Source organism: Mus musculus, chromosome 11 (assembly GCF_000001635.26).
Source record: "Mus musculus strain C57BL/6J chromosome 11, GRCm38.p6 C57BL/6J".
Classification (NCBI taxonomy): Eukaryota; Metazoa; Chordata; class Mammalia; order Rodentia; family Muridae; genus Mus; species Mus musculus.
In genome coordinates, this window is record NC_000077.6 from 90,802,451 (window position 1) to 90,946,629 (window position 144,179).

The window sequence follows — 144,179 nt, forward strand, 5'->3', positions numbered from 1 at the left end:
TATCAAATGGGGACAGGGCTTCCCAGCAGTCAGAGTTCTGCTGGTGGTACGCATGGATTCTATGTCCTGCAACCTTACTGGATTCATTTATTACTCAAAGCAGGACGACTTTCTCTTGTATCAGATTGGTCTGTCTGCTTAACCCTTTCTGATTTTAGAAACTACTGAACTGAGAGTCTACTCGTGGGGCAAGTCATCCTCTTTCTTGCTTTCCCACTTAAAGATTGGTCGTTGCTTTGGGGCGGTCACTGGTCACTGGATGCATCTTTCCATGTGAGAAGGAAGTGACCGCGCTGAGGCTTGAATCTCTTCCTCTTTTTCAGAACCCACTGCTCTTACCGAATATCTTTAAAGAGTGCTGGGCAAGGCTCAGCTGATAGCAAAGAGGCCTGTGTCTTAGTTACTGCTATACTTTTCTTCTGGGTCAAGCTCCTCTGGGGATCTTGGTTTTGTAAAACAAGAGAACACACAGCATGATTTGGAATTTTTGGGTCCTGTAATTAAATACTAATTAGGATTGACTTTTACCATTTTCTTTTCAGGAGCAATAATTCTTTTGGGTGCCTTATCAACACTGGCATTTTATACCACAAACTATGAATAAGTTCTTATCTTTATTTCTTTAAAAACACTACTCTAGTGTCTTTCTACAGGTGACTGTCATTCAGAGGACAGTACTGAGAGGTGGCAGGAGGCCAGATGGACTAATCTGATTGCAGGATCAGGGCTTCGGGCTGGTCTCATGGGATCTTCTGAGAGGAAACTCTAATGAAAAATAGATTAGATTTTTACCAAGTGCAGCTTCAGGTGTCAAATGCTTATGGTTTGCCATTTCCTATCCTCATTACAATTACTGCCATAAGAATTGACCCACATTACACATTTTTTTTTAAGTTCCTCTTTGCAATTTTAGCAGGAAAAAGCAAAAAGGCCAAGGACCGCATTAACTGCGCAGCTCAGGGAAACACTGAGGCTCTTTTTCTTGCCCAGGCAATCTGTGTGGGGAGAGCCTTGTAAAAATTCATTTTCTTAGATGGAAAACGCTTAGCATGAAAGGTGGAAGACAGGATCTGTTCAGAGAGGAGGGTCATCAGTGGAAAGGGGCAGAATAAATCATATATCAAAAAAAATTTTAAGTATGGTGTTTGGATGCATTGTGAGAGGAAATTCACTAACTAATAATACTAGTTAAGAGGTGAAATCCCCAAATGGGCAAAATAACCATATTATTACCAGTTAAATATCTTATGAAAACATTTTTTTATATCACAGTGTTATGATGTTGTCTCCAAGGGAGTAATATGTAAGCTTGACTAATAGAGAGTAGGGAGATATATATATTTTTTTCTGGTCTGTACCCTGCAGTCTTCAGATGACGATGGAATCACAAAGGTCAAAGTTAGTAATGACTGAAATGTGAGCCTTCTAACTGTGTTTTAGTCTCTCTGGTCATTCATTGTTTTTTCTTTCCCTCATGATGCCTTACCTTGAAGAGCAAGTGCTTCTGGGCTCATTTATCATCTCGAGGCGATCTTTGCAGCAATGGTCTCAGGCAGCACTTTATTACCTGTGTTCTGAAGAATTCTCGTCTTAAGTGATGATCCAGGAGACGAGCACTTCTGCTGCTGGAAGGGTGCTGCACACTACATTCTTTCTAGGTTGGTTCTAGCCCATGTTCATGTTCTAAAGATCCTGGAAAGTCTTGCATTAAAAAGATTGCTTAAATACCTGTAGTCTATCATTTCTGGTAATATTTTTTCCCAATATCACTTTTTTTTTTTTGGTGTGTGCTAAGCAGATGTTATATAACTTAACCTGACAACACTGAATTGGGTAAAGCTGTTAACTTCCTCTTGACCCATTAACCAGTACTTTCCTTGATTAAGATGTCAGTTATGACCCTGATCAACATCCTCTGTCACAGAATGAAAAGCAAGCTGGCCTATTATCTGACGTGTAATGCTATTTGAAGAATACTTTCAGCCTCGCTATGGCTCTGTGTGTAGATGTTACTCTCCTCATTTTATACAGGGAACCAGAGAGTTTGAGAGACCAAGTGGGCTTTTCCTGAGGATTAGTAAATTAATGACTGGGAAAGAGATAACTAATTTCCAGGAACTAGACTGGAATGTGAGGCTTCTCTAGATGCAAACAGTTTCCAGGAAAACCAGCCTGAACTGAGTACACAAACTTTTCCTCCTTGCATGCCTATAAAAACACAAGGCAGCCACCCCAGTGCTCTTCTACTGAGACTACACATGGCTCTGAAGCCCTCTATCATGATGCACACGGAGGCAGCTCCCACCAAGCCATGGACGGCGGTAAGTACATGTATGCACACATTGTGTGCAAGTTTTCTTTTTCTTTTTTTTCTCTCTATGGTTTATGAACACATGAGGTCAGTCATGTACTGTGTATTCTGGTTGCTAGAAGGGGGTTTCCCTGAAATGTGGCCTTATGGTCTAAGCTTTAACCTGATATTCAGTGGTTATTCAGAAATAAGCTGACATTTGAGATGTTTACCTATCTTCAGGTTGCCTTCCAGTTGTGATTTAATTTTTTTTTTTTCTAATTCCCCAGCTTGTTAAACCCAGGCCTTTCTAAATTCTCACAATTCAATTTTGTGGTTACTTGCTACCCATTTACTGCCTTGGTTTGACTTACCCATTCTTTCTGATAGTAAAGACTCCCAAACCTACACACCTAACTCCCAAGCTCTGAGAATGAGTTTCCACCCATGTTCTAGAACCAGAGGTTGCAGGTAGATGACCCAGAAGTATTTGAACTTAATTTTAGGTAATAGAACTTAAAAGTCTTTGAGTTACTTGCTCTTAAATACTCTGATCTTTGCATTAAAGAAATCTACTTATGCTTCTCTTGACCACAAGTGGGAAGCTGAAGTTGAGCAGTAGGCTCTGTGTATCCTATTGGATGTGCCCTTGTCAAGTTTTAATTGTTCTTCTCCTCTTGCTTCATGTATCGCTCCTTCCCTCTCGCCCTTCGCTCTATCCGAGGTGTTTCCATTCACACATTGTGAGATCTAACAGAAGATCATCATCTGTCTATAACCTGGGCCTCTATACTCTCTACCCCAGTCAACTTCTGCAGTCTCTTTCCTTTGCCTCCATGGATACCCAGGAACTTCTGTGAGCATTCTGTTCTCTGGACTTTGTTACCCAACTCCCTTGCACCAAAGTGTCTTTGTTTGCAATGCATTTCTGCTTACACCACTAGACTAGTCTTCAACTGTTAAGCTTTAAGTTTTGCGTAAATATAATCCATCTCATAAACTTCTATTTGCTTAGTAATCCTTCAGAAAGTAATAGTTACATTATATCACTTTTCTGTTGAAAAATTATCAATTGCTTTCTAGTCCCTGGTGATTAAAATGTAAACTCCCTCATTATCTTGTAAATTATGACCTTGCTTATTCTGGCTCCAATCTTCCTTTCTTGATTGATTTTCTTCCCAGATATACTGTTACTGATTTTGGCTTTGTTGACTGCTGTCTTAGTCTGAGAAATTCCCAGCTCCCTATATATTTCAATAATTCAGATTTTAATTCTTCCTTAATACTTGGTCAGTGGCCACACTTTCCTAGGCCTGTACTGATCAGTCTATGAGTCTACAGGAACATATCCTCTAATTAAATTGCATTTCCACTAATTAAAGTTCTCTAAAATGTAACTATAAGAGTAATTTGAGCTTTGCAAATGATACAGATTCTTAGTACTGGAAAACTCAGTGAATCGATGGAATGTTAGGTGTGAGACACCATCTTATGGGACAGAGAACACTGATATTCTTTTCACATGCTTCCTAATGGTGCTTTGATGTGTGTGTGTGTATTATAATCTAGTCTATGACAGTGCATTGTTTTCGACTAGGAATAGGTCCCTATCTTTGTATCACCTACATTTTTTCAGCAAGCCATTTGCATACAATAGATACTCAAAGAAAAGTAGATTAATAAGTACATAGAGCAGTTCTCCAGGCAACTAAGGTATTTGTTTATTTGTTGATTTAGACAAAGCCTCATCCATTCCAGCTGACCTGAAATTTGCTATGTAGCAGACTCTGGCCAAAAACTCACCCTCTTGCCTCCTTCTCCCCAGAGCTGGGGATTCAGGTGTGGGCCATCATTTTCAGTTTATATGGTGCTTAGAATTTAACACAAGCCTTTATGCATGCTAGAAAAGCAAGACTATAAAAAGAACACCATAAAATACTATCTCTCTTGCCCTTGTTCTGGTTTTTGAAAGTATCTTCTATCATCCTCTGATTCCACTATTTGGCCAAGACTGTTCCTTCTAGGATTAGTCTCAGGTTTCAACACCTTCCAGGAAACAGCAACAAGGTTAGTCTTGAGCCAGTGTTTCTTATGTCTAGGAAAACCCACACCTGAATCGATTCAGACACACTGTTTTGTGTGGGGGAAGGGAAATACCATTGGCTGCCAGAGAATCAGAGAGCGCAGAGGATGATAGGAAAATCATGACTATAAAATGATCTTCCTCATCAAATTGGCCTCAGTGATTTGTTCTTACAATTGTTCTCGGTGATTTATTCAACTTCAAGTGTCTCCTAAATTTTCCAGAGAAGGATAAGTCCAAACTACCTGCTGGTGCCTAATCTTTCAGCAGGATTACTGAAGAGAACACTTCGGGGCCACTTTTCTGCTTTGATAGTATGATGGTCCATTCACCACATAACAATGGTGAGATGATTGTCATTTAGGGGCTCCATCCTAACTGCACAATGGTTTCTGATTATGATAAGACCACGATTGCTGCTGATTAGAGTAATGCACTGTGGCTGGCTCGCTGTGGTCCATATCTTCTCAGGAAAAGGTGGCACCTGTAAAAATTAATAATACATGAGGAGAAATCTCTGAGACAGCATTTCTGGTGAGGCCAGAAGGAAAGACAGAATCAAACTTTCCCACTCTCCAAGTGTCTTGATCTATTCATACCAAAGAGTTTGTATTGAGCACCTGTGTTGTGCCTTTCACTATGGCAACAGCTGTTACGGATCAGACAAGATAAATATAAGGCATTATTCCTACCCTCCAGTAGTTTATAATCACATTGGATGAGACAAGACACTTAAATAGATACAATTAAAAGGCAAGGCAAGGCATCCTGCGGCAGGCTGCAAAGTATGCTATGTAATTAGAGTACGTGATTGTGTTTGACGAGAGAAAGGAGCGAGGCTTGGACTCATGCCTGGGTCTTGTTTTATCAGAGATGAGAGTGAAAGACATAAATAAGAATCAGGATCACTCACAGAGCTGTTTCTCTTTCTCTATGGCTAAGGAAGTTGAACACCGTGGAAATCCAAGCATTTTAAGGATGCCCTGAATAAATCCTAATGTGTGCTGTGTTCATGGTCTCATAGGTGCCAGAATGTGGAGTAGCTCTTCCCAACAATACTATTTCAACTTGCATTCTCAGAGTAATTTTATTTACCATTGGGCTGTTGGTTATCTTCATTAGCCTTAGCCTCTGAACCATCTATTTGTGGTTTTTGCATCCTTGGATTTTCCTGCTGCCGATTTTTGTTAGTGTTCTTCTCTCTGCAGTGATCTATGGTGTTCAAGAAAAGATTTCTAAATTGACAGGCTGAAAGTTATCAGCACCCAGGACAGTTTATTAAGCCAATGAGCGTAGTTTATGCCAATGCCTTTAAAAGAGTGAGAGTGTCTCAGACTGGATCGTATTAGCACTGAAGAATGAGACGGGATTTTGAACAGTGTGAAATGGACGTTCTGTTAGTGCGGCAGTGCGTGTTAGGAAGGAAGGGATCACAGCCCTAGAAGGATGGAGAAGAAAATGGAGTTGGAACAGACACATTTATGTAGGTGGCAGTTGACAGTGACTTTTGGAGTCTGTTCTTAAGAGTTGGGCAAGGAAGCAGGATTCTTCTGGAAGGAAAATCATCCTACAGAGGGGGCACTTGGGGCCCCTCTCATTCTTTTCCCATTTTAAGGAATAAAAACAAGCCTTAAATGGAATAAATATAACCTCCTGGATTATTTACAGATGCTACAGGCAAGGTTCGACCAGATGGTCCCCAAGCCCCCTTTCTGCTCTTGATTTTGAGATTCTCTGTTTTCCAAGAAAGCAGGCTGTGTTTAATTTAAACATAGTTGAAGCATAGACTCTTTTGAGCAACCTACATTGTTGGCCAAGCAGCTGAGAAAGCAATGTAGTGACTTGTGTAAATGCACAGTTCCCAGCATGGTATCTGGACTGCATTCCCACACTTCTTTACCCATCTGTTCCTTCACATCTCATGATGACCCCTGATTGGAAGCAGACCAGGATCCAAAGATGAATTAGACATAACCAGAACCTTACAGCCCAACAACACAAGGACATCCCACATGTAATGTGGAGAGGAAAGGGAGAGAAAAGATGCCTGAATTGTATGAGGAGGCTAGGTAGAGATGCTTCGAGAATAGTGCTGTTTGGCTACGCCATAAGAGTTTCCTCGGGAAAGTGAGGAAGGACCTGAGATTACATTTGATAGGACTCTAAAGCTATCGTCAAATTTATATTATGCTAGAGAAATTTGTCTTTGCAAATTTTACTTGACTTTCATGTGCTACAATTGAATACACCTGTCGTAATGATTATAAACTTGAAAAGGAAAATGCTTCAAAGGCTTAATGGCTTCATTTGGTAGTCGTCTGAAGTAGCCACCTAAAGAAATATTGTATATGTTCCATTAATGTGGGCTCTGCATCTGTGCTCCCATGGTTACAAATATGTTAACAGATTTCCCAAGCACTTGACTTTGTCAAAAACTCTGAATGCCTCTCTCTTCATTGATCAGATGGGGAGAATGATGTCATTTCACTTCACAATGTTTCAATGAGGATCACACTGTCATGTGTACAAACATCCTTCATCTATGAAGCACCTTCATAGACAGTCTCTTAGAGCATGCCACACTGGCAGAGAAATATCAAGTGAAGCCTCTTAGGGAACTTCTTCATATTTGTCTTTTTAAGCCACTTTTCATGTAAAGTTAAATGACCACTTCAGAGTAACAGATCATGCCTAGCTATTTCCTTTCTTCTCTACATAAATTACTGCCCCAATCTCTCCCTGTTCCTTCTTGCCCTGTAACAAATTATAGGCCTAATTGGTTTACTCTCTTGTCAAGACTATTGTCAGTTAAGATTCACTGTGATCTGTCAGACATTGTAGGGATTGAATCACTGTGGTCAAAGTGTTAGGATTCGAGGAACTCAGCTGTGATTAGAAGAGTTTAGACTCAGACCCAGCTAGAACACATCAGGGAGACATAAGGTGAGAATTCCAGCTTGATGGTTGCTTTTGAACTTTGAAGCCTGAAAAAAGGGATTTCTAGGAGAATCTACTTCATCTATATCCCTTCCACCAAAATTATAAACGATACCACAGTGATTGTGGCCAGGAGACAACCAAAGATCCAGAACTGAGGCCTCTCAGCCTGAAGCATTTCCCACCTATTTTTTCCCCTGCATCCTCCTTCTTTTAATGGTTAGTGTCCAGCATATTCTGAATTTCTTCATAATCTAGTATAAAATTGCTTAATGTTATTTTGAGAGCACTAATTCAGGTTCATATTGTGCAATCAAGGATTTGACTATATTATCCAGGAATGTGGCTATTTGCATACTGTTATAGTAGCATAACTTAAAAAATTGGCCTCTAATGGCATGTCTATATGTGGTTTATAGCCTAAGTAAATGCAGGTAAAAGAGGGCTTAGAAAACCCGGGTCTTGGTGTTAACATGTCACTTTATATTTTGGAATTTCAAATTATTTTTCTGCAGAGTAGAGATAAAGCTACTATGGTCATTTGAGTAAGAATAGCCAGCAAAAGATCTATATATTTGAATGTGTGGTTCCCAGTTGCTGGACAGTTTAGGACAGATTGATAGGCATGACCTTGTTGGAGGAACTGTTTTACTAGTAATAGGTTTTGAGATTTTACTTTTTCTCTCTCTTTTTGTCCCATTGGATATTTTATTTATTTACATTTCAAATGTTTTCCCCTTTCTAGTTTCCCCTCCACAACTCCCCTATCCCATACCCCTCCCCCTGCTTCTATAAGGGTGTTCCCCTACCCACCCACTCACTCTGCCTCCCCGCCCTGGCATTCCCCAACACTGGGGCATCAAGTCTTCACAGGACCAAGGGCCTCTCCTCCCACTGATGTCTGACAAGGCCATCCTCTGCTACATATACAGCTGGAGCCACAGAACCCTCCATGTGTACTCTTTGGTTGGTGATTTAGTCTCTGGGAGCTCTGGGGTTGCTGGCTGGTTAATACTGTTGTTCCTCCTATGAGGTTGCAAACCCCTTCATCTCCTCAGTCCTTTCCTAACTCCTCCATTGGGGTCCCTGTGCTTAGTCTTCCTTCTTCTTGAGCTTCATGTGGTCTGTGAATTGTATCTTGAGTATTCTGAGATTTTTGAGCTAATGTCCACTTGTCAGTGAGTGCATACCATGTGTGTTCTTTTGTGACTGTATTACCTCACTCAGCATGATACTTTCTATTCCATCCATTTGCCTAAGAATTTCATGAAGTCATTGTTTTTAATAGCTGAGTAGTATTCCATTGTGTAAATGTACCACATTTTCTGTATCATTCCTCTGTTGAAGGACACCTGGCTTCTTTCTACCTTCTGGCTATTTATTATAAATAAGGCTTCCATGAACATAGTGGAACATGCATTTTTATTTTATGTTAGAACATCATTTGGGTATATGCCCAGGAGTGATATAGTTGGGTCCTCAGGTAGTACTATGTCCAATTTTTTGAGAAACTGCCTGACTGATTTCCAGAGTGGTTGTAGCAGCTTGCAATCCCACTAACAATGGAGGAGTGTTCCTCTTTCTCCACATTCTAGCCAGCATCTGCTGTCACCTGAGTTTTTGATCTTAGCCATTCTAATTGGTGGAATGAGGTGAGAATCTCAGGGTTGTTTTGATTTGCATTTCCCTGATGACTAAGGATGTTGTACATTTCTTTACGTGTTTCTTGGCTATTCAATATTCCTCAGTTGAGAATTCTTTGTTCAGCTCTGTACCTCATTTTTTAATAGAGTTATTTGGTTCTCTGGAGTCTACCTTCTTGAGTTCTTTGTATATATTGGGGCTTTGAGATTTTCAAAACCTATGCCAGACCCTGTCTTGCTCTCTGTTTCCTTCCACCTTGTAGATAAGATGTAAGATCTCAGCTTCTGCTCCAAGGCCATGTCTGCTTCTGTAATAACTGACATAGTGACTGTAAAGCAAGACCCTAACTAAATGCTCTCCTTTATATGTTGGTTTGGTCATGGTGTCTCTTCACTGCAGTAGAAAAGTAACCAAGACAGCTGCCTATCATATGGTTGCTGTTTCGTTTAAAAGAATTTATACCTGAGAAAGTTAATGATGTCCATAAAATAATTACCCTAATATGCTAATATTCTTAGTTAACTGAATACTCCACATCCATGGAGTTTTCTGGCTGGAAAATGTTGGGGACTCGGGTGAGGTTTAGTTTCAGTGCTATCTCCTGTATCTATAGGCTTTATAAAGTTCCTTACTTTTATTTATCTCGTGCGTCTGTGTGCACGTGCGTGTACACATGCACATACACACACATGCATGCATTTATGTGTGTTTGAATGTTGTGATATATTTGTGTAGGTCAGAGGGAGGGCATTTTTGCCTTCTGTCTGTTTGAGACAGAGTCTCCAGTTTGCTGTTTTGTATGTTGGGCTAGCTGGCCTAGCAGTGGCTTGGGGTTCACCTGTCTTCTGTCTTACCATTACTCTGGGGTACCGATGCAAGCTATTAGCCCAACAGACTCCTTCTGGGGCTCCCTATTCAGGTCTTCAGGCTTTACCCAAGCCCCAGGGCCCTCCCTAAAGCTTTTTATTTCTGATAATAAATTAACTTTCTTGATCAAGTTGTAGTGATATGTAACTTCTAATCCTTAAGCTTTAACTCTAGAAATGAATAGTAAGAAAAAGAAATTTACATTAAAAATCATATAACTAATGATGCTTAGGAAACCAAGACACATTAGATATTAAAGAGGGCTTTGTCCCACAGCCTTAAAACATAATATAGTCTCTTCTGACTGTTCATTTTGAAGCCAAATTTTTGTGACTTTCCCCCATGTCTGTGTCCACACTAATGTTAACAGATGTCCCGCCTTCCAAAACAGAGAGACAAGCTTGGCAGCTCTTCTCAGATCGCAAATTTAATTATGGCTGCAAATGTGATAATGGAACAACCTTTCCAAGTTTTAATTGGATTTGCAGTTGGCACCAGCAACCTTTGTTTTCCCACCATATGGGTGACTGTGGTGCAAGGAACCGGCATGTGCCCTTGCGGTGAGCTAGTCAACTCTTGATTATCTGTAGAGGAATGGGCCATATAGTGGATCAGCCCTAGATATTTTATACCCCAACCAGTTCTCAGTATGCCTAGTCTAATGCTGCCCCATGCTGTCACTTGATTTCGCCTTGGCAAGCAGTAACTTTTTAATATCTTCTAGACAGAATACCAGTGATTAATCTGATGTCAACTTCTGCATTATGTGTTTCTGTTAGAAGACCCATTCTACATGCAATCTTATATGCCTTTAGATGTGTAAGAGGCCTGAACATTTGTGGAATAGAGGACAACTCATACTAAGCAGGCAACAGTTCTCTTGGCAGTAGTAGACTGGGCAAAGAAATCACATTTGAAACAGGTTGACTGACTGATCCAAGGGCTCACAGTAAAGAGCGTGACATCAGCCTTATGTCTCTAACACAGAGCTTTTGTTTCTATCTGACACTTTCCTATGAATGAATGGGGGTAACTACTTAGATGATCTCCCGTTTTGAATTATTGTAGCTTCCTTTTTTTTCCAGCACATGTAATGCAGAGTGTGATTTGAATGAACAGGAGAAAAGATGGGATGTGTAGCACAGAAGCCAACAATTCTTTTTTTCTGTTCTTGGATTACTTTTAAAAGTTTATCTCTCTCTCTCTCTCTCTCTCTGTGTGTGTGTGTGTGTGTGTGTGTGTGTGTGTGTGTGTGTGTGTGTATGTGAATGTACACATGCTGAGGCACCTGTCTGGAGGTAAGAGGACAACCTGTGGGTGTTGGTTCTCCCTTTCCATTGTGTGACCTGTGCATTCAGTATGGGTTAGCTTGGCAGCAAGAAGCTTTACCCACTGAGCCATTTCACTGGCCTTGCCTGGAGAATTTAAACCCTAAAACGTATGTACTGGGAAACTTTTCTTCTTCTTCTTCTTCTTCTTCTTCTTCTTCTTCTTCTTCTTCTTCTTCTTCTTCTTCTTCTTCTTCTTCTTCTTCTTCTTCGTCTTCTTCTTCTTCTTCGTCTTCTTCTTCTTCGTCGTCTTCTTCTTCTTCTTCGTCGTCTTCTTCTTCTTAAACCCTAAAACGTATGTACTGGGAAACTTTTCTTCTTCTTCTTCTTCTTCTTCTTCTTCTTCTTCTTCTTCTTCTTCTTCTTCTTCTTCTTCTTCTTCTAAGACAGGGTTTCTTTGTATAGCCCTGGCTGTCCTGGAACTCACTTTGTAGACCAGGCTGGCCTCGAACTCAGAAATCCGCCTGCCTCTGCCTCCCGGGTGCTGGGATTAAAGGAGTGCACCACCATGCCCGGCTGGGGAAACTTTTCATTAGCTTCCAGATACCTGGTTGGCACTAGGATTAAAAATTACATTGTTTTGATGTCCTTATGGGATACTAGGAAAGCAAGGCAAACAGTCCTTACAGTAGTAACCAGATAACTAAAGGTAACGTGGCAAGTGCACTGGGAAATAGAGTTCTCCTTGGTGGTGAGTTTCGGTTCTTGCTTATTTTGCACACATACAGCATTCCTGAAGACATAGTAATCATGAAATTAAAGAATAGTTCTTGAGTCAAATTAAAATGTAGTTCCAAATGAAAGATAGATCCGTCAGAAATATTTCGCACAGTGCAAGGTTTTTATAATCCACTGGCTAAGGCCATATTTGGAAAGAGATTTTTCTTTGTTGCCACAGCGTGAGCAGCGTAAACAATATGATAGTAAATAACACAGAAACATGGCCATCGGTGGCAAGACAGCCTCCTGAAATCACTGGGAGATACAGATTCCAGACTTCAGAAGTTCTGCTATTGGAAAATGCTCTCAGGTCACAGCATTCATCCCTGAAGAATTCGAAGCATGCAGAAGTAGTGTGTTTTGGGCACCCAGTGATTCCTGAGAGATCTTTGAACAATGTGGTCTGGGCTGAGCTTAGGGGTAGAAGGGAAGTAGTCACTTTAGTGTCCCATGCTGTTTAGGTGTAAGGCAAAGAGGTAGCGTTTCCAATTTGTGAGAAACTCATTTTCATAAGACAGGGTCTCCAGGCAGCTGGGTGTTTTCTGGAAACTGCCTTCTGTCTCTTGCGCCAAAATGGGAGTGTTTACCCAGGTGTGAAAGATGAAAAATAATGACATTAAAAAAAGGATTGGAGTGACTAAAAATATGTGTTTAATTCAGCATTCTGATCCTTTGGGGGCTGGAGAGAGTCAGAGACTTCTGTATGGGATGTAACAGCCACTGTCATTACATTGCCACAGTGGAGCTAATGTGCTACTCGGGCTTTGCTCTTGGCCAGGTGGGTAACAAAGAAATGACTACAGTGCACTTATATATAATAATAAATAAACCTTTTTAAAAAAAGAAATGAATCTGTATGTCTGTGTGTGTGTGTGTGTGTGTGTGTGTGTGTGTGTGTGTGTGTGTGTGAGTGAGAGAGGTGGGGGAGGAGGGGGAGGGGGAGAGAGGGGGGAAGAGAGGGAAGGAGGGGGGAGGGAGATCTTTTTCCCTTATTGCTAAATTAGAGTGACCACCATTATCATCACCCTTATGGTCCTGAGAAAGCACTATTTGTTCCCAGAATCTCGGATGCCCTTTCATTAGTCCTCATCATATAGCTGTTTTACTTATTTTGTGTCTTTATAGGATATAGAAACTAGTCCCTCTGTACAGAGGGAGACAGATATTAAAGAAAATGTCTCATCCTCTTCCTCCAAAGTCTCTAACCCTTCCCTGCATCTCTAGCTCATGACAGAGTTTAGAAGTAGCTCAGTTCTGATTTTTTTAGACTATCATACAGTATGGAGAAAGCAGCCAGGCTTGCCTGGTAACTGGAAGGTTCTCTTGGTGAGTACTCTGCAGTAATAGTTTCTGAGAAAAGCCTTATTAAGCCCATTCCAATGACAGGTATGTGTAGTGTACCTGTTGGCTTCCAATTGAGTGCTGATATGTGTACATGTGGGCTAATATGAATTACAAGGATAACAACTAAAATTCTATACATGAAAGTACCTTTGACTCATATAATGCTTTAAAGAATGATTTAAAATCCATCTCACTTTCAGAAACTTTTTATAAATATCAAATTAATGGCTCATAGGGTGCCTGAGCAGTGAGGGACCATGACCCCAAGCTTGAGGACCTGGCTTTTATCCTTAGAACTCACTCCCATAAGTTGTTCTCTCACCTCCCAACATATAGCTTCACACACACACACACACACACACACACACACACACACACACACACCATAAATAAAGTGAAACTATCCATTTAAAATATAGTAGAACTTAGGCATAATACTTATACCCATTGTTCTCTATAGGGCACAAATTAATAAATGATACTAATGCATGTAGTAAATCACAGATATTCGGTATTTACTGATGTCAAACACAGTTATAAATATTTTACATAAGTTAAAAATATAATTCCCTTTCCAACTCTATGGATCATATACTGTTGTTAGTCCAATTTCCTAGTTGGGGAAAGTCCTTTCCAATGTTTACTGTTTTTATTCCAATCTTATATCAGGGAATGATACACTAGAGAGGTTGCTTACCGAAGCCACACATACAATAAATTGGCAAAGTTGAGATTAAAAAAAAAATCAAGGAATCGTATAATCTCACTCTTCATATCTTCTCTCTGACCCCGTCTGTCTTCCTTTGTATTCTCTGAGAGCATCCAATAAATACCTTGCAGAGTATTTGTTTAATACCTGTCTCCTCAATTTGATGGGGGCTCCCTGATGGCCCAGCTGACTGTGACTGAAATATTATACCCAACGTTACACTAAAGTGTCTGCTGAGCATAGAAGAGTTCATTAGCGAATCTCAGGACTATTCACCAAATCTCTCCTTTGTGTATGGTAAAGGTGACTTTGTTAGGCAATAAGAAATAACAAAGAAGACAACACAGGCCATCTCCTTATGTGTTTCACAGCCAACTTGAAAAATCCTGACAGGTGAAGATGTGATAGTCTGAAAGAGGACAGGAAGGCAAGACCGTGAGCATGTGCAGGTAAGTCCTAGAGAATAGGCAGGAGAACTGTGGTTAGGAGGAGGGAGACAGAAGCAGGCCTGGGATATAGCAAGGGGCCCCAAGGCAGAGTGAGTCAGGCAGTGGGCATGCAAGACTTGTCTTGTCTTCTTGGATACAACTTTCCAATTAGGTCAGTGTGAATCACAGCTGCACACCCACTAGAGGAGCACAGATAAAAAGAACTTCATCATTGACTTCCAAATACTCCATTGATCTAGATAGCAAATGCTCTTGATTTATAAAACGTCTGGGTCAGAAACCTCCTAACCTCCTAATTTACTGAGTTATTCAGTTACTTAAATGCTCACTACAGTTCCCAGTTCAGTATTCCAAGTAAGAAGTTCTATATTAGGTATTTCTATATCAGAATTCCCTTACCCCAATCTCCTGTGTACTTGTATTACCCCTGGCCAGGAAGTATTGCAATGGAGCATCTTACATTGTCCAACATGAAGCTGGATGGATGTTCCCAACCCTGCCCGAGAGTGTCTGATTGCCAACACTATGCATGTTCTGCTTGTCTTTATGGGTACTGGGTTTTACATGGTAGTATTTTCCTGGGGAGCCATGGGTGCTCATATCAAGGTAATTTTTTTCAGAACTTGTTAGCTCACCATTTCTTGGCTGTGGTTTCTCTTGTTGGCTCTGCCCAGGCTGCCAAGACTTTTACAGCATGGTGCTCCGTTCTCTCGAAAACCATAGAAAGACCCCCCCACCCCCTTTTTTCAACAATTCAAGCAAACAATTTAGAGTTGAGTCTTATTCACTGAACTTGGGTTCTGAGACTATCCTGAGTGACCCACATCTAGTGAGTCTAAGAATCAAAGAGTTGTTTGGCCAGTCTGGATCATATGACAACCAAGCCTCACCGAGTGAGAACTATAGCTGTCAGCTCAGGCAAGAACTACAGCCCATAGACCTTAAGAGTAGTGTTTATGGTCTTTGGTGAATAAGGTGATCAATGTCACTCTTCTATAGAAGTTTTCTACTTTTGTCATTCAGTTAAATTCATCTGGCTTCAGACAAGATAATTTGAGTAGACCAGGGGTAGGTCCGTGGTAACTGTCAGATCAGTCAGCAATTGCAGGTCAAAGAACAGGAAAAGACAACCCACAAAAGACTCACTACTCCACCTTAAAGATGTGTGAATTCTCCCCATGTCATTTAGCTAATAGCAGCAGAATCAGGATGTAATCCAGTCCTGATTCAATAATCCATGACCTGTGCGTAGTAGCCAGTCTGTTAAGCTTGCAGTGGTAGGCTCTCAAGCCTATATGATTCATAAATGATACAATTTTGCTTTCACATTCCCATGCTCCCTGTCTGTATCTCACTAGTTTCTAGGTATTAATTATGCTTTCCAGGTTCCAACAGTAACATCAGTGTCCTTGGAGACTTAACATAAGTGTCATTAAGATCAAATTCAGTATATGCTCATCAGAGAAAGGGATCCTCCTTAGTCGATGGTTCCCACTCGTCCGTCTTCCTGAGGACTTATCATCTGTATATTTTGAGTGAGTTTATTTAAGGAATAATTTTTTTTTAGACCAGGCAACGTTCCCTTCACATCAATGACCTGAAAATTCTGAACTGTTTCTGCTTTCACAACATGTGGGAGGAGGAGGGAGAGGAGAGTTTAAAGGGAAACATGAACTGTAATAAAAGTAAATAGAAAATGATAAACTGGTTGGGACACAGTTCCATCAGAGATGGTGAGGCCATTCCACTTACCTGCTTTGGTGACAAAATCTGTGACTAGTTGTCAGTTGCTTTGACTCATGTCAGGGTCAGTTAACTTCTTAGCATACCTTAAAAATGGTTTATATATGTGTGAAGAAGTATACATGTATGTTAATATATATGCACATATATTTTAATGCATGTATGTATTTATACTGGGCTAACCCTCATTCCTATGGGCCTCCCACCTGTGGCTTCCATCAATGGCATATTGAAAATATCTCAACATAAAATTTGTTCATGCTAAACATGAACACACCTTTCTTTTGTAATTGTCCATCAAATAGTACAGTATAATGTTTATATACAGTGCAACTATCATTTGCATTACATCAAGTTTTATAATAGTGTAGAGGTTTTTTAGAGTATATGAAAAGGCATGCATGGGTTAAATGTGAACATGATGCCATTTTCCGTAAGGAACTTAAGCATCTGCAAGCCCGGTTCTGTGGCAGGGGCGGGGAAAGGGCTAGAGTAAGTTCTCTTGGTACACCAAGGATGATGGATGATGGTGTGCTCACACACACACACACACACACACACACACATACACATACACACACGACTTGGGAGAGAGTATAGATGAGCAACAATAAGTATATTTTAGGAACATAACTATTTGTTGATATGGTTTTATGTGTTGATATTATATTTTCATTGTGCATCTAAGTCAATGTCTAGTTTTCTTCACTAAATACAAATTAAAATCTTTGTAGTGTTTCCTTCTGGTTTTCTCTCTTGGATGGTTTGTTCTGATGGCACATAGTTTATGTGGGATTAGCTACCCCTTAGTGTTAAAGAATACAGAAAAGCTACTCTTTTTGTTAATACTTTTTGAGCTTTGCTATTAAAGCACAGACTCCATTCTTTTTCTACACTTGGTGAGAAATTTCTGTTGTCTTTCGCTTTAGCCCGGAAGTCTCTTGTTCAATGTCTCAATTTTTCTGCTGAGTCTCTTTGTTTTCTAGAATTGAATAAGCCATTACCAAAGTCTGTGGTTATTTCTCAGTAGGAGAGAGCTTGCCTAGCATGTATAAGTTTTTAGGTTCAATCTCCACCATCACACTCAGTCACATCTAATTGTGGGACCATGTATGTCCTTCCCTCTGCAGGAATCATCTCTTTCTGGCATACCATCCTCTAATACACCCTTCAACCTTTAACTCCAGAGACCTCTTCTATTCCTTACATGCTTTTTCTTCTAACTGCCTCTGTGGTTCAGTAGGGGTTTCATTGCCCTTAGCATTTCAGACCAGCCTCGGTGTAGGCTAACAAAAGCATATACTGACATAATTTGCAGACTGTGGTATGTTGGGGAGGTGTTGTGGATGTTATAAATATCTAATGGCTGGCCTTCTCATGGTAGTCTGGCTCTACTCAAAGAAGAGCAAAGGTATAATAAAAAAAGGACATTCTCAACAAAGTTATTAGCAGAAAATAACAGATTAGCACCTTAAATCTTCAAAGCATTTCTGAGGGCATCGTCTCCTTTAATCTGTGTCCTCCCAGCTTTGAGGGAGCTCTTCTACTCTCCACCCCCTGCCCCTGCTTTGAGGTGAGGCTCAAAAGGTTCTGACTTGGTTCATGTTTGCACTAAGAGGCAGATCTAAAGCAGAATCTTCTTGCTTTGTGTCACCTCTTCTTCCCTGATGCATCATAGCTGTACTAGAAGTGAATGTAGTATTAAAGACTTTCTTTAGTACATAAATCCCTTTCATTAGCCTTTGCATGAATTTAAGGTACAGGTGTGTTAAATGAGTTCTGACAAGAGATACAAAGCAGGCCAAGAGGAGATCATGTTTTAGTGAGAAGGCAAAGAGATCTTGATTCGTAGAGAGAGAGGATTGTAAATACCCTAGAGGGATTGATACAACTATCAGCAATGGAGCGAAGGAGGCCTGCTTCTTCCTATAATCTAGGAATCCACTGAACTTGGAATTTCTCTAAGCAATATAGCAAAACTGAGTTCTTCACATTTTATTTAAAAAGTTAAAGTTAGGGGCCACAGTGATGGCTCAATGGTTAAGAGCACATATTGTTCTGGAAGAAGACCTGAGTTTGGATCCCAGCACCCACACCAGGCAGCTCATAGCTGCCTGCAACTGCAGCTCCAGGAGATCTGACACCTATTTGGCCTCCTCGTGAACATAAATAAATAAATAGTTGCCGCAGACCTTCTGGGTCCCTGTGTCTGCGTGGAACGGGGTCTCTCGACGCGGGTGGGCAAAGCGTGGATGAATGACAGACAGACACACACACAGGAGAGTTTGTGTGGAATCTGAATGTAATTTTTCAAATCGAACATCAGACTTTTTATGCAGAAGACAACAAGGTAGTTGGGTGACATACCCACAAGTTACAAATGAGGTAACCGGATGCTTAATGACTCTTACACAGAACAGAGGAAATGAAAACGCAAAGACTGGCAGGAACTGGGCAATAAAATAACTGAGACAGAGTCAGCCCTATCTAAGGTCAGCTATAGTCTTAGAAGCCAGGTGTGAGAACTTTTCACTCCTAGGGCAAGGGCTTTCACACCCAAGTCATGGTTCTAACTAGGGAGTTCCGTTCTAGCTAACCATCTCATGAATAATGCAGTACTCTAAAACCACAGCCGGATCAACTTCCTAAACCATTGTAAATTCCTGAATATAGGTGTAACTCAGCTATAATTCTAAATATCTATTCTGGTTTCTCCTAAGGTCAGAAACTTCTTTCTTCCTTAGTGATGGTAAATTCCTATGAAGGGCAGTGACCTAACTTTTACTCAAAGAGATAGTGTAATAACAGGGGCAGTACTGAATTCCAAGCCCAAGGTCTTGCTAAGGACGAACTAGGACTGTTGGAACACTGGCAGACGGCTTTAGCTATGTCAGAATTCAATCTTAAAAGGCACTTATGATAGGAAAATATTGAAAGAGAGCACGTGAATCCATACACTAGACTAACGAGGGAATGGAACACGGGAATGAAAAATTACTGTATGGGTAGGGAACGCTAGACTCCAGGAGGAGAGCTTCCTTGAAACTCTTTTGCCTCATGAGTGACTTTTAAGCCTCTCAGCTTGTCCAGTTGACTCGACCAGAGAGCGCGTAGCAAATAGTAAAATACAATTATTACATAGGTACTGTGATGTTTCCAAAGAAAATTTATTATTGCTCACTGCCATCTCCTTCATTATTCTAAGCCCCCCTATGCCCATCCATCCCCAGAGTCTGCTTTCTCCTATTACAGGGTTCTAGTCCTTTCTACCTTCTTCAACAACTGGTCTTTTCCTTCTTGTAAGAATTCTTGTAAGAATTCTTCTGTTCTTTTGAAAATCTCCATTAAAAAGAATCTGCATATTTCTCCTCTATAAAACAATCCTGAGGTTCTTAAGAACACACATTAGCAGAGGTTATGGTTAACAGCATCCTGGTGGGAAAGGGAGGGAGGGTTCCTGCTGACAGCCTGCTATGGCAGTAGAGAAGCCCAAGATGCCCGTAGAGTTCTACTGTGGATGATCAAAGAGGAGTTTAAAGGTCTTTTATCTCTTTGATTCCATACAAATGAAATAAAATTTCGGTTATCTTTTAATTTTAAGAGAAACCTAATATTTGCGAAGAACTGAGCTTCCTTCTCCTTGTGAGACAGTGCAGGTGACACACAGACCTGCGGACTGACAGCAGGCTGAAAGGAGATTTTAATAAACCACAACACTTGTGGACATTGAGCTGTTTCTTTTCATGGCTCAAAACAAAGTGGTAAACCATATGTGATTTTTTTCTTCTTATAACTATCAATAATGTTATTTTATAAAAGTTATTTTTCTATTGCTGCAATATTTTCCCTTTGGGCAAAATCTGAGTTCTAGAAGGTAGATCCCTTACGTCTTCCTCACTGTTCAAAATGCTTGTGTCTCTTAATGGCCAGCTGTTGAATATGCAATTAGGTTCAATACATTCAGGGTTTCTTTGTGGTTTTGACGTTCTTCAATAAAATTAGCTTTATATGGCTCCGCCTACCATAACTACTGTCTCTGGTTACAGTATTGCTTGCCTTAGCATGCAGAAATGTTGTCACTGGGTTACTTTTTGAGACTAATGTCTGACACATTCCATGAAGTCTTTCCATAGAACGTTAAAGGGAGCACAGAGGTGATTTTCTAATATCCAATGCTTTATAGTATTTTAGAATACACAATACTACTTTTTCCAACTGAAGCTCACAAATATGTAGTAAAAATGTTGAAGAATTGATGTTCAAAAAATTGAGCAGAGTTAGTTGGCATATACTAGTTTCATCTTTTCCATCTTTTCTCAATTGCAGGGTTATATCACCTGTGTTTGTGTGTGTGTGTGTGTGTGTGTGTGTGTGTGTGTGTGTGTGTGTGTGTTTGTGTGTGTGTATGTGTAAACACATATGCATCTGCACCCATGTATATTCATGTTATAGAATGCATATATAAGTCAAAGGATAACTTTTCGAAATTGGTTCTCTCCTTCCAGCAAGTTGGTCCCAGGGATTTGAACTCAGGTCACTAGACTTGGCAGCAAGCACCTTTACCTATTAAGCCATCTTTTCATCTGGCAGACATCATGCAGAAGGAGCTGTAGCAGGCAAGTGAGCTTCCACCATTTTGCTCAGCTGCGATGGATGTACCTTTAGAGAGGCACAGTCCCAGGGCTTTGTCTTCAGATTGCTTCTTGCTGCTGCTGTGCTTTCTCATGTTTGCCATTGCTGTATTCCTCATATACCTTGTGTGGTGTGATTGTTGTGGTAAGATCTTCACTGTCTAATCCTGGTGTGATTGCTTACTGGGTGATAGCCCACTCTACTGGGCAATTTTCCTGCCGATCAACATGAAGATGAACTCTCTTGAGATAATACTGTTAATGATTTTTATGCAAGTCCTGATTTGATTTAAGTAGTTTTAGAAAGGTAGGGTAGTTGATAGAAAGTTTAAGGAGATGGCTTAAGTTGTTTTGCCAGAACAATATAATAAAAGATTTTAAGACTATAATGTGCTCCCTCCTTTTAGAATAGTTAGGGCTACATAGGTTAGAAAGGAGTACAATGAGCTTCCATGAGATACCAGCACATAATTGTACTGGAAAGAAAAACAGGCAAGTTAATGATCAAAGAAAAACATTCATTCTAGGTTGGCACTGAGTTCCTTGGTCTTAGGATCTCGGGATGTGGTCACAGGTTTTTATGTGAACCGTGAAAAGGAGGGTCATGAACAAGGAGTAGGTAATTTTATTATAAGAACAGAGAACAGATGATTAGCCAGTTTAGCTGAACAATATTCCAAAAATAAGATGTAGCATAGATGACCTGTTTCTTGGTAAATGCAGATAGATTGTTGCCAGCTAAGCATAGGAAAAAACTTGCTACTATAGACTGACTGACTTAATCTGAGCTTCAGCTCAGTCAGCTCAGGAATCTCTTGTTTATTATTGACAATTAAATTAGGATATTCCAAAGTAGATCAGGTCCATGTCTTTATTTCTTATATTCTTGATGTACATGAGAAAGTTGGGGGTAGTGTCAACATTTGATACAATATCTGTCAGCATGGCACCTGTCTATAGTGGTCCTGGTTGCTTTAATTTCACATATATTTTTACACATTCATTCAACTTGTGATTTGACCCTATCGTGTTGGCTTTAATGTCTATGGCCAGATATCATACAAAATTCAACTCAGTGTCTGATCTTATAAAGTCAAACAAAACAAAACACAAGCAGCAGCAGCAGCAGCAACAACAACAATAAAACCCTCACTTCACTTGCCTAGAAGTTCTCTGGTTCCTATTGACCCACAATGGAGGAGGTCAGTTGTGATGACCTAAAATATTTATTACATTTCGTGTACAGAATAGTGATTTTGTAACCTGATCTAGCCACATTTAAGATATCCATATGGAGCCAAAGGCAAGAGATGTTCTCTACCATGTCTGTGGCTTTTCTTATTTTATCATCTTAACATTACAAATAGGAACATAAAATAGACATTTGTGGGAGACTTGGTTAGCTTTACAAATCTTTCCTATTAACACCAGCAGCAATCTCTAGAAGATTCTTTAAAGGGTTTAACTCACTACATGCCCACTGGCCACTTCCCTTCCCACTCATGGCCAGGAAGCTTGGGCTTCTTATAGAAACAGCCAGAGAACACAAAGGGCTTTTTAGGAAAAGCAACTCTAATACTACTTGCTGCATGGAGCGAGGTTCTAAAGCAGGAACAACACTCCTGTGGGCTTGAGTTGAAATTCCGGAAACTGTGAACTTTCTTCCAAACAGCCTGCTCATAAATCCTTTTTAAGCATGCGACCCTTAGCACAAGTCTCTATTAAATTAAATATCAAGCCAAGCTGGGAGAAGACCAGTGGTACTTTTGATTATTTTATAGGGTTGGGAGAGAAAAGACACACAGGAATACAGACTTCTAATAGCTTCTTTTCCCTTGTTGCATTTCTAGCCTTCCAAAAAGTTGCTGGAAGTTCCCGAGTTCTGACTCTTCTGGCTGTGCACCAACAGACTCTTAATCCTCTGCTCTCATAGTGCAATTGTGCTTCCCCAGAACGTGTGGGGAATTCAGTAATCCCAAGTGCGTGTTTTCAGTGGATTTCCCAGATTCTGCTTCAGATCAAGACTTTCCCACCTTTAGGGCATTGAACCCATCATCCTGGCTGTTTAAAGAAAAAGTCAACAATTTTTGTTTTTTAGCAACTTCCCAGCTTCTGTTTCAAACACTGTTTTGATGATCCTGCAAGTTAGCAGTTAAACTTGGCCATCCTCTACCCACTCCAAGTACTTGAGAGTAAGATGAAAATGTTTAGACTATCCAAAGAAAACCAGAGCTTATGCATATTCCACAGCACCCAAAACATAGGTTGCTTGAAAACTGTACACTAATTGAGTTCTAGTCTTCTTCTGCATTCAGTCAGTTATAAGACCAGAGGGAGTCCCTTCATATCCTCAGGTTTGTTAAATGCATAAAACAGAGATGAAACTTGGTATTTAAGATCTTTCTTACAAACTCGTTATTATGCTCAAGTACTGAGCTGTGGAATAGGACTTTAGAGGAAGGCATACTTGGAAGATTTACTGTATTATGTCATTCTAGTGATCCTAACTAAACTTATTTAGAACTTGCAAGTCAGTAAAGACCCTTGGATGCCTATCGTGTACTAAAGGATCCTTCTGTCTAGAAGGCTGTATTCCTAGACAAAATGAATATCATCTGTAAGTTGCCAGGTAAAATGGTAAAGAAAATGATGACATAGCTTCTATTTCCTATGAGATCAGTTGAAACAACCTCGATACTCAGAATGGACGTGCTGCTATCAGATGGCCTTCAAGTGCCAGGGAAAGGGCACCGTTTTACATATTGTCTCATTGGAGCAGAGGGAGTAAAGAAGAAGCTATGTGAGTTCTTTTCTGGGCTCCTCATTTTATGATTTCATAGGTAATAAAGCTCTGATTTTTCTTGTCTTCAGTTGAAATTTTGATGAGCATACATTTTTATTGCAATGAATCTTGCCTTAACAGCTGCAGGTGGGACATCGTTCATTAGGGACCTCTATACTGAGACACATAATCCTCCCCTTCATTTATGCAGGGGAAAATTTCAACAGTGACATCATAATATTTGACCTTAACAACTGCACCTGGAATCATTCACCAAGAATACCACAGGAATTTTGCCAGCAAATTTAGCTCTGCGTATTAGCAGTATAATGATGCTGAGATTCGTAGTCATCTGGACTTTTGAAGGAGCTTCTAATGCCATACAGTCGGGCTTGATGAATTAGTTCTTTCCCTGAAATATGGGGATAACACAACTCATTATTAGTACATTTTATGGAAATGACATTAATCTAAATTGTTAGTAATTTCAGATGCATATTTCAAAAGCACATAATTTAATTCCACCAAGTGGTGAAGACTGGGTAAATTTTCTGCAAGCTCTTGCCTTATGACTGAAGGCAATGCTGTGACGAATAGGGGTGGTCTTGGGAATGTGGCATACTTGAAGATTTCAATCAAAAATGTGTTTTCCCCAGTGGCTTTCCACTTAAAGCTCCCATGTTGTCTTAGTCAGGCTTTCAATTCCTATACACAACATCATGACCAAGAAGCAAGTTGGGGAGGAAAAGGCTTACTCAGCTTACACTTCCACATTGCTGTTCATCACCAAAGGAAGTCAGGACTGGAACTCAAGCAGGTCAGGAAGAAAGAGGTGATGCGGAGGCCATGGAGGGATGTTCCTTACTGGCTTGCTTCCCCTGGCTTACTCAGCTTGCTTTCTTATAGAAGACTACCAACCCAGGGATGGTACCACCCACCAACTGAAAAAATGCCTTACAGCTGGATCTCATGGAGGCATTTCTTCAAGGGAGGCTCCTTTCTCTGTGATAAATCCAGCTTGTGTCAAGTTGACACACAAAACCAGCCAGTACACATGTATTGCAGACTGTCCCATGCTATGAAGGACAGCTCTGATATCATACTTCACTTTAGGGCTGCCAGTGTTCTGAAAGAAACTTCCTTAGATGATTCAGGAAGAATACCTGCCAGGAAAAAGAACCAAAGCAAAGTTCCATAAGAAAATGAACAAAATTTATTTTATTTTATTTTTTTGGTTTTGTTTTGTTTTGTACCATTTTTATTAGATATTTTCTTTATTTACATTTTAAATGTTATCCCCTTTCCTAGTTCCTCCCCCTGAAAATCCCTTATCTTCTCCCCCTCCCCCTACTCCCCAACCCACCCACTCCTGCTTCCTGGCCCTGGCATTCCCCTATACTGGAGAATTGAACCTTCACAGGACCAAGGGCATCTCCTTCCATTGATGACGAACTAGGCCATCGTCTGCTACATATGCAGCTGGAACCATGAGTCCCACCACGTGTTTTCTTTGATTGGTGGTTTAATCCCAGGGAGCTCTGGGGGTACTGGTTAGTTCATATTGTTGTTCCTCCTATGGGACTGCAAACCCTTTCAGCTCCTTGCAGACCCTGTGCTCTGTCCAATAGATGGCTGTGAGCATCCACTTCTTTATTTGTCAGGTACTGGGAGAGCCTCTCAGGTGACAGGTATATCAGGCTCCTGTCAGCAAGCTCTTGTTGGCATCCAAAATAGTGTCTGGGTTTGGTGGTTATTTATGGGATGGATCCCCAGGTGGGGCAGTCTCTGGATGGTCATTCCTTGAGTCTCTGCCCCAAACTTTGTCTCTGTAACTCCTTCCATGGGTATTTTGTTCCCCCTTCTAAAAAGGATTGAATATCCACATTTTGGTCTTCCTTCTTCTTGAGTTTCATGAGTTTTGCAAATTGTATCTTGGGTATTCTGAGATTCTTGGCTAATATCTCCTTACCAGTGAGTGCAAATTCCTGAACAGAGCACCAATGGCTTGTACTGTAGGATCAAGAATTGACAAATGGGACCTCATAAAATTGCAAAGCTTCTGTAAGGCAAAGGACACTGTCAAAAAAACAAAAAGGCAACCAAAAGATTGGGAAAAGATCTTTACTAATCCTAAATCCAATAGGGGGCTAATATCCAATATATATGAAGAACTCAAGAAGTTAGAATCCAGAAAGCCAAATAACCCTATTGAAATTTAGGGTACAGAGCTAAACAAAGAATTCTCAACTGAGGAATACTGAATGGCTGAGAAGCACCTAAAAAATGTTCAACATCCTTAATCATCAGGGAAATGCAAATCAAAACAACCCTGAGATTCCACCTCACACCAGTAAGAATGTCTAAGATCAAAGACTCAGGTGACAGCAGATGCTGATGAGGATGTGGAGAAAAAGGAACACTCTTCCATTGCTGGTGGGATTGCAAGCTGGTACAACCACTGTGGAAATCAGTTTGGCGGTTCCTCAGAAAATTGGATGTAGTACTACCGGAAGATCTAGCAATACCACTCCTGGACATATACCCAGAATATGTTCCAACTTGTAATAAGGACACATGTTCCACTATGTTCATAGCAGCCTTATTTATAATAGCCAGAAGCTGGAAAGAACCCAGATGTCCCTCAACAGAGGAATAGATACAGAAAATGTGTTACATTTACACAATGGAGTACTACGCAGCTATTAAAAACAATGAGTTTACGTTACATATGCAGCTAGCTCTGAGGGTACTGGTTGGTTCATATTGTTGTCCCTCCTATGAAATTCTTAGACAAATAGATGGATCTGGAGGATATCATCAGAAGTGAGGTAAGCCAATCAAACTTTAGTTTTACACTTCAGTTTCAATATGTAGATAAGCTGACTGGGGATAGTCTTACAGAAGCTAAAACAAGACCCAATTGTCCCAATGTTCAAGAAAGTCATCCATCCGTACTACCAATGGTTTAAATCAAGATCTTTGGCTTTGTGCTTAGAAAACTAACCACAAAACCACACAACCTGACTTCTTTGTTACAAGTTACCTTTGACTCTAGCTCACCTGCCTTCCGTGCTATAAACAGTGAATTTTCTAGGACGAAAATGAGATTGGACCATTCTTGTGCTGACAATGCTTCTCTATGAGCTGAAGCAGGGGTATAGGTGGGACTCAGAGGTCCAGGGAACTTGCTGTGGAAGCATGAGGGCCAAACCCTGAGGCCTCAGAACCCATTTGAAAATGCTAGGCACAGCCCTGTATTCTTATAACTCTAGTGTTGGGAGACAGGAGCAGGTTAGTCCTGGGCACTCAGTGTTCAAAGAGCCCATGTCAAGGTAGTAAGCTGGAAAGTAATTGAGGAAGATATCTGATGTCTTCCTCTATTTTCTGTATGTGCATGTGCGCACATGCACACACACACACACACACACACACACACACACACACCCTGTTTGGGCTGGGAATGTAACTCAGCAATGAAGTGCTTTTCTAGCATACAGATGTCCTGGGGTTCAATTTCCACTACTGAAATATGTTATTAGACGCGTTCTCACGACCGGCCAGGAAGAACACCACAGACCAGAATCTTCTGCGGCAAAGCTTTATTCTTACATCTTCAGGAACAGAGTGCAAGAAGCAAGAGAGCAAGAAGCAAGAGAGAGCGAGAAGCAAGAGAGCGAAAAAGCAAGAGAGAGAAGCAAGAGAGCGAAGCAAGAGAGAGAGAAAAGCAAGAGAGCGAAGCAAGAGAGAGAGAAAAGCAAGAGAGCGAAGCAAGAGAGAGAGAAAAACGAAAACCCCGTCCCTCTTAAGGAGCATTCTCCTTCGCCTCGGACGTGTCACTCCCTGATTGGCTGCAGCCCATCGGCCGAGTTGACGTCACGGGGAAGGCAGAGCACAAGTAGTCATAAGATACCCTTGGCACATGCGCAGATTATTTGTTTACCACTTAGAACACAGCTGTCAGCGCCATCTTGTAACGGCGAATGTGGGGGCGGCTCCCAACATCTCCCCCTTTTTCTTTTAATAAGAGCAAATAGGCCACCCATATTAATGAGAGTGGAGATAGAGGTCAAATCCCCAGTGTGTAGGTAAAGGAGCCATGTACAGGATTAGCTCTTAGGCTTACAGGCTTTTACCCAGAGCAACCCTGACCTGCTCCCGTGTCGTTTTGCCTGGGGGAAGGGAACTAGGACACTGAACCTTCATGAAAGATGACATGTCTCCCTAGAATAGGCTCATATATGCCGCAGAGCCTTTCCATTGCAGTGCTTAGCCTTGCAACTCTCTCGGGCTGCTGAAGCACACTCACTCTATCCCGTGCAATGAGTCTAGCCTCATGGGATATAAGAGCTGAGTGGCCAGCGACCTATTGCCTAAGCATAGATATATCAGGGGAAGCTCCATGTTCTAGTCCTGCAAGCGCCTGGGCAATAACCACCTTGTCTCTCCTAATTTGGGCCTTAAGCTTACAGACCAATCAAAGAAGCAACACTAATCCACAGCAAAGTGTATCTCCAAATAATATTAATCCCACCCATTTTTTAAAGAAAGAAAATGCTGAGGAGATCCAATTGGGTAATCCTTTGGTCAGGGACAGGTCCAAGCGCGTGGAGTTGACCTGAAGTCTCAATTCCCGAAGGATCTGTTCAAATTCAGCCATCCAATTCTGCAACATATACTGAAAAAGACTTTTTGACAAATTAGCTGCCCTAGTAAATTTAACATACTGAATGGAAATAACACACAATTCCGGAAACTTTTGTTCACATCCCAGCTGAGTTATTTGTCATAATACATCTAGTTGTATCTGGACAAGATCTATGAGTTGATTAACCAGCATGAGACCTCCCTGTATCTTGACATTAGCTGAGGCCTGTTTATCTATGACTGTAGTCACTGAGGCTGACAAAGTGTTAATGGTGTCAGTCGTCTGGACCTGTCCAGACAGAGCCAAGGCTGTCTGAATTAAGGCCAAACCCAGTTCCTAGTTAGTGGTAAAAAAGCAGGAGAATACTTGAGCATTATACATCACCGTCATTGGGAGTGGGAATGTCGACATTATCCCCCAACGCTGCTCCCTTTTTACTATTGACGCCCTGGACATCACCAAGACGAGGGACATTAGTATTTCCTTGGTCAGTCTGGATTTTTCGGGTGAGTCTTTCTGGTAACCAAAATGGGTTGTCTTCATTCTGTGGGAAAACACAGATAGCTCCCCTGGATCTTATCAAGATAGGATCCGGGCCATACCATTTATTATCAAGGACATTTTTCCATTTAACCATCTCATTGGGCCTATCTGGCTCTGAACAATGACGTTCAGCCGCAGTATGGCCATGAGCATCAATATTTAAAAAATTGAGTGTAAAGAGTGCCAAAGACACCGACACTCTTGGTGCTCGGGGTACAGTCTCCTCAAAAGTTCCCCTCTTCTGTTTTATAAGATAGGCTTTGAGGGTGCGATGCGCACGCTCAACAATACCCTGTCCTTGAGGGTTGTATGGAAGTCCAGTCAGGTGGGTCACGTCCATCTGACGGCAGAACTGTTGGAATTTTTGAGACGTATAAGCTGGTCCATTATCAGTCTTAAGGAGTCTGGGTTTCCCCCAAGCACTCCATGCCTCAAGACAATGTTGAATCACATGTGAGGCTTTTTCTCCAGTTAACGGAGAAGCAAACATGATGCCAGAACATGTGTCAATGGACACATGGAGATATTGAAGTTTTCCAAAGGAAGAAACATGTGTAACATCCATTTGCCAGACCTGTAGAGGTCGAATACCGCGTGGGTTAATTCCCACATGAGGAACTGGCAAGAACTCACAGCAGCTTTGACATTGAGTAACAATGTCACGGGCTTCTTTTCTTGTCAAGGAGAAACGACTGCGTAATGTTTCAGCCGTCACATGAAAATTGTTATGAAAATTTCTTGCAGCCTCTACCGGGGATGATAGGGCAGCAGCCACCACTTTAGTGGCCTTATCTGCCAAATCATTTCCCAGAGCCATGGGGCCAGGTAGGCCTGAATGGGCTCTAACATGAGTAATATAAACAGGAGATCTTCTAGATAACAAAACTAATTGTATCTGCTGAAAAATATTGGCAACTCTACTGGAAGGCTTAATCACTCCAGCCACTTCTAAAAGATTTACTGCATTAACCACATAATAGGAATCTGACACAATATTAAGGGGTTTTAAAAAGGTTTTTAAAACTTCTAAGACCACTAAACATTCTACCACTTGAGGTGAATTTTCATTATACTGTTTGGATACCACTTTACCATTAGCCACATAGGCACCTATGCCAGTTTTTGATCCATCAGTATATACCACAATCCCATTTTTAAGTGGGTTTCTTACTGTTATTTGTGGAAACACAACAGATTGATTTTGGGCAAACTGTAAGATTGGATGTTTTGGATAATGGTTATCTATTTTTCCTGAAAAGGAGGTAACTAAAACTGCCCAATCATTAGATGCGGCTGCCAAGGTTTGAACCTGTGCAGCGGTATAAGGTACAATTAAAAGATATGGATTTTGCCCAAAGTGGGTGATTGCTGCTTTTAGGCCTTTAAGGGCAAGCTGTGCAATTGCATCAGGATACCAATCTATTATTTTAGCTGGGGATACGTTTGGATGGATCCACAACAATGGCCCATTCTGCCACAAAACTGCAGTTGGCAATTGTGCTGTCTTAAAGACACACAAACTGAAAGGCTGCGAATCCTCAATACGTTGTAATTGTGCATTCTGTAAGGCCTTTTTCCACCTTTTGTAAGGCCTGGTTAGCAGCTAGAGTAAGAGTCCTAGGGGAGGAGATATGAGGATCTCCTTCTAAAATACTAAACAAAGGCCTTAACTCAGCAGAAGGAATCTTTAAAAAAGGTCTGAGCCAATTAATATCTCCCAACAGCTTTTGAAAATCATTTAAGGTATGGAGGTGATCTCTTCTTATCTCTACCTTTTGGGGCACAATCTTATCTGGGGACACCACAGAGCCCAAGAATTGTCCTGTATCAGAAATTTGGACCTTTTCTGTGGCTATCTGTAGACCCCACTGACTTAAAGTTTTAAGTAGAAAAGGATATGCCTTTTGTAGCATGGTAAGGTCTTTATGGCACAGGAGGATGTCATCCATGTAAAGGAGCAAAATTAAAGAGGGGAATTGTTCCCTCACTGGCAAAAGAGCTTTTTGTATATAAAGCTGGCACATTGTAGGACTATTGGACATTCCCTGTGGTAAGACCTTCCATTGATACCTCTTATCAGGTTTAGCAGAATAAGCTCTCTGACCCGTTAACAAGTCAAAAGTCCAATCTCTCTGCTCTGGAGTTAAAGCAGCAGCGTTTGCTCGGTCCTGCGCCTGTGCCGCCTCCTGCCACAGAGCTCGCCATTCCACATATTTGGCCATACTAGGGAGAGCGGCTTTTGCAATCATTTGCCAGTCGGCAGGAGTTAGTGCCATGCTGGCAAGCCTGTCTAACTGCACCAAGGTAAAATTAGCATTGATTCCATATTTAATCTGCACATATTCTACCGGAGCGTGGACACGCCCACCCTCGGCTCCTTCAAAGACTGGAAATGCCTGTTGTATTTTCCTTTGTTCCTCTCGGGGAATGAATGAGTCTGCGCACTGCCTTTCTGCGCACTGCCTCTCTGCGCATTGCTGACGCACTACGGGCTGACGCACTACGCAGGGCGGGGACTCCGCATAGGGCGGGAGTGCACCTGGTAGCCGATTGCCCTGAGGCCAATCAGCAAACTGGCCTTCGCCAGCCGCTTTTGGCTTTTTCCTTAAATGACTAGTTAGCACTTTACTTGGTTGGTACTCTTTTTTCTCATAATGAACTGCTTTTTTCTCCCAGTCTGTTTCTTCAGAGCACAGGCTCCTTCTCCTAGAGACCTCCGCTAATTGATCTTTTTTCTTTTCTTTTTTCTTTTTCTTCCTTCTAATCTCTCCCCAGGTATTCCTACCTGACCTTAACTTTTCCTCGGGTTCAAGACCCTTGGAAAGGCCTGTATACTTACCGTTTCTCCTTGCTCCTACTCTCTCTCCCCGCTTTACTTCTGATAGACTGTCCTGAATTTCCTCTAGAATTTTCAGCCCTATCTTAAGCACTATATAACATGTGAAAAGGAACAAAAGGGCTCCTAACACTAGAAAAAATTCAAGGCCAAACATTTTCCACTTTACTTCTGATAGACTGTCCTGAATTTCCTTAGAAAGTTCAAGATCAGACTTACCTCGTTCCCCAGCTGAAAAGTTCTGAATTCATACAGTTGAATCCTTCTTAACAGTCTGCTTTACGGGAACCTTTATCACCGTCGTTCCCCAGCTGATGAGTTCTGAATTCGGCAGTTGAATCCTTCTCAACAGTCTGCTTTACGGGAACCTTTATAACCTTGATTCGCAGTTCTGGTTCTGGAATGAAGTATCCCTCCTGCGCCAGTCCGGAGTTTTTTCTCGTCCCGGAATTCGGCACCAATTGTTATTAGACGCGTTCTCACGACCGGCCAGGAAGAACACCACAGACCAGAATCTTCTGCGGCAAAGCTTTATTCTTACATCTTCAGGAACAGAGTGCAAGAAGCAAGAGAGCAAGAAGCAAGAGAGAGCGAGAAGCAAGAGAGCGAAAAAGCAAGAGAGAGAAGCAAGAGAGCGAAGCAAGAGAGAGAGAAAAGCAAGAGAGCGAAGCAAGAGAGAGAGAAAAGCAAGAGAGCGAAGCAAGAGAGAGAGAAAAACGAAAACCCCGTCCCTCTTAAGGAGCATTCTCCTTCGCCTCGGACGTGTCACTCCCTGATTGGCTGCAGCCCATCGGCCGAGTTGACGTCACGGGGAAGGCAGAGCACAAGTAGTCATAAGATACCCTTGGCACATGCGCAGATTATTTGTTTACCACTTAGAACACAGCTGTCAGCGCCATCTTGTAACGGCGAATGTGGGGGCGGCTCCCAACAGAAATACTTCTATCTCTCTCATAACCACCACTCTGAGCTCTTGTTTGTTACACGAGAATTGGAGACCTGTCTGTAGCCATGTGGGCTCCAGGATTTATCTGCATCCCTAGGGGAATAGGGTGTTTTGATCCATCAAGGAAGTCTATCTGTGGTTTTCAAAACGCTGTATGTTCACGTCTTTGATCCTTTTGTATACACCATTCAAGTTCTCCCTTGAGCTGCTACTTAAAGGATAGGACATGAAAGTCTAAATTTATTGGGCTCGTAATGATGAGCCAGGCATAATTCTCAGGGTTTTATATTTGTTAATGCATTCAGCTCTCTCTGCAGCAGTGTGAAGCAGGTGTCCTTGCTAGCCTCAGATTATAAAGAAGGATCATAAAGCATAGAGCTGTTAAGTTATTTGCCTGGGGTTTCTCAGGTACAAAGAGTGAGATCTGGGAATCCGGAGAACAGGCTTAAGGGGAAAGTATTGTATCGCCTCTGGGTGTCTTTCTTTTTCAAAATTCAATTCAAAGTGTGTTTCTCTGGGATGCCCTTATTACACTCGCATTGGAAGGAGGAACTCTGCACCTGGGCTCTTCCGTGCTCCATGCTTCTGCCTCTTACTGTGCATTCAACGCTGATGCTGAATTCAAACTTAGGGGCTTCTCCTGCCTTCCCCTAGCTATGACTAGGCAAATATTCGTGAAAAGGAGAATGAATCTTCATCTTCTACAATAAACTATTTCTTTTCGTTTACAAAATAGCCATGTTTTTAGTCAGGAATGCAGCCCCTGGAAGGCCTCAAGCGTTAAGTGTTCTGTGACAGAGAAAACACTAATAGCATTAATGGTTCCTTCCAGTGCCCATAAGGGCACAGTTCATGTGGATGGGGTATTAGTAAAATAATTAATGTCTATTTGATGTGTGTAGGAATAGGTCAAAATGAAGCCCATTATTCTGTGAAGTTATTACATAGCAACAAATAAGGAATTCATATTTTCTTAATCTTTTTGGGCCATTTCCTTAATCTTGGGTGTCACTACTCAACATACCTCTCTGACTATAAAGAAAAATGTTTTCCCTTTCCTTCCCTTTCCTTCCCTTTTCTTCTCTTTTCCCATCCCTTCCCTTCCCTTCCCTTCCCTTCCCTTCCCTTCCCTTCCCTTCCCTTCCCTTCTCTTCTCTTTTCTTCCTTTTTACAGATAGAGCTTCAGTTATGTAGCCTTAGTTGGTTGGAACATGCTATGTAGCTCAAATTAAATTTGTGGCTATTTTCTTTCCTCTGCTTCCAGAGTAATGAGATTATAGATGCGTGCTACTCTACCTGATCATTACTTTTCTGTGAGGCAGAGGCTCACCATGGATCCCAAACTACCATAACTTCAGGCAGTGATCCTAACTCAGCCTCCACGTGCTGGGATTACAGATATGGTATACCATGTTCAAGTCGGTAGCCTTTGGTTTCTAAAGTTTGGCACAAATCTCAATTTTATAAACAACAATTTAAAAAGTGACACTGTATCTGCTTTTTACTGAAGTGATCAAGCAAAATGAAGGCCTACTATGTGCCAAGTGCGGTCGAAAACATATTACGTGATTTCATCCAAACATTTTACCATTCGTTAGGATGATCTCCATTTTACAGGTGAGGAGATTGACATCCAAAGCAATTAAATACCTGTAATGATCACCAGTCTACTGCTCTGAAGAGATGCCATGATCACAGCAACTCCTATGAAAGAAAGCATTTAGCTGGGGGCTTCCTTACAGTTTTAAAGGGTTCATCATGGTTGGAAGCAAACAAATATGGTGCTGGATCAGTAGCTGAGAGCTTTACATCCTGATCTACAAGCAGCTGGCAGGGAGAGGGGGAGGGAGAGGGAGGGAGAGGGAGAGGGAGAGGGAGAGGGAGAGGGAGAGGAGGAAGAGAGCCTAGGACCCTAGCTTGGGCTTTGGAAACCACAAAGCTCACTCCTAGTGACACGGTCTCCAAAAAGGCCATACCTCCTAACTCTTCACAAAGAGTTCCACCAATTGGGCACCAAGCATTTAAATATATGAGCCATGGGGGAACCTTCTCATCCAAACACCACAATACCTTATCCAAAGTCATTCAGGAAGTAGTCTGCAGACTAGAAACCCAGACTTGGATCTGCTGACTTCCAATTATGTAACAGATTTAAGGCCATGCAAGCTTGGAGGCTAGGGTGGGTTTTATAAAGTCACCATTATAAGCTTATGAAGCCAAGTACATTCACACATGAAGTAAGCCTGGACGCATTCCCTCAACCTGTAAAACGGATGTAATCATCATGACTAGGAGTGGGCATTGGTTCTGATCCCTGATCTGCGCTTAAGGTCTCAGCATTAAAGGTCATGATGAGCAGAAACCTTGGGGGCCTAAGCTCAGGACCTCTTCCTGTACAAAGCTAAGACTCTACTCTTCAGTCTAGGCTTCGCTGCCAGATGGAGGCCTGATGTCCCGAATTCCCAAATCCTACTGCTAAATTACTTCTCCCTAGTAGTGACTAGAGTTTCTTGCTCCGGCTCTAAGGAATCATGCATTTTATGGTTCTACCATACTGAACAAATTGTAGCCAATTACTTAAGGTTAACAATTGAAATTCCCAGTAGTGGTAAAGAAGCTATAGTCATTTGTAAGTCATTTGTGGTAATCTTTAGTAACTGATAATTAGACACTAATTACCTCATTTGCTTAGTGTTGTTCTTACTTAGTAAGACATTTAGTGAGTTAATTACAAGAAAAAAGACTCGAGTGGTAATTAAGGACAATTAAGGGCTTTTTATATGTAAGCAAAGTACATTGGTTAAATAATCATGTTTAGGACAAGAGCAATGAGCTGAATGATTTAAGACTGTGTGATAAGAACTGTGGTCCCCTTGTGTGAATGACCAGGGTAAATTGGCCTTAGTTTGTCTATAGAACCAAGAAAACAAATTTCGGGTCCTCAGTGTTCCCCAGACTCAGTTCTGTCAAGATCCTGGACCCAAGAATAGTTTGTTTTAGGAGTTACCTCTTGCATGGTGGGCTTTCTGCCAATACTGTTATGCTATCCTTTGCTCTGTGGATACAGTAGTACTTTCTGAATTGTGACAACAGAATTGTCTTCCGGACCTGCCTGCACACTAAAGGGTACCAAATCTCACCCAGGTGCCAACTTCTGAGTTATATATAAATTTTCAAAAGTTTTTCTTTGAGGTTAATTTTTACTACTCAAAAACTGATTGATTATATAGTGGATTGGGAGGTGCACAGGATCATGAAAGAGTATGCATATGCTAGCCAGAGGACAAACTTGGGTATTGCTTTTCCTGGTAACATCTACCTTGTTTTTTGAGACTGAATGTCTTAGTAGGTCCTGCATATTGGCAACTAGGCTGGGCGTGCTAGCCAGCAAGCCTTGGCCTGTTTCCACTTCTTCAGCACTGGCCTTATCAGCACTAACCATGGCACCCAACTTTTTAATGTCAACTTGGGTCCTGGTATTTGCATAACAAGCAGCTTGCTGACTGAGCTGTCTCTCCAGTCTTAAAAATCCTATCATAGTAGCTTTGCCATTACTTATCAGATACATTATATGGATTAACTGCCAAAGTGGTAAGAACACTGACTTTATGTCCAAAGTCAGTGTCCTACCAGGACCTGGTCTGCTGTGGGCAAGGTGCCATCTTTGCTCACAGGACCAGTTTCCTCATTTCTATAGCCAGGGTAATAGGACCATCTCCGAATTTGTGTAGGCTCCTAGGATTCCTCAAGCTAAAAAAATTCTTGAAAAATGACATTTTACCTTTGGTCACAAGGGTACTACATTCAAAAACTCCCCAGACTATCCATTTTTCATTAGTTAATATATATTTACACACACACACACACACACACACACACACAACCATTTTTAAACCATGTTTAACACTTCACTTGATTCATCTGATAATGATTGCTACCCAAACTCATATTACTGTATATATTACAGATTTGCTTTCACAGCAATAAATCTTCAGTCCTTTATGATTCTACATAAACTTTACTGGGAGTTCTCTTTTACCTGATAAGTTTCTAGGCAATGGGGAACAAATCAGGGAACAGATCAGACAAATCCATGTTACAGTGGAGTGAGGTGCAGTGTAGAAAGAAACAAAAGAAGAGATTTTTAAAAGAATTTAAGTTTTTTCAATTAATTTGGACCTCCGAAGTCTCTCAAACACTGGACCATCAAAAACACAGCATACACAAGCTAATATGAGGCCACCAACATACATACGGTAGAGGACTTCCAGGTCTGTGTTCATTCAGAAATGATGCACCTAACCCTCAAGAGACTGGAGCCCCAGGGAGTTTAGAGGTCTGGTGGGGTGGGGAGGAGGTATGGGATGTGGAACAGTCTGAGGGTGGATGGAAGGGGGTGGGGTAGGAATAAAATATGGAGTGTAAAAAATAAATTAATTTAAAAGGTAAATTTAAAAAAAAAAAAGAATTTAAGTAGGAATTCGGCCATGTGGGTGTCAGTATCAGAAGAGACAGTGTCCAGGAGGAAATTCAGCCACTGTTTTTGTTTTCTAAGTTTTGTTTTTGTTTTAAAGGTCACAAAGTTTATTAGTTTTAAAAGATACTGGAACCTAATTTTCTGCTTACAAAATTAAAATTGGCCACTTTTGTTATGAATATCTCATAGTTTTGCTCTTTACAAGATGTTAAGCCATGCTTCATGGTGATACCTGTAATTTCAGCAACTCTGGAGACAGAGGCAAAAGGATCAAGCTGTAAGGCTTTGTCTGGGCAACAGAAAAAAACTACAAGGCAAACCACAGTAACAGTGTAGACCTGCCTCAAATCAGTAAGACAAACGGCAAGAAATAAAACTTGGTAAAACGTTTGCCTAGCATGCATGAGGCCCTTAGAAGCTCAATTCCCAGCAGTAACAATAGTTAAAAAAATTAAAAGTCCTTCTATAGATATTTTGTTTCTCAATTAATATTTATTTTTGGGTTTTAGATGAAGGTTCTTGTTGTATAACCTCGTCTGGCCTGTTTCAGGCCAGCCTAGGACTTGTGAAAATCCTCCTGCCTTGACTTCCTGAATGCTGAGACTTGAGGTAAGCATCATCATGAATATAAGATATTTAGAAATAAGTATAAATATAATCTTTGTAAGACAATATTAGGTTAATTTGAGGAGATAGGGAATACCCTTGAGTTGTCCAATTAAGAACTGTTAAGTTTGGTTGAAAGTCAATTAAAATATTGACAGCGGTAAATATTTTATCTTTGTCTTTCTGTAATGTTCAGTTCCTTTTGTCATTGGAGCTGATCTACTATAATGCTTTGGCTTCATATGAAGCCCTCATGCCATACTTATGCCCTATTTACAGATGGTGTCTAGAAAAATATCAGTAAGTTCTTTTGGCTGTCTTGAAAGTTTCTCAGTAGAAATTTAAAAGGGACTTTGAGAGACCATATAATCATAAATTCCATTGGTTAAAGATTATGTTAGTGCTTGTTGAATGCATTGCAGTTCAATATTGACATAGGTCAGTGTTGAGGCCTGACCAAGAAGAGAGCTCACAGAAACCTGGATGGAACTTAGTGAAGGCAAGGATGGTTAGCTTGGCTTTTTAGCTCCTTTTGAAAGTGTGATGGAATTATATATTCTATCTATAGCATGTATAAAAGACACAAATCTGGTACTTATTTATAAGCTGTAAGTCTAGATGGGGCAGGTTTTGAGCTATTCTAACTTATATCCCAGCCATATATCCCTTGTCACTTGCTGTTTCTCCTGACCATGTGCTTGTGGTCAATTTCCCCTCATGACTGCTTCCTCATTTCTTGGTCTCCTCTTTATCCTCCCTGTTTTGTTTTTGTTTTTTGTTTTGTTTTGTTTTGAAACCCCTCACTGGATCCTCAAGTCCTGCCTTTCTCTCTCTACTGCCCAACCATAAGCGTTAGCCTTTTATTGACCAACTAATTTGGGAAGCAAGGTTTGAACAGCCAAAAGCTTGTGTACATGAGAAGTCACTTGCCTTGGGGCAACCATATCTTGGGGAGCAGTATTTAGCATTTGAATACATAGCAGCAGCAGATCAACCCCAGCATGGAAAAATCAGTCACAGTTTTGATTTGTGTTGAGAACATACCACTCCTGTGTGTTTGCATTGTTTGCAGTAGAGCGGGGTGATGGGCAGGTGGCATCTGCTCCCTTTTCGTCCAGTTGTTTGTTTCTAGGTGGAGTTTTATTTCCTGGATGGGCAAGTGTTGGGAGATAGCTATTCAGTCTTCATTGGCTTCAAGCTCCTTCTTTTCCATTTTGCATCTTATATGTGCTCTCTCCCTCCCTCCCTCTCTCTCTCTCTCTCTCTCTCTCTCTCTCTCTCTCTCTCTCTCTCTCTCTCTCTCTCTCTCTCCAGGTTTCTCCTCCTTTTAAGTATGGGTATTTTTTTGTGTGTCTTTTCCTGTTTGATTGAGGAGCTTCTTGGTAGTTTCTTTTAGGCATGGAGCCTTGTCCTGGAAGGAGGCTTTCATATGTTTTGAGAATTTGGAGTGTTGTTTAGTCAAATCTCCCTGCTTATTTTGTGGACCTAGATGGCTGCTCAGGGTTTTAAAAAGTCCTCCTAGATTTTGCTGGTGTTCTCAGTGGACTTCATTGTACAATCAATACTGAGTTCCTGTGACAGTGGGTTCTCTTCCCAGTAACTTTCCCATGCTTCATTCAAAATAGAAGCTGATGGTTCCAAACCCTATGACTTTTAAACATGCTTTCCTTCCTGCATATAATTTGCAGTCCATGGGAGTACCTGATACATAGCTATGAACTTGTCTGTGTGAAATTGTTTGCTATTTTAGCCACTATTTTAATTTTAATGGGGGAATTCAAATAGAATCATACACTATATACATCTATAACCATTGTGAATATTTAAGAATTTCACACATGTCTTTTGATCTTATATTACTATATGTGTTTCTGGATTGCAAGATAATAAAGGCCAGGCATAAAACAAGTTTAGAGGAAAGATAATGACACGCTCACGTTCCTTTCCTTGTGAGTAACTTGTAGAAACCATGCACAGTCTTTTCCAGTCTCACATATTGATTCCTCTACATAAAGTCCAATAATTTGAAAATCTGTAAAAATGAAATTTAGACTTCATAATATGAAGGAGTAAAAGAGATTTCCTCTTCATAAAATTTCACTCTATTCATAGTTCCTCTCAAGCCTTTGAAAGGTTGGAATTATTTGGGGGGATAGGGGGATTGGGTCAGAAAGTGAGGTGAACAAAATGGGGAGGGGTGGGAAGTATACCAGCTCTGGGGTCCAGAGCCCCTTACTTGCTACCAGAGTGACATGTAGGGACATATTATCAAGGTTCTCCTCCATACTAACTGCTGCCCAGTGCTCTAGTCCCTAACAGCTCCATACCTCAGATGAAGTTAATTCCCACTGTGAATTTGGGACATTCTGAGGACATTTCTGGGAGAACCAAAGCCAGTTAACTACAGAGACAATTTTATTACTCATACTTGTTGTTAGGCTATTTGGAATAGCCAGGTTCTAAAGTCAGCCCAGGAATTCAGTAAGAGTTAAAAGTATGATCATATACAGACCCAGAGACCCAGAGCCACACCGACACAGAGCCACACACACAGACACACACACATTCAAACAGATAGACAGATACATACAGACACAAACATGCAGAAATATACATACACAGATACACTTAGAGAAACAGAAACACACATACACATAGACACAGAGACATACACAGACACATAGACACACACACAGACACATAAACACACATACACAGATGCACAGTCAGACAGACAGATACACACACACAGATACAGAAATGCAGAAACACACATACAAAGACACTCACACGTACATAGAGACACACAGACACACACAGACATACATATACACAGACAAACAAACACACTTTCACACACGTAAATGGAAATCTCACTTTTCTTTCCTTAGCGAAAGGGATGAGATAAGAGCTGTACCAAAGCTTCACAATTACATGGCTTGTGTTGAGCTGTGTGTTTCCTTGTCTGTCCCAACTATCCTTATGCCTAGGCCTAGAAACTTTCGCCTCCATACAATTTAATTTTCTGCAAGCTCTGACTTTAAAGATTTCCCTAGGCCTAGAATATTTCAGCCTTAGAGATTAACTGCTGAATCATCTCACTGCTTCTGCACTCTGGCTGGCTGGTTCAATTCAGGTGTTCTTGTTCAAATTCATCTCCAAGCTGACTGATTCAAATTGGCTTCTCTCGGCTTCTGACTGCATTGCTCTGCTTGGAAAGACTGTCTCTGAGCTACAAACTGAACTGCTCTGTTCTGAACGAAACTGAACAGAACTCTCCAAACTGAATTGAGTTGAATTGAATTGAATTGATCTTCCGCTCCCTCACTGCTCTTAAGGTAGCCTCTTTTCCCTGTCTCTTCTCGTGAGAGTTGGGTGTATCCTACCCCTGACTCATTCTGTCAAATCTTTCTCTGATTAATCATTTTGTCAGTCCGTCAGTTTGACATCATTGTTTGAGATTAAAGGTATGTACTAAAGACTCTTCTATATTCCAGCCAGAGGGATCAAAGATGTGTGGCCTGTTTGCATTCCAGCCTGATCATATCTTTGTATGTGATCCTTTGCCAGAGGAGCCATGTTTCTAGATTAAAATTCCTCTGTGTGAGCACACACACACACACACACACACACACACACACACACACACACGAGTTTTATTCAGTCTCCAAGAGGGTGAACACACATCAGTGTCAGAAGAATAGATGCATCTGCACTCATGATGTTAAATGAAATAAGGTTTCAGAGAGTCAGTGTACTAAATCTCCTCTTATAGGTTGTCTCTAAAGGCAGAAGAATTTGAAAACGAAAGGGGATGCTTAGAGATGTGGAGGGTAACTGAAAAGGCAAATATGACTGAGGTGCATCACGTGCATGCATAGAAAGGTCACAATAAACACCTTTGTGTGAAGTTTAAGAATAAATAAAAGCAAAGACTCAAAACAGATGATGTAAGACCAAGGGTAAATGGCATCTCTATAGAATAAATGTAAAAAACTTACAAAATGGTGGGAAAGAACTTGTTGGTGAAAGAGGTGCAGAGTGCATGCGCTTGCATGTATTGCTGTCAACACTGGTCTTAGCTGTTACCCCAGAGGGCTGGTGGAGTGACTGGAATCCTCCATTTAGAAATGCCTGCATCCCCGAGCCTCCCAGCCGCGAGCAGAGCGCTGTCAGCTGAAGCACAGGTACTTCTGACTTTAACTCGGGTTTAAGGTGTTAAGGAAGATTAGACGAATTACATTTGGGAAAAATCATCTTTACTATTATGAAGCAAATAAGTCTCTAATAGTATTTAAAAAAAGCACTTCAAAGGTTTTTTTTTTTCCCCCATCTTTTTAATTTTTTTTGAACCCACCGAATCTTCCTTCCAAGCAGCATATTGTGGAGTTAAGTGCAAATGAATCAACAGCATATGGCTTAATCTTCTCTCTAATCCCTTATGGGCTTGAGAAATTAATTGACAGACTGGGTGGCAAAGCTTCGTGGTAGTATTTGGAACCCCAAATTTAGGAAGCACGCCTGGAATCACTTAACGACTGTGGTTCCAGTTCGTGCTCTCCTCTATTGAAAAGTCTTAAATCAAGGGCGAACTGGGATGCATGCAGCCTTCATAGTCGGCTGGTTCAAGCTCTCGGTCCGTTTTCCCTCTGTGTTTATTCCCACTAAAGATTTATTAGGATATGTGCATCAGTTAAATTCAAATCAAAGGGTGCTTTGCTTCCTCTGGACTGGAACAGTCACGCATGAGAAAACGCTGAGAAGGAAATCCGAGCCGAGCAATTTCCTGCGCTCTCCAAGGATTCAGAAGTCCCGGGCCTTGAGGAACCATAGGGAGAAGTCAAGATAAGGCAGAGGGGTTTGGGTCTGCAGATAATCTATGAAGTTTATTTGTAAAAATGTCTCTCCATGGGCAAGTATTAAAATTCTCTAGTGCTGGCCTATGTTGAACTAGGAAAAGCAGTATTGCAGAAAGTGAGCTGAAGCCCTGTGTTAATTGCAAGGGCTGTTAGGAATACCCGTTAGTTCTTGCTTGAGACCTGGTTAGGAGTTGGCTATGGGCCAAGAAACTTAGAGGTAGGGCAGAATCAAGCGCTCTGCTGAGATTCCCGCCAGCCGCTCCAGGCGTTGAATACCTACAATGGTTTAGAGCTGTAAGAGTCATGCTGTCAGCCACTCAATGACAACCTTTTTCCTCTCAGTAATCTCGCTCTTGACCACAGAAGCAAACAGCTCTGTGTGTGTGGGGGGGAGGGAAGTTCCTTTCCCTAGAGAACCCCAAAATTCAATTCAATTGGTGTAATGACAGAAATCACAGCTAACTCAGGTCTTTGTCTTTTGCTGTTTGGTGCTACTTAACACTTCTGCCTCTACTTTCTGTTTTATTATCATCTTGTTTTGAGCCAACCAATGTCCAATACATTTTTTGTTTTAGTAATTTTGTTAGCTTCCAAACGCTGACACCATTGCACATACTAGCAACATTTTGCTGAAAGGACCCAGAGGTAGCTGTCTCTTGTGAGACTACGCCGGGGCCTAGCAAACACAGAAGTGGATGCTCACAGTCAGCTATTGGATGGATCACAGGGCCCCCAATGGAGGAGCTAGAGAAAATACTCAAGGAGCTAAAGGGAACTGCAACCCTAGAGGTGGAACAACAATATGAACTAACCAGTACCCCGGAGCTCTTGACTCTAGCTGCATATGTATCAAAAGATGGCCTAGTCGGCCATCACTGGAAAGAGAGGCCCATTGGACTTGCAAACTTTATATGCCCCAGTACAGGGGAATGCCAGGGCCAAAAAGTGGAAGTGGTTGGGTAGGGGAGTGGGACGGAGGGTATGGGGGACTTTTGGGATAGCATTGGAAATGTAAATGAGGAAAATACCTAATAAAATATTTAAAAAGAAAAAGAAATGAAATTGTGAAAAACAAAACAAAGTGTATATTATTACTAAACACCCATGTCCCAGCGATACAAATTAACATATATGGAGTTGATAAATCTCTAATATTTCATGTTGAAGCCTGTCTTTGCCGCATTTGATCCTGCCTCTTGCCAGAGGCAATCCTCACTGTAAATTTGTGTGAATCTTTACAGCCTGTGAGTCCTCACTTTTTAGTAAGGAAAAAGGATTTAATATCCATATGCGATATTCTTTTATGGTTTTAGAACCTGTACTGATTTAGTTTTACTCAAACATGCCTTTGAGAGTCATCAATATCAATATGTGTAGATCTAATTAACTCACATTAACTAGGTAACGTATTTTACAATATCATCCTTTCCTGACATGTATTTTTATTATTTTCAACTTTGTCCTATTTATACAAATGGTTTAATAATTTGAAGAGTTTTAAACTTACTTAGTTTCAAGATAAATTAATTTTTTTAATATATTTTTCAAATAATTTTTACAATATAGATTTATTTAGTGTGTGTGTGTGTGTGTGTGTGTGTGTGTGTGTGTGTGTGTAGTTATTTTACCTGCATTTATCTCTGTGTGTGTCTGGTACCCATGGAGTCCAGAAGAGGGCCACAGAGTCTCTGGAACCAGAGTTACAGTTGGTTGTGAGCTGCCATGTGGGTGCTGGGATTCAAATCCAGGTCCTCTGGAAGAGCAGCCAGTGCTCTTAACCATGGTACTGTCTCTCCAGTCCCTGAAGCATGTTTCCAATATAGCAAAATGAATATAAAAAAGAAATAATTGCTTTCTGTACGAAAATCTGTGGTTTTGCCCACTTGGACCAGCATAGCCTTGGTGGTAAAAGCATCAACTTGATGCAGAATTACTCTGTATCAATTATTCTCACATCCTAGTTTTAGTACTAAAAAATATTTTTGAAAGAGTCTTTCTATATAGCCTAGGTTGACCTTAGATTTATGGTCTTTTAAAAAAGTTTTTGTGTAAATGGTCAAGTGCATTAATTGAGTTTTAAATCTTAAACTAATCTTGTAATACTAGGGTAAATACTTTAGTTCATGATGCATTTTCACTTTTAATTATTGTTGGGTTTAATTTGTTTTTACTTCATATAGTTTTATATCTGAAATTGGCAATATTAGCCTGAAGTTTTTTCCCTGTAGTTTTGGTAGGGGAACATTCTGATCTTACATAGTTAAGTGGGTGGTATTCCCGTCCCCTGCATTCAATTTTGTGGAAGAGGCTTTGTAGAATTGAATTATTTTCATTTTAAATGTTTCATAGAATTTATATGTAAGAACATGTAAACCTTGTGTTTCATTTGTAGAAATGTTTTGAGCTACAAGTTTAATGTCTTTTGTAGATATGGCACTGTTTGGTGTACCTAATTATTTTTTGAGTGGTTTTTAGTTATTTGTGTATTTCCTTGAATTTATTTATTACATATAATTTATCAAATTTACGAGCTATTAAGTTGGCAGCTTTTCTTCTTACAGGTTATTTACTGAATGTAGCTGTGTCTTTCAGTTGTATCTGCTGTCTTTTGTCCTTGTTGGTACTTGGATATAAATCACTTCTGTTTGGAAATTTACAGGGACTTGTCTTGTTTTTCTTCAGTCTCATCTTGGCTTTCTGTTTTCTGTTTTACTGGTTTCTTTGTTCTGATAACTTTGGATTATTATTATTATTGTTGTTAATTATTATTATTAATCTTTCTCTCTGTGGTGTGTATATGTGCATTTGTGTGTATATGTGTGCATATGTGTGTGTGTGTGTGTGTGCATGGACACTTGTGTGTGCACACAGGTGCTAGATCCCATGGAACTGGAGTTGCGAGTGACAGTGAGCCACAAGATATGGCTGGCAAGAATGAGACTCCTGCCCTCCGCAGGAGCAGCAAGTACTCCTAAGCTCTTGCACCATCACTCCAGCCTCTAATTCAATTGTTTGTCTTTCTAAAAGTCAACTGAGGTGATTAAGGCTGTATTCAACTTTAATGTAAGTGATCAGAGCTGTGCATTTGTTTCTCTGCACTGTGTTAGACATATCCAAGTGATCTTGATGTTTTAAGCATATTTTTCATTTAGATTAAAATTCTATATATAGGTTTTCCTTGGATTTCCCTTTTGTATTTTATAATAAAATTATACAGAAACATACTTAGGGGCTTGCCTTCACACTTTCTGCTTTTCCAACTTTTTATTTAGTCCTTCACACTTTCTAAGGTGAAATCAGACAGCTCTTAGGTGGTGGATACTCTTCCTTCACTACTAGTGAGCGCTTCCTTTTAGAGCAGTCTGCCCTCTGTTGGATGCATTGCTGGGCCTTTATTACTTCTGGTGGGGACACAAGTTACTCCTGGACTAACATAAGCTTGGAGACAGTTTTCTCTGGTCCTTTGAACCATCTTCCTTGGCCTTGTGTAGTTTCCCTGCAGAGCATCCCTAACTTCTTATCAGGAGCCTTAAAAGGAAGCGCTACAAACCTCAAGAGCTCTCTTCCTGTGCAGCTCTCCTTTCTTCCCTGCTAATTTACAGCTTATTGACCAAGCTGTTTCCCACAGGTTTTCTTCCCACACACTCTCGAGACATAGTTAAAATTTGGTCTTGAATTTCAAGAGGCTGGCTAGAGAGACTTTGGGCCCAACTAGCAGGAGATATATGTAGCTGAGGTAGAAGACCTTTCACCTTTCCTGGAAGAATCTCCAGTGAAGTAGAAAAGCCTTCTAAGGAGAATTTGTTGAAATTGACAAGCATTGAATTCGTAACCAGAGACAGGAGGAACCCAGTGAGTTTAGTCCAAGTTACAGCCTATGAGGGAGGACAAAGAAGGCAACATCTCCACTTTTCCTCATGTCCTTTTTGCTTGTTGCAAGAATGCTGTGGACTGTTTTGTAGGCAGGGTGGTACTTCCTGATGGTCTGAATATCTGAAGAACATATGAGCAGAAAGAATAACAAACATATTGGGCTATGCAGTGGGCCATTGTGTGTTCAGCAACTCAGCCTCCACTGTACAGCTTTGAACTACTTTTTTGTAATAGCATTCCAATTTACTGCTGAGAAATGGCTGCTTCATGGCTACTTTTCATTCTTGGGCACAGTAAATAAAGTGAGCTTTCTAGCCTTCCTTATTCTGTCCAAGGCTAGAGCTTACAAACTTTTTTAGTTCTATAGTACTATGAAAATTTGTAAACAAATATTAATGTTCTGTATTCTAGTGGCTTAAACATCTTAGGCCTGTTATCCAAAGCTAGCCGCAGCCCAGTTTCTCCAGCCATCCCATTGATTATGTGAGCTACCCAAGAGCTTTCTAATAAATACTCATTCTCTCTTTAATTTTGTCGTAGTTAAAAATCTATAGCTCACAGTCAGATATTGGACAGATTACAGGGCCCCCAATGGAGGAGCTAGAGAAAATACCCAAGGAGCTTAAGGGATCTGCAACCCTATAGGTAGAACAACATTATGAACTAACAAGTACCCCAGAGCTCTTGACTCTAGCTACATATGTATCAAAAGATGGCCTAGTCGGCCATCACTGGAAAGAGAGGCCTATTGGACTTGCACACTTTATATGCCCCAGTACAGGGGAACACCAGGGCCAAAAAGTGGGAGTGGGTGGGTAGGGGGGTGGGGGGAGGAGGGTATGGGGGACTTTTGGGATAGCATTGGAAATGTAAATGAGGAAAATACCTAATTAAAAAAATCTATAGCTTATTGCTATAGCTGAGTGTGAATTGGTCCTCACAGGATCACAGATTTTCATAGTTGGTACCCAGCTGGTGATATTATTTTGGAAAATTATACAACCTTTTGGACTTAGGGCTATAAGGTTAGAGATAGAGAGGCACAGCCCCTTAACTTTCTGCCCCAGAGTTTTGTTTCTGATATTCTCAGACATAGCAGGTTCCCACTCAAATACGCACAGAACCAGGGCCACCATGAACCTGCAGTTGGTACCACACTCATGTGTATGCACATGGACTATCAAAAGCATTTTATTTTCCTAAGTCCAACAACCCAATTACCACAGAAGAATGAATGAAACAAAAGTAAGCAGTAGCTGCAGAAGAGTTGCTAGACTCTTCATTGCTATTTTGACCTTTTTCTTGTGTCCCTTTGCACTGCTCTGACACCGAAGCAGAGACACGTTATCTTTCTTGTGTTCTTGTCCCAGCCCTTAAGCACATACCCTCTTTGGCCACCAGGTACATCTCCATGTGTCTTTGATAATAACAGAGCTTCTTGATTCAGGGGGTGATTTGTGATGTTCCTTCTTCAGCAAGATAAGTGGCACAGGCCTTCTTCCTCAGGGCACAAATCTCACCTGAAAAAGAATTTGGGATGAGGAGATGGTTCAGGGGATAAAGCACTTGCTGTACAAATGTCAGGGCAGGAATTACAACCTCCAGCACTCAATACAAAAACCCAAGCAGGTGTGGTGGCTACCTATAATTATAGCACCTAAAAGGCAGAGATGGGATCCCCAGGACCGGATGTCTTCCTAGCAAATCTGAACCTACAAGCTCCAGGTTCAGCAAAGTACTCTACTTTGGTAAAACAAACAAACAAACAAACAAACAAACAAACAAACAAACAAGACATGGAGAGTAACATACTAAGGCCTTAGTCAGGTTTTCTATTCCTGCACAAAATATTATGACCAAGAAGCAAGTTGGGAAGGAAAGGATTTATTCAACTTACATATCCACATTGCTGTTCATCACCAAAGGAAGTCAGGACTGGAACTCACACAGGGTAGGAGCCTGGAGGCAGGAGCTGATGCAGAACCCATGGAAGGAATATTACTTTCTGACTTGCTTCCCTTGGCTTTCTCAGCTTGCTTTCTTATAGAACTCAAGACTACCACCCCAGGGATGGTACCACCCACAGTGGGCCCTCCCACCCTTGATCACTAATTGAGAAAATGCCTTACAGCTGGATCTCATGGAGGCTTTTCCTCAATGGAGGCTCCTTTTTCTTTGCTAACTCCAGCTTGTGTCAAGTTGACACACAAAACCAGCCAGTGCAGCAACTGTGTCAAATTTGGGGCTCTATATGTGGGCACACATCTAGGTATGTACAAACACATATGCATCGTCTCACACACACACACACACACACACACACACACACACAGAGAGAGAGAGAGAGAGAGAGAGAGAGAAAGAGAGAGAGAGAGGGAGAGAGAGAGAAAGATCCAAACATTTTTATAAATGTCTGGCATACCATAAGAAATCTGAATACTAAGTTTCTGGGTTATTTCTTATTATATGTGGTCTAGTCTTGCCATTATTTATAACAAAAAATTAAATATTTTATGTGTTTAAATATGATACTTGTTACCAGAAATTATTTTGTATTTCAAAATAAAATCTTCTTGGAAGGCAATAGGAATTAAGAAACACAGGCCAGAGACAGAGGAACATGCCAACCAAGCACAGTGAAATTTGGCACAGTGTATGGAATTTGGCAACCAAGTTGTATAAGATGGAACAAAATATGGATCACTCAGAGATCAAAACTGAAAAAAAAAAGCTGTACTTGGATATGAACTCCATATTTGAGAAGAGGATTGGAAGGTCCTTCCACAGTCCTTTGTGGAGACAACTGAGAAAGAGTGGCTGTTGTCCAGGAGGTGGAAGTGGGTTGGTGGAAGTGATCAGTGTGGAGAACTGATGGCTTTTGGACAGGGTTCATGGTGAGCTTTGGCACTACCGTGGACTTCTAAAGCACCATGAGAAGGAAGTTTTCCAAAATGATTGGCAGTAAAAGTACCATCATGGAGCAGAAACTTGGGAGGAAAAAATCACATAGGTTCTAATTCTGGTATTATGCCCAGGCTCCACTAAAGCTAGGATTAAGAGGGTATGGGGAGTATAGATGTAGTATACCAGAGCATAGGGATGAAAAGTTGTGAGCTGGCTAGCTGGGGTTGAAGTAGAGAAAGGTCACAGGCCATCATGAGAGAGACAGAAGAGGAGCGACAGATGATGGAGCCTGTAAGAGTGGAAAGTTATACTAAGAGGGATAGGACGGGACACAGAGACAGAGTTTAGATACATGAGGTGATTATTTTACAGCTATCAGCTACCATGGTCGTCATCCTCATAGATGGAATTGTGTAAGGAGTTCAGAGGAAAGATGCTGAATAAGGCAGTATCAGAAGCAAGAAAATGTTTTGTCTATACAGTCCCTAAAGTCCTAGAGCTGACTTTTAACAAAATTATCTCTAGATATTGAAGAATGAACATACATTTTAAAATGTTTGTATGATAGTTCCACTTTAAAAAAATAAGGCTGGGTAAAATTAGAAATTGATATGCTCCATGGTGAGACATATTTGAGGTTAGCATATGTGAAGACATTTGTCCTTAGCTTAATGTAAAGTGGTTGAGAAGGCATATCAGACAGACAAATGGCTTTCTACTGCTTAGATAATTTTAGGAAAGAAACACATTTGTGTTGCTACAAAGTAAGATAGCTGAGGTCTGTTCATGCATGAGCCACTAAGCATCACAGGGTATAAGTGCTGCAAATGTTTGACCTTCCAATCAGGCCTCTTCATTATTGGGCTTCTGCAGCACTTTATAATGATATTTCTCAAGAACACTAAGGTTCAACGCATTCATTCCTGAATGGGAAAGTTGTCCTGATACTCTGCTTCTGAGCATGTGTGGTTTCTCTCAGTGTTTCCTGCTCCTTTGAATAGAGATTGAATTCTCGTCTCAGATTTATAGCTCAAGAACAGTTTGATGTGCCCAGTCTCAGCCTAGTTTCCAGTTTCTATCAGCAATTTATCTGGTTTAGTTTGGCTAAACTGAGCTGGCATCTTATCGCACTCCTCAGGGCCTGTTCATGATACTCTGAACTAATGGTGAACATAAAAACAATATCAGCAATAACAATAAATCCAAAGAAAAGCCACCAAGATTTTTTTATAAGCACTTCTCAGCCTGCAATGTGAATTTCAGCATTGTTTTCTGTCTTTGGTGTTTTTCCTGTGGAAATGTGGTATCATCCGGAAGGCTATTGCCTATCTACCCTTAATTTATGTTCTCATCCCTTCTCCAATACTACCATAGAGTCTCTGGATATTTGAAGACATATTATTTAAATACTACTTATCTGATTTGGAGTGGGGTAGTCATTCAGTATGGAGCTGGTGTCTAAATAGGAATAGGCTGGAGTATTTTCTATCTTTGTCCCAACTGTCTCATTTGGTGATTCACAGTATGAGGAGACCATGAGGCTTATGGTCTAGTTTCTATTTTGATGTTTACAGTTTCACAAATAACTATCTACTTATTAGCTACACTTTGAAGAAAACTATCTATTTCCTATCAAAAGTTGAAACATTTGAGTATATTTATAATTTTTTTTCTTTCTCTAATGGGACCCAAGAAAGGCTCCTTGAGTTTATTAATTAATACGTTTATTGATTTTATTAATGAATATGTCTAGAGCAATTGAAGCATGGACCGATGAGAAATGCTTTTAATGATATATGGCTGTGGTGGTTTAGATATGCTTGGCCTATGGGAAGTGGCACTGTTAGAAGATATGGCCTTGTTGGAGGAGGTTTAGCGTTGTTAGAGGAAGTTCATCAGTGTGAAGGTGGGCTTTGAGGTCTCCTAGTGCTCAAGCTCCATCCAGTGCAGAAAAGAGCCTCCTCCTAGCTGGCTGAAGAAGACTGCCCCTTCCTGGGTGCCGGCAGATCAAGGTGTAGAACTCTTGGCTCCTTTAGGACCATGTCTGCCTGCATGCTGCCATGCTTCTTGCCATGATGATAGTGGACCGAACCTCTGAAACTGTAAGCCAGTCCCAATTAAATGCTTGTCTTTTTAAGAGTTGCCTCGGACATGGTGTCTCTTCACAGCAGAAGGAATCTATAGCTGAGACAATGGCTTAGCTACATATTTAAGCATCAACAACCCATATCTTCTCAGGGAGCTGTGGGTGCTGTAACTTACTCTTCTACACCAGTACTCAGTCTGTTTGGTGTGTACTTACTTTTACCAGTATGATGAGAAAAGCCTTCTAAAAAAGTTCTACACCAAAGTCTAGCAGACAATTGTTTGAATATGTATATATGCACACTTGTATGTTCATGTGTTTAAGCAATAATGTATGGCTGTGTTTGAGGGCCAGAGGTATGTATTGGATCACTTCAGCCATGTTCTACCCTATCTATCTATCTATCTATCTATCTATCTATCTATCTATCTATCTATTATCTATCTACCTATCTACCTATCTACCTATCTATCTATCTATCTATCTATCTATCTATCTATCTACCTATCTACCTATTCATCCATCTTTCTATTTTCGAGACAGATTCTCTCACTGAATTTGGAGTTCACTGACCCTGGTAGGCTGGCTAGCCCATAAGCTTCAATGATTTGCCTGTGTATACACACCAGCAGTGGGATTATAGGTGCCTATCACTACGATTGACATTTTATGTAGGTTCTTGAATTTGAACTCAGGTTCTCATTTTTGCATCACAAGCATTTTACTGATTGAGGTCCCTACCCAGATAATAGAAGGAATTTTGATAATTCACTGCTTTAGGGTAAGAGAATATATAGTTATTTTAAGGGAAGATTATATTTTCTGTTTTATGGCCAAAAGGTATCATAAATAATTTTAATAATCTCAGAAGAAGATGAATTAATTATTGGTCAATACTGTTTCCTGAGCATGTGAATCTGGCTTTTTCATGGTGCTATGAATTTGCCTAGCATGTTTATTTCACTTTTTCCTAAAACGATTGAAGAAATATAATATTCAGCTAAATTTTGGTAGTGACATGCATGGAATTTTTTTTTTTTCATGTAGAATACCTTGATTTTAGAATTAAAAAAATCATAGATTGTGTCCTAGGACCAGGCATAATAAAGTAAGTGAATTTTAACGTGTTTACCTTTCCTAGCTGTGTCCTTCAGCAGCTTTCAAACGACCCTTCTGCTGTTTGAAGGTGCTGTGGATTTTCTGTTGGGTCAGCACCTCTGAGGGCTGGTGAGGATGGATGGGCAGGAAAAGCTGGCAGAGGGCAGAGCTTTGCCCTGCATCAAACAAACTCTTCAAGGTTGAGTTTGCTTATCGCACTCAGAGAAACCCTTCAGAAAATCCAGAAAGAAAAAAGAGAACTCTCAAACCCCTTGATTGCCCATCTGTTTCACCTAAAAATCATGCTGGCCTCCCCTGGCTACTGTAATGCTTTACTGTGCCTTCTGAACTTCCAGGATGTTGTTAGTTCATATAAAGAAGTCAAGAATAATATCTGTAAGAGAAAAACCTAAAAGGGGGCAAAGGAGACAGAATATCAGGCACTGGTGCGAAGTAGTCTTGTTTGCTTGATTTTATTTGAGTATCAAAATCCAAGTGTCAGGTGCATGAAACCATGGAATTGACTTGGCCTAGCCACCTTGAAAGGCATGTGTTATAGGTTTTGAGATTAAAATCCATGTGCCTTCTAGTTTGTGGCAGACTAATGTAATCCCTCACGTAGTGACATGTTCAGGCGTCTTTGTGTTTCTCTGTTTATCCCCTGGGAAGCCAAGGAAGCAGACGCTTGACTGGATGATTGGCTTTAGATGCTAATCTTGTGTACCCTGCATGGCTTGCAAATGCATCCTTGTATCCTGGCAACTACAACTGTATTGGCACCATATTCTGTCTTTTGAAAAAGGTATAAAAAGCTTGAGTGCTGTCAATCAAATTGTCATGGCCTCAGTTGTCCTGTAGTCCCTCTAACCTGGCTTGATTTAATTTCTAGAGGCTATAACATGTAACCTTGTTTTGACAATTAAGCACAAACACCATCAGGTATTGTGTTGTGAAATCCAGTCCAATGAGACACTCAGATTTCATTTCTCTTTCTGGATGCCCAAGTGGCCACTCACAGGCTCTGAATAGAACATGGGGAGAAAGTGGTTGAAGCTGGAGTTAGCCCTCACTTGGGATGAGTCATTTCCTTACTTGCTTTCAGTTTTCATCTTTCCCATCAAGACTCAGAGAGGGAAAGCAGTACTTTGTAATGGGCATGCAACATGTGGAGCCACATGGTCTCTCTTGTAATTTGCATCATTTTATTCTGTGCTTTCAAAGATGTTTGTCTGCCTCAGTGTGTTCTGATGTGTGTTCTTATGTGTGCATGTGCATCGTTGTGTCCATGCATAACGAAGCCAAAGGACATCTTGATGTCTGCCCCTGCCAATCTGAATTTAAAATAAACCTCTCTTGCCCTGTTTCGTCTTCCTTATCTCTCAACCTGGAATCCTGATTTCTCAGGATACCACTTATAGAACAATAGGACACTATAGCACCTGGAGAGATGTTCTTCTTCAGGCACTATCCAGCTTTGTTTTGCTGTCTAGTGATCGTTAGAGATTTGCCTGTGGACCACTCTAGTACAGGAATTACCAGTACATACAACCAATCCTGGTTGTTTTAAATGTAAGTTTTCATGCTTGCAAGGCAAACAATTTACCAACTGATCTGTTTCTTAAACCACAACATTTCAAACATTTGTTGGAACATAAGTAGTTGATTGTAAGGGCCAATTACATGTATTATTATTGATTTTGGTGACAGACCAAATATAGTAACAGGACGAGACTGGAACATCTAGCCCACAGACATTGCTAATTATTGTTGACTGGGCAGTTGAGCACTTGACCTCCCTGGTAGTGAGTCAGCCTAAACCAATGTTTAAAACTGGTTCTCTTTAGACATCACAATGTCTGCTGCGGGGCTAAGGTGGAAACCTGTCAGTTCAGCCTCTGACCCTATTTCTGCTTTTACACAATGAGATGATTTTTCTCTTATCTCTTAAGGGTTCATGTTTAGCACATCTCTTCAGGAGCTATAGTTCTATCAATGGTGTTCTGGGTAATCAGGATTCCAGGTTTAGAGATAAAGAAGAAAAAAAATGAAGAACAGGGCAAGAGATGTTTCTTTTAAATTCAGATTGTCAGGGGCAGATGTCAAGAAACCTTTAGAGACAAATAAACTCTTCATTATAAAGTGGCATGTGAAATCCTGTCTTTACAATAAATCCTTTTAGCATCGCACACATCTCATGGCTTTCCTTGCTTTAGAATTCCCATAGTGTTTAGTCAAGTTACAGTCTTTAACACCTACAGATGCTGTTTAAAATAATTTTTGACGAAAATGTTAATATTCACTTGGAATTATTATTTTCTTTTTCTGTGTGCTTGTGTGTGTGTGTGTGTGAGAGAGAGAGAGAGAGAGCTCGCGTGTGCATGTGCAAGTGCATGCACATGGTTGTATCTAGATACATGTGATTGTGTATGTGTATGGGTTTACACCTGTGTGGGAGGTTGAGAACCATCCTACAGGGCCCTTCTGCCTCATTCATCGTTGCATGGTCTCCCAGTCAAACCCAGAGCTCAGGATGTGGCTGTCATGGCTAACATGCTTGCTCCGGGGATTTCTTGCCTCTGCTTTCTGAAACTGGAATTACAGGAAGGCTGTGGTGCCCGCCCAGCATTTAAGTAGGTTTCTGGTAATCTGAACTTGGGTTTGTTAGTTGGATGGCAAGTGCTTAACCACTGAGTCTTCTAATTTGCATTTCTATGTTAGCATCAGCATCTAGTAAAATATTATGTTTCTTCCCTGTAATGCTGAATAGAAAACAACTTCTCAGTTAGAGCCCTAGAATGTTGCATGGGTGAAGTTTTAAGAAGCTACACAGGCAGTCTCAGTGTACTATAAAAGAGGAAGTTCGTGTTCAGTTTTATTTCCTGGTAGATAGGAACTACTCTTGTCTTAAAAAAAAAGAAATCAATCAATCAATCAATCAACCAACCAACCAATCAATCAATCAGAAAAGTGAACAGAGTGATGAAAATTAAATGGAAAAAACCAACCGATTTTCTTTCCATTTCCTGACATTATGACCTATATGTATAGAAATTCCTAATTCTCTAGAAGGAATTGTTCCTAGAAAAATGTCCCATCTCAGTAATTAAGCTGTAGAAACATATCGGCAATATCAGAAGCTCTGGCCAGCAGTGTTTTTTTCCCACAGTATGTTGGGAGAAAAATACATTACCCTTGGACATTATCATCTCCTGTTTTTACCAGTCATTCCTTAAGGACTGCACTCTGATGAAACATACAAACTGAGCACTAAGAAAATCTCTCAAACAAGAAGAACAAACAGAATGATTGACAGCACCATGCAGTACTTAAGAGAGTCCCGAGGACCAAAGGCAATTTGACCAGAGCTACTCCATTAGATACCCAGCTGATTAAGAATTATCAGTGCTTTAGTCTAGCTGGGCTGGATGATAAAGCAGAAGTCACTGTGTACTTCCCAGTTATATTTATAACACTCAGTCACATTGTAGTTTGCTAGTTCGATCATTTTTAATAAGTTCATTTTGTCATCTCCATACAATTTTCAACTAAAGAAACCCTCCAGGTGCCATTAAGTATAGAAACTAGGGCTGCATCAATATCTCCTGATTATTAGAATTAATCTTCTGGCACCTGTCTCATTTTCAGAATGCTGTTTTAAGGAAATTAAGATGTGGAATGCTGTGTAGTTGAGTACACATTGTTCATGTACATGGGAGACTGATGCTAACATTTGCCAAGTTCATAATCAGATAAGGAGTAGGTCACCTTGTAGAGGGAGAAACCTACAGAGCAGTCCCTTCACCTGCCTGTGCTTTCTCCTACACCCTTCTCTGTATACAAGCACTCTCTGGCCTTCATTTAACAAGAATAGATTTCTCTCCCTTCCTTTCAATTTCTCTTCTCATTCTGTTCTTTTCTGTCCTTTGCCACTCTTCTCCATCTTCTTGCCGATGGTTTGAGATGGATCATCCCCCAGTCCCTGTGGAACTAGGAGATGCACACCATCCTAAGATGATGCTCTTCAGAGTTCAATGATAAGTAATAGTCTCTGTGGATTATCTGAGATAAAATATTCATTCTAGGCTAGATTCTCCGTCCACCTTGTTGATGTATTTCTTTGTGTCTGAGATGATAAACCATGTGCCAGAAGACACAGAGACATGTTATACAGCAGCTAAGAATGCTTAGATGTGCTGACAATCCTTTGAAAATACGCATCATTTCAGCATCCCAGTCACTGTTAACAGGAAAAGCTTGAAGGTAGTGTTTTCCACTGTCTTCAGACTGTATCAGCTGATGAATCTGGACACCATGATTCTCATTCAAGCCTTAAACCTTTAATACTTTAGACCTCAAGATGTCAAAGGCCAAGAATTCCCCTTTCTTCTACTACTTCTTATAGTCAGATGATTTCTTTCTTTGTTCCTTCCTTTCTTCTTTCAATCTTTTCTTCCTCCCTTGTTTCCTTCCTTTGTTTATTTATTTGGTTAGTTAGTTAGATTTTTAGTTATAGACAGATTCTCACTACAAAATCCTGGCTGGCCTGCAACTTGATATGTAGACCAAGCTGACCTTGAACTCACAAGAGACTCACTTGCTTACAACTCCTGAATACTGAGATTAAAGGCATGTGTGACCCTCCTCATCCTATGATCTACTCTTTATCTCAATACTGCTTGACAAGGTTATGGCTCTAGACTTTGATTTTTTTTTAAATAACTTAATCATTGGAAGCAAATTAAATGGGAAGCTTACAATAGAGAGCCAGTGCTTTTTGCAAACCCAGATGGGACAGTCTGGGGTCTGCCCCTCAACCTAATCCTTCGCAAACAAAGATGGCCACAGCATTCGTGGAACTCTGGCTCAGGAAAGGGGAGACTGCTGGTTCTGTGATTGGAAGTCACCTTGCTCAGCACTCACTCCTGGTCAGCATCTGGGGCCCTGGTTTGCCGGTTCTGGTCATCACCCTTCTTCTTGTGGCCACAGATGATGTCATCAATCCACAGATGCAGAACTTCAGTCTCCACTGCTGTTTTGTATGTTTGTAGCTCCACAGCCAATGGCTCCCAAATACCCTGCTCTTTCATGTTCGCCAAGGTACCAGTCTCACCGATTCACACCCCAGGTCTCGCAACTCTCCTGTGTGTGCTTGGCCCGAAGGGAGGTAAGCAGACAAATGGTACTGGCCCCACAATTCTGGATCCAGGTCCGAGGCATGGCCTCTAACGCCTGAGCCACAGCTCTATATGGCCATTGTTCCACACCAGTCATGGCCTTAGATTTTTCTGTCAAGTCATGGGCCACGGCTATCTCAGAGGCTCCACAACCAGGCACCAGTTGAGGATCCAGTTGAACATTGCGGCACACTTGCGTGGCATCCTGGAGGTTGTGTTCTACTTCTGAGAGTATCTCTTTGCTGGCTCCTCTAAGAAGAATGGTGCAGGCCTTTGAGCCTTTTCAGTCAGTGATGAATGTAAAGTACTCATCTCCAATCGTCTTGATTTCCAATAAGCCTGCCCCTGTACCAACATCATCTTCTCTCAGTTCCTTGGGTCAGCCGACTATCCGTGCCCTACAGGCTCTAGCAAAGTGATTATTGTCTGTTTTCCAGACTCTATGAGTGGCTGTGACATTGACCCATATGAGGTAGTGCTGAGCTAAATCTGAGATGCCCTTTTCTGTGATGACAAGGTCATCACAGAATAATATCCTGTGCTGGATAATATCCTCACACAACTGCTGGATGCACTCATCTTTCATTTGCAGGATTCGGGTGAAATCCTCCTTTCGTGTAATCTCAATGTCAGTCTGACTTACTTTCTTGTACTCCAGAGAAGAATTCAGTAGCACAATTTGAGGATTCTTAATATAGCAGCTCATTACTGGATGGGTCACATCCTTGTTAATTATAACTCCGTGTAAGATGCATGAGTCTTCAGTGATGCCCCCAGGAATCTTTTCTACCCTCGAATACTTCTTGATGTCATTTTTTTTCTGCCATTCTCTTCAAACTGCACAGTCTTAACAGTATCCAGTGCAATGCTGCATGCCAAAGAGGATCACCAGTTGATGACATTTGTAGTAATAGAGCTATTGATGATGTTTAACATCATCTCATAGTTATTGACATCAACAGGGGTACTGATTTTCTTCAGAGTGTTGATCATATCACCCAGTGTCATGCGATAAGCACTGATTACCACTGTTGGGTGCATCTGCTGCTCTAAGAAATGCTCAGCCACAGACAGCATCAAGGATAACTACTGATGTGGTTCCATCTCCAACCTCTTCATCCTGGGTCCTGCTAATTTCAATCATGGACTTTACTGCAGGATGCTGGACTTGAATCTCTCCAAGAATGGCATTGCCATCATTGGTCATCACGATTCCTCCCATTGGGTCCAAAAGCATCTTCATCATAAATTAAGGTCCCAAGCAGGTCCTGATGATGTCTGCATTTGTCTTTGCAGCGTTGATATTTCTAGATGGAACTTTTCTTCTGACTGAGCATGAGCACTGGATGGTGCATATAGACTTTGTGTGTGTGTCCCCTCCCCCACCCCCGGCTTTGAGCAGGTTGGCTCAGACCTGATTTGCCACAGTTGCTAGCTTACCTAGAATGGAATCTTCTGACTCAGGTAAGATCTATTGTCCTGCCACATCTGCAGTTTCCTCCAAGAAGCCACTACCTGCTCATAGGCTGAAGCTGTTTTCCTGACAAAGCAATGAGATCCTGGCGTGGTAGGGGATGGGTGTTCCCCCTTTATAGGCTCAAACTCATAAGCAAACATTGGGCCTTGATCAGAGAACTTTGTCTTGGCTCATTATTTCTCTCACTGCCTTTCCCATCCAACCCCATCTTTCCTTTCAGGAATTTAGTAATCCATGGCCACTGGCGGCTACAAGACTTTGCTGTTTGCTAGTGAATTTCTTCTTTCCTCTTCAAAAGCATAGCCAATATTTATGAAGTATACTTTACAAGTGGGTCATAGTGGAACTGAGTTGACAAAGATCTTGTAGACACTGCTGAACTAATTGTATCACTAAAATATCTATTGGGGACCTACACAGCTTTATTAATAGGCCCACAATGTTGCAGGAAACATGGTTTTAAGAACGGAGCTACTCGTTTAAGATCTACACAGTAACTAAGTTCCAGATCATCTCTTTCACCTCAAAACCTGTTCTTCCTCCAGCGATTGATAGAAAATAGAGCATGGACCATATATGTGATTTAACTGGTTTCACTTTGTCTTCATAGATAGAAGTTTCTAGCTGATCATCAGTATTAACTGGGAGTTGCACATAAATGCATGAATGTTCAGATTAGCAGAATCAAGATAATACTAAAATTCTTGCTCATAAAGATTACATGTGATATAAACATGTTCTGAGGTACCCATGGTGATCTGGTACAAATACATTATGTCCATCCTTTGTGAGCACTGTGTGCAAGCTCATGCATGTGCACATGTGTGTGAGTGAAGTACATGTGTGTTGTGGGGGTTGCATGCCATGCCACATGTGTGGAAGTCAGAGGACAGTTTTGTGGAGTTGGTTCTCCCCTTCTACTTTTCCCCTGGGTTCCATTGTTGACATGGTTGACCTCAGGTTGCCAGGCTTTTGGGGAAAGTGCCTTTGTAGGCTACAGCACCTCAGTAGCCCATATCATTTCCCTCCTAATATAAAAGTAAGTTGTAATTGATAGACTACCGAAAGTGCAACGAGGAGATCATATTAAGAAAATTTGCAAATGGAGATGATTACTGCTTCCTATGCATTTGAATGGAGAGTTACAACAAACCTTCACATGTGAAAACATAGATTTCAGGTTGAGATGATAGAGTACATTGGTTACTTTTTATGTTGCTAGGAAAAATACCCAGAGAAGCAACTTACAGGGGGAAATACTTATTTGGATTCACTGTTTCTGCCCATCACAGCCGGGGAAGGCATGACAGAACTCTTCACAGCAGGAGCCTATGAGAGCTGTCTCATAACAAACCAAGAAGCAGAAGGGGTGGGAGATATGGCTCAGTGGGTAAAGTGAGAACCTGGGTTTGGATTCTTAGCACCCACATAGAAGCTAGTCTCCATGGTGCACATTTGTAAACCTAGCACTGGAGAGATGCAGACAGGAAGAGTCCTAGAGTTTATTGGCTACCAGCTCAGCTACATCGGTGAATTCAAGGTACAGGAAGAGACTGTCTCAAAAAATGAGGGGAAGAGTAAGTGAAGACAAAGATATAAGATATTGGTCTCTAGACTCTACATACACATGCAACTGTATACACATACAGACACACAGAGACACTCCTCTCTCTCTCTCTCTCTCTCTCTCTCTCTCTCTCTCTCTCTCTCTCTGTCTCTGTCACACACACACACACCCACATACAAAGGCAGAGAACTTGGTGTTGAACCAGTAGATAATAACTTTCCACATCCACTCCCAGTGGACCATTTCTGCTAGCTAAACCACTTGTCCTAAAGGTTCTACAGTGTTTGAACTTACATTTCCTGCTGGGAACCAAATGTTGAAATACATGGACCTGTGGGGATGTTTCACATTCAAATCACAGCATCCAATGGCAACATTCTTTCATGTTGAACAGCAGGCTAAAGTGGACATTTAAGTGGAACAGCTTTTGACATTATCATCACCTATCTAAATAAGCCCTATACAATGAGTTTAATCTTAGAATAATTTGTTTGAATTTGCAAATGCATGGGACAATTTATTGTCTAAACTTTTTATCTATTAAAGGAAAATGTAATAATACTAATGTGAATCTTGGAGTTGTCCAATAACTATTTTACACTGTTGTATACTTGGCACTTCGAGATATTGAATCATGGCTAAGCCTCTCCCTGTACAAATCCTTCTCTTCATCTTGCTACCACCAAAGGAAGGCTACTCCTCAGATGCTGCTATTAATTGCCAATAATTTTGATTGCCTATGGAACATCCAGAAACATGCAGACTCTTCAGGCTGACTCTACCGCTGGTGTTTATAGCTTAGCTGAGCTTCATCTTATACCATGTAGAGTCACTCTGACCAGTTATTTCTCAAAGAAAAGAATTTGATATAGATATCAGAACTTGCTAATACCCTAGGAGATTAATTTCCTGTGACAGTGCATGAGACAGATGGTATCTTCTTATCCTTCAACTGTGTTCTGAAGGGTGAAGGTTTTTTTTTTTTGCAGTTTTTCTTCTTTCAATCTTGCTTAAACTATTTCTTGTGAATGAAGCGTTAAAATAGAACTCACTGCCTACTCCACTTCTGCTTAGAAACCTGTCTTTCAACTCTTTTGAGCTGTATCCCTCCTTCAAGCCTTTACACTGCCCACTTCTCTTCCTAAGGCAGCCACACTCTCTGCTGTGCTCTGGTCGTACACCTCCCACAGACTTTATGTAACACTGAAAAGAAAGGACTTTCCTCACCACCACGCCTAAGGTAAAAGTTATCTTACAAAATTAATTGGCTCTCTTTTTCCTTAGCCATTAGCAAAAAAGAAAAAGATTCATAAGTCTGCTGATTGAAGCGTATTTATTAAATATGAATTATTTAAATGATAAGAGAAATGCATGCTTGCTATAATGATTTAAACATTCCAGAAATGTTTAAATTAAAGTCAACTTGTTCTCACCCAAGCTCCACTTTTTCCAGTTCAGTTAAAAATATTACACACTAGCCAGGCAGTGGGAGGCAGAGGCAGGCAGATTTCTGTATTTGGAGACCAGCCTGGTCTACAGAACAATCTCAGGACAGCCAGCCCTAGACAGAGAAACCCTGTCTCAAAACAAAACAAAAACAAAACAAAACAACCCCCCAACAAGAACAAAAACAAACAACAACAATACCAAAAATTGATACTTAAAGTTCTTTTCATTTTAACTTATTTATGCAAGTCTATACCAAGCCTATAACTATGTAATTGTGTTATAAAAGCATAGTAAATTTATTTTTCCATTTTTATTAGGTATTTAGCTCATTTACATTTCCAATGCTATACCAAAAGTCCCCTATATCCACCCACCCCCACTCCCCTGCCCACCCACTCCCCCTTTTTGGCCCTGGTGTTCCCCTGTACTGGGGCATATAAAGTTTGCAAGTCCAATGGGCCTCTCTTTCCAGTGATGGCCGACTAGGCCATCTTTTGATACATATGCAGCTAGAGTCAAGAGCTCCGGGGTACTGGTTAGTTCATAATGTTGTTCCATCTATCCATCTATAGGGTTGTAGATCCCTTTAGCTCCTTGGCTACTTTCTCTAGCTCCTCCATTGGGAGCCCTATGATCCATCCATTAGCTGACTGTGAGCATCCACTTCTGTGTTTGCTAGGCCCCGGCATAGTCTCACAAGAGACAGCTACATCTGGGTCCTTTCAATAAAATCTTGCTAGTGTATGCAATGGTGTCAGCGTTTGGATGCTGATTATGGGGTGGATCCCTGGATATGGCAGTCTCTACATGGTCCATCCTTTCATCTCAGCTCCAAACTTTGTCTCTGTAACTCCTTCCATGGGTGTTTTGTTCCCAAATCTAAGGAGGGGCATAGGGTCCACACTTCAGTCTTCATTCTTCTTGAGTTTCATGTGTTTAGCAAATTATATCTTATATCTTGGGTATCCTAGGTTTGGGGCTAATATCCACTTATCAGTGAGTAAATATTGTGTGAGTTTCTTTGTGAATGTGTTACCTCACTCAGGATGATGCCCTCCAGGTCCATCCATTTGGCTAGGAATTTCATAAATTCATTCTTTTTAATAGCTGAGTAGTACTCCATTGTGTAGATGTACCACATTTTCTGTATCCATTCCTCTGTTGAGGGAAATCTAGGTTCTTTCCAGCTTCTGGCTATTATAAATAAGGCTGCTATGAACATAGTGGAGCATGTGTCCTTCTTACCAGTTGGGGCATCTTCTGGATATATGCCCAGGAGAGGTATTGCTGGATCCTCCGGTAGTACTATGTCCAATTTTCTGAGGAACCGCCAGACTGATTTCCAGAGTGGTTGTACAAGCCTGCACTCCCACCAACAATGGAGGAGTGTTCCTCTTTCTCCACATCCACGCCAGCATCTGCTGTCACCTGAATTTTTGATCTTAGCCATTCTGACTGGTGTGAGGTGGAATTTCAGGGTTGTTTTGATTTGCATTTCCCTGATGATTAAGGATGTTGAACATTTTTTCAGGTGCTTCTCTGCCATTCGGTATTCCTCAGGTGAGAATTCTTTGTTCAGTTCTGAGCCCCATTTTTTAATGGGGTTATTTGATTTTCTGAAGTCCACCTTCTTGAGTTCTTTATATATGTTGGATATTAGTCCCCTATCTGATTTAGGATAGGTAAAGATCCTTTCCCAATCTGTTGGTGGTCTTTTTGTCTTATTGACGGTGTCTTTTGCCTTGCAGAAACTTTGGAGTTTCATTAGGTCCCATTTGTCAATTCTCGATCTTACAGCACAAGCCATTGCTGATCTGTTCAGGAATTTTTCCCCTGTGCCCATATCTTCAAGGCTTTTCCCCACTTTCTCCTCTATAAGTTTCAGTGTCTCTGGTTTTATGTGAAGTTCCTTGATCCACTTAGATTTGACCTTAGTACAAGGAGATAAGTATGGATCGATTCCCATTCTTCTACATGATAACAACCAGTTGTGCCAGCACCAATTGTTGAAAATGCTGTCTTTCTTCCATTGGATGGTTTTAGCTCCCTTGTCGAAGATCAAGTGACCATAGGTGTGTGGGTTCATTTCTGGGTCTTCAATTCTATTCCATTGGTCTACTTGTCTGTCTCTATACCAGTACCATGCAATTTTTATCACAATTGCTCTGTAGTAAAGCTTTAGGTCTGGCATGGTGATTCCGCCAGAAGTTCTTTTATCCTTGAGAAGACTTTTTGCTATCCTAGGTTTTTTGTTATTCCAGACAAATTTGCAAATTGCTCCTTCCGATTCGGTGAAGAATTGAGTTGGAATTTTGATGGGGATTGCATTGAATCTGTAGATTGCTTTTGGCAAGATAGCCATTTTTACAATGTTGATCCTGCCAATCCATGAGCATGGGAGATCTTTCCATCTTCTGAGATCTTCCTTAATTTCTTTCTTCAGAGATTTGAAGTTTTTATCATACAGATCTTTCACTTCCTTAGTTAGAGTCATGCCAAGATATTTTATATTATTTGTGACTATTGAGAAGGGTGTTGTTTCCCTAATTTCTTTCTCAGCCTGTTTATTCTTTGTATAGAGAAAGGCCATTGACTTGTTTGAGTTTATTTTATATCCAGCTACTTCACCGAAGCTGTTTATCAGGTTTAGGAGTTCTCTGGTAGAATTTTTAGGGTCACTTATATATACTATCATATCATCTGCAAAAAGTGATATTTTGACTTCCTCTTTTCCAATTTGTATCCCCTTGATCTCCTTTTGTTGTCGAATTGCTCTGGCTAATACTTCAAGTACTATGTTGAAAAGGTAGGGAGAAAGTGGGCAGCCTTGTCTAGTCCCTGATTTTAGTGGGATTGCTTCCAGCTTCTCTCCATTTTATTCTAAAACATTTTCACTTTAGCTTATTGTGTGAATATACTTCAAAGTAACATTTTAAAATATAGCTCATTTATGGGCTGGTGAGATGGCTCAGTGGGAAAAGCCACTTGCTTCCAAGCCTCATGATGTGAGTTTGACCCTCAAAAGTCACACTGCAGAAGTTGTCCTCTGACTTTCACCTGCACCCTCACACTAGCTAACTAACTAACTAACTAACTAACTAACTAACTAACTAACTAAATGTGATAAAAAATTTTAAATCTAAAAACATGGCTTGTTTGGAAACATGACTACATCATATTCCATATTGGGGATCACCCAAATTTAGACAGTCATTCCTATAATGATGGGTATGTACAGTACTCTAAGTTTTTATTAATAAAATACTGATTTCATAACCTCTAATATGCATTTAACACAGGACATACAGAGATGTTAACATATAAATACATATGTATTTGTATATCACAAATTCCTAACTTCTCAGAGGCTAGGCTAAAGTAGTTGCATTAAAAATTATGATTGATAGTCTCAGGCTGTTTGAAAGCTGTTGAAAAATGCTCTTCTTCATAGCAGATCTATTTTCCTACTTCCTTACACTCATAGGTTGCTCTGATTTTGCAGTCAGAAGGAACATTTATAACTTAAATTTGTATTTATTTTTTCATACTATGTATTCTGATCACAGTTTCCAACTCTTCCCAGATTCTCCCTACCTCCCTCCCCATCCAACTCTGTGCTCTTTCTTTGTTTCTCTCATTTAAAAAAAAAGGCAACTAAAATCAAACAAACAAACCATAATTAGGACAAACAAACAATAAGAAAGAAAAAAAAAGAATCAAAGAAAAAGGACAAGAAGCCTACAGAGGAGAGACAGACACATACACACTTGCACACACAGAAATGTCATTAAAACCCACAATCAGGAACCAGGGCATGTAAGCAAAAACCTGTAGGATAAAACTGCCCACATGCAGTATTATGAGAAAAATAACAACAACAAAACCAAATCAAACAAAAATAGAAACAAACAAAAACAAAAAGCCAAACTAAACCAAACCAAACCAACATCCAAAGATATCATCTGTGTAGGTCATCTACTGCAGGACAGGAGGCCTACCCTTAGATATTGTATATCCAGTGAGACTCCATTGGAGAATGCCAGTTATTCCCGCAAGTGTTTGTTAAAGATTGGTTCTGGCTTAGAGAAGGGGGCTCAATCCCCTTTCCCTCCCAACACTGGGATTCCCTCTGGCTAGGATCTGTGCAGGCCCTGTGCATGCTGCCACAGTCTCTGTGAGCTCGGTGCGCCAGCCCTGTTATGTCTAGAAGGCCTTGCTTCCTTGGTGTCCTCCATCCTCACTGGTTGTTATGTATTTCCCCCCTTTTTTATGGCTTCCTCTATAATCACTTGCTTTTTTTTTTAGTTTTTTCTCTTTAGTTACTCTTCAAAATTTTTTTCTTTTTTGTTACAAACAATCTTAGTTAAGGTTTCATTAATGTGAAGACACAACATGACCCGAGGCGACTTTTATAAAGAAAAACTTTTAACTGGGGCTGGCTTACAGTTTCAGAGGTTTAGTCCATTGTCATCAAGGTGGGAAGCATGGCAGCATGCAGGCAGACATGGTACTAGTGGAGCAAAGAGTTCTACATCCTGATTGACTGGCAGCAAGGAGGAGACTGTGTGTCACACTGGGCAGAGTCTGAGCACAGGAGACCTCAAAGCCCCACCTTCACTGTGACACACTTCCTCCAACAAGGCCAAGCCTCCTGATAGTGTCATTCCCTATAGGCAAGCATTCAAACACATGAATCTATGGGAACCATACCTATTCAAACTACCACACAAACACGTGGTAGTGATCTTTGTCATACAGCTTTCAAATAGGCTGTATCTCTCTAACTCTATGATTTTGCTATAAGGTTTTTGTTTGCCTAAAAAGTGGTTGTTTTTAATGACTTAAACAATTAAAAATAGTTTCTGAATCTCCTTCTTTCCTTAAAACCTTTTAAAAAGAATACAGATTTCAAATAAAAGAATACATATATCTTATATTTAATTTATCTAATAAATATTAATGTATAATATATAACATATTAATATTATACTTATATCAATATTTTAAAGGTAATATACTGTAATATCATATTAATAACATGTTATTAAGATGATATATTATATTGTTATTAATACATATTTGATTTGATAGTGAATTTAATAAATAAATACACATATAAATATTTTTTTTCTCAATTTTTCCTCATTTTGAAGAATCTATGTTTTCCTATTCATACTCAAAAGTATGTTACACTTTTTGTTTGTTTGTTTGTTTTTGTTTTTTGTTTTTTGAGACAGGGTTTCTCTGAATAGCCCTGGCTGTCCTGGAACTCGCTTTGTAGACCAGGCTGGCCTTGAACTCAGAAATCCACCTGCCTCTGCCTCCCGAGTGCTGGGATTAAAGGCGTGTGCCACCACGCCCGGCTAAGTTATACTTTTATTTTCCAGGAATCTTTTTCTTGTAGAACTAATATCATTTTTATTTGTTTTTAGATCTGTGACCTAATGAAATTGGCTGTGACTGCTACTAATTTATTGCTTTTTTTATTTTGAGATAATTTAATTGGGTTTGAGGTAGTGAAATAGTGTATAGACACTTCTCACCGAGGTCAGAATGATAGTCTTTAACAATACAAGATCCTGGAATAATAATTTTTCAATGACCTTGTATAATTATGAAACTTCTTCCTATATCCAGTCTGCCTTGGCAGCCAGCACAATGATATACAGTCATGAGTGCATCTGTATGTATGTGCATGCACATATGTGTTATTGAAATACTGACCTCTGAATCCACATACCTTACCTGTAGCCTCCTCCTTCCAGCAAGCTTTCCCTTGACTGCAGAGAAGGCTGCTGCTCTAGTAATGAGTAACTGTGGTTTTCTCCAGAAAGCTGGACTCTGCATTCTGTACCAGATACATTTTTCCTTTGGGGTCTTGATCTCAGCCTGTGCAAAGCCTCTCTGAATCACTAAGTCCCTTCTTTGTTCTTCCTCCGCCCTAGAGGTAATAGCTGCTTTCTGCATCTGCTGCACAATTTTCATTCAGGCTTAGAGTCCTCATTCCTTTTAGGAGGTGACTGCATTTCACTCCTCGGTTTTCATATGAAGCCTTCCTTGTTCAAATGACTTGTGGCTTTATTCTTCACACTTGACCCTTGCTGATACCCAGTCATAGCTGGCATGTTTCTGGGAAGAAAAGAACAGAAGAAAGGGGGAACAAAAATCCTTTGGGAGTGATGTCACAGATGCTGACCTAGGGACCAAGGAAGGAAATATGAAGGGTAGATGCAACTCTACCACAGAAGCCAAGAGCTCCGAGGCTGCCCTGGGATGCAGAGCCATGTGACTCTCCTAACCATGATCCATGTATCTGCAGACTACTTTAGACAAGATCAGTGTTTCCTAGTCTGTGTTCATTTATATTTTGGCTTATGCTTGCTCCAACTGTGCATCAATTATACTTTTATGTAACTAGTATTTTCGACCAAACCATCTTAATTAGTCTTGACTTTTAGTGTGGAATTAAAGTACAAAATAAACAAGTAATATAGATTGAGCCAATTTTAAATACCCACACATAAAAAGTAAGCTTCATAACTAAGTATGATGATATAGGTGAGCATGTAATGAAGGAATTCAATGCTTTGTATGTTAACTTAAAATTAATCAAAAAAATCAATAAAGCATAAGTGCAAACTTTAGATGGTGATAGGAGGTATTAGTGAAGCAAGTTTCCAGTAAATGTATTATATTGACTAGAACAAACATTTATTTATTGAAATAAAGTGTTTATATGTGAACTAACACCCTGTTCTATAACACTGCATACAATAAACTTTAAAAAAGAAAACAGACCAGAATACTTTGAGGCTCAGCTCTTTCAGCTCCTAAATTCTGGATTATAGACCTATATGGCTTGCTTACGTGTTTTTATTTGAAGGAATATGAAGATACCTTATTTAATACTATTTTTAAATTCTAGGTATGAATGTCACATTGTTGATAAGCTTTTCATAAGCAATCTCCAAATACTATTTTGCTAAATCAACTGAAGACTATTTATCTATTCTTTTCCAGTTGCATTTGTGTGACTATATATGGATCTTTCTAATATATATGTTTGATATGTATGTTTTAAAGCACGTGCTATTGTTTCTTCTTCTTCTTCTTCTTTTTTTAAATTTGTTCTTCATTTTATGTATTGGCTCATTATTCTCCCTCTGCTGGTTTCTACTTAGATCATCTCTTTGAAGGACAAAATAAAACCAAACAGCATCCTCCATATTCTATAATCAGATAGCAACCAAATGGTTCATTTTCTGATTCATCATAGCTCAGGAAATGATTTCAATGAAGAAGATGAAGTAGAAATTCCAAGGATCTTTCTATTGTTTGTTGGGTTCTAACAAAGCATATGGGATTGTGGTTGCCCCAGCAACAGATCCATCTGTTCTAGTTTGTGCCTTTGTCTTTAATCATGCATTTGTACATACAGAAAGAAGAGAGAGAGAAATGAGAGAGAGTGCTCGATAGAGTGAGATCGCTAGTTGTATACAGATTTTCTTTCCCTGTTTTAGTATTTCAAATATATTTTAATTTTTTTACTACCTTATTTGTATTGGCAATCTTGCCACATTGTATAATTACTGTGGTCTCTGAAAATAAAATATTAAGTATAAGTACAAATATAATTATAAAAACACAGAAATCACAATCCACATTATAATTCTTTGTAGGCTAATTGTAGGACTCCATTGGAATATTAGACAGGGTGCCTGGAATTAGTAACGTCTCATTTGAAACCTAAAGGATGGGTCTAATACTCTATAATGTATACATTGTGTACATTTTATTCTATTGCTCAGGCTGCTTTACATTGGCAGCTCTTGGATATAAAACTATGTCCTAAAAACTAAACATAGTCCTTAACACCAAGTTCATGTGTGAAGAAATCAAATGTTCTACTAGTATTTTATATAAAGTGACTTAACAAAATAAAGACAACATCATAAAAGCCATGTAGTGCCATGTCTATAAAACTATTATTAGTGCAAAAAACATCAAGAACATGCCACACCTTTTTTTCTGACATTAAAAAAGGCAGTGGTGAGAAATCCCCAGCTATTTAGCTTTCATGTCTGCATTTACATACTTTTAGAATTCAGGGCCATTTACTCAGACTGTAGGTCCAAATTCTTACTTAAAAGAATAAAGTCCGTGTCAAACCATAAAACAAAACCATAGTTGTGTTTCGGGACATCTGTTGTTCAGGGGGATTGTGTAAGGGGCTGTTGTATAGATGCAGATCACCAAGACAGACAAGAGCTTTAAAAACTTTCCTTTTCTAATGGAATGCTAAGTAGTTGAAGATGTGCTGGCTTCCACAGGCTTTGTTGGGATATTATCAGATAGTCACATAGTCCCAGCAGCTCAAGTATCATTCTGTCAGCAGCCAAACTTGTTCAACAACCAAAAATGACGATTGCCTAGGATCAAGTTTTGTAACTATACCACAACTCTTTTTAAATCAAATGATGGACAGTAACAGCATATGCATGCACACACACACACACACACACACACACACACACACACACACACTCGCAAAACCTGTATCTTTGCTTTTTGGATTTGGAGCACAGACTGGTGAGGTTTTCTGTTCTTTAATATAAATATGATAAATATTATACATACATACATACATACATACAAACATACATACTACTTACACACACACACACACACACACACACACACACACACACACACACACACACACACAGTGGTTTTTGAATATACTTGGCCCAGGAAGTGGCACTATTCAGAGATGTGGTCTTGTTGAAGCAGATGTGGCTTTGTTGGAGGAAGTGTGGCATTGTGATGGTGGGCTTTAAGAGCTTCCCCCTAGCTGCCTGAAAAAGCCAGTAAGCTAGTTTTCTCTGAGAAGCCTTCAGATGAAGATTTAGAACTCTCAGCTACCCCTGAACCATGTCTGCCTGGATTCTGCCATTGTCTTGCCTTGATGATAATGAAGTGAACACCTCTGAACTTGTAAGTCAGTTCCAATGAAACATTGTCCTTATAAGGGTGGCCTTGGTCATGGTGTCTGTTCACAACAGTAAAGCCCTAACTAAGGCATGTGTATATGTATATGTATATGTATATGTATATGTATATGTATATGTATATGTATATGTATATACACATATATTTAATATAAATATGACAAGTATTATTCAAATAATACAAGTATTTATAATACTAGCACTTTGTAGAGGATTGCATGTTTAAGACTGGCTAGGGCTATGGATGAGATTTATTTCAAAAGAAGAAACTCAAATAGTAAAATTTCAGGAAGATGCAGATGGAGGCCAATCAAAATGTACCACACAACGTAGCCTCATTTCTTCCTAAAACTGAAAGGAATGCTGTTTAACTGTTTTACTTGCAAACACTTCCTGGTTGTCATCTTCACAGCTCTGTGTAATATATGACTCCATGCTCATGTGCTCTAGGCAATTCTCTGTCTTCTCCATGTCTTTCTTCTCATGCTAGCTCTTTTCCTTTTAATACCCAGTTGCCTGGAACGCTTGTAGCAGGAGCTCTCAACCTTCTTTTTTTTTTTTTTTTTTTTTTTTCCATTTTTTATTAGGTATTTAGCTCATTTACATTTCCAATGCTATACCAAAAGTCCCCCTTACCCACCCACCCCCACTCCCCTACCCACCCACTCCCCCCCTTTGGCCCTGGCGTTCCCCCTGTACCGGGGCACACAAAGTCTGCGTGTCCAATGGGCCTCTCTTTCCAGTGATGGCCGACTAGGCCATCTTTTGATACATATGCAGCTAGAGTCAAGAGCTCAGGGGTACTGGTTAGTTCATAATGTTGTTCCACCTATAGGGTTGAAGATCCCTTTAGCTCCTTGGGTACTTTCTCTAGCTCCTCCATTGGGAGCCCTGTGATCCATCCATTAGCTGACTGTGAGCATCCACTTCTGTGTTTGCTAGGCCCCGGCATAGTCTCACAAGAGACAGCTACATCTGGGTCCTTTCGATAAAATCTTGCTAGTATATGCAATGGTGTCAGCGTTTGGATGCTGATTATGGGGTGGATCCCTGGATATGGCAGTCTCTACATGGTCCATCCTTTCATCTCAGCTCCAAACTTTGTTTCTGTAACTCCTTCCATGGGTGTTTTGTTCCCACTTCTAAGGAGGGGCATAGTGTCCACACTTCAGTCTTCATTTTTCTTGAGTTTCATGTGTTTAGGAAATTGTATCTTATATCGTGGGTATCCTAGGTTTTGGGCTAGTATCCACTTATCAGTGAGTACATATTGTGTGAGTTCCTTTGTGATTGTGTTACCTCACTCAGGATGATGCTCTCCAGGTCCATCCATTTGGCTAGGAATTTCATAAATTCATTCTTTTTAATAGCTGAGTAGTACTCCATTGTGTAGATGTACCACATTTTCTGTATCCATTCCTCTGTTGAGGGGCATCTGGGTTCTTTCCAGTTTCTGGCTATTATAAATAAGGCTGCTATGAACATAGTGGAGCATGTGTCCTTCTTACCAGTTGGGGCTTCTTCTGGATATATGCCCAGGAGAGGTATTGCTGGATCCTCCGGTAGTACTATGTCCAATTTTCTGAGGAACCGCCAGACTGATTTCCAGAGTGGTTGTACAAGCCTGCAATTCCACCAACAATGGAGGAGTGTTCCTCTTTCTCCACATCCTCGCCAGCATCTGCTGTCACCTGAATTTTTGATCTTAGCCATTCTCACTGGTGTGAGGTGGAGCTCTCAACCTTCTTAATGCTGAGACCACTTAATATAGTTCCTTATGTTGTGATGATCCCAAACAATAAAATTATTTTTGTTGCTACTTCATAACTTTCATTTCGCTATTGTGATGAACTATAATGTAAGTATTTTGGAGACAGAGGGTTTGTCAAAGGAGTCTTGACACACAGGCTGAGAAACACCGACTATCATTTCCAAAATTTAACAATCATGAGTAAAGTTGCTATAAACATAAGTGTATGCACAGGTCCTTCCCTGGACGTGAGTTTTCAAAGTCATTTTGTAAATAGCAAGTGTCCTGATTGCTGGAGCATGTGGGAAGAGTTATCTTTGTTTGGTAAGGACCTGGCTAATTCGTCCAAAGTGTTCACAGCAAGGTGACATCCCAGCAGTCACTCTGCTTCCTTTCTAGCAGTTCAAGGCAGGGTTTAGGGCCAGCTATTTTAATTGGTGTGTAATGCTATCTTGTGCTGTTTCAATGTATGTAGCCTTGATGTGAAAAAAATTGAATATATATTTAATTTCCTCCTGTATATCCTTTTTGGTGAGGAAGCTACAGAAAGTCTTTGGGCATTTTAAAAATTGGATTGTTCATTATTGTTAAGTTCTTCATAATGTTTGGATTAAAACCCCTTATTAATTTTTTGACAAATATTAATATCTTCTTATGGGAATTTTAAAGATACTGATTCAATTTCTGTTACCAGTCATACTCAGAATTTCTGTTTCACTTCTTAAGGGTGTTTTCTGGAAATTCGTCATTCCAAGCAGTCATCTACTACATTGGCATGTGCCTGTTCAGAGTGTCCTACTGTAATCCTTTTTCTTTTTGAAAATTCCCCAGTGTTTCTTCTTTAATCTGGATTTTTATCAAGTCACATTCTATTTCTCTCTATTCATCTTCTCGGAATCTGTCTCTATCTCTGTTGTTACTCTGTCCACCTATCTCTCGCTTTGTAACTGTAAGCAGAAGGTAGCCAGTCATGATGAACCATTGATAATACTATTGACACACTTCATGAACAGGCGTTGCTTTGGAGACATCTGATAAGGTGGGCTGTTCTTTGCTCTTGCTTCCTTTCTGTTTTGAGAGTTTGCTTCATTTACTTTCATGTTCTGTTATTCTTGCACAGTAGGCACATCACCTTATCCTTCTGAGTTGTTTATTGCTGTACAATTCTACCTGGTCTGATACTGATAATGGCCATCAGATTTTCTGGTTTTTTTTTTTTTCCCCTTTGCCTGATATACTGTTAGGGTTAATGATGTCACTTAATGGAAAGAGTGAGTCACCTTTGCATTCACTCACATATCAATGGAAGTTTAATGAACACAAAATGTGAAAAAGGGTGGATTTTGTGACAATGAAACAGTGTTCTTTTAACATATGACCTTAATATATTTATTTGCTATTGTAAGTAAATTATCTATCATCATATCTTTTGATGTATACTATATTACATATTCTTTCTATAGGTCAAATTTTTATTTTATTCTATCCAGTGATGTGAAAATTATTTTGTTTATCCACTCATACTACTATTGGCTACCTATGAATTAAAAAACTGGACGTTTTCTCATTAAAATAAAATTGGAATTATTCTCATCTTGTGTATAAGATGAGAACTGCTCACTTTTCTCTTCACATTCCTGTCCTCCATACCCCTAAGTCTTAGTGTGATATTGGATTTTATATACAAAATACTATTAACTTATTGCAAATATTATTAGCTTGTTTATTGTTCTAGCTTGGATAGCTAAGTAGCGTATATGGCTTAAGAGAGACAAAGAGAAATTACTGCCCTTTATTCCTGAAACCAGGCTGAAGTTCTGACTCCTCAATGGAGGAGCTAGAGAAAGTACCCAAGGAGCTAAAGGGGTCTGCAACCCTATAGGTGGAACAACATTATGAACTAACCAGTACCCCGGAGCTCTTGACTCTAGCTGCATATGTATCAAAAGATGGCCTAGTCGGCCATCACTGGAAAGAGAGGCCCATTGGACTTGCAAACTTTATATGCCCCAGTACAGGGGAATGCCAGGGCCAAAAAGTGGGAGTGGGTGGATAGGGGGGTGGGTGGGGGAGGGTATGGGGGACTTTTGGGATAGCATTGGAAATGTAAATGAGGAAAATACCTAATTAAAAAAAAAGAATATTGACATTGCAGGAAGAGTTTTACTTTTAGGAGAAGTGCACCAGAGAACAGGAACATCACATATGTCGCGTAATTACCTTGAGTTGTTACTGGAGTGGTGGAAAGTTCTTCCATAGTCATTCAACTCTTATCAGTAGTTCACCAAACTAGTATAGACATTTATTTCCACAAAAAAAACCTTAACAGGGATTGGTACTTTCTTTTGAGAATATGAGGGACAAAGATATAACTCTGTGATATCAATTTAAGAAATGAGTTGCCTGCTAAAATATAATTATGTATACTAGAAAGTTGAAAATATTTCAAGGTAAACAGGACAGATATGAGGTTGTATGTAAACAAGAAGGGGCAATTAGACTCATAAATCCAAGAGATTTGAGAATATGATCATCTTTAGTTATAGGACCTCAATAATTACAACTGCACTGAAGACCCAAATATAATGAATCATCTTAGCCCTGTGTGATGGTCTAGATACTAGTAATGTTTGAAATCTTGCACATGTTTATAATAATAGAATTTCAGCAGCCTTCTTTGGGTGTAGAATATTCCTGAAGCATGCAGTATTTTTTATAAAACTGCTTCAACATTTTTGTTCCATTTTACTGAACTATGCTATCAATATGAGTGTGTGCTTCATCGAACATCTCTTTTTCTTATCCACACTCCACTTCAGGTCCACAGTCTTTCCCTTATTTATCAGTGCCCAGTCTGCTCTTACTTACATTGTTATAATAAAGGGACTCATCAAGAATGACCTCATTCTAGCTTATATACTTGTTCTCACTTAGATTTCCATGTGAGCTATGCTTAGTTGCACTAAAGATAGAAAAGGAGAGCTCACAAAAGAGGTGTGGGACTTGGCTGTACCAGGCACTGAGCTGAGACATTAGGGTTACTCTGACATAACTCCTTTTTAAAAATTTGTTTATGTGGTAACATCTTTTTTCCCCCACTTGTGTCTTATATTCTCTTCTCTTCATCTTAGGATGTTTCACAAATTAAAACTGAGCTCTCTTTAAACAGTAGAGGCATGTTCTTCACACGGCTTACATTTGCTAAGCTGTCATATCTATTGATGCATGCATTGGGGGCACTGGGTGCATCCTTATACTTCCGAATTGTTTCTCTGAGTCTGATAAAGTCAGAGGAGTGTTTTTCAAAATGAGGCTGTTTTTAGTCTGGTTGGCTGAAGATCTCGTGGTCCTAAGGGATGTTGGAGACAAGAATCTTAGGAATCGAGAACTTTGTGTGCAATTAGCCATCAACACCCATCTTTTGAATGAGCCACTGAACTCCCGGTTCATATTTTTCACAGTAAAACTTTAAATTTAAAGTACAAGAGGCTTGCTCTGTAATATAAGGCTCACAGGACTTTGATTTGATCTTTTGTTTTCATCAGGGCAGATTTTTCTGGTGAACTGTTCCTTTAATTTTGCATAATTTCTGTAACACAGAAAGGTATATCCATGACCGTCTGCAATGCCTGCTGTCTATTTGGTTTGCTCAGTTCTATAAGGAGAACCAGGAGAATCTTTCCTAGTAAGATCTACCCAACATTCATTGTTTCTGTTTATATTAGAAAGATAATTCCAATTTTAAACAGTGTGCTTGGTGTTTTAAACTTAAACAAAATTTTACCGAAGAAACATTGGGTAGATTAAAATATATAAACAGGTTATGAGAGCTTTATTTTATGCATGACAATCTAGAAAACAACATAAAAGTAAGATAAAGCTGTATCCTGGGGTGAGTCATTCAATTCTTATCTGAGAGTTGGTTAAATAGTAAGTATATAGTGTGGGAATGGGTGGTGTCTCTTTCTTGGTTCTGTTTGGGCATCTTTATAGAAGTCCTTCTCTAGCCACTTCCCGTCAACATGCTCTTCACTTGGTTTGATTTTCTCATGACTTGATTTCTGGCATTTCGTATTAGAGAGAATTTCTATTGTTTACTCCTGGTCTTTGCGGAACGCTAGGATTATATTAGGATGAGGTCTTTGGTTCTGTTCTTGGATCTAGATGTATCTTAACCAGTGTTCTATTGATGTGGAGAGAAACTATGACCAGGAGAGCTCTTATAAAGGAAAGCTTTTAGTTGGTGCTTGATTACAGTTTCAGAGGTCTAGTCCATTTTTTATTGGATGACTTGCAGACAGAAATGGTATTGGAGATGTAGCTGAGAATTCTACCTGTGGATCCACAGGCAGCAGGAAGACACAGACACTGGGCCTACACTGAGCTTTGAAACCCCAAGGCCATGCTCAGTGACATCTTTCCTCTAACAAGGCCACACCTACTCCAACAAGGCCACACCCCCCAATCCCTCTCAAACAATGACTGTCCCTGATGACCAAGCGGTCAAATACATGCACCTATGTGGGGCCAGGGGGAGTATTACTTTTCAAAGTAGCAAACCACAACAAGGTATTTCTACTTCTTTTTGTAAGCTTGAGAATTTCTGTTTTCCTAATGATTACTGTAGTCTGTCTTGATGCTATAACAAAAGTAGCCGGCACTGGGTAATTTATACTAGAAAATACTTTTTATTTATTTATTTATTTATTTATTTATTTATTTATTTATTTATACTTTTTATGGAAACTAGTAAGTAAAAGATCAAGATGCCAATGGGCTTAGTTGTCTGGTGTGGGCTCCTCACAAGACTGAATGCAGAAGATTATGTGACTAATACAGCTTGAAGCCTCTTTTACTGGGGCTTCAGTCCACACTCGTCAGGAAGGAGCTTTGACGCTGCCTTGGGACATTTCCTGGGAAGAAGTAAAGAAGCCCCTGTTCCCTGCAGATGAGGAGAGCGCCAACAGATGAAACAGAGGAATCCATCTCAGTCCATTCTGGTGAAGCAAGAGTTTATCAGAGCATGAGTGACTGAAAGGCACCTACAATCCCAGGAATTCTCTTGAGCACGTTTTTAAACAGTTTTACCTCTGAAGAGTCACAGAGCAAATTTATAGACTGCTGCAGTAACGAAGATTCCAAACTACTCTATTGTTTGCCTTGTGAATCTCTTTGACGAAGGGGTCTGATGGAGATCTCCTGAAGGTGACTGAGCTCTGTGGGTCCCTAAGCCTCCCACTCCCTCCAGGAGGGAATAATGGATGAAATCACAGGAGAGTGATTGACTCAAGATGGCAACAGCACTATATGACCCAAGGACACAGACATACAACACATATCAGAACACTTCTTGAAGGACCTACATTTTTAAATGACATTTCTTAATTTATCCTTTCAGAATTTCATATATGTATGTAACTCAAATCTACCCTCCAGTCCCTCCCCTCTAGATTCTCCGAGATCTCTGCCCCTATAGTGCCACATCTCCTTTCCAGCTTCCTATATTTTCTCTCTCTTTTTTATACCACAAAGTCTAGTTGGTACTGGTGGTAGATGCATAGGTGTAAGAACACCCATAATGCACTGGCAGCTTACCTGAGGCTGGATCCCCGAAGAAAAATAATGCTTCCTCCCAAGAAGCCATCAGCTGCCATTGAATAAGGAATGGGTTTCAAAAGCCACTCTCCCATCGATGTTGGACTGGCTTTCTTTTATGTATGCACCTATAGTCCCTGTTATTTCACGTGTACATACTTGTCATGTTTCAAAATTGTTTTTTACAGGAATCCTCTGTAATCTCTGGCTCTTCAAATCTGTGCATCCCTTTTTGGGGATGATCCCTGGGCTTTCCATTTGGGGGTTATAGGGGTCCCATTTAAGGCCGAACATCTTACAGTCTTTTACTCTTAATAGTTTTGTCTTCGGGTTTTTATTGTTGTGGTAGAACTCCATGACCCAAGAAGTTTGGGAGGAAAGGATTTATTTCACCTAACAGCTTATACATCCATCATCCAGGGAAGTCAAGACAGGAATTCAAGGCAGGAACCTAGAGTCAGAAACTGATGCAGAAGTAGGGCTTCTTACTGGCTTGCTCCTCATGGATTTCTCAGCCTGTCTTGTAACAGCTCCCAGGACCACAAACACTTGGGTGGCAGAACCCATAACGAACAGAAACTTTACACATTTTTTTTTTATCAATCAAGAAAATATATCAAACACTTGTCCAGAGGTCAATCTTACAGAATTATTTTCTCAATTAAGATTCCTTATCCCAGATGATACTAGTTTGTATAAAGCTAATGTAAAAACTAGCCAGCACATGTTTGATCATTTATTGGATCCGTATTAAATGCCACTTATTGCAAAACGTTTCTCTGTGGCTTTGTTGTCTACAATGAATGTATGAATGTTTAAAGTTGTTCTCGTCTGTGGGTATGAAGATAAATATTTAGAGAACAATTTGATGCTAGTTCCATTTAGAAATATAATAGTACTAGGTTCTCCTCTAGAGCCTATGACTTGTCTGAACACAGGTTCTTAGCTCTTAAATGATTCTAGCTATGGATTTCATCTCCTGGAGTCTTAGGTCAAATCAGAATGTGGTTGGTTATTCAGATAATATTTGTGCCACTATTGTCCTAGTGAGCCTCGTAACCAGATTGGTAGTTATTTTAGGGTTAACAGAGGAATGAGATTGTTAATTGTCCTGGGTCAAGTTCATAAAAAATCACTCTTATATGCAAAGAGACTAGAGATTTTGCTAGCCCTCACAGCCAAGTTAATAGTGCATACTGAGATTACTTAAGACTTAGACTGACACCCTATTGTGTATTCAGCCTGCTATTTAATCTGCCTTTAAAACCCAATTTTCCGTGCCTCAGCTTGCCTATGTAATCAGCTTTTACAACCTAAGCTGGCACATAGCTTTAATCTTAAATGATTACTCTTAACATACCCTGACTCAGAGTAATACATGTGTATATATTCCTGTCACGGTAACCATTAGATGGAAGCAGCCAACAGGTTGAAAGAAGTATCATATGATATATATCTACCATAAATGTGGGAAACAACATATAGATATAAGTCGATAGCATGTTTGCAGTACTATTTACTTGCCATTCTGAGTCACTTGGGGTCAGTAAAGTAACTTAATCATGTAAAACTTTGTTAAAGATCTTTGTAAAGTACACTTCCTGTGCAATTCAATAAATACAGAGCAAGGTCCTTTGTTAGGGATAGTCATGAAGGCATTTATACACAGACAGCAGTAATGACACAGTTAGATTAAGCTTACACCAGGCAGATTACAGATAGGCCAACAACCATAGACTACAGACAGAAGACACAGTGAGAGAAGTGAAAAAATCAAACTTGAGCTCACTACTGATGATACTAATCCAAGAGGAAATTTTGAGTTTTTAGTTCCTTAATGTGACACCGATGCATTTGTTCCTCTGAGGTTCTTTCTGGCATTTAACCAACACCATTGAGGAATGCCCTCTCACCCAGCAGCCTGCATACCATCTTCGAGTACCATGACGGCTAACCAGGAAGAGAAGCTAACAAGTGAATACTAGCTTATTTTCCAACATGCTGTGACCAAAGTGGTGTCTTCAGCAATAGGATCTTGCTTTCTAGTTCTGGTGGTCAGCCAAGAGCAATGGCCTGTGCTGTTTTGTGGGCATCTCTGGGATTTTGTTGACTAACTATCTAAAGGCAGGTGTCTTGCACCTAATGCCAAGGCCCCACACGTTACTGGTCTTACATTAATACCATATGAAATTTGGAGGCACACCTTAGACTGTAGGAAACACAGAGTTTTAAAAATGTCATCAAAACAAAACAAACTATAGAGCAGTGGTTCTCAACCATTTGAAGGGTATGTGGGGGGGGGGGGGAGTCTCAACTCCTTTGAGAGCCTTAATACCAGCACATCAGATACTTATATTATGATCCATGAATCATATCACAATGTGATTCAACAATTAGAATTATGAAGTAGCAGTGAGTAGCATGATGATCGCAGCACCAGACAAGTTGGGAACCAGTGCTGTAGAAACTCCACACAGTTAAGCAGTGTGTCTGCTTACTGTCTGTTATATAACTTTAGACCCAAGGACAATGCTTGACAGAGTCAGTATTCAAAAATCTGTCCAAGGTGCCTTTGTTTGGTGCTCTCTGACGAGGAGTGTTTGAGCAATATATGCACAAGGTAGGAAACTGTTTTCAGGTTGAGCACAAGTAAGTCCATTACCTACTTCATAGATTTGTTGTGGTTAATTTCAAGGGTTAATTGCAGCAAGTGTTTCGAATGACAGATTTGAGTGTATTAGTAAAGATAACAGTGCTTGCTTTAAAAGATCAGCCCTCTGATCATGGTAGCTTTCCAATTTTAGATGTTTTTACTTCATAAAATTGTAAATGATAGGGATGGGTAGACTCTGCTTCACATTCATTCGAGAGTCCAGCCATGTGGTTGTGTGGACATGTGTGAGACAATTAAGAATACTATATATACCAGGTTTTGATATTTAGGCATAAATGTAGCATAGATCACTTCTGTCTACATTTTATTGGCCAGATCATACTGTCTCTCTGATGACAGGTGTTACTGGGAAGGACATCACCTCTACGGGTGGCTACTGCCTAGCAGTAACTAATACTTATTAAAAGGAAGCATGAATTTTTGTGGACATCTTTACATTGGTGACCCACAGATGTATAAGGAGTGATTAATAAATGCTAGGTGCTATTCATATATTTTAGTATATTACATGACACAATGTATGAGGCTTTAGATGCACTTCCTTCATCTTGTAATTAGGCTGAGAATACCATTACATCACACAAGGACTGTGTTATTCATGGGTCCCTTAATCAGTCACAGAATTCCCGGTCAGTGTTTGCTATAAAAAAAAACAAACAAAAAAAGACTTTGGTGAATAGATACCTGTGAATGCCAAAACTTAAAGATGAATGAATATCTAATCTGATGATGGATAGGCAATCATGATCACCATAAGAATTAAATGACAATTACAAACACATCTTTTTATTACTAGAAGTTACAAGTTTCACAAACCTGAACTAATCTCTTGCTTGAACAGAAGAGTCACAACCCTATAAAGAAAAATAAGGCACTGGGTGTGGATGGATTGTAGTATAGTTGATTCTGTCCTGCAAGTTAGTGACAGTGTAGTTACTACGTCAAAATATTGTGTAAAGGTAGTCACTGGCTTCCTATTTCTTTGGACTCTATAGGAGATGTTCAATGAAGTGAGATTGTGGTGCTATTTATTAATGATTTTGTAATTTAAAATCAATATCTAGAGTTATCAGAATTGGCTTAGAGTGCCCGAGTGTTCTGCCTCTGCAGTATTAATGCTTGCGTTCCTAATTAGATTGTGTTCAATCTGATGGGCACTGGGTGTTGAATGTAGAGTTATGTTCTTGCTCTGTTTGTTTCTCAGGATTTCTATTAGAGTCACACAACGTGACAGGGCTGTTGCACAAGGTGACAGGTCTTGTGATTCATCCCCTGAGTGCTCAGAGCCTTGAGGCTGCACTTTGTATGAAGGCAGTACATTTTCTTTTAGATGGGAGGCAGTGTTGTAAAGGAAAGAGTAGCTCAGGCCATACTGCTAATTTGGTATCTCCTCTGGAAATTTCATATCTCCTCCTCCTCCTCTTTCTTCCAATGCCAAGACAAAAGGAGAGCTCCAGATGGTAGGGGTAATTTTTTTCTTATTATTTTGCTGATTGTGTTTTGTTTCAAATCTCCCTAGGTGCTGTCTTATGACAAGCATAAGACACTGGCATTCCTGTGGGAGGTGTCAGCAAATTATCCACAGTGCACTTATGGGAACGTATCTTATTTATCACTCTGTTATATGATTGTATTATATGGCTGCCTCTCTGCAAACACTAATTTATATCATTAGCTTGATTAGATCAATAAATACCTAGTCTTGGGGTATTAATAAAAGACATTTTAAGTGTATCTCTAAGGGAGTTTTCAGAAACTATTAACCAATGAAAAAAGACCTACTCTGAATCTGGTGGTACCATCTTTAGGCGATGTGCCTGACAGAATAAGAAGGATAAAAGAAACGTTGACCAAGATCTGGCAATCTCCCATCTCTGCCTCATAGTTGTTACCATGGATCAAGTCACTCTTTCTTTTGTTTCTTCCCAACCATGGGAGACTGTGCTCCTCTGAGCTGTGGGGAAACGAATTAAACCTCTGTTCCCTTAACTGGCTTTTGGCTAACTGTTTGGTAACAGCAGAGAGGCAAGTAAGTAATACTTCTGATAATCACAGTGCTTCTGCTAGAATGAGGCTCCTCTACCACCTCTTACTGTTTGCTAATCAACCCAGAAGGGCTTTTCCACTGGCTAATATCATTAAATCAACATAAACATACTAGATGCTTGGAACTCTTATGCATCTTTATCCTGGAAAATTATAGAAGAGTAGTCGGTTTTATAGGAGTCACCTTCTTCTCAATGTGTAGACAAATGCTGCCTTTAGACTCCCATATTAACTTGTCTGTGTAATTATATGTGCACTCTAATTCCTACAGATACAAAAGACCTGGACTCCTCTCTTCTCTTATGTTCTTAGTATGTCTCTGACCTACAAGGTCCATGGAGAGAGCTTATGGGTTTGTATTGTGCAAACAGCATTATATTATTATTATTATATCATTTCTCTGCTTTCTCCCTTAATATCAACATAATCTTAAAGCTTTCCTAACCCCAGGATGATAGACAAAAGTGTAAGGAAAGAACAAGACTTTTTCCACTTGTTTGAATATTCTAGCAGTTCTATTTAACAACCATTTGATTTTTTAGTTGGATGTTAACTAGTTACAGCTAGAAACAATGGAGGTTGGAATGTAGCTGTTTTTTAGTCATTGATACAGCATCGATTAATTTTGAATATCTTTTTAAAATATTTATTTTCTTGTACAAATCATTTTTGAGACAGGTTCTCATTTATCTCAGGCTGTCCTGGAGCTTGCTACGAAGCAGAATAAATGCCCTCAAACTCCTGACCATCCTGCCTCTACCTTTCAGGCTGAGATTCCAGGGATGCACTATCTCATTGGTTTATGAACTACTGGAAACTAAACCCAGAGTTTCATGCATCCTGAGCAAGCATTCTACCGACAGAGCCACATTCCCACAACAATGTTTCTAGGGAAGAATACTTGACAAATTTTTTTACACTCATATTAGAGCAAAGCAGTTCAGGGTCTATGTTTCCTAATAGCAAAGTCATTTTTTGCAGTTATTTGACTTTAACACATTTTTTAGTATAGTGTGTTTCATAATTTGCTATATCTGTAGACACTCCCCTCTCTGTCTCTGTCTCTGTCTCTGTCTCTGTCTCTGTCTCTGTCTCTGTCTCTGTCTCTGTCTCTCTCCCCATTACAGCCCCCATGCCTTGGAAGTCTGTGCTTGGATTCAGTTTTCATTACCCAACCATATATATATATATATATATATATATATATATATATATATATATATATATATATATATATATATATAATGAAATATATATATTTCATTAAACATCTGTTGTTTACCACTGACAAATAGGCTATAATTCTCCAATAACAAAACAAAAACAATGGATTTTCCTGTATTTATTAAGTAGGTATTGCCATTTGAGATAGAATGGATTCTATTCTAACTTGTCCCCTCTGGATCATTCAGCTCCTCATTAATTTCCTAGTCCAGATAATTACTCTGTCACTCATAATAGTGCCTTTATAGTTATCCATGCAGAGAGGGAAACAATATATGGGTCTATTTCATGTTTTCATCATTATGTCTAAGCCAAAATTCTGCAGTAAGAGTGAATGGTCCATTTGATGTTTTTATACTCAACCAGGGAATACAATGCTATATTTTTTCTTATTAACACACACAAAAAAAGCATCTTAAGTAACTCATATGAAATGCTTGGTGTTTGTTCTCATTCATGTGACATTGACATAAAAAACGCAGAAGTGGGTAAGTTGTAGATGCTGGGTGGGTATAGGCAGAGACTTTCTTCCACAAGAGCCCAGCAGAATACTTTCCATTTTTCTTACCAAAATTTCAAATGGCCACACATTATGAAATTAGAGGGTAATTTCTAAATGTTCCAAAGCCTGAATCTTAAGTACAAAGGTCTGTAGGATCTGTAGTCCTGTTGAGATCATGTCAAGGGTTGAGTGCAGCAATGCTCATTCTTCTCTTGACATTGTAAATATGTCTCCCCTACTTGACTGGAACTTTCCAGAGATCTTATACTCTTCCTTTTTCTGTCTCCCTCTTCTCCATCATATTAGCAGGTTTGAAGACATGTCTTTAACGTCTTTGCAAACTTAATTTTTATTGTGGAAACCAATAAGGAGCCTGCATCCCTTCAATTTCTGAGCCAGTTATCCCAGAAAAAGTTAATGCTAGATGAGTTATATCTTATAGATCTAAAACTTACATATAAAAACTTCCTGCTCTATAGGAAAATTTCTCAAAGATAGTTGTTTGTTTACTGTTTCTAATTCTGCTACTCTCTTTTATCTACCATAAATTAAATAGTTACTTTGTTTCATCTCACTGATAGAGACCTTGAGATCACATAATAGAAAATCCAGTTATTATTCCTGGTTCCATTAAAATGGAATGAGTGTTTAAAAACACCCATGGAAGGAGTTACAAAGACAAAGTTTGGAGCTGTGTCAAAAGGATGGACCATCTAGAGCCTGCCATATCCAGGGCTCCATCCCATAATCAGCTTCCAAACGCTGACACCATTGCATACACTAGCAAGATTTTGCTGAAAGGACCCAGATATAGCTGTCTCTTGTGAGACTATGCCGGTGCCTAGCAAACACAGAAGTGGATGCTCACAGTCAGCTATTGGATGGATCACAGGGCTCCCAATGGAGGAGCTAGAGAAAGTACCCAAGGAGCTAAAGGGATCTACAACCCTATAGGTGGAACAACATTATGAACTAACCAGTACCCCGGAGCTCTTGACTCTAGCTGCATATGTATCAAAAGATGGCCTAGTCAGCCATCACTGGAAAGAGAGGCCCATTGGACACGCAAACTTTATATGCCCCAGTACAGGGGAATGCCAGGGCCAAAAAATGGAAGTGGGTGGGTAGGGGCGTGGGTGGGAGGGTATGGGGGACTTTTGGGATAGCATTGGAAATGTAAATGAGGAAAATACCTAATAAAAAGTATTTTAAAAAAGGAAATGTAAGTGAGGAAAATACCTAATAAAAAATTAAATAAAAAAAAATAAAATGGAATGGGAGGATCAGTTGGGAAGGGTGAAGAAAGATGAAGGAGCAAGCGAGGGAATATGGGAAAAGACAGTTAAATTAAGGGCCATTTTAAAAGGTAGTCTAGAAACTTGATACATCAGAAGCTTCATAAATTATACACATATATGAAGGTGATCTAAATGAAATGACCAAATAAACGGAGATACAACTTGCCAGCTCTTGTCACCAAATGAAGCTTCCAGTACTGGGAATGAAGTACATCTAATTGAGATTTTTACCAAAGGGGTCCCATGGGAATGCCCAAACAGCACAGACTGCTGTCAAGGGTATAGGTTGCTATTCAAAAACTATCAGCAAGGCCTGTTTGCTGATGTCAAGACCTATACAACTCACTGAAAATAGGTTGAGTTGGTGCTCACAGAGCCTCCAGCCTTGTGTTCTCACATCTTTTTTGGAGCAGGTACTCTGCATGTTACCGAAGAGAAATGTAAAAACCAGACTGGGTCTCTGAGTTTACATCTCATTTCTTGTGTCTTTCCTTGGGCTCTTTTCCTTTTGATTGTTTGTTTTGTCCTAGTCCAATGTGCTGGGTTTTTAAAAAAATCTTATTACCATATAAAAATAATAATAATGGTTATTATTATTATTGTTTTTATTAGAAAGCCTGTTTGTTTTCTAGTGAGTGCCGGAAAGGGGGTAGATCCAGTTAGATGGGAGGGGAGGTAGGAAGGAACCTGGAAGAGTAGAAGAATAGAAAACCATAATCAGGAATGCATGAAAAAGACTATTTTCAATAAAAAGATTAAAAAGTGGTAAAATCAGATGGTTTATTTCTATTGCTAGCAAAAATACAATAAAAATGTTCTCTATAATGATTAAATAATTAAAAAAAGTAAAGTCTCCATCTTAATGGAGGTTACTTTTCTTTTATATTCCTTATCTTTTAATATAAATTTTTTTGTATATGTGATTATGTGTGTATACATATTTGTGTGTGTGTGTGTGTGTGTGTGTGTGTGTTTGTTTATGTGTGTATGAGTGCAGGCCAATTGCACACAACCTTGTATTTCTGAAAAAGAATCTTTGTTGAACTGGAAGTTCACTGAGTCAGGTGGACTGGCAGGCCAGCAAGCCCCAGAGGTCTTGTGGTACTGAGACACGGGCACACACCATCATACCATCTTTAGGTGGGTGTTGGGGATTGAACTCCAATCCTTGTGCTTGCAAGACATGCACTTTTACATACTGAAATATCTCCCATCCCCCACTTGGATTTTTCAGTACAGTGACCTTGTAATTTTGACAGTGCCCTGACCTCCAACTTGGCCAGAATAGGCATTTAATATAAGGTAATTTAATTCATTTTCCCTTTAAATTCAAACTTGTGTCAACTGAGTGAATGTGTGGTTGCCTAATATTTGTAGGTTGCCCTTTGGAGATCTCATCCAGGTTCATCGTGAAGATTTGAGGTAAGCTTGTGTTTTTCTCACTAACCAGATGATCTCTCTCTCTCTCTCTCCCAACTATTACATTACTTCTTCCAATATGTTTTAAGATTTGAATAATATTAGTGCAGCCCTCCTTTTCTTTATTGTCACATTTTAAACCTCACACTATGGGGACTTGATCTGCCTTTGACTATTAGGTTCATCACACTTTCAGTTTGCAATAATAACTCTGGATTCTCTCTTCCATACACCTCCTAATGCCTCCAGATTCTTAGCCAAATCACAAAATAAATTTGAACAACCTCTCAGCTGATATGGCCTTTCATCAAAATCTCTTGTGTGGAAAGTGAATGGCCAGCAGAGTTAACCAAAGCATGTTTGGCTCACAAAGAAAAGCATGGTGTCACCAACATTTAACTGCCGCCGTGTTTTTATTATTCAGATAGTGATGATTATAGCTTCAATTAGTATTATTTACTTGTTCTTGATAACGGTGTTTTCCTCTTTATACTTGGGCCTTACACTAGTAGCGTTATAGACAAACACCATTTTTATTATGGGTTTTATGTATGTGTACATAAGGTTCAGAAATTTTCAGTGTCTTACATAAAGCGATAAAAGCCAGATTTTAGAATGGATTATCCATAGTTGTTCTCTGAATGCCAAAGCATATGTAATATATATATTACATATAATATATATTATATAAAATATATATAGAGAAATATATAAAATATAATTATAACATAAGGTTATTATTTTTAACAACTTAAGAGCTATCATCATATCTCCCTTCGTAAAAAGAGTAGTAACTGTCAACATTTAAGCAAAGACTTTACTCTCTCCTTTTCCTTTAGAGTTCCAGTTTACTTGCACCCATTTCTGCCTTGGAAGAGCAAAGTAGCAGCCATTTCAGTGTATCTTCAGTTTGCAGACTATGATAGTAGAACAGGCTCTTAACTGATTTCCTAATGTTTCCTACATGATGGGAGCTTCAGGAAGCTCCTAACATACTTATATCATTGAGCAGAGCTTTGAAGATATAAGTTTTCCTGACCCAGAAAATTCTGAAAAAAAAAAGAAAAAAGAGAAGTAAAAAGCCTTTTTGATAAAGAACTCACACAACTCACATTTGAATGGCCATCTGGATTATTCTTTCCCATGTGACTCACACCCTTGTTCCTTAGTAAAAGTAGAGTTGGCTTAAATGCTAATATTTAAGTTAAAATTGTTTCATAGATTAATTTCACAGTTTTTTTTTAAGAAATAGATTTTAATTCTGAATGGGTCTTTTAGCTATAGCAATAAACCCCAGATCTACATAAATAAATTTTGATTATATGAAAGTAAAATAACCCCCTGAATCAGACTGAGAAAAACAAGGACATCCCAACCATCTAAGTTTATAATTTGATCAGTTTTACGTTGGATGGTCCATCTTATATTTCCCAACATATTAACATTATCACATCTGACCCCCCAAATAGCATCAATTTTCACTTTAAGGAAGAAATGCTTTGGTAGCTCTTTTCTTTGGCCAGAAAGGGCTCTCTAGAGCCTCTGTGAACTCATTAACATATTGAGCTTTGAAGTTTCAGATCTGGCAGAATTTCTATGTTGAGTCAGAATCAAGAGACCTAATGTCAGATTTCTTCTCAAGTAGTTATCTCCCTTGGTTATAAAATGCTGTTAGAGAAGGCATTTAGTTTTACAGAGTAATGCAAAACCGTTTGCTGTTCAAACTGTTGGTGGCGCCCTTAACCCCACCTTGTAAACGCTCTGAATGGTAACAGGGAAATTAGGTATGATTGGAACACACTGTTCACAGGGACTTTTGTGCTGGCTAAGCTTCCTATTATCACTAGGGAAAAAATGAATGATGCAATTCCCTTCCATACTCTAGAAATCACATTCTGTTAAGTCAAATCAAAACAGCCTGTTAAAAAGTAAAAGCGGGGCCTCTATTTGTTATAGCCAAAGACATCAACTGTGAGCACCAAATAGATAAGATACATTAGTTTGTTTGATTAAGTTTCTCTTGGATGACTCTGGCTTGTGTCAAATGTACCAACCAACCAACCACAACAGAAAACTAGCCCGCACTGTCTCCATTACCACTATTTACTCTTGACATTTTGACAGTGTAATAGTTCTACAATGGGTGTTGTGGAGAGCCGCAATAACATTTACCATCTTAAGATGGCGCTGGCTCCGCAGTGCCTTATGCCACCTAAACAAAGAACAAGCTATATGCGCATGTGCTAAAAGCAAAAACCCGCCAAAAGTCACCAGCCCATTTCCGGGGCACCGGTCCATCCCCCAGGGCACTAGCCCAACCCCTGGGGCGTTTAGCCTATCCCTAGGGTGCATGAGAATCGTGGGTGTTGCTACCAGTCCTAGTTTAGACACGTCACCAAAATGTATTTAAGCCACACACTTTCTGAGCCTTCTTTGTCTACCTCACCATGTCATTGAAGTAAAGTTAACCACGGAAGAATCTGGCGTCCTGTGTCTGTTTCTGCTGGCGGGAACAGGCTCAGGATAGGGTGTAGATGACCCATACAAAGAACCATGTATGGGTGTGGCTCTGTTCTTATGAGACATAAATTCATAGTGCAGTGTTGGGTTTACCTTCTGTTCTGTCTACTATCTCTGCTCCAGGATAAGATCCAGCACTCAATATCTGTAAAGTACGGAAAGAAATGAAAAACAAAAACAAAAACAAACAAACAAACAAAAACCCCTGATCTATAAAAGAGTATTTCACATTACTAACCTTCTCAAGGTTTCCCACTTTTTTTTTAACTCCAAAGTCAAGATGTTAACATAGTGCCTATATGGATGCTATAAATTATAAAGAGAAGGCAAGTGAGACCTCTTTGCTGAATGTCACATGTATGTAATACATAGCAGAGCTTTTCTCATTCTTCTATTTAAAGAAAAAGAAAAAGCAGACCATACTATTTAAGAGTGTCTAGTACTTAGAAAATATGCTATTGTTAACCATCATTGCATGCATTGTTTCAGATCATCCACTGGGAGGTCTGTGATGTTGCTGAAGCAAAGACTATCATACCGTAGAAGTAATATGACCTTGGCTTTGGTAATGGTCTGAAATTATAGCCTGGTTCTCTAGATGCCATCCATGTGCTCTTCCTGCAAGTATAAGAACACTCTTTCAATAAATATTATATATATATATATGCAATACACTATTTTAAAACTATAATATAATATACTTCAATTTTTTCGGCATCTGTCCTCTCATCTTTATGTTAGCCTAGCAGTTACCCTGAATGAGTTCTTTGAGGAGCCCTTGTTTTCTGGGGCTTGCAACATGCCAACTTTTACCTATTTGCTGAGTAGGTGCCAAAGAGGGCGTCATTTTTAATTTTATTTCTCCCCTCAGTATAGATTTAGAGCTATGGGAGATAGAGAATAATCATCAGAAGGAAAGCTCCACATAAAACATAGACGGGGCAGTGAGAGATGGCAAGAGTGAAGATCTTGATTTACACACAGGACTTCTGCCAATGTGTGTTAGAAGAAATTGCTGCGGTAAACCTTACTTTCTACATCTGCTAGGTACCACAATGCATTTGAATAGCAAAGATCCATTCCCTGGCATTGAGAGTGTTCTTCAAATTTGTTGGGAAATCACAGTGTCACTATGGACCCAGAAATGTCATCATGATGCCCAATCCAGGAAAACTGCCCTATCCCATGAATACCTGAGTCTCCTATATGTATTATCTTGTGTAAATTTTCTTGACGCCACTATGGAAAAGCTAATTATGAAAACCTCTGCATTTCTACTTCTTAAATATAATTTTTCATCCCCTTTCTTTCTTCTTTATTTCAAACCAAAGGAAATGCTAATTTCATGGGATCCTTTAGCCACAGCAGTTGGTTCTTTATAATTCAGTGATCATTGGTCAAACCAAGGCTTGTTAATTTTTGATGTCACAGAGGTCTCGGAATACATTCATCTTGAGATTATTGGCCTTAGGGGGCAGTGGATTCCTAAGATATTAATGCACTTTGAATGGGTCTTTGCATGTAACCCCATTAGATTTTGTAAATGCAGTCAGAGTGGGAAAGAAAAAGAACAAAGGAGAAACTGTGAGTGAAGGGCCATATTTGCCAAAAGCCATGTTGGTAATGAGATTATTTGAACATATTTTGTTAATGTGAAGCCTGAGAGACACTGAAAGAGAATGAAGGGGAAAGATAACATGGGGGAAAGGCAGGGAAATGATCTCCTTTTGAGTCTCAGTTTTACCAGCAAGGCAACCAGGAAAGAGAAAGGCTGAATGACCACACGATTTTGGGTTGCTCTACAAAATATGATCAAAGAAAGGGGAAGAATAATCAGAGGTAATGATGGCAATTTGTTTTCTAGTTCAAAGATAATTGACCCTCGTAGAAGACATAATTATGGCATATTACAGAGATAAAAAGAGAGACAACAATGGAGGCACAGAGAGTGCTGACAAACACAATTCAAGATCCCGTCATTCTGATGCTTTTCAAACCACAATATTTTGATATTAGCCTTTCAACCCACAAGAGAGAGAACAGCAGACAACCAGGCTGGTTCCCATTTCACTTGCCAGTTTTGTGTTTTGCTTTTCTTTTTCTTTTTCTTTTTTTTTTTATAGCCCTCTCTTTCTCTTTCAGGTTTCTTCTAACAGCCGCCAAAACTTGAATTGGAGATGCTAGAGAGGAAGATGTAGAAAATGGGCAAAATATCAGCCTGATACCATGAGGATGAATGAGAGAGAGCTTACCCTTGCCTCTCCACAACTACGGCAGCTTGGTGGTTTTGGACCCAGTCTGAAAATGTAGAAACTGAGCTGAGACTTATTTCCGTTGAGCATTTCTCAAAGTATGACATATGCGGCAGCACTTGAGATGATTTTAGGGTTTGTGGACAAACTTTGTTATCATGCCAATTATAGATATATCTAATGACCATAGAAAATGTGATTTGTCCCTTAAATCTCTGCCATCTGCCTTGTATATTGTTTTTTTCCAGAATGAAGCCAAGTAAAAACAGTGAGACTGAATAATTGTACAAATAGCGTGTGACAGAGTTTCAAATGATGAGAGAGCCTTAAGAGTTACTGACATTTGCAAAACAGCGTCTTACTTTCTTCCTTTGTTTTCTCTTACAGCACTGTCCCAACAGTATTCGATGGTAATATAATGGGTGTTAGATGTGGTGGTGTTCAGACAAATTGTCAGAGTATGCAGATTTCAGTGCTGTATATTGGTCACACCAATGTGATTTCCAGTCATCTCTAACTTTGCTTACATTAGTACTTGAATCAAGCCATAAATCTACTACTGGTGGTGTCAAGTCAGCTAGTGATGTATGGGATATTTGAAGAAAACAGAGATACCACTGAAGACATATGATGTAACAAGAATGCTGTGTGTGTGTGTGTGTGTGTGTGTGTGTGTGTGTGTGTGTGTGTGTGTGTGTAGTGTTTCTATGTGCTCTAGTGATAGAAGAGAGGATGATGTTAAGCTAACTGGGAAAGGAGACTAGACCTCCATGAAGAAGCGTGTAGCCGCTTCAGTCAAAATTGTATCTGCCAGGAAATACACAAAGAGCCCATTAAAAGAAACTCAGTCTTTGCCAGTCAGTTCTCACTACTCAACCATCTTTGCCCTGATCTGAAGCTCAGTATATCACCTTTGTAATTCCCCCCTTGCTTGTTTTAGAGAGTTGATGTTCAACTCCTCATTGTTCTCTCTATTGAACTCATAAAAATGTCTCTATTCGGCTGAGAACTAAAACTGACATCTAAAACTATTTCTTCAAGATTCACTGACACATGCTTTTTCTTTAGATGGGAGGGGTTGCTAAGTCTAGAAGAACAAAAATCTTTTTATTGAGAATGAAAATAGTGGCATCTCAGGGATTTTGCCATTTAGACTTCAAAAATGATCTCTAAAAACAAAAGTATCTTTATTTACAATTATTTTTTCTGTTTGAGAAATGTCCTTTCTCATGCCGAGCATCTGAGATGCCACTTTTCATCGCTAGCAACTTGGTGCTCAGCCACAGAAATATGTTCTTTCTCAGACCTCTTAATTGATCCTTAGTATCTTAGTCTTTCAACAACATTATGAACTAACCAGTACCCCAGAGCTCTTGACTCTAGCTGCATATGTATCAAAGGATGGCCTAGTTGGCCATCACTGGAAAGAGAGGCCCATTGGACACGCAAACTTTATATGCCCCAGTACAGGGGAATGCCAGGGTCAAAAAATGGGAATGGGTGGGTAGGGAAGTGGGGGGGGGTATGGGGGACTTTTGGGATAGCATTCTAAATGTAATTGAGGAAAATACATAATAATAAAAATATTTAAAAAAATAAGTTTAACACATCAAAAAAACCTTTAAAACAAAACCAAATGTGATGTTCCACACACCCCCCATTTTTTAAAGATACTTTCTTTATTTACATTTCAAATGCTAACACGAAAATTCCCTATACCCTCCCCCCCACGCCCTGCTCCCCTACCCACCCACTCCCACTTCTTGGCTCTGGTGTTCCCCAGTACTGTACTGGGGCATATAAAGTTTGCAAGACCTAGGGGCCTCTCTTTCCAATGATGGCCAACTAGACCATCTTCTGCTAGATATGCAGCTAGAGACATGAGCTCTGGGGGTACTGGTTAGGTCATATTGTTGTTCCACCTATAGGACTGCAGATACCTTCAGCTCCTTGGGTACTTTCTCTAGCTCCTCCATTGGGGGCCCTGTGTTCCATCCTATAGATGACTGTGAGCATCCACTTTTGTATTTGCCAGGCACTGGCATAGCCTCACAAGAGACAGCTATATCAGGGTCCTTTCAGCAAGATCTTGCTGGCATATGCAGTAGTGTCTGGGTTTGTTGGCTGATTATGGGATGGATCTCTAGGTGCGGCAGTCTCTAGATGGTCCATCCTTTCACCTTAGCTCCAAACTGTGTCTCTGTAACTCCTTCCATGGGTGTTTTGTTCCCAATTCTAAGGAGCAATGAAGGGATCTGCCTGCTTTTTCCTCCTGTTAGCTGGATTAAGGATGTGGAACATCTCCAACATGTAATAAGGACACATGCTCCACTATGTTCATAGAAGCCTTATTTATAATAGCCAGAAGCTGGAAAGAACCCAGTTGTCCCTCAACAGAGGAATGGATACAGAAAATGTGGTACATTTACACAATGGAGTACTACTCAGCTATTAAAAACAATGAATTTATGAAATTCTTGGCCAAATGGATTTATCTGGAGGAAAAAGCAGGCAGATCCCTGTGAGGTCAAGGCCAGGCTGATCTATATAGAGATCTAGATTAGCTCATGCTACATAGTGTGACCCAGTTTCAAAAATAAATGAATTAATGAATGAATTAATAAATGAATTTAAATTAATAAATAAAACCCTAAGGTGCAATTCTTACTGATTTCTTAGATTTTTAGCAACAGGCACTGCAAACCTAGAGATCCAAAAGAGAGCTGACACTACTTTATTTTTATTGGATATTTTCTTTATTTACATTTCAAATGCTATCCCTTTTTCTGGTTTTCTCCCCCAAAGCCCTCCTTCTCCCTCTGCTTTTATGAGGGTGTTCCCCCACCTTCCCACCCATTCTCGACTCTCCGGGCTCACATTCCCCATACACTGGGGCATCGAGCCTTTAAAGGACCAATGTCTTCTCGTCCTATTGATGCCTGACAAGGCCATCCTCTGCTACATATGTGGCTGGAGTCATGGGTCCCTCCATGTGTACTCTTTGGTTAGTGGTTTAGTCCCTGGGAGGTATGGGGAGTCTGGTTGGTTGATATTGTTGCTCTTCCTATGAGGTTGCAAACCCCTTCAGTTCTTTCAGTCCTTTCTCTAACTCTTCCATTGGGGACTTTGTGCTCAGTCCAATAGTTGGCTGTGAGCAACTGCCTCTGTATTTGTCAGGCTCTGGGAGAGCCTCTCAGGAGACAGTCATATCAGGGTCCTGTCTAGCTGACACTGGTTTACAAGTTTTCCCAGATCCTCCCTCTCTGTTAGATAAACAAACATAAAATCACTTATTCATCAACACCTAGAAAAATCCAAACACAGTAAAAAGAATGCATTTCTGCTTCCTGCTCTCTGCAGCTTGAAAAGGAGGGAAACTTCTGTCAGAGCCTTTGACACCTGATGTGTGAACACATTCCATTCAACTGATAATAATGCTATTAATTTGTATTAGTTTCTTATTGTTCCTATAACAAATCACCACAAGAGTAAGACATTTATTATTTTACAGTTTTGGAAGTCAGACACAAGTGACTAAGTCTCTAACCATAATCAAGTTACTGGCAGGGTTGAAGTATCTTTAAGACCTGGTGAATCAATTTTCAGTCTTCCACATCTCCTAAAGACTGCTTGCATATCCCTTGCTAGTCTTCAAAGTCATTAGAAAAGTTTCCCTACACAAAGGATAAACGGACTGAGGAAGAAATTAGGGAAGCAACACCCTTCACAATAGTCACAAATAATATAAAATACCTTGGTTTGACTCTAACTAAGGAAGTGAAAGATCTGTATGATAAAAACTTCAAGACTCTGAAGAAAGAAATTGAAGAAGATCTCAGAAGATGGAAAGATCTCCCACGCTCATGGATTGGCAGGATTAATATAGTAGAAATGGCTATCCTGCCGAAAGCAGTCTACAGATTCAATGCAATCCCCATCAAAATTCCAACTCAATTCTTCACTGAGATAAAAAGGGCAATTTGCAAATTCATCTGGAATAATAAAAAACCTAGGATAGCAAAAACTATTCTCAACAATAAAAGAACCTCTGGTGGAATCACCATGCCTGACATTAAGCTGTACTACAGAGCAATTGTGATAAAAACTGCATGGTACTGGTACAGTGACAGACTAGTGGATCAATGGAATAGAATTGAAGACCCAGAAATGAACCCACACACCTATGGTCACTTGATCTTTGACAAGGGAGCTAAAACCATCCAGTGGAAAAAAGACAGCATTTTCAACAAATGGTGCTGGCACAACTGGTGGTTATCGTGTGGAAGAATGTGAATTGATCCATTCTTATCTCCTTGTACAAAGCTCAAGTCTAAGTGGATCAAAGACCTCCCCATAAAACCAGAGACACTGAAATTAATAGAGGAGAAAGTGGGGAAAAGCCTCAAAGATATGGGCACAGGGGAAAAATTCCTAAGCAGAAAAGTATTTTCCATTTCTCCCTTATTCCATCAGCTTTAGGGAATAAAGATTTATTTGACTTATGGCTTTAGGACACACATCCGATTATGACAGGGAATCATGGTGGCAGGGAGGGGAGGCTATTGGTACACTGTATCCGTAATGATGAAGTAGACAGTTGACTTGAAGTGGATCTAGGCTATAAAGACACAAGGGCAACCTTCAATGACTCACTTCCTTCAGCAAGGATCTACCTCTTCAAGGTTCCATGTCCTTTCCAAGCAGTTTCATCAATTGGGAATCAAGTGCTTACACACATGAGCCTGTATTGGACAATTATCACTCAAACCAAAGAATCTCCAACTAAAGATCTTTCCCTTTAAATTTACCACATTGCCAATCTCTTCTTGACTTGTAACTTAACATGCTTGTAGATTTCAAGGACTAGGATATACCTATCTTGGGAGTATAAAAGGGGAAAGGTTGTACATTATGGAGTCACAATGTAAAGTTTCCAACTCATGTGCTTTGCAGAACTCCTATGGGAGACATGTCTGAGACTGAACAAAGAACAGGACTCATAAATGCTTATAGTTATCTACAGATAATCTATATTGTATAAAATTATAAATGATGTGAATTCTTAAATGGTTTTTGGCATACTTTGTCTTCTTTGGTGATGTGGTTATCTTGACACCAGTTCTTTGGCTGCAAACAGTTAGCCAATTCTATATTCCACCTTCATTCATTTGGCATATATGACTTGGCCTTACACCTTTAGTAGATTAATATTTAAAAATAATTTCAACTTGAGTGAGGCATGAAGGATTCCCTTTTCCTGCCTGTCTTTGTCTCAGAGAAATTCTCCTGAGTCTGACCCTTGAACTCTTGCTATTTCCTGGAACCCTGCCATGAGTTACCTTTGACATATACCCTTAACTCACGATTCTGCTTTCATTAGCGTTTACAAGATCATCATTCAGAAAGGTGAATTTCGTTTAATAGCAAATCTTCCCAAACAGACTGATAATAATTTAATAATTATATAATCTATGCTGTAGCACTGTAACATCAGCTGTGCTGTACATGACCCCAAATAGAGAAAGCAAAAATAGAGACAATACCACATCAGAGGTTTATTCAATTCACAGCCAAAATATGTCATTTGTGATGATGCCCATGTTTTCCTGGGCATCATGAGCTGTATCACTGTCCACAGACAGATTAGTTTAAGCTTAGAAATAGCCCATGACTCCTTCACACACTACTTTGGTATCTTTGCTTCTTTAGAATGAAACCATGGACAGAAATCCCACTTGGAATCATGTGGACATTTGGAGAAGGAAATCCTTGATCTTGTAATCATTCTCTCTGTTTCTTTATCTCACAGGGCACTTTAGTGCTTTAATAAGGATTATTTTTTAAATATTTCTAACCCAAGGAAGTTCTGGTACCTTAATACATTGGTCTCGGTTTGAGATCTGCAGGGTAAGATTCAATGTTCAACCTTCTAAACTTGACAGCTCCACTTTAGACATGCCCAATTTACCACACTTCAGCTTTAAACAACCCGAGGCTGGATGAAGGTTGTGTTCTTCTCTGTGTGACACTTTCTGAGCATCCATTGTCAGCTCTAACAAGCTGTGTATTGACATTATTCAATACACCTTATCTACCACGATGAATTCCAGCCATCTAAACAGGGGTGTACATTTAAACTGGCAATGAGAATGACTGCTAGAACACTTATGGTGTCAAATCTTGAGCACACAATGTCACTCATCGGCCATGTAGGTGTCAGGAAAATGCAAGATGAGGCTTTTTTAACCTCCATCAACTTCACAAGGAAAAGATAAAGGTCCCAGCAGCTTTTAATCTATTAAAAATATTTTAAAAAATACTTTCTTGCTTTCTTTGTATATACATATATGTATGCATAATATTTCATGCGTATTTATGCATATGTATGTGTTTTGCTATATGTCTTATCTTGGCATGTCTTCTTACACTCACTGGGGGAAAGTTCATTTTATATTCTTTTCAGGTCATGTGTTATTCATGGGATTACTTCTACCTAGGGTCTCATGTTCTGCCATGTCCCTCTACTAGATGACATTTGGATATATTATGTATGGTAGAATTGGAAGAAGAAGTTTCTGGGTTGTGTTATGTGATGAAGACTCACATGGTGCTTGTTTTGCTGAGGCAAGACCCGTGGGAGGACACGTGATGTTCGGAAAGAGTGTAAGTGGCTCAACAGAAAGTGACAGGGTGCTGGCATAGAGCCTTGCCACACTTCATTGGTCTAGCATCTTCACTTTGCTGAGAGAGGCACGGCAGAGAACTTCTCATGGCATGTTCTGGTGGCTCCCGCGTACTCCTGACAATTTGGCAGAGAACTGGCTGTTTCTTCTGGCGTGTGCCACTGCTGCTGATTTGAGTTGGTATTCTGACACTACTGAGCTGGATTGCTGGCATTCTGACAATGGAAACTAGAATCACCTGTTGGGAGCCGCGCCCACATTCGCCGTTACAAGATGGCGCTGACAGCTGTGTTCTAAGTGGTAAACAAATAATCTGCGCATGTGCCAAGGGTATCTTATGACTACTTGTGCTCTGCCTTCCCCGTGACGTCAACTCGGCCGATGGGCTGCAGCCAATCAGGGAGTGACACGTCCGAGGCGAAGGAGAATGCTCCTTAAGAGGGACGGGGTTTCGTTTTTTCTCTTTCTTGCTTCTTGCTCTCTTGCTTCTTACACGCTTGCTCCTGAAGATGTAAGAAATAAAGCTTTGCCGCAGAAGATTCTGGTCTGTGGTGTTCTTCCTGGCCGGTCGTGAGAACGCGTCTAATAACAATTGGTGCCGAATTCCGGGACGAGAAAAAACTCGGGACTGGCGCAAGGAAGATCCCTCATTCCAGAACCAGAACTGCGGGTCGCGGTAATAAAGGTTCCCGTAAAGCAGACTGTTAAGAAGGATTCAACTGTATGAATTCAGAACTTTTCAGCTGGGGAACGAGAGTACCAGTGAGTACAGCTTTACGAGGTAAGTCTGATCTTGAACTTTCTAACGAAATTCAAGACAGTCTATCAGAAGTAAAGTGGAATATGTTTGGCCTTGAATTTTTTCTGGTGTTAGGAGCCCTTTTGTTCCTTTTCACATGTTATCAAGTGATTAAGATAGGGCTGAAAATTCTAGAGGAAATTCAGGACAAGCTATCAGAAGTAAAGCGGGGAGAGAGAGTAGGAACAAAGAGAAAATATGGTACACAAAATAAGTATACAGGCCTTTCCAAGGGTCTTGAACCCGAGGAAAAGTTAAGGTTAGGTAGGAATACCTGGAGAGAGATTAGAAGAAAAAGAGGAAAAAGGGAAAAGAAGAAAGATCAATTAGCGGAGGTCTCTAGGAAAAGGAGCCTGTGCTCATCGCTGGATGGGCTCGGGAAGCCAGCTCTTAGTAGCTCTGAAGCAGGTGAAGAATCCTCCTCTGAGGAAACAGACTGGGAGGAAGAAGCAGCCCATTACCAGCCAGCTAATTGGTCAAGAAAAAAGCCAAAAGCGGCTGGCGAAGGCCAGTTTGCTGATTGGCCTCAGGGCAGTCGGCTTCAAGGTCCGCCCTATGCGGAGTCCCCGCCCTGCGTAGTGCGTCAGCAATGCGCAGAGAGGCAGTACGCAGAGAGGCAGTGCGCAGACTCATTCATTCCCAGAGAGGAACAAAGGAAAATACAACAGGCATTTCCGGTCTTTGAAGGAGCCGAGGGTGGGCGTGTCCACGCTCCGGTAGAATACTTACAAATTAAGGAAATTGCCGAGTCGGTTCGTAAATACGGAACCAATGCTAATTTTACCTTGGTGCAGTTAGACAGGCTCGCTGGCATGGCACTAACTCCTGCCGACTGGCAAACGGTTGTAAAAGCCGCTCTCCCTAGTATGGGCAAATATATGGAATGGAGAGCGCTTTGGCACGAAGCTGCACAAGCGCAGGCCCGAGCAAACGCAGCTGCTTTGACTCCAGAGCAGAGAGATTGGACTTTTGACTTGTTAACGGGTCAGGGAGCTTATTCTGCTGATCAGACAAACTACCATTGGGGAGCTTATGCCCAGATTTCTTCCACGGCTATTAGGGCCTGGAAGGCGCTCTCTCGAGCAGGTGAAACCACTGGGCAGTTAACAAAGATAATCCAGGGACCTCAGGAATCCTTCTCAGATTTTGTGGCCAGAATGACAGAGGCAGCAGAGCGTATTTTTGGAGATTCAGAGCAAGCTGCGCCTCTGATAGAACAGCTAATCTATGAGCAAGCCACAAAGGAGTGCCGAGCGGCCATAGCCCCAAGAAAGAACAAAGGCTTACAAGACTGGCTCAGGGTCTGTCGAGAGCTTGGGGGACCTCTCACCAATGCAGGCTTAGCGGCCGCCATCCTCCAATCTCAGAACCGCTCCATGAGCAGAAATGATCAGAGGACATGTTTTAATTGCGGAAAGCCTGGGCATTTTAAGAAAGATTGCAGAGCTCCAGATAAACAGGGAGGGACTCTCACTCTTTGCTCTAAGTGTGGCAAGGGTTATCATAGAGCTGACCAGTGTCGCTCTGTGAGGGATATAAAGGGCAGAGTCCTTCCCCCACCTGATAGTCAATCAACTGATGTGCCAAAAAACGGGTCATCGGGCCCTCGGTCCCAGGGCCCTCAAAGATATGGGAACCGGTTTGTCAGGACCCAGGAAGCAGTCAGAGAGGCGACCCAGGAAGACCCACAAGGGTGGACCTGCGTGCCGCCTCCGACTTCCTATTAATGCCTCAAATGAGTATTCAGCCGGTGCCAGTGGAGCCTATACCATCCTTGCCCCCGGGAACCATGGGCCTTATTCTCGGCCGGGGTTCACTCACCTTGCAGGGCTTAGTAGTCCACCCTGGAGTTATGGATTGTCAACATTCCCCTGAAATACAGGTCCTGTGCTCAAGCCCTAAAGGCGTTTTTTCTATTAGTAAAGGAGATAGGATAGCTCAGCTGCTGCTCCTCCCTGATAATACCAGGGAGAAATCTGCAGGACCTGAGATAAAGAAGATGGGCTCCTCAGGAAATGATTCTGCCTATTTGGTTGTATCTTTAAATGATAGACCTAAGCTCCGCCTTAAGATTAATGGAAAAGAGTTTGAAGGCATCCTTGATACCGGAGCAGATAAAAGTATAATCTCTACACATTGGTGGCCCAAAGCATGGCCCACCACAGAGTCATCTCATTCATTACAGGGCCTAGGATATCAATCATGTCCCACTATAAGCTCCATTGCCTTGACGTGGGAATCCTCTGAAGGGCAGCAAGGGAAATTCATACCTTATGTGCTCCCACTCCCGGTTAACCTCTGGGGAAGGGATATTATGCAGCATTTGGGCCTTATTTTGTCCAATGAAAACGCCCCATCGGGAGGGTATTCAGCTAAAGCAAAAAATATCATGGCAAAGATGGGTTATAAAGAAGGAAAAGGGTTAGGACATCAAGAACAGGGAAGGATAGAGCCTATCTTACCTAATGGAAACCAAGACAGACAGGGTCTGGGTTTTTCCTTAGTGGCCATTGGGGCAGCACGACCCATACCATGGAAAACAGGGGACCCAGTGTGGGTTCCTCAATGGCACCTATCCTCTGAAAAACTAGAAGCTGTGATTCAACTGGTAGAGGAACAATTAAAATTAGGCCATATTGAACCCTCTACCTCACCTTGGAATACTCCAATTTTTGTAATTAAGAAAAAGTCAGGAAAGTGGAGACTGCTCCATGACCTCAGAGCCATTAATGAGCAAATGAACTTATTTGGCCCAGTACAGAGGGGTCTCCCTGTACTTTCCGCCTTACCACGTGGCTGGAATTTAATTATTATAGATATTAAAGATTGTTTCTTTTCTATACCTTTGTGTCCAAGGGATAGGCCCAGATTTGCCTTTACCATCCCCTCTATTAATCACATGGAACCTGATAAGAGGTATCAATGGAAGGTCTTACCACAGGGAATGTCCAATAGTCCTACAATGTGCCAACTTTATGTGCAAGAAGCTCTTTTGCCAGTGAGGGAACAATTCCCCTCTTTAATTTTGCTCCTTTACATGGATGACATCCTCCTGTGCCATAAAGACCTTACCATGCTACAAAAGGCATATCCTTTTCTACTTAAAACTTTAAGTCAGTGGGGTTTACAGATAGCCACAGAAAAGGTCCAAATTTCTGATACAGGACAATTCTTGGGCTCTGTGGTGTCCCCAGATAAGATTGTGCCCCAAAAGGTAGAGATAAGAAGAGATCACCTCCATACCTTAAATGATTTTCAAAAGCTGTTGGGAGATATTAATTGGCTCAGACCTTTTTTAAAGATTCCTTCCGCTGAGTTAAGGCCTTTGTTTAGTATTTTAGAAGGAGATCCTCATATCTCCTCCCCTAGGACTCTTACTCTAGCTGCTAACCAGGCCTTACAAAAGGTGGAAAAAGCCTTACAGAATGCACAATTACAACGTATTGAGGATTCGCAGCCTTTCAGTTTGTGTGTCTTTAAGACAGCACAATTGCCAACTGCAGTTTTGTGGCAGAATGGGCCATTGTTGTGGATCCATCCAAACGTATCCCCAGCTAAAATAATAGATTGGTATCCTGATGCAATTGCACAGCTTGCCCTTAAAGGCCTAAAAGCAGCAATCACCCACTTTGGGCAAAGTCCATATCTTTTAATTGTACCTTATACCGCTGCACAGGTTCAAACCTTGGCAGCCACATCTAATGATTGGGCAGTTTTAGTTACCTCCTTTTCAGGAAAAATAGATAACCATGATCCAAAGCATCCAATCTTACAGTTTGCCCAAAATCAATCTGTTGTGTTTCCACAAATAACAGTAAGAAACCCACTTAAAAATGGGATTGTGGTATATACTGATGGATCAAAAACTGGCATAGGTGCCTGTGTGGCTAATGGTAAAGTGGTATCCAAACAATATGATGAAACATGTTCTGGCATCATGTTTGCTTCTCCGTTAACCGGAGAAAAAGCCTCACATGTGATTCAACATTGTCTTGAGGCATGGAGTGCTTGGGGGAAACCCAGACTCCTTAAGACTGATAATGGACCAGCTTATACGTCTCAAAAATTCCAGCAGTTCTGCCGTCAGATGGACGTAACCCACCTGACTGGACTTCCATACAACCCTCAAGGACAGGGTATTGTTGAGCGTGCGCATCGCACCCTCAAAGCCTATCTTATAAAACAGAAGAGGGGAACTTTTGAGGAGACTGTACCCCGAGCACCAAGAGTGTCGGTGTCTTTGGCACTCTTTACACTCAATTTTTTAAATATTGATGTTCATGGCCATACTGCGGCTGAACGTCATTGTTCAGAGCCAGATAGGCCCAATGAGATGGTTAAATGGAAAAATGTCCTTGATAATAAATGGTATGGCCCGGATCCTATCTTGATAAGATCCAGGGGAGCTATCTGTGTTTTCCCACAGAATGAAGACAACCCATTTTGGGTACCAGAAAGACTCACCCGAAAAATCCAGACTGACCAAGGGAATACTAATGTCCCTCGTCTTGGTGATGTCCAGGGCGTCAATAATAAAGAGAGAGCAGCGTTGGGGGATAATGTCGACATTTCCACTCCCAATGACGGTGATGTATAATGCTCAAGTATTCTCCTGCTTTTTTACCACTAACTAGGAACTGGGTTTGGCCTTAATTCAGACAGCCTTGGCTCTGTCTGGACAGGTCCAGATGACTGACACCATTAACACTTTGTCAGCCTCAGTGACTACAGTCATAGATGAACAGGCCTCAGCTAATGTCAAGATACAGAGAGGTCTCATGCTGGTTAATCAACTCATAGATCTTGTCCAGATACAACTAGATGTATTATGACAAATAACTCAGCAGGGATGTGAACAAAAGTTTCCGGGATTGTGTGTTATTTCCATTCAGTATGTTAAATTTACTAGGACAGCTAATTTGTCAAAAAGTCTTTTTCAGTATATGTTACAGAATTGGATGGCTGAATTTGAACAGATCCTTCGGGAATTGAGACTTCAGGTCAACTCCACGCGCTTGGACCTGTCGCTGACCAAAGGATTACCCAATTGGATCTCCTCAGCATTTTCTTTCTTTAAAAAATGGGTGGGATTAATATTATTTGGAGATACACTTTGCTGTGGATTAGTGTTGCTTCTTTGATTGGTCTGTAAGCTTAAGGCCCAAATTAGGAGAGACAAGGTGGTTATTGCCCAGGCGCTTGCAGGACTAGAACATGGAGCTCCCCCTGATATATGGTTATCTATGCTTAGGCAATAGGTCGCTGGCCACTCAGCTCTTATATCCCATGAGGCTAGACTCATTGCACGGGATAGAGTGAGTGTGCTTCAGCAGCCCGAGAGAGTTGCAAGGCTAAGCACTGCAATGGAAAGGCTCTGCGGCATATATGAGCCTATTCTAGGGAGACATGTCATCTTTCATGAAGGTTCAGTGTCCTAGTTCCCTTCCCCCAGGCAAAACGACACGGGAGCAGGTCAGGGTTGCTCTGGGTAAAAGCCTGTGAGCCTAAGAGCTAATCCTGTACATGGCTCCTTTACCTACACACTGGGGATTTGACCTCTATCTCCACTCTCATTAATATGGGTGGCCTATTTGCTCTTATTAAAAGGATAGGGGGAGATGTTGGGAGCCGCGCCCACATTCGCCGTTACAAGATGGCGCTGACAGCTGTGTTCTAAGTGGTAAACAAATAATCTGCGCATGTGCCAAGGGTATCTTATGACTACTTGTGCTCTGCCTTCCCCGTGACGTCAACTCGGCCGATGGGCTGCAGCCAATCAGGGAGTGACACGTCCGAGGCGAAGGAGAATGCTCCTTAAGAGGGACGGGGTTTCGTTTTTTCTCTTTCTTGCTTCTTGCTCTCTTGCTTCTTACACGCTTGCTCCTGAAGATGTAAGAAATAAAGCTTTGCCGCAGAAGATTCTGGTCTGTGGTGTTCTTCCTGGCCGGTCGTGAGAACGCGTCTAATAACAATCACCCATAAGAACTACTTCTAAACTGCTCCACATTTCCTTGTCCTATTTACCATCTTCTCTTTCCTACCTTTGGATGGTGGGATAGAAGTGGGGTCAAAGCATTTGAGAACCCTTATTAAAGTAGATTTGGACAAATCTAAGCCCATACTCACACACTTGCCCCAATCCCTTTTCCTAAAGCTCAAGTCTTCTCTGCAGCCAACAGAGTTGAATGGCTCAGGAAAGCCACCACCTTGCAACCAAGTACCATAGAACAAGCAAGGCTTTCATTCCCACATCAGCCTATTAAAGTAGGTTTTGAAATATCTAGGCCTACAAGGATTCAGGGTCTATTACTGGGTATCAGATCATCACATCAGCCTTTTGTTGCTGTTCAGTACACCCTTGTGCATGTCTCCATGGGTATGGCCGATTTTGCTAAAATATTAGAATAGCAGAAGAAAATGGGCATAGGAAATGAGAAATGTGTGTAATCCAATTTGTTTCACAATGGAAAATATGCAGGATGTTCACTCTTTGAGGGAAAGGGTGGTTTCTGGTGGAAGGTATTCTCTGGAATGTTTTCTGATCCTGACTCCCCCTTCCTGTTTTCATATAACAACTCTAACATCTGCTACTTTCTCCTAATATGCTTCTGCCTCAGGCCATCCTTGCTGTTTCCTACCCATAAGGAACATGGGCCAATATTTTGATTATTTGGTTTAAAGTAATATTCACCATAGCAGCTCGGAGGCCTTGAGCAAAGAGCCTATGACCTCTGCTTCTTCAGTTACACAGACTAAAGGAGCAAAAAAGGATGGCTTATACGACTTATGCTCAAATCATACAGAGTTAGGTGGAACAATGCAATACCCTTTGGGTATTTCACCAGTTAGAACTTTAGATTTATCTCTGTTACTTTGCTTGTCCTATATACAGTGAGATAGGGGGTGATAATAGCTTTCAAGAAGGAACAAATATTAGGAGAAACAGGGTCTAAATAAAAAGTAGCAAACAGTTACTTCTATGAGCAGGCAACACAGTCCTTTGCAAATGTGGTAGGGATAATGACAAGTTGAAGAACACTTATTTCTTCTGAAGGACTCATTCTTGGATATCAGGGTTTGGGAGTTTTCTCAAGTAAAGGGGTAGCACTGTTGCATTACTTAGGTACAATCTTTTATGTTACCTTCATGTAGTACACAAACTGAGTGATACCTTTTGAACTTGTAAGACAGCATGGCCTTAATTGGAAATTCAAGCTGGGAGTTATCTTTTATTCAATGAGATTGCTATGGAGTCTTTTTGCATCGTGTGTTTGTGTGTGTGTGTGTGTGTGTGTATGAGTGGGTGTGTCTTAATTAGGATTTCCATTGTTATCAAGAGACACCATGACCAAGGCAACTCTTATAAAGGACAACATTTAATTGGGGCTGGCTTACAGGTTCAGAGGTTTAGAGGTTCAGTCCATTATCATAATGGTGAGAGCATGGCAGCTTCAGGGGAACTGAGAGCTCAACATCTTGTTCCAAAGGCAAACAGAAGACTGGTGCCCACATGGTTAGGAGGAGAGCCTCAAAGCCCATCCTCACAGTGACACATTTTTTACAACAAGGCCACACCTCTTAATAGTGCCACTCCATGGGACAAGCATATTTAAATCACCATAGCGTGTGTGTGTGTGTGTGTGTGTGTGTGTGTGTGTGTGTGTGCATGTGTAAACCAGAGGTTGAGATGGAGATGTGTTCCTCACATTTCCCACTCTATATTTTGATCCAGTGTCTCTTACTGAATCTGAAGTTAGCCATATTGGTTAGATTCCCTGTCCATCAAACTCCATGGGCTCTCCTTTCTCACCCCATCAGTGTTCATCAGCGTTTACTCCAAGGACCCTTATGGTTCTTTCTGCTTAATGTTCCATTATTAGTTTAGAAAATAACGGGTTCTCAAGAAGACATTTTCATATGTATATTATTGCATTTTATTGTATTTATCCCCTAATGCTTCCTCTGCTCCCCATTACCTACTGCTTGTTTACCCCTCTTCCCAAGAAGTTCTTCTACTTTCATGCTTTTAAAAAATAGATATGAGAGAAAATATGCAATATTTGCCTTTCTGGGGCTAACTTATTTTACTTAACATGATTTCCACTTTTATATAGGTTCTTGAAAATGATGTATTCTTTTTCTTCTTTATGACTGAACAAGGAGGTTTTGTTTTTCAAAAATCTCTCTTGTGTATGCTAACACATTTTCTCTATCCATTTCTTTGTTGATGGGCTTCTAGACTGATTATATAACTTGGCTGTTGTGAATTGTGTAGCAATAAACATCAGTGTATGGGTATCTTCATAAAAGGATGACTTTCCATTTAAATATGATGATTTCTTTAAATTCATTTATTTCATTACTTGCTTCAATATTCCCTGAGAACATATTAAAAGTCAAGCAATACTTATGATGGCTTCATTCGAATGACTTTTCAAGGATGAAAATAACGCCATTTACTCCATCAATGTTGACAAATTCTTTAAGTAGAAAATGAATTCAGGTAAACTTACTAATAATTCAAGGTTTGAAATTTCAATTAATAGATTCAGAATAATTCTGTTAAATGTATAATATAGCATCTGTCAGTACTGAGAGTAGCATTATATATTTAATTAAATATATTAACATTAAATATGAAGAAACACATTTCTGTGTAAGGAGAATTTATAAAAACAGATTGTAGCAAGTAGTGTACCATGTGGTGTTAAAGCACTGGTTTTAATAAAGAGGCTTTAGAATAAAAGCATAATTGTTGTTAGTTATAATGCATGTATAATTTATAGTTTTACCTATTCTACCCCCAAAATATAAATGATAATTCTACATCCAAATTAAAACTGCAGATCTAAAAGTATCAAAAGTTGCTTATATACTTATATATCAACTTATACTGCACCCCGTACACATATATGTATACACATATGCATATACATATGCATTGTATATATACACATAAGCATATATAGATTTGCAGTGAGCCACTTAAAAAAAATAAGACCTTAACTAACCCTATATCTGACAGACAGCTAATATCTAAAATATATAAAGAGCTCAATAAGTTAGACACCAACAAACCAAATAACTCAATTAAAAAATGGGATACAGAGCTAAACAGAGTTCTTAGCAGAGAAATCTTGAATGGTGAAGAAACACTTAAAGAAATGTTCAACATTTTTAGTAATCAGGGAAATGCAAATCAAAATGACCTGGAAATTCTATCTTATACCCATCAGACTAGCTAAAATAAACACTGAAGCAACAGCACATGCTGGTGAGGATGCAGAGAAAGGGAAACGCTCCTCCACAGTTGGTGGGAGTGCAAACTTGTACAACAACTCTGGAAATCAATCTGGAAGTTACTCAGAAAGTTGGAAGTAGTTCTGAAGACCCAACTATATCACTCCTGGGCACATACACAAAAGATGCTCCACCATATCACAAAGACAGAGCTCCACTATATTCATAGCAGCTTTATTATTAAAATCCAGAAACTGGAAACAACCCAGATGTTCCTGGACTGGAGAATGAATACAGAAATGAGGCTCATCTTCACAGTAGAATACTATTCAGCTATTAAAAACAAGGACATCATAAAATTTGCAGGCAAATGGATGGAACTAAAAATTGTCATTCTTAGTGAGGTAACCCAGAAGACCCAAAAGGACATGCAAATTATGTACTCACTTATAAGTGGATATTAGCCATAAAATATAGGAACCCCATGATATACTCCACAGATTAAAAGAAGCTAAGCATGAAGGAAGGCCCAAGCAAGGATGCTTGAATCTCACTTAGAAGGGGAAAAATAATCATAGGTGGCAGATAGAGGGAGGGAACTGGGTAGAAGAGGGGATGGGGAGGAAAAATGGAGAGGTGACAGGATCAGGTGTGGGAAGAAATGGCTAGAGGATCAAGAGAATGAATGGAAATGGTGGCTGTCAGGTGTGGGGAATGGGGGATATCTCTAGAATGTGCCAGAGACCTGGGATAGGGGAAGCCTCCAGGAGTTAATGTGGATGACCTTAGCTGAGATGAATAGCAGTAGAGGTGTGGAACCTAAAGGGCCCACCTCCTGTAGCTAGGCAGGATGCCCTTGTGGAGGGATAAGGACACCAACCCACCTGCAAAACTTTTGACCCAAAATTTGTCCTGCCTAAAAGAAATGCAGGGAAAAAGATGGAAGAGAGACTGAGGAAATGGCTAACCAATAACCAGCCCATGCTGAGACTCATTCCATGGGCAAGCACCAAGCCATGACACTGTTAATGATACTGTTATGCATGTAGACAGGAGCCTAGCAAAAATGTCTTCCGAGAGGCTCCACCCAGCAGCTGACTAAAACAGATGCAGATACCCACAGCCAAACAGTGGATGGAACTTGGGGACTCTTATGGAAGAGCTGGGGGAAGAATTGAGGGCCCTGAGGGGATAGGAACTCCACAGGAAGACCAACAGGATCAACTATCTTGAATCCTTGTGAGGCTCTCAGAGACTGAACTACCAACCAAAGAGCCTGCATGAACTGAGGCCCCTAGCATATATGTAGCAGATGTGCAGCACAGGCCTATGTGGGTCTCTCAACAACTAGACCAGGGCTATCCCTAAAGATGTCGTCTGTCTGTGGAATACTTTCCCTTAACTGGGCTGCCTGGTTTGGCCGCACTGTGAAGGATGAGCCTAACCCTGCAAAGAGTTGATAGGCCAGGGTGGGGAGATACCTAAGGGGTTCCCCCACCCTCTTAGAGGGGAAGCAGAAGAACTGTGTGAGGAGACCTGAAAGGGAGACATAGATCTGTATGTAAAATGAATAAATAAAATAAAATAAATAAAAATATGAAACGTTGCTTATATACATATATACTCACCTATAATTTATGTATGTGTATATATGTATATATGTGTATATATATGCATGTACATAAATATGCTGATATTTGCATATACACATATAATGCATATATATACATGTATATATATATATGTATACACACACACACATGCATGTATGTATATTTACAGTGAGCCACTTTAAAAATAAGTTAAATATTCATGATGGTGATTGTTCTCTTTCAATTCTGTTGCTGTGATAAAACACTTGGACCAAAAGTAAATTAGTATAGGAAAGAGTTTATTTCACTTATTTATTTAAATTCATTATTTAAATTCATTTTTATTTCCTACACTTCCAGGTCAGAGTCTATAGTGGTTTGAATGAGAAAGGCTCCTCATAGTCCTGAGTATTTGAACACTTGATCTCCAGTTGGGAGTACTATTTGTGGAGGTTCAGGCAGTGTGATCTTGCAGCTGAAGGATATCACTGGGTGTAGGCTTTAAGATGGAAAGTCTCTTATCATTTCCAGTTTACTTTCTCTGCTTCCTGCTTGCCAAGACGTGTGGTCTTTGGTTACTGTCTGGGGCCACCATACCTGGGATGTGCTATTATGCCTCCCTACTAGGCTAGACTCATCATTCTGGAACTGTAAACCAATTTCTCCTATAAGTTGCCTTAGTCATGGTGTTTTACCATGGCAACAAAAAAGTAACTAACACATAGTTCATTGCTGAAGTTAGCCAGGGCAGGAACTTAGGACAGAAACCTGAAACTGAAACAATAGATTAATATTGCTTGCTCTCCTGTTTTCTGGCTCAATCACAAGCTTACATCTACTTAAGCTTTATTATATAACCCCAGACCATATGCCCAGGAAATGATGCCTACAGTGGGCAGGGCCCTCCTACATCAATTAATTCTATCAAGACATTATACAGTAGGCTGTGTCAAGGTGATAGCTAATGCTAATGAGGACTGTAACCAACATACATACATACATACATACATACATACATACATACATACATACATATGTACATGATATCTATATATATTACATACATACATACATATATATACATATATGTGTATATGTATATATAAAAAAGTACTCTAAGTTCTGATTTTATTTCCTTTAACTAGTTGAAACTATTTAATAGAAATTTAACACATGAATTCCCAAACCTAAAAGCTTTAGGTCTGCAAACAGTTCTTAAAGTGGTTTCCATAAAGTGAGGTAGGTAATAAAAATAATTAAAAATAATTTAAAATAAAAATAATTTAAAAAATTAAAGATGCATGCCTTTAATCCCAGCACTTGGGAGGAGGCAGAGGCAGGCGAATTTCTGAGTTCGAGGCTAGCCTGGTCTACAGAGTGAGTTCCAGGGCAGTCAGGGCTAAACAGAGAAACCCTGTCATGGAAAAAAAAACAAAACAACAACAAAAAAACCCCAAAAAAACAAAAAACAAAACAAAAAAACAAAAAAACCCCAAAGAAAAACAGACAGCTTTTCTATTTGAAGTGTGGTCACCGATACCTTTGGCATCCCTTGGGAATGTGTTGGAAATACAGTTTTATCCACACAACACAGAGTGATCAGATTCTTCATTTTCACAGGATTCCTGGGGGCATTTATATTCATATTAAAATTTAATAATCACTGGTATGTGAGACTTGATTTAGAAATCTGTCAGTTATACTCTGCAATGTCTTGCCACATGGGAAGAATACATCGGTGATACGTTCTTACTAGTTGAAAGAATGTATTTTTTCCCCCACAAGAGTGACAGGAAATTAAAGAATTCTATAAAGTCAAAGATCTAAATTTGGCAAAATATACATTATCATAAAGGATCAAATATAATTATAAACAAGAAACATGATGATAATTGAAAAATTTCCAGTGGAATCAAAAGCACAGTAATCATGAAAATGTTTGCTCTGCAACATTTACCCATCAATAATACAGAAATTCAGAATGAGCAGGGAAGGCAGATCTAAGCAAACAATACCTTAACTGATTTAGAGAAAGATTTTTGTCAAGTAAAAAAGAATCATATTATTTGGAGAAACCAGTTGAAAGGATTAATAAGCTTGAATCAATTAAGTATACATGGCAGGACTGAAAGTAATTGTGTAGTTTTACTTAAGAATTCTGTCAAGAAAAATACCACTAACAAATTGCTAGGAATAGACATGACTAAAATCTAACTAAATTAATTTATGCTAAAACAGTTATTCTAATTATTTTTGCTTAAAAATTAATCTCATTAAGTTCTATAATAATCAAAATCATCAACTGAGAACAAAGTCAACTGAGCAATAACAAAGAAAATTGCATTTCTTCGGGGCTAATTATGATTACAGTGCAGAAAACAGATTTAAACAGCCTTGAAAAGATACTCACAGGTTTTTCAAAATGGTGGCTGTATTTATGACTTTAAAAAACTGGGGGATTTGGAAACCACATCATTTTATTTTTCTTTAGTTATGAATTTTAAATTGGTATTGGCAAAAGCCCTGATTTGGAAGCTGGGTACTTTAGGGCAAGGACTTAACTGGATAAAGCTGAAGTTATGAATAATGCTTGCCCTCCAAGCCCAGTCCTCAGGTCAGCTCCTAGCAGGAGTAGGTTTGGGATGGGAGGGACATATCTGTAGACCAATTGGAAGGCTCACCTGCACAGATGTCTGATTCTCCTGTGACTTCCTTTCAACTCTGGTTTCAAGTGCCTGAGCTAGTGAACCTATGTTACTCTCTTTTAATGTTTTTACTTGACAATATAATACAATTTCATTTGTATTTTATGAATAATATTGTCTTAGTTAGGGCTTTATTGCTGTGAATAGACACTATGACCAAGGCAACTCTTATAAGGGCAACATTTAATTGGAGCTGGCTTACTTGTTCAAAGCTTCAGTCCATTGTCATCAAGGCAGGAACATGGAGACATCCAGGCAGGCATGGTGTAGGAGAAGCTGGGAGATCTATATCTTCATCTGAAGGCAGTTAGTGGAGGACTGACTTCTAGACATCTAGGGTGAGGGTCTTAAGCACATGCCTACAGTGACACACCTATTCCAAAAGGCCACACCTTCTCATAGGGTCACTCCCTGGGCCAAGCATATACAAACCAACACAGATATCATTGTAAAGAAACTAAAGCTATTTTGAATAGAATTATTTTGTGTATCCAGAAATATAAAACCAACTTGAAAGTCAATGCATATCCCCAAAATATCATATAAATTGAAGTTATTCTTCTAAATTATGGTGGCTAAAGTGGACAATATTGCAGAGAAGTAGTTATTTTTCTTGCCCTTTTTTTCTTTTCACATTATCCTTAAAAATTCTTTCCTTATTTTTAAATGTAGACTTATGTTGTCTATTTTATTAATGTGAGATAGAAAATTAAACCCCTGGAACTATAAATTTTAAGGGCTCAGAAGGTTCTCTGGTAAGGACAATAGCCATCTTAGTTTTGAGGGATGGTTAAAGGGGATGATACAGGACAGGTGGTAGTTTTAATTCCTTGTTTTATTTTGAATACATTTTCTCTATTTTGCCATCCTGTTCCGCTAACCTCATTCCTGGGGAGTAAGTACTTCCTTTTGTTCCTCTTTCTGTCTTGCTGTCTCTGTCTCTCTTAGTGAGGGGGGAAGAGTGGGTAGGAGGGGAAGGCAGAGAGGGAAGAGGGAAGGGAATAGAAAGGAGTACACAACAGTCCAGTAGATGTCCATTAAGGGAAACTTAGTTCCTTCTGGTCAAGAAGATGGAATCTTTTCAGTCTGGGTGACTGTACTGGCTAGTTTTGTGTCAACTTGACACAGCTGAAGTTTTCACAGAGAAAGGAGCTTCAGTTGAGGACATGCCTCCATGAGATCCAACTGTAAGGCATTTTTCTCAATTAGTGATCAAGGGGGAAGGCCCCTTGTGTGTGGGACCATCTCTGGGCTGGTAGTTTTGGGTTCTATAAGAGAGCAGGCTGAGCAAGCCAGGGGAAGCAAGCCAGTAAAGAACATCCCTCCATGGCCTCTGCATCAGCTCCTGCTTCCTGACCTGCTTGAGTTCCAGTCCTGACTGCCTTTGGTGATGAACAGCAGTATGGAAGTATAAGCCGAATAAACCCTTTCCTCCCCAACTTGCTTCTTGGTCATGATGTTTGTGCAGGAATAGAAACCCTGACTAAGACAGTGACCTAACATATCAAGTTACCCAAAACGTAAATGAATCAATTTAGTTGGTCTTGTTAATCACCCAGCCAAGGGACCAGCCCTCAGAAAGAGAGCATCATCCTTAGGATGATGGGTTCGGCTTAAGCCATACTAAGAAATTAGGGAGAGTAATCACCCTTTAATGAGATAATATAATATACTACTTTTTCTAGAATTCATCTGACTAGCAAAATCTCTAAGAGCTGATCTGCCACAAGGTTTGGCGGGTCTATCTATCTTTCTGAGTTAGAACTATTTTTATTTCTTGTCTCTTTCTTTCTGGTGCTGGCCAGGTCCTCGATATGCTTTTCTAGTTCTTTGAATTTCTTTAATCCTCCTCCAAATATCCCTTTCCCGCTGTGTGGCTGCTTGTCTGCAGTGTGATTCAACTCCTTGCTGCCTTAACTCAAATTCCATGGCCTTTCTCGTTGATTTACAGCTTTCACATCCTGGAGCTTTTCTTTCGAATACTAGTAAAACTGTTCTCTTTGAATACACGTTGGCTCTGCTTGATTTTTCAAACTTTCTCTGACTTGTAAGCTCTTCAGACCGTTCTTGCATTCCTAGACTGCATCTTGTATGTGGTTCAAACACATGAGATTTTGGGAGTGTTTATCCATGTATGTACATGCATAGGCCAGAAGAGGATGCTCTGAGTCTTGGGAAAGAGTCTCTCACTGAACTGAAAGCCAGTTTGGTTAAGCTGCCTGCCTAGCAAGCAGGATCTGCATGCCTGTTACTACCTGTCAGTGTCAGGGTTTCAGGCATTTGTAGCCAAGCCCAGCATTTTACAAGAGTGCTGGAGGTTTTAATTCAGGTCCTTGTATATAGACACAGCAAGTGCTCTTATTGAGCCTGCGTTGACTTCCCAGTCCTTACCTATGTTATTTCTTGGCATCTCCATTCTTACCATTCTTGTCTAAGCTCTAGTCTCTCCCCTTGTTGAATGAAGCACCCTTTAAATTATGCATGGCCACTTTATATAAGAGTTAAATGTTAACACAGCAATGGAGCAACTTCTATCTCAAGTCCCGTTTGTACTATTCCCCAATGGCTTTTAATCTCACTACCATAAATCCTAAAACTCAGCACAGCTCCTCAAGTTGATTTTCCTCTAGATTGTACAGATTGTAGCACAATAACACAATGACTAGTCACTTGTATGACTTTGGTTTAATCACAGAGTCTTCGACTAACAAAAATGCCAAGATGATGTTGCTATTACCATACCACCGCTGTCAATATTACATCTCATGCTTTGCTGTTTTATATCTATGGTACCACGAGACCCACGGCACTCACTGTTTTGTAACACTGGCTTAACTTTGGGGAGGTATTCCATTTGGTGACTCAGCTCACTTCTGGAGTTATAGAAAGTACATTTTCTTCCTAATTCTGTTGCACACGATTATTAGTCAATAATTTATCCCTTTAGTGGATTACTTTTTAACCAGTGTTTGTTTCCAGATAGTCTTTCATCTGTCTAATGTAGGACTTGCCTTTCTGGCTCTTAGTCATTGAACACTAGAGAAATATAGACTTGTTTAAATATGATTATGAGCAAATCACATTACAATGTAATTTTCCTGAGTCACAGGCACCATCCAATTTCCACTCAAAGCCCACAGTGTTGTTTGTTTCAACCTTTCCAATTATCTCTATTGTGAATCATTCATGTTTACATTAGAGAATTGATTTTGCTACAAAGATAGTCTTCCAAGGGCGGTTCAGACAGTAGCCATCTCTCATATTCTCATCCTTAGGAGAAACTATTTTCCATGCCTTTTATTGAGCTAATAAATAGATAATATAGAAAAGAGTAAATTGATGATATACTCTGCAGTTTCTGATGTAGAAATATTTCACTCATTCAGGATCTACTCTGTGTAGGTGCTACAGGCTGAGCCCACTTAGTAGCATGAGCTATTTTCAGGGTAGCACCAGTTACCATGTGGCTGTGGGTCGATATTTGGGTTAAGTGGTCCCCAGGCGGGCTTCAGTTTCTTGTGTCCTATATGTGGGGAGTTGCAAGCAAAGTGAGGAAGTGTATTAAGGAAGGGAGCAAAAGAACTCAAATGATATGTACTCACTGATAAGTGGATATTAGCCCAGAAACTTAGAATACCCAAGATATAAGTTACAATTTGCAAAACACATGAAACTCAAGAAGAACGAAGACCAAAGTGTGGACACTTTGCCCCTTCTTAGAATTGGGAACAAAACACCCATGGAAGGAGTTACAGAGACAAAGTTTGGAGCTGAGACGAAAGGATGGACCATGTAGAGGCTGCCATATCCAGGGATCCATCCCATAATCAGCCTCCAAACGCTGACACCATTGCATACACTAGCAAGATTTTGCTGAAAGGACCCAGATGTAGCTGTCTCTTGTGAGACTATGCCGGTGCCTAGCAAACACAGAAGTGGATGCTCACAGTCAGCTATTGGATAGATCGCAGGGCCCCCAATGGAGGAGCTAGAGAAAGTACCCAAGGAGCTAAAGGGATCTGCAACCCTATAGGTGGAACAACATTATGAACTAACCAGTACCCCGGAGCTCTTGACTCTAGCTGCATATGTATCAAAAGATGGCCTAGTTGGCCATCACTGGAAAGAGAGGCCCATTGAACATGCAAACTTTATATGCCCCAGTACAGGGGAATGCCAGGGTCAAAAAGTGGGAGTGGGTGGGCAGGGGATTGGGGGGGAGGGTATGGGGGACTTTTGGGATAGCATTGGAAATGTAAATGAAGAAAATACCTAATTAAAAAAAAAGAAAGGGAGCAGTGAATGGAAGCGAAAAGAAAGTTCAATAGCTTAGATTGCTCAGTGTATGGAGAGTTCTGTCTCATTTGCAAATCATGGACTTTTTGGTGCATTTGCTGTATGCTACACATGGTTCTACATATAAGATCATTTGTGGTATGTATCGTTAGCATCTTGAATTTCTAGCCAGGAATGTATGCTTTAATATTATAATGGGTCTCCAGGAACTCTGGAGAGCCTTTGTTCCTGTGCCATTGGACAGATTTAGTTTGTTCCTGGCTGGTAGGGTACGGAGGGTCGGGTTGAGGAAATGTGTGCATCCCCAGCTGTCTTAGTCAGGGTTTCTATTCCTGCACAAACATCATGACTAAGAAGCAAGTCGGGGAGGAAAGGGTTTATTCAGCTTACACTTCCAAATTGTTGTTCATCACCAAAGGAAGTCAGGACTGAAACTCAGGCAGGTCAGGAAGCAGGAGCTGATGCAGAGGCCATGGAGGGATGTTCCTTACTGGCTTGCTTCCCCTGGCTTACTCAGTTTGTTTTCTTATAGAACCTAGGACTACCAGCCCAGGGATGGCACCATCCACAATGGGTTGGGCCCTCCTACCCTTGATCACTAAATGAGAAAATGCCCTACAGCTGGATCTCATGGAGGAATTTCCTCAAGGGAGGCTCCTTTCTCTGTGATAACTCCAGCTTGTATCAAGTTGACACACAAAACCAGCCAGTACACAAGCTCTATTTTCATACGCTAATTTGAAGGCTTTGTGTAAAGCCTTCCACACTTCACTTTCTGTCCTATTCTGCCTCAGTGTGACACTACTGTGCTATTTAGAAAAATGAAGCTTTAGAGGTGGGAAGATTTCTTTGTATATCAGGTTAAACTGCTGGAAGAGTAGCAGATGGGTGATTGTAGACTTCTGGCTGGAAGCTCTGAGCAGGGAATGTCCTACACAGTAGTTCACGGGAACTGTAGACTTGAAGACCCCAGTACTATGGGTCTTTTTTATACATCCTTTGTAGCCCAAGGAAGGGCTTGAATGCATGGCAACTTTCTGACAAATACTTAGTGAGAATGAAGATTCCAATTTAGAAATACCAGGATACCATAGTATAGAAATGAATGGATGAGTTTCAACAACTTATTTTTTTCTGGCTGTTGGACTTAGGTGGAATACAAAATAAAGATAGAGGACAAGCAAAAATAATGGGGGGGGGCAGTGGATACGGGTATTTACTTTATGAATCAAATTTCAAGTGAATTTGTGTTGTAAATCTTGAGATAGTATGTAATTGTATAATTTCACTTGAAGATTTTGATAGCTCTCTGATTGCTTTCAGACATATACATTTCCTTACATATAATAGCATTCTTTGAAATATGAATGATGGTTTTAAAAAAAACAAGTGCCTTGCTTTCAGACATCTATTAGGCTGCTTTGTGTGTGTCTCCGTGGAGATGCAGTTAATCTTGTCGGTAGGTAGGACAGACCATCTCTTTGAATTCTACTGCATTCTTAAAACACTCCACTCAACCAATACAGGGCAAATTCTTATTTGTCAATTATGTGCAAAGAGATGTCACGCCCATTAAGTCAGTGTCTCAGAACAGAAACCAACTACTTCCACCTCCAAATGCTTTCACTGAGTGACAATAAGATCAGGATTCAGAGTAGCTTTGTCAGCTGTTTATCATCCTTCTCCTCATAATTGAAACACACTGCTAGCTTTGCCAGAATATCAATGACTTCCTAGTGGACACAGCACCTGTTCAACCCAGCTTGTCTCTAATAAGGTTTGGGGCGGCCATGAGACTGCTGCTTTTGGTCATTGAAAAGGAGCCTCGGTTCCTGTGCTCTCAAACCTAGTGGGCAAATTTGTTCCAAAGAAAACTCTGCCTTTTGAAACATATTTTTACTTATTTGTTTGCTTATTTATTTATTTATTTATTTATGTGTGTGGGGGGGGGGCACATGCCTGCACATGTATGTGTGTCATGGCATATGTTCAGAGGACAGAGAATAACTTGTCAGTTTTCCTTTTCCACCATATAGGTCTCACAGATTAAATTACAAACATTTGGCTTGACAGCAAATACTTGCGCCTACCACACCATCTTACCACCCACAAGGCAATACTTTATATTCACAAATAACTGAGTTAGGCAAGGATACTAAGTCAGTACTCTTCCTAGGAGATATGAGATGTCTCTACTGACATACAATTTCAGCTCAGACTTTCTGAAGATCCTAAACTCACTAAAGGGTGACTTTATATAGGAGGCTTCTGCCAAAACCCTTCTGTTTCTGTGGAGTCAGACTTCTATCATGTGTTAGAGGGGTTTCCAGGGCTTCCCTGTATTTATGTGGTAATACCTGTACAGATATATTTCCATTCTGGTATCTGCTTGTTGAACACCTAACACAAGCACCAGTAGTGACCTTTCCTTAGCAGTACATCCCTAAAAATTATTACTGAAAAGATGGCATGGCACCAAATATGTCAAATAGACCAGTGTCTTGGTAAGTCTTGCATCGAGTGAGACAAAACTTATCTGAGTTCAATCTCATTTCTTAATTTCCTCCTTTGGGCACCAACCTAATTGTCTTAGGGTTTCCATTGCTGCAAAGAGACACCATGATCAAACAACTCTTATGAAGGACATTTAATTGGGACTGGCTTCCAGTTTTAGAGGTTCAGTCCATTATCATCATTACAGACAGCATGGCAGCATCCTGGCAGACATGGTACTAGAGGAGCCAAAAGTTCTACATCTTGATCTGAAGGCAGCCAGGTGGAGACTGTCTCCCTCAGGCAGCTATGAAGAGGCTGATTCCACACAGGACAGAACCTGATCAGAGGTGCTGTCAAAGCCCTCTTGCACAGTGGCACACTTTCTTCAACAAGGCCACTCCTCCTCCAATTAGGTCACACCTCCTAATAGTGCCACTCTCTGTGGCCAGTCACTCAAACACATGAGTCTCTGGGAGCCAAACCTATTTAAACCACCACACCCCATCATGGATACACTCTAGACAACCTTATCTGTCACGTCTGTGTGTTGAGATCTCTAGTCATTGACTCATGTACCATGCTGTAGACTCACCTTCCTGTGGTGTGATCTTCTTAACTCTTAAGTATCATAAGCTCTTAAACCTGACTATGGTCTCAAGTTCAAATGAAGCCGGAGGTTAGTCCCAGGGACCGTGGAATCGCTACTCAGTGATAACAGCTGTCAATGGGGGATTTAATTTGATCTTTTAAAATGGGAAGCTTCACTTACAGCTTTACTGACTTCTAAAGGGATTGCTAAGTTCTAAGCATCACGCTGATTGCTAAGCATGTTTTATCTCTAGCAATTCTTATAGTGGCCCTCCTATCAGGTAAATTCGGTCACTGCCTTATTTAACAGATAAGCTATAAGCTACTATTCATCAGAAGTCTCACACTGGATGGTGGGGCCAAGTAAGGTAATATCAGAAGTTCTGCTCTTGCTTTAAATTTTGTACCATTTTTTCTTACAATTCAAAGCCTCATACACCTGGCTAATTCATTTAATTGTGGAGGCCTGATATTTCACATATATAATAATGTATGTCCTTTTTTCTTGTGGCTTTGTCATGTTAGATAATACACGGTCTTATTTAGTTTGCATTATAATTCAAGGTAGGAAACTTTTCTTGTATTATTCCCAACAGTATAATGAAATGCAACAAAATTTAAGTCATATAGTACAGTGACTTCATCATTGTTCATAATTCTATAGATTGGAAGTTGAATGGTTCTCTTACCGGTTTAATCTATTACCATTTGTAACCTTTGGCATCTCATGGTTACATCAGGGTTACAGTTTCTTAAGTGGTCTCTACCATGTTTTTGGAGGTTGACATAGACTGAGACTCTTTAGATCTTATACCTAAGGCCTCTGAACATTTACTAGATAGAATAAGCCGACTATATCCTAGCTTGATGTACTCAGGATTTAATAATAGGGAAAATTGACATATGCACCTGCAACTTGATACTTCCTATGTCCTCAGCAGCCAACCCGGAGGAGGGGAGCAGCCATGCCACACTGCAACATGTCATTGTAACATTGAATACACTGTACACATCGCACTTAGAAATGAAGCAAAGTAGAGCAAGAGGATTAAAATCAAGCTTTCTGATTGTCTCCTTTCTCCTTCTGTTCTATTGTGTTCTGCATCATGGTGGTTAATCTTAATTGTCTACTTAATTGGCTTGAGAGACTTGATTGGCAAAACATATCTTAATGTGAGTTGTGGGAAAGAAATTGGGAGAAAGAGCGAGATCAAGAGAGCGAGAACAGGAGAGACAGGGGGTATGGAGAGATGTGAGAACACTTCCAGGGGATGTACAGACAAAATACTCTGACATAATCAGGGATTTGATCCATCTATGGATTCAAAATTTGAACGTATCGGTGATGAAATGTGATGGAAATTGGGAATCAGAAAGAAGTGACCCACTTTCTCGATGCAGAGAATATTCACCCAGGCTCTTTCCTGTCTCAGGCCTGCTTACTTGTTGCTGTAAATTAAACAGCTGTGCTCCTCCACACCCTTCCTCCACACTTGAGAGACTAACACCTCTGAAATCATGACTTAAGTCCTGCCTTCGTAAGTTCTTTTTTTTTTAAATCTTTTTTTTGGTTATTTTATCTATTTACATTTCAAATGTTATCTCCATTTCTGGTTTTCCTTCTACAAGCCCCCTATCCCATTCCCCCTTCCCTCTGCTTCTATGAGGATGCTCTCCCTATACCTGCCTCACTGTCCTAGCATTCCCCTATGCTGGGGCATCGAGCCTCCACAGGACCAAGAGCTTCCCTTCTCAGTGATGCCTGATAAGGCTGTCCTCTATTACATATGCAGCTGGACCCATAGATCCTTCCATGTGTGTTTTTTGGTTGGTGGTTTAGTCCCTGGGAGCTCAGAAGGGTCCAGTTAGTTGATACGGCTCCTCCTATGGATTTGTAATCCCCTCCAGCTCCCTCATTCCATCCCCTAGCTCTTCCATCGGGGTCCCCAGGTTCAGTTCTATGGTGATGGATGGCTGTAAGCATCCACATCTGTATTGTTCTTTAATGTTCAGGTCTTTGTCACAGCAACAGGAAAGAGAAGGAACACAGCAGTGGAACTTTCTGCCCAGTAGTGTTACTGGTGCTGGCTGAGACAGATGATGGAAAGGTACTCTTCAAGTTTGGCCATGTCGTTCAATGGCACAATTCTCTTGGCTGATGCAGTGAGTAAGTTTTGACAAGGTCATTACAGCTAAGTAATTAGATTAGAACTTGAACACATATTCTGACCACTAGCTTATTGGTCTTAACTGTATCATGAATTGACAGGTCTGTAATACTTGTGACGCCCCTGTTCCATATCTCTTGCAACTAGCACTAATTGATCCTGCTTGAAGCTCAAAAATGAAACTTATGAAGTTCCTGTTATAACCCATATTGTCTTTTATAGAAATAAACAGTGAAAGTCATTGATCATTTCCTTTGGGTGGATCAGAGCTATCTCGGCATAATTCGAGCCTTTACAGTACAAGATGCAGGTTATTTTTTAGTCAAAGCAATTCTACCTCTCCCTCAAATTAGAGATTTACTATTCTGGTTACCTAGGCTAGGTGCAGTTCAGGGCTCCAAGACAAATCATTTCTTGACTGAACTTTCCCTCTGTCCCTCTCTTTAATTTTGTTCATGTTCTTTCTCTCTCATTTTTCTTCACTATGTCCCTGTCTCTCTTAAAGGCATAATTAGCACATCTCTTGCATTTGGAAGTGAAATCCTGCAGAGAGCACTATTATACTGCAAATAATGAATGCACCCAAACTGCAGTAAAGTTGCCATGTGGAGTCAGAACTTTAATGCCCTGCACATCTGCAATGGGTAAATCAGAAGGAACTATTGTTGAGCTTGTTCCATGATTTCTGCAGCCAGTGTGAGTTTTGATCAAAGCAGTTGTTTAATGCTTCCCAGTGTTGCCTTGCTGCAGTAATGGATGTAGGCATTAGAAGGATGCCCACTGTTTTCAAGAATGAAAAGGGATATATTTCCACAGATTTCCAGAGATCTGTTTGTACATGATACCTGCTGAGATTTGTTTTTGTTTTTGTTTTTAAAGGCAGGGATGCTGTGATTATCAAGGTGTGTAAAAGCAAATTAGAAGTGTATATTCTTCAGAAAATTTACCCAGATGAAATGGGCCACATATGCAACTGTGGAAAAGCTGGGTGAAGTTCATTATGCAGTCTCAATTGTTTTACATAACTCTTCTTACTACGTGATTTTTCAGTCAACATAAAATTTTACCTTTCTCGTGATTTCTTTTTAAAAATGTAAGAGTCAGAGTAATTTCTAGACTTATTTTATCTTGCTTCCATGGAGGAAAATAAAGAATAAAACAAGCAGAAATAACAAAAATTCATGCAAGCCTCTATCAGTAATATTTTAGAGCCTATGAGTTATGGCTGTAGTTCTTTAAGATGACTAGAGTACAAACACCATCACCAGCACTGTACATAGCAGATGGGAGTGTCTGTCCCTGCACAGAACCGCATGAGCTCTTCATGTGGTTCAAGTTGTTCCAAGACAGATGTTCTACTTTATCTATATTCCCATGTAACTATACCTATAGAAAGACGAAAGAGAGAAAGAAACCTTTAGTTCTTAGGTCACACAATCTATTATTTCCCTTCTTTATGTAAACAAATGGAAGTATTCTACAACTACTGAAAAGTAATAAAACTGCCTGTGTTTCACAAATGTTTGGAATGAAGTCTATGTGGCATACACACATGCATTTAGTCATTTACTCATTGTAGGTCATGTAGTTTCATGTGTGGCAGTAGAGCTACCATGTTCATTGAAACAGCTTCTGAAAGTCACCCTGTAATTAATTTTATTTTTTGACCCAGATGCGTCTGTTATATAGCCATTAGTTATGAGATGCTTATACAGTTATTTGTCCTGTTTTCTTCCTTCAGTGAGATCTTAATGGATCATTTCTTCTGGAAAATAACCCGAATAATAATTTTGTCAAGTCTATAGTAACACACATGTACACGCAAAGGGACGCAAAGGTGTGATGGCTTAGCCATGAATTTCATACACATAAATGGCAAAGTGAAAAGAAAATAACTAAAACAAACAGATGATGATGTAATTGTTTGGAGAATAAATAATGAGGAACTGGGGCCATACAGCTGTCAGAAAGAATGGAAAGCATTGTCTCTATTTGTGCTATGAAAAGTTCAAAGTATCTGAAGAAATGCTTCAAAAATGCATCTCTATGGAATTTTCAGCCTGGATAATTCACAATGACAGACATAGACACAGGCAGTGTCATAAAAACTCATGTATACACTACCTTGAACCTAGGGCATAGTAATGTTAATCAAATTTATCCTCCTGTTATATGGATGATTTAATTCACACCAGGACCCTATCGTACATTCTTGAAGTTCCTTGAAGTCACAGATACTTCAATCTTCCACCTGACCATCATATGTGGCTTCCACTGTTGAGTGTGTATGCCTGTGGGATGGTCAAATCTAACTGTCAACATTTTTACCAAAAGAATTTATTTTCATATTTCTAAGTTTTTTGCTACCTGTATGTGTTTATACCACACATGTACTTGGTCCTTGTGGAGACCAAAGAGGCCATCAGATTCAGAAACCAGAATTATGATGGTTGTGAGCTAAAATGTGGGTGTTGAGATAACGTGGGTCTTCAGCAAGAGCAACCAGTACTCTTAATCACTAAGCCGTCTCTTCAGTTGCACTTATTTTCAACTCTATACAGCTTAGATTCACCTCTGAAGTGAAGCACAATGAGAAATTGTGAATGTTGGGTTGGCATATTGGTGTGTCTATGGAAGATTGTCTTAATTCAGTTATTTGATGTGGAAAGACCTAGTTCACTGTGGGTGGTACCATTCGGAGAGTGGCTATATCCAGTGGAGCATCAGTAAGCAATTACATACACATTCCGTTCCCTCTGTTCTTGGATGTGATATGACTAGGGTTCCTATCTTGGCTTCCCTACAGTGATGGACTATAACCTAGAATCATAAGCCAAATAAGCCATTACCTCCTAAGCTGTTTTGGGTCATGCCATTTCATCACAGTAACATATACCAACTAAAACAAGCACTGCATTCTTTTGTTTCTTTTGTTTTGAGTCAGGGTCTCCATGGAACTCACCATGAATTCTAGATTTGCCTCAAAATCTGAAGTCTGACTGCCTTTGCCTCCTGAGGCTGGGATTAAAGTAATGAGCCAGCAGGCATGGCATCAGCTTGCATTCTTAAACATGTATCATACTGTAAGTGCCCAGTACATTCTGGGCTATCCACCAGGGGTCACCACCTTTGACACACCTGATCGAATAGACTATTGCCCCTGTCCTTAACACAGAGAATGCCTCCCTTGACACATTTGATCAGTGTCCTAATAACCCCTTCCTTTCTACCCAAAGTCGCAAACCTCCCCACTTCTGAGAAATAGCATGAAAATAAATTCAAGTAAATATCATCACGTTGTCCCGTGTTCTGGCTTTGCTTGGGACATTGTTCAGACAAAAGAGGCTGTGTGGTTAGTTTTTGAGAGGGTTAAGCTTTTGTTTTTCTGTCTTGTTGTTCTTTTGCAGCATCTGTTGGCTTAGACTTGGTGTACTTCGTAATGCACCTGTGTAGAACATGGCCAATTTAATAGGAAAGGGAAGAAAGGTGAATGTAACAGGGGGAGAAGAGGGAAAACCATTCAAAACATTTTCAAATTATGAACATCAGCCTTTCAGATTTTAATTCAAAGTAAGAGCCTTACTGATGCCCATGTGAATGCATCTGCTCACATTGTCTCTGATGTCCTTGAACTTCTACTTAGGCAAACAGGAGATTAGACTTTAGTTTCTGTGTCACAGAGAAGGCCATGGCTGATGTGCAGACATGACCTTGATCTCCATAAGCACCAATGTTCCATTGCTTTCTCCATCTCTGAGGACTGCCCTTGCTTCTGGAAGACTGGCTCCTTACAGGATAGTCTCAGTCACTCGATTCTCTGCTGTCTCAATAGCTTTGGGGATCTCCTCACATTGCTGCTGCTTCTAAGGTTTTGTGGGGATCAAAGAGACTCCACCAAGTGCTGCTGGAAAATAGAAAATATAAACCAAGTAGGTACCCTATTCTGGATCAGTTCATGGCAAATAAGTTGGTTGCTTGCTTTGAGTGCTACATGCTGGGAGTCCTTTAATGACTTGGCAGCAAATACAAACCACAGACTAAGGAGTCCGGGCAGGTGTGTAAAAAATGAAAATATGCTAGTCTGGCTCTTGGGATTTTACAGTCTTTGCTCTTTTGTCTGTGCCTTTTAGTATGAAGGGTGCTTTAGAACTTCACTGGGAATTGACTTAAATCTGTGTGAAAGTGTTCAACAAGGTGTGGGCAGGAGGGTATCACAATAAATGAAGATTGTCATCTACAGATGACAGTGAATATGTGCCTGATTAAGAGCTGGTGAAGCACAGGTTTCTCTGTTTCCTTGGACTGTTTTCATTTTTCAGTGTCCTGGCATTGTGTCACTACTATCTGAAGGCTGTCTATCCACCCATCTCACCAAAATCATTGTATCTTTCTGGCTTCCTCTTCCAAGTTCAGTCCTCGATAGCAGTTTTTAGCAGTATTCATAAGTCTTAGATCTCAAATGGTTTTGTCCTGTTTTGCACCACAGCAGCTTGCAGGCTAAGTTTTACAAAGTTAATTTCAAATTTTCCTTTTCCAAGTGAAGAACTTAACTTTAAACAACCTGTATGTCCTAAGCTTTGAAGGGGGTATAGTAATGCAAATTTAGAGTGATTTAATAGTTAACAGAGTGCAAGCCTGGATCTTGACAGACTAGAAAGAACATGAAAAAGTGGATCAGTCTTATCTGCTCTGAACTATGGATACAGTTTCTAATTAAAAGGACGTCGTAGATTAATAATATGCAGTTTCTCTTTTTAATCATATGTATGTAATTGGTACACTTTAACTTTAATGAAATATGGTGGTTCCTTTTGGTCTCCACTAGGAATGGTTGGTTCTTTGATAGACCTAAATTTTAACTTTTAATAACAGATGTGCAATGCTTGTGTTTTTTTTTAAAATACACTCCATAAAATAACAATGAAGTAAAAATAATAATAGAAATGTAGACTTTCTATCAGAATATGGCATCGTTGCCTTCACAGAGATCCTGTGATCTCACTTTATATTTTATATATTCAGAGACACTTATATTGCAAAATGGTTAATTTGTGCACATTACATAGTAAGCTATAAAGATCAATTCCTAACTTCCCAAGAGAGTTATATATAAATATGAAGCCACAAAGAAACCACTCAAAATAAATGGATATAGCTGCACATACATTAAAAACTTATTTTATCAACAATTATGAATAAAATTGAAATATCAGTATAATGGACTGAGGAAAAAAATGCACCTCCTGGCTATAGGTTTTGTAAAAGAATAAGTACATTTTAGCATTTGGTTTTGTGCCAAGGAGAAAGTAAATTCTATTCCTTATGTAGATTTCAAAGATAAAAGAGTCAACTTCACATGGCAAGCAACTGGATATTAAAGTAGACATGAGTTGTTTAGTTTGGAAATTACATGGGGAGGCCATAAAATACACAAAACTGGCATTTTAGAATTAGAAGAAACTAAGGCTGTTAAAAGAAGCCAGGGATTAAATACAGGCCATAAAATATTATGTCCTTTTAAATGAGCGTGAATGACCTCAACAATACATCAGAGCAGTGACTTTTAATGTGGTAATTTGTACACAGCTTTTATATAAGCCAATAGCATCTCCCAAAATCACAACTCCACAGATGCACTTTCATACAAATCAAAGAAATATGAAAATTCAGCTAGCTACAAAGTAAATCTATAATGACAGTAAGTATTATGAGCCATCCAACCATTTGTGTACTATTACAGATGTGGAAACTTTAATTTAAAACTAGGATAAAGAAGATTAAAAAGAAGATACAATCATAACCATAAATAAATAGCATCTACATGTTAAAGACTGGAAGGTATTTTTGAGAGACATCTAGAAAAGACAGAAATATGGAAAGTCAGCATAATAGAAAGATATTTGAATATGCAGAAAGTGTAGACATCAGTCAACACTTCTGTATGAGTATTATTTTTTGACAAGCTTTCAAGTTTGGCCTCAAACTTGCAATTTCCCTGTCTTGACTTTCTCTGTATTGGGATTGCAGGCATGTGCCACGACACCTAACTCTAAAGCTTTTTGAACTTAATTGATTAAGTCTTAAATTAAAAAATACATGTGAAAACCATTTTTAGGAAAGGATTTTGTCAACTGAAATCTATAACCTGATAAAATAAATTAATAAAAATCATAACATTTAAACCACAACACATAAAAATTTACAAGTAAAATGGTGTTACAGACCAGTTGAAAAAAATATGCCAAAAGTGTACTTGTAATAGTTAGGAAAAATGGACCTCGCAGAACAAATAGCTGAAACATTTCTGATCCTTCACCGTGTGAAAATTGCCATGGGAGCACCAACGCCAGAGCATTCTGGGAAGTAGCTGAAAACTCCCATTAGTCTACAGAGTCCTCAGCAGAAAGACAGGTATGGATGGGTAAGGTGGGGAGTGTTCATTGATGGGAGGCTGGTGATAGGTGGTTGTAAAGGAGAAGGCAATATGGATCGAGAAAAAACAAACAAACAAACAAACAAACAAACAAACAAACAAACAACGGTATGCCTAAAAGGGAAAGTTGTTTTTATTTTAATATGGAAAGAAAAGTACTGGAGAAAAGTTTATGCACAGAAATAAAATGCCATTATTCAAGTCAGAGTATAAGGTAAAATGTTGAGGTGCGAGCAGAGCAAAGCATTACTTAATGCTATAAGATTTATTTTTATTTCTATTTTACGTGTTTGGGTGTCCTACCTGCATGTGTGGATGTGTAGCACATGTGTGTAGTGTCCCCCAAGGGCAGAAGAGGGTGTCAGGTGCCTTGACACCCTTTTGCACGTGGAATTGCCAACACTGTAACTGCTGAGCCATGTCTCCGGGCTTGAAACGCTTTGTTATTTCAGTGATTAGAAATACGATAGAATCAAGGGTTGTCATGATGTCATGATGTCCTTTAATTCTGCTGAGGTTATAACAGGCCCTGCCAAAGTACAACCCCAATTTCTGTTTTTGCAGGCGAAGTTCTATTAGACACATATCTATTTGTGCCCATTTATTCATGAAGTATTTCAGGCAGATTTTTGCCCTTTGACTGAAAAGAGGGTGTGGAATGGACATTGTGCCATGGAGAAAATGTAATATACTTATTGTCTGGTTGTCGAGATAATTTATAGATAAACTTTGACGATTCCTTGTTTTAAACAGTGGTCTGAGCCAAAAGGAGAAACTGAACAGAATTTTAATAAGGCTGTACTAGATGTTCTTAGGGAATAAAAGAACAAAAGTCTGGTCCCTCATTCTATTTACAGGATTCACACTGGTAAAATGATTCAGAAACACTAAACACTGACAAACAACTCATAATATGCTTTTAGGTAACAAATATATTTTTATATCTTATACTTAGGCAGTTAGCCTTATGTAGCACAGACCAGGACCATCTGAAAATATCAACTAATCTAGAAACAATTCAATCAGGGTTGGAGTTTAAAATAAAGATCATCTTTAAGTTATGTGAAGAGAATGAAGCGGACCCACTAGCAAATTGCCTCTCAAAATGTGGCTTAACAGGCTTAAGTCAACTGGCTTCCATAAGAAAACTGGGTCCCTAAATACCCAATAAAAAGCAGTTGGGGTTTTCTTAAGAAATTAATCTTTCAAGATTGTGGAAGACACAGATGGGAATAAAGATAACTATAGGACCTCTTTCTTTCTTTTCTTTTTCTGTTTTCATGTGTGTGGCTTTGATATGCATTTGCCTGTTTGTGCCTATTTGCATGTGTGTGCATTGGTCGCATGTTGTCAGGGAAGTATGTGTGCATGTGTGTGAATGTGTGTGCATGCACGTGAAGGCCAGAGCTTGATGTCAGGGAATATTCTTAATTGTTCTTCCAGTTCATTCATTGAGGCAGGGTATCTCAATGAAACCTAGATCTCAGCTACGTGGCCAGGAGTCAGTTTGCTCTGTGGATTCCATCTCTGGCTTCCATTGCTGAAATTACAGGTGGGCTGACACACTCATCTTGAGTTCATGTGAGTCCTGGGAGCCTGAACTCAGATCTTCACAGTTGTTTTAGCCATTAAGCAACTGTGATATGCCCAGTCTTTCTCTTCTTACAAGGACAGCAATCATTGTGTGTGGCCTTCACCTCTGTCTTCCTTTTATCCATATACTCCTGAAAGTCCTGACTTCAGATACCATCACATTGGCTATGAGAACCATATAACCTTGGAGACACACATTTTAGTCCACAACTCCTACTATGTGGAAATAAATGGAGGCAAGATGGACAACATGAATAAATGAGATATGGCCCTTGTTGCCAGACATTTACATTCCAATGGAGACAATTTGTTCCAGCATGTGTTATGACAACCCCAACTTCTCTGTACCACATGACTACCTCAGACACTTGATTAGACTGAAGAATTCCCATTCATAGGTTGTCCATAATATTTTTCTCATTGAGAATATAGATAACTACATAGATTCAAATGGAAACCACAGAGAGAGAGGGGGGGGGTCTAAGAACATGGCAAGTGGAAGCATTCAAAGCTTTCTACAGCTCAATTATTTTATCTCATTTTTTTCTTAGACCCAAAGTTAAGACACTGTACACTTATTGAGCCAAGGACACGACAAGATAGTTATTCTACAGTGACAAATATGAAAAGCACCATAATAGAGCTATTAGTAAGGCGTAGAAAGAAACTAACTATTTTAGTGCAGTTGGGAAGATGGCTCAATAGGTAAAGTGCTTAGAGTTCAAATAGGACCTAAGTTTGGATCCCCAACACTTGCGTAAAGACCAATGCCACAGTGTGTGTCCATAAACACAGCACTGGGGGGTGGGCAGAGACAGGTGTATCAGAGGCTCACTGGGCAGCCAGACTAGCAAGAATGGCTAGCTATGGGTTCAATGAAAAACACAGCTCAAAAATAAATTGGAGAGAGATTTAGGAAGATGCCCAAAGTTGATCCCTGGCTTTCACAAGTACCTGCTCAAGCAAGTACAATTGCACACACATATGTACACACACACAAAGGCACTCAGGGAAAGAGACAATTGGCTTGAGACAGACTGTGAATGATTCAGCTATCTGATGAGTGAACTAAGAAGGTTTCAGTTAGAGTACAAACAGGAAGATTGCTTCCATTAAGGCTGGAAAATCATACAACTTTTATAGTTAAAAGTGGATATGAAGCCAAGTGCAGCTGAATGTAAATTTTAATTGATAATAGACTCTATTATTATATTATCTATTTTATAACAGATGGTAGAATCTATTATTATATAATCTATTTATTATTATTATTATTTATTATTATTATTTTGAAATGGATCTATAGCCCTAAGTTCAGACTGGCCTTGAACTTGCTATGCTACTGAAGATGACCCTGAACTCTGATTCCCTGCTTCCACTGCTCAAGCATTGGGATTGTAGACATTTACAAGCAGGCCTGGGATACACTCTACAAATTAAGTTGCATTTTTTGCCCCTGATAATAGAATCTGAATTCAGACTCAAGTAATCAGGCTCAAAATTCCTATTCTCAACTCTTTATTTGGGCACTGCTGGTTCAGTGAGACTATCAGATGAGCTACCAACTAAGGGTATTTAGGAAACTAGAGAAGAAAGAATATAAGAGAGAAAAGAAACTAATCTGACATAGAAGAGTTAGAGAAGCTTTTATTATAGGTAACACATAGGTCTCAAGGCAGGTCTCAAGTTATTTGGTATTTTGTTAAAGGGAAAATATTAGTGAAAACAATATAAACTTGGTGCCAAGGTCATCTAATTTAAGAATTGAATTCCTGGTGGTCAAAGACTTTTTTAAAAATGTATTTTAATATAAATGTTTTTAAATTAAAAAGTTTAAAACTCATATTTATTCTAAATTACTTTCATTGTTTAAATAATTTTTGGTTGTTCTTTTTTTTTCTTGTAGTATTATTGCAAACATTTATCATGCCAGGTTTAAAGGGTCTTTATTGTGTACCAGGTCACAAAGGCATAAAATGCAAAGAAATTCTCAAGAAGGCATCAGTGCGCACAGCAAACAGTTGCTAAGTAGCCTGTGTTAGGTGCTAAAAAGATGTCTCCAGAAGTTCATATGGGAAATGTTCAGAGGCAACAGAAATTTCTTGGGATGAACGGGAAGTTACACACAGTTATTGCATCCTTGAGGAAGAAACTACTCTTTGCTAGACTGCAAAATTCCTACTACAGACCCACATTTACCTTTCCAATGTCAGGGAGCTCATAAGCCCAAAATTAGATGGTTTATTTGTCTTCTTCCGTCCCTCCCTCCCTCCGTCCCTCCTTCCCTCCCTCCGTCCCTCCCTCCCTCCCTCCTTCCACCTTTATTCCCTTCCTTTCTTTTCTTTTTCCCCTGTTCCCCATCCTTCCCTTCCATTCCTATCCTTGGACCCATTTCTCCTATTCTCTCTCTCTCTCTCTCTCTCTCTCTCTCTCTCTCTCTCTCTCTCTCCCTCTCCTCTCCCAGAGTCTTTCGATGTAGACCAAGCTGTCCTGTAACTTGGAATCCTTGGAATCCTTTTTACCTAAGCCTCACAAATTGTGGGATTACAAGGTTGTCTCAATGTGACTAGCTTATAATGGATGTTCCGGGCTGCTAACATTTCAATGGTACGTCCTCTGGTCAGATATAAAAAGAATAGAAGTTAAGAATGAGCCTTACATAAAAGAATCTCTGGTGGAATCACCATGCCTGACCTAAAGCTTTACTACAGAGCAATTGTGATAAAAACTGAATGGTACTGGTATAGTGACAGACAAGTAGACCAATGGAATAGAATTGAAGATCCAGAAATGAACACACACACCTATGGTCACTTGATCTTTGACAAGGGAGCTAAAACCATCCAGTGGAAGAAAGACAGCATTTTCAACAATTGGTGCTGGCACAACTGGTTGTTATCGTGTAGAAGAATGCAAATTGATCCATTCCTATCTCCTTGTACTAAGGTCCAATCTAAGTGGATCAAGGAACTTCACATAAAACCAGAGACACTGAAACTTATAGAGGAGAAAGTGGGGGAAAGCCTTGAAGATATGGGCGCAGGGGAAAAATTCCTGAATAGAACAGCAATGGCTTGCGCAGTAAGATCAAGAATTGACAAATGGGACCTCATGAAACTGCAAAGCTTCTGCAAGGCAAAAGACACCATCAATAAGACAAAAAGACCACCAACAGATTGGGAAAAGATCTTTACCTATCCTAAATCAGATAGGGGACTAATATTCAATATATATAAAGAACTCAAGAAGGTGGACTCCAGAAAATCAAATAACCCCATTAAAAAATGGGGCTCAGAACTGAACAAAGAATTCTCACCTGAGGAATACCGAAGGGCAGAGAAACACCTGAAAAAATGTTCAACATCCTTAATCATCAGGGAAATGCAAATCAAAACAACCCTGAGATTCCACCTCACACCAGTCAGAATGGCTAAGATCAAAAATTCAGGTGACAGCAGATGCTGGCGAGGATGTGGAGAAAGAGGAACACTCCTCCATTGTTGGTGGGATTGCAAGCTTGTACAACCACTCTGGAAATCAGTCTGGCGGTCCCTTAGAAAACTGGACATAGCACTACTGGAGGATCCAGCAATACCTCTCCTGGGCATATATCCAGAAGATGCCCCAACAGGTAAGAAGGACACATGCTCTACTATGTTCATAGCAGCCTTATTTATAATAGCCAGAAGCTGGAAAGAACCCAGATGCCCCTCAACAGAGGAATGGATACAGAAAATGTGGTACATTTACACAATGAAGTACTACTCCGCTATTAAAAAGAATGAATTTATGAAATTCCTAGGCAAATGGATGGACCTGGAGGGCATCATCCTGAGTGAGGTAACACATTCACAAAGGAACTCACACAATATGTACTCACTGATAAGTGGATATTAGCCCAAAACTTAGGATACCCAAGATATAAGATACAATTTGCTAAACGCATGAAACTCAAGAAGAATGAAGACCAAAGTGGGGACACTGTGCCCCTTCTTAGAATTGGGAACAAAACACCCATGGAAGGAGTTACAGAGACAAAGTTTGGAGCTGAGACGAAAGGATGGATCTTCTAGAGACTGCCATACCTGGGGATCCAACCCATAATCAGCTTCCAAACGCTCACACCATTGCATACACTAGCAAGATTTTGTTGAAAGGTCCCAGATATGGCTGCCTCTTGTGAGACTAGGCCGGGGCCTAGCAAACACAAAAGTGGATGCTCACAGTCAGCTATTGGATGGATCACAGGACTCACAATGGAGGAGCTAGAGAAAGTACCCAAGGAGCTAAAGGGATCTGCAACCCTATAGGTGGAACAACATTATGAACTAACCAGTACCCCGGAGTTATTGACTCTAGCTGCATATGTATCAAAAGATGGCCTAGTCGGCCATCACTGGAAAGAGAGGCCCATTGGACACACAAACTTTATATGCCCCAGTACAGGGGAACGCCAGGGCCAAAAAATGGGAATGGGTGGGTAGGGAAGTGTGGGGGGGAGGGTATGGGGGACTTTTGGGAGAGCATTGGAAATGTAATTGAGGAAAATACATAATAAAAAATATATTTAAAAAAAAAGAATGAGCCTTACAAGAGTTCTGGACTGTCTATAGACTTCTTTTCACAGGCAGGGAAATAATATCATTCATTTAAGTTACTGTAATTAATTTCTTTTATGTGGAATTTGTGTAAAGATCAATACAGAAAAAAAAGAGAGACCAACTTCTTTTCACCTTGGTGTCTAGACAACCCTCTCAAAGGAACTTAGTCCCAGTCTAGTAGAAGATATGTAGTAGTTTGGATTAGTCTCAAGATGATTCATTCTCTTTGTTTTCCCCTCTGCCACAAAGGGCTGCATAGAGAAGCTGTAAGCTGCATTCTCAGATTCTCTTGCTGTCTTAGCTGACTTCTGGTTAAGATTTTGCCAGTCGAAGACACTGAAGCAAACTGAAGAGTGTGAGAAAGGATGAAGCCAAATGCAACTGCTTTGACTGAAGCAGTAGCAGAAGTCCTGGATCCTTCTCAGATGGAAGATTTCAGGAGATGTGGTGGTAGCAGGCAATCTGAGGCAGCCATGTAACAGCACACTGTCTCCTTGCTCTGGCCTGGGTGGGAACATCAGACATGGCAATGAAAGCATTGGTAGCCTCCCAAGAACACCTATGTTGGCGTGGGGGTCCCAACTGGTACTGTCATCGTTGACAGTACTAGTTGTCTTTCAACTCAAAACGACTTCAGAAAATGGCGAGCCCAATGCTAGCTTTCTGCCAGGGATAAGGAAGATTTCCAAATCATAGCAATAGGAGCTTCCATGACCACAAAGTCATCAATTGGGAGCTTTGGTAATATAGCTTTCTAAAAATTATAGATTTGTATTGTTAGGATGGATGTCTTACTGAACTAAATTCCCCATCCCACCACACCCCACTTTCCTTTTTCCTAAAACCCTGGAAATGATGCTTTAAGTCCTCATTGCTTAAAATACCTGAAGCCATTTCCTGGTGGTTTTCCATTAATGGGCACTGACACGTGGGCTTAGGCGTCTGTATTAACCTGTGCTTTGGGTCTGGAAGTCCTGGGGCAGTACATTTCAGATTTGATCCCTCACATTTTCCTTATGAACTGTCTCTGAGATGTGTTTAAGAATCTGAAATTTGATTCATCCTGCTAAATTGTTTTCTTGGGTGTCTTTTTTGCTGATGACAGCAACAATGTGAGATGTCAGGAAAGCTGAAGTGTGGGAGGGGCCGAATTTGGTGGGCATTTCTAGACGATTGTCCTGTCCCCTCAGGAATGACTATTGACAACCTTGATTGAGAGCTTTGAAATTTGCAACGTGAACAGCATGAGTTCACTCATGAAACTGCTGCATTTAACTTTTCCTCTAGTTCATGTAGAATTGCTACTTCCTTTCTAGAAATAAGGCATTTACAGAGTTAAAGAGCATAAAGTAAGTTAGAGTCCTGGACCAACTTCATTAAAGTCTTGAGGTAGTTATCAAAAGGCAAGTTATCTAAGTACATACATATGTAGTTGATTCCTAAGAACAGAGAGCATGTGCGTATACACACACACAGAGAGAGAGAGAGAGAGAGAGAGAGAGAGAGAGAGGAGAGAGAGAGAGAGAGAGAGAGAGTCCAGAAACTTGCCTTGTAACTATGAATCAAGAATCTGTTTTTGGCACATGGAAATACACACGTAACGATCATCTCTGGTGAAATTTATTCATCTCCAGCTTGAAAACCATCAGTGAAAATGAGTACTTTTCTCAGGGCCAAAGTTAACAGAGGCAGTATTTGAACTTGAAAATATCACTTGAAGTACTGTGTGTGTGTTTTTTTCCCAGTTACTCCGTGAATGTATCTCATTCTCTAAGGGAATGAGTGAGCGAGAAGATGTGGATGGTTAAATGTAATATATATATAATATATATGTTATATATATTATATATATATATAAAATGTTATATTAAAAATTCTATATTTTCTGGATCTTAAATCATAAAGGTATTTTTACCCAATCTTCTTTTCCAGTTAAAAAAACCATAGTATGCTTGATATACTTTTGTGTTAAAATTGATGCCATGATGTGCTTATAGATGGGAGCAAGCCTGGCATGGCATGCCTTACCCACAGCTGACTGAGACAGATGCAAATACTTACACCTAACTACTGAACTTAAGTCGGGACCCTTAGGGTTAAATTAGGGGAAGGATTGAAGAAGCTGAAGGTGAGAGCAACCCTATAGGAACAACCCCATAGGTAAGTCTCAACTTACCCAGACCCCAGGGAGCTCCCAGAGACTGAGTCACCAACCAGAAGCACACAGGGACCAGTCTGAGGCCCCTGGCTCAAATATAGCAGAGGTCTGCCTGTCCAGGCCTCAGTGGGAGAAGATGTAACTACTTCTTGAGAGACTTGAGGCCCCTGGGAAGGGGGAGACCTGGTGGAGGGGGAGCACCCTCTCAGAGGCAATGGGGAGGAGGAGTGGAATGAAGAGCTGTGGGAGAGGGGACTGAGTGGGGGGCAATGACAGGAATGTAAATAAATAAAAAAATAAGAAATTGAAAGCAAATTGTTTTTATTGCTTCTGCACTTGTCTCTTCTCTTGGTAAATGACAGAATAACTGACATGAGCCACGAGTAAACGCACACTGACAGCCCACTCCCTCTCTGTCTAGCCACACTTGCTAAGCCCGGGCTGGAGAACAGACTTTTGTTAACTCCATTCATCATACAGCATGCTTCCGAGTTGCAGTTTTGACTCTTCTGTTACTATCTCATTGAGTTCAGCAAATGGTTTGCTTCCACCAAGCCAACGTTCCATGAGCATGTGCATTTCTCATACTGTCTCAGGCCCCCGGAATATAACCTCTTCATCTGGTGCTTTGAGGATGGGGCCAATGAAAATTGTCTTCTTGTCTTTAAGACTATCCAAATCATCAGTCAGTGGCCCACGTTTTATCTATTAGGAAGTCTTCAAAATGCTGGACAAAGAAGCTGAAATTCCCGGGATAAAGGAGATTGCCACTCTAAGTGCCACGAATTTCTTCTGAGGACAAATGCATTCCTTAGTAGTCAACCATGGTGGAATTCTTTGTCTTTCTCACTTTTTTTTTAAGTTTATTTTTTTCTTTTCTTCTTTTTATTAGGTATTTTCCTCGTTTACATTTTCAATGCTATCCCAAAAGTCCCCCATACCCACCCCCCCAATCCCCTACCCACCCACTCCCCCTTTTTGGCCCTGGCGTTCCCCTGTACTGGGGCATATAAAGTTTAAGGTATAAGTATAGTCATTACATAATGAGACATTGTATAACGTTCACAAGTCTCATTTTCGCCATGGAGATTGGCACAGCGCCTTATCCTCACAGCACTTTGTGATCAGAGGAAGCTCTGTAAGATGCTTGAGACAATTTTTGTCTCTGAAGAAGACCTCCAGAAGTGTGAGCTGCTTTAAAATGGAGAGCTGGGCCGCCAGACTGCCTTTTAAAATGCAGGAACAAACTTATAAACCATTTAGTAAACATTTCAACACATTTATGTGCATGTGGGGGAGAATAAAAATTAAAATAAAACTGGGTTTTACTTTGCTTTCATGCTGTTCAGTATATGCTGGTGTTTATAAAAATATGCATATCTGTAACTATTACATAGGCTTTTCTAATGATCTTTAGTAGGGACTTGGGCTCTGGGGTGATGGTGATGATGATGGAGATGAATACAATAAATCAGTATCTTTTATATTTCTTTGTAGTTTAAAAGGTTCTTAAAAGCTTTTGTTTATTTGAACCCCATGATAACTTGACAAGACAAAAAGACTTAGCAATGTTGAGAATCCATGATTCCAAGCTCTTAGCTGATAGACCTTGGAGAAACAGAGATTTAATCCTTTTACATTTTTGGATATTTCTTCTATATTCCAAGATCAAAACTGAGTAGATGATATTAGAATGTTCCTTGACTATAAAGAGGCTATTTTAAAAAATAACAGAACCTGTGTGTCCAGTTATGAGAGTCAGATCTTTGAATCTACAGGCTGAAGCACAGCCAAAGAAGATAGCGTGCTTCTCTTGACTTCTTAGTTCAGTCAGTAGAGCATCCTATGCTGCTGTAAACAAACCAACATAAAACCCCCTAGCCTGTATTCAAGTGTGATTGATGATTATGTGTTATTATTATGAAAATAATAAGTTAATTTCATTAATTAGTCAATAATATCTCGACTCAGTTCTACTAATTGGAAAATGAGCTTGGTAATGGTGGTCAAAAATAAATTACACCAATACACTCATACTGCTTTGGGCCTAGTTAAAAGAATTAAACATTTAAATCATTATGCTTTCTAATAAAGTACCGTCCCACAATGCCCTTAGAGAAAACATCACAAGGAGAGAAATATTGTTTGGCTTTCAAACCAGTAGTACCATGTGAAGTAGGGGAAGGAAAGAGGATGTTTAGAATTTTAAGATCATAATCTACTATGACTGAATAATATGGTTGTTTAACAATTAAGTTTCTGGAGAAAAATATGACGCTCAATAACAGTGCTGTGGATTTTTCTGAAAATGTTAATGAAAATGCGGGGCAGACTTTCTTCTCGCCTATGTCAGCTGACCTGAAACAATAAAAAGTAAACACAAACATCAGTATTCTTTCTGAGTAGAATGAAGAAATACTGAGGGCTTCACTTGCTATGAAGAATGCTTCTCAATAATACACATAGCAAGTCCATTGCAAAAGCAATGCTCACAATCATATGATAGTATGTCCAGAAATGATTTTAAATTTACCACTAAACCTCTCTTAGAAAATTCAGCTCCTGTATTTGTAGTCTGGATATTAAAAGTCCCTGTTGTTGTCTTATAAGATGGCTAAAGAGTTCAAGGGCTAGTCCCTTTCTTTACTTCCATGTCCTTTCTTGGAAACCAATGCAGTCAGCATGTGAGGGACTAATGTAGTCAACACCGTATCCTGCAGTCCTTGATTGCAAGCATATCTCTGAACATTCTTTTCTCTTTTTTCTTCTCTTCCTCAAAAATAATCTGGAAATAGTTTTCTCTCTGACTCTTTGTCCCTCTGTCTCTCTCTTCTCTTATTCTTTCAACTGTAGTTATTTTATTGCCTGTCCAATTGGAGTTGGCATGAATATCTGTATTTAATCCAATACATATATTAATCCATACACAGCACTCAATTTATCTTCTGATCACTACTCCTCTGAAAGCACATTGCTGGCCACTCAGAAACACTGGAAATGTTCTTTCTTTTTAAAACATTGCATCTCAACTTCTAAAAGGCCACCGTGTTTTACTCTGCTTACCTTAGCATACTCCATTCTTCTGGGCTACTTGCTGGGCTCTTTACATTTATGGAATCTTTGAGTGTTAACATTTTCTAAAGATCAGCGCTATGCCTTTCATTGTATACCATGTCTCTAGATAATTCTATTCTACTCTGTCCCTTGGCTTGAAAGGCAATTTATTGCTAATGACTCATAAATATATAACAGCCATGACCTGTTCTATCACTTGATGTCCAATACCCATAGTCAACTGCCTACTTGATAATATAGTTTATATATCTGATGAAGTTATCTAACTTAACATGACAATGACAGAATTACTCATTTATACCTTTCCAATTTCAGTATTCCTCAAAAAATCTAAATGCCAGTTTTTGTTTTTGTTGTTGGGCCCACAATTTATTCACATTTTTCTTATTCGTTCAGACTCCAAAATACATATTTAATCTATTTACTTCTTTTTTAATGCCATAGATTTTATCTTAGCCTATTCTAAGATAATCTTCTGCCTGAATTTTTTTTTGAGATTGGGTTTCTCTGTGTAGCCCTGGCTGTCCTGGAACTCACTCTGTAGCCCAGGCTGACCCCAAACTCAGAAATCTGCCTGCCTCTGCCTCCCAAGTGCTGGGATTAAAGGCATGCGCCACCACTGCCTGAATTTTATAGTACCATCTTCTCTGTTGTCCACATACCTTTGTTTTTCCTACGATAAAATTCTCAGACCCTACAATCCAAGTTATCCTGCTTTTGTGTGACCAAACTTTTCCTGGAAGATGAAATACCTGTCTACATACCCCAGAAGGGAAGTCCACCACAGATCAAAATACAGATATACCCTAAAGTACAACTTGGTGAACAATGAGTTTTATTTGGGGATGCTTACAGAAATACGGGTGATGGGTTAATTTTAGGAGCAGAAATTACTCAGAGACAGCTTCATAACTGAAGTCCACTGCATCACAGTTGGCAACTCACAGCTGGGAATCTGGAGCACAATGCACAACCTACATGCAGCTTAACAGGTTGAAGAGTTCCCTTCCCAGGTATCTCAGTTGGCCTAAATTTCTTCCAGGCAGCTGGAGGGGTTTCAGCTTCTTGTAGGTCTAGTCTCAGAGTCTTCTTTGCAGCTTTCAATACTTAACTCTTACAAGGAGGGGCCTAGTGAATATGGTTAGTTTCAGGAACTTCCTGAAGTTATTTTGTGTTGATTATCTTGGTGTTTAAGGAACTTCCATGCAAAATGAAACGTTTCAATACCAGAGAAATTTGTACTAATAATTCACTACCATGGACTGGGTGAATTATAGAGAACAAATGTTTATAGTGGCAAGTGATACTGGAGAACTGCCAAGGGGCTGGATCTGGTGATGGACTTTCACTACCAGAGTCCTGAGATACCATAAGGCATTGGCATAACCCAGAGACAAGAAGTACATATGTGTGTTCTTGTCTTACCACCCTTTAAGAATCTAAACCCAGCAACATATAATCATGGAGGAGTTCTTACCACGAATATATAATCTAATCCTATCTCTTAAAGGCTTCACTCTGTCTCTTAATATCTCACAGCAGGGACTAAATCCCCACATAAATGTGTGGGACAAAGCAGCATCAAACTGTCAAACCATGGTGATGTTTGAAAAACATGCAGAAGAGCATAGGGCTCTCCTGATTAAACTATTAAAAGAGAATAAAAACATTAAAAGAGAATTAAAACTATTCATGACTCTAAACTTTCTGAAAATAAAATACAAACTACTTTTTGCGCCCTCCTAGGCTATACCATCCAAATCCTGCCTGCCTTTACCCTCTTACTTCCAATATCCTGATTTCTCTCAATGATTTTTTTTTTGTGACCTGAAGTGTAATGCAAATAAACTCTTTCCTCCTCCAGTTATATTTGGCCAGAATGTTTCATCACAACAACAGATTGAAACTAGAATAGTAGGGGAACCTACAACTGTTGTTTGCTAAATAGACTTGGTCAAACTACTTCCTAAATACTTATTTTTGCACCCACTAATTAATGTTTGCAGAAAGCTTGTTTGTTGCAATGACCTTCATTAATAGAGAGACTGATAACTGATAAAGGTGGTAAGAGTAAACAACTGTTTAGTACTCACCCTAAGTGAAACAGTTATGTCAGCCTCCACAAGCTTTAAGAAAACATTGCAGAAGATGGGGCTGAAAGAACATAAAAGCTGGAGGATAAAACATAGTGCTGTGAATGACATCTTCCAGATGTGATGTAGTCTGTTGTCCTTGTCAACAGTGCCACAGAAACTATAGTTGTTTTCATAGGATGTGCACATGATAGCGTCTGTCAACATTCCATGATGGATGGTGGATGGGCTCACAAGACTCCAGCCCTTCCCGAGGAGTTATAGGCAGTTAATGGTTTTTGAAGGAGGTGGTGAAGTTTTCTTCAGTCATACAACCACTGGTACGCTGCCCATGTTCCAGTAAATAATGTCCCACCCATGCTCACATAAGAAACCCCAGCAAAATCAAAAGGTTTTCACACACACAAAGGTTATGAAAGTGAGATGGGTCCTTGGAGAAAAGGACAGGTTTCAATGAGAGAAAGGGCAACCCATTAGGTGGTGGGTTGGAAACAACCAAAATAATCAATACATATGTATATGAAATTATGAATAAGTAAAAATGCTGATGCCCATGTTGATCACCAACAATGAAACTTGGAATTTCTAAGACAGAACTTTGATATTAACATGTTCCTAAAAGCACTCTTGGATTTTTAATGGCAGCTGAATTTTCAAGCCATTGGTAACAATGCTTTGGGGTAGAGTGGAAAATCCATTGAGCTATAATTCTTTAGGGCCAGATCATCAAGCCTACACTTGGAGATTCAGCACTTGCCTTGGGATGCTGATAGCAGCAACCAAAGAAGACATTCAATACACACTTTATGAGGAGGAGGAAAAAGCTGGTCTACAAACTAGATATAGAAAATGAAGATTATGCTTAATCCATGGGCTTTAGAAAGGATAGATTGCTGACTGTAGGATCCACAGTCATCTAGGGGACAGATATGGAGGCTGGAGGAAGAAAGGATGTGTACTGATGGGACGAACGTGGTTGTGCAAAAAACATGCACAACCTTCCATTAACGGATGACTGATCAGCACTTGAGACATTGGGAAGATTGTCATGAGTGTGAACCAGAGCGAGAACATCACCATCCTACATATAAAAGAACAAAAGGAGAAAACAAAATTAATAGTAATCCAGCTTCTTAGCAAGTATAGGTTTTAATGTTTGTGTTCCCTTGAAATTCATACCCCTGCCCCCCAGGACTATGTTATTAGGAATTTGGCACCTTTGGGAAATAATTAAGTCTTGAGGTTCATGAGGTTATGAAGTCACTAATACTCTGATACATTTAGCAGGGTATTAGTAACTTCAG

The 144,179-nt window shown here is 40.0% G+C and overlaps 1 long non-coding RNA gene and 1 pseudogene across 2 annotated transcripts; one reads left to right on the forward strand and one right to left on the reverse strand.

Annotated features, from left to right (window-relative positions):
- Positions 1-2,240: 2,240 nt before the first annotated feature.
- Positions 2,241-92,702, forward strand: 4930405D11Rik (RIKEN cDNA 4930405D11 gene). Of its 2 annotated transcripts, NR_168485.1 has the most exons (4): positions 80,875-81,040; positions 87,542-87,586; positions 90,975-91,123; positions 92,246-92,646. It is a non-coding gene; the product is annotated as an RIKEN cDNA 4930405D11 gene (long non-coding RNA). The 2 variants fall into 2 exon arrangements; NR_045956.1 differs by lacking the exons at positions 80,875-81,040; positions 87,542-87,586; positions 90,975-91,123 and adding exons at positions 2,241-2,321; positions 20,620-20,730 and having other exon boundaries at positions 92,246-92,702.
- Positions 57,121-58,926, reverse strand: Gm11516 (predicted gene 11516; annotated as a pseudogene).
- Positions 92,703-144,179: the final 51,477 nt, after the last annotated feature.